At 41.2% G+C, this 144,179-nt stretch overlaps 2 protein-coding genes across 2 annotated transcripts; both read right to left on the minus strand.

The window, feature by feature from the left end:
* Positions 1–39,676: 39,676 nt before the first annotated feature.
* Positions 39,677–116,101, minus strand: LOC121147499 (glutamyl aminopeptidase). The gene is made up of 20 exons (XM_040967380.1): positions 115,416–116,101; positions 102,647–102,788; positions 100,623–100,754; positions 87,649–87,769; positions 85,684–85,838; positions 83,787–83,900; positions 80,244–80,378; positions 76,579–76,644; positions 73,115–73,180; positions 72,842–72,993; positions 65,463–65,542; positions 57,247–57,377; positions 57,068–57,123; positions 53,797–53,947; positions 52,464–52,537; positions 52,241–52,345; positions 51,978–52,148; positions 48,467–48,607; positions 40,674–40,752; positions 39,677–39,829 (listed from the first exon to the last, which is right to left on the minus strand). The coding sequence occupies exons 1-20, from the start codon at positions 116,099–116,101 to the stop codon at positions 39,677–39,679; spliced, it is 2,910 nt and encodes a 969-aa protein (XP_040823314.1).
* Positions 116,102–119,113: 3,012 nt separating this feature from the next.
* Positions 119,114–119,408, minus strand: LOC121147347 (26S proteasome complex subunit SEM1-like). Its single transcript, XM_040967166.1, is given in 3 exon segments — positions 119,114–119,283; positions 119,286–119,294; positions 119,297–119,408. Coding segments are annotated over 3 exon segments (198 nt in total). The 3' UTR covers positions 119,114–119,206.
* Positions 119,409–144,179: the final 24,771 nt, after the last annotated feature.

Consider the following 144,179-nt stretch of genomic DNA (forward strand, 5'->3'; position numbering starts at 1 on the left):
GCATGTAGGCAATGGAACTGAGGCAAGGAGCTTTAGGGAGGGGAAACCTGAAAGTATGTCTGGGTCAGGTCAGGGCATCTGCCCATGTGGGGGACCCGGGCAGGGTTAAATAGCATCACCCTCTGCCCAATAGTACATGTGAAAGCTGAGGCTGGGGTACATGCCAGGCTGGACTAGACTGCATTACCCACCTGTGAGTGTCAGGGCATGGAGTAGGCCATATCAGACTGGGCTACAATGCCCATTAGAGCGCAAGAGAACTGAATCTGGGAGCCAATTCTGTAGGGGATTGGGAGATTTGCTTCTGTAGGAGTGCAGCATTTGCCAGTTTGCACAAGATTTGGGGGTTGTGATGGGCCAAGCCAGGTTGGATCAAGGAACTCAACAACACTCACAGCAGATAGGGCTAGTATGAGGCTGAGCTGGGCAAAGGCTGAGCTGGGCAAAGGCTGGGACTGAGTGCAGATCATGCCAACCGGAGCTGCAGCATCTCCAAGCACACATGAGATCTGGGATGGAAATAGTCCTAGTAGGGGAAACTGGGGAACTTCTCTACTAGGTTGCTATTCCCACTGGGGAGCATAAGATCTGGGGCTAGGTGTGGGCCAGGCCAAGCAAAGTTGTAGCTCTTGGCACGTGTATGGGCTGGGTCTGTGGGCAAGCTGGGCTGGGCCAGGCTGTAGGAGCCTGGCACATGCAAACACCAAGGATGGGTTGACCTTCAACATCCACCAGTGAGAGCCAGAACTGGGGGTGGGGCATGACAGGCAGGGTCACAGCATGTGCCACACACACAGATCCAGGGCTGGAAGTGGGTCTGGTAGGGCAACTTGGGGAGCTCCTTTGCTAGGTTGTGACTTCCACTAGTGAGTGTGGATAGCTGAGGCTGGGGGCAAGTCAGGCCAGGCTGGGCTGTACCATCCATTGACATACTGTTGGCTGAGCAGGGCCAGTTTACAGCACACTCTGACAATGAATGAGAACCATTCATTGTCAATATGGAAATGTAGATAATAGATAGAAAAAGAGGAAAGTGAGACTTGTGCCATCAGAGGTTGTAGTGGAAATGGTAGCCAGCCACAACAATCTCAGTGATTCAGGTTCTTAAAATTTGCATTCATTTGCTATGCATTCACACAGTGAATAAGGTTTTTCCCATGTAGCTAACAGGACGCAGTGGAAATGATGATGTGTGGCTTTCAAGGCTGACAGAAAAGATAGTAAGTGTTCTCTCACTTTCTTCCAGATCACTCTCCGAGAGGGAGGAAGCTGTTCTGTTACGGGGTTGCGGGGGCCACCCTGTGAATGAAGATGGGCCAGAATGAACATAACAGTCACTGGACAGAGCATCTTGACCACTAAACCTCCAGCAATAGTCAAGCTTTTCTATGGCTACAACCTCAGCCTTACCTTGAATCCAGCTTCATTAAAGAATGTGACCCAGGAGCCTGGCATGGCAGTCTAGTGACTGAAGTCCTCATCTTGCATGCACCAGGATCCCACTTTGGCACCAGTTCATGCCCTGGCAGTCTCACTTCCCATCCAGCTCTCTGCTTATAGCCTGGGGAAACAGTGGAGGATTGCCCAAAGCCTTGAGACCCAGCACCTGTGTGGGAGACCCTGAAGAAGTTCCTGGCTACTGGCTTCGGATTGGCTCAGCTCTGACTGTTGCAGCCACTTGGGGAGTGAATCAGCAAACGGAATATCTTTCTGTCTCTCCTCCTCTCCATAAATTTGTCTTTCAAAAAAAAAAAAAAAAGCATGACCCAGTACCACTGAGTTGCATTGCTGCATTGCTTCCAAACTCCTGGCTCAGAAATTGAGATAGTAAATGTTCACATCTATTTTAAGGTATCAGAAATTGCAATAATTTTCAACATGCTAATAGACACTGAATAGATCTGGAAGTAGCTTGCTGCCATTTTAACCAACCAGCAGCAGACATTATGGTACAGCGAGTTGTCGCTTGCACACCAGCATCCTGTAAAGGCTCCACAGCAAGTCTCAGCTGGTGTACTTCTTTTTTTAATATATTTTTATTTTGAATTTTGAATTATGTGGTATAATTTTGCTAGCCTACCGCACCAGGCCCCAAGGCTGGGTTTCCCACCCCCTGACAGATTTTCCCCATTTTACTACAATAGTGTAGTTCTTCATAAGGAATCATAATTATATCAGTCTCTTACTTAAGTATACCTCAACATTGTTAGTACAGACAATGACAGACAGTCCAGCATCACATTGCCTACATATGTCCAACAATTTCACTGGGAATCCATCCTTCATCTGGAAGCAGGGATGCGTGTTCCATCATGCCCCCCACATCTGTATATGATTTACCCCAGTACTCCATCACTATACATTTCCATAACTGAGAAGCCATGAAACAAGGTCAACAACTGGCATGAGTTAGAACAACAGCTTCAACAACAACAACAACTTCAACGACAAATTACAGCACCATGAAAAAAATGTGCCACTGAGTAACCAACACATAAAGGAGGTAGTCTTAAACCACCAGAACCAAAGACTTAGCTTGGGAATTGCCAGTCCCTTGAGATGGGAAATAATGCTGAAACCTAAAATTGGCTCTGAGAGAAAGCCAAGCCCAGGACTGCCCAACCATCAAGTTCTCTGCATATGAAACTGAGGATACAGTTGTAAGATCTTTTGTGAAGACCTTGGAAAGCTCCAAGGCTTTCCTCAGCAAGGCAGATATCACAGCTTCTAGAAATTGTAAGGGGACCATCCCATAGTGACCTCAGCAGAAAAGCATATATAGAAAGGCTTACCTCCAACAAATGTGTGGTATGGCTTCTGCATGTTGGGGTCCACTATGATAGAGTCCACAGGACACTCACAAGGTTTTAAAGTGAATTTAACTGCCAGAAACATCAGCTGTGGAACTGAAAGGAACAAAGGTAGAACAGAAAGAGAAGCAGCTATGGAATCTCCAAATTATTGAAAGCAGAAACCAAACTGAGAAAAATTCACGGTCAAAAATCTTTCAAATCAGACGTGGGGTATCTACAAGCCAAACCACATCCATACAGGATGCCAGCACTGCAGTTGGCAGCTATACAATTCCAGCCTTGATAGAAGAATTTAACAGCCATGAAAGCAAAGCATCTTGGAAGCAGACCTTCAGGGCTTGGTGTATCTGCTCAACAGGCTAATCCTCCACCTGTAAGTGCTCACATGGACACCAGTTCAAGTCCCAGTTATTTCACTTTCCATTTAGCTCCCTGCTTATGACCTGGGAAAGCAGTGGAGGATGGTTCAATTCTTTGGGCCCTTAATCCATGTAGGAGAAGCTCCTGGTTCCTGGCTTTGGATCGGGTGAGATTTAGCCATTGTGACCCTTTGGGGAGTGAACCAATAGATTGAAGATCTCTCTTTCTGTCTCTCCTTCTCTCTGTAAATTTGTCCTTTCAAACAAAAATAAATAGATCTTAAAAAAGGAAAAGAACACGAAGGAGGAGGAAGAAGAGAAGGAAGAGAAGGAGGAGGAGACGTTAACATTCAGCTACGGACAAGTGTTTGGAAGACTGTAGCCCTAGCTGAGATTTAACCACAAGTTCAAATGAGACACTGAACCAGAATGAGTCAGTTATGCCGATCCCAAATTCCTGAGCCACATAAACTGTGTGAGATAACAAATGTATGTTGTTGTATTCAGCGACTAACTTTTGGGTTAATTTGTTACACAGCAATAGGTAACTAGTCAATGAACTACAATTTCAGTAGGAGGCTCCAGTTTTCCTTAAAATGCTGTGGGTTTTGTTATTGTTTATTGTTTGTGTTTATTTCTTTGTTTTGGATGCATCAATTGAATAAAGTTTCCACATTATTCGTGCTAGCAGTCTCCTTCTAGACCCATACCAATTTGGTCATGTTGTATGATATGTGAGTTACTTTCTTGGAAGAACAATGTAAAGGCATTGAGAGCAGAGTGGACACTGTAGCACAGAAGGTAAAGCCACCATGTGCAACATCAGCAACCTATCTGGATGCTGATTCAAGTCCTGGTTGTTGTTTCCAATCCATCTACCTGTTAATGGCCTTGGGAAAGCAGTGGAATATAGCTGAAGTGTCTGCAACATGGGAGACCTGGGTGAAGCACCGGTCTTTACCCTGTTAGCCTGGCCCATTTGGGCCCTTTTGGGAGTATACCGGCAAATGGAAGATCACTCCCCCCCCCCCCTCTGTCTCTCCCTTTCTTTCTGTAAGTATAACTTTCAAATAAATAAATAAATCTTCAAAAGAGACATCAAGAATATCTAACAACTGTCAGGATGATGAAGACCTTACAAAATAGAGCTATAAATTTATGATGCTTTGCCTTATTATTATTGTTGCTATTATTACTTCATGATGTGAAAGCAAAATGAATTGAATGGGAATACCACAATTTGAATTTTTTTAAAGATTTATTTTATTTTTATTGGAAAGGCAGATTTACAGAGAGAAGGAGAAGCATAAAGTTCTTCCATCTTCTGGTTAATTCCCCAAGTGGCCGCAACAACCAGAGTTGAGCCAGGAGCTTCTTTCAGGACTCCCACATGGGTGCAGAGCCTCAAGGTTTTGGGCTGTACTTGACTGTTTTTTCCAGGACACAGCAGGGAGCCAGTTGGGAAGTGGAGTAGCTGGGCCGTGAACTGGCTCCCATATGGGATCCTAGTTCATGTAAGTTGAGGACTTCATCCACTAGGTTACCGCTCTGGGCCCGCCAAACTTTGAATTCTAATCTTTCCCTAGGTTGTCAATATCCTATATGATGATGCTTTCCTATGATGCTGTGGCACCAGAAACAGCTCCCAGAAAGCCCAAGGGCAGCAAGGGCAAAGATCTGGCAGTGAATGGTATACCATGTAGCAAAGCTACAATGCTTAGTCAGAACACGAAATGCAGCTTTTCTTTAGCTGTATTTGCAAATTACAATGGGTGATTTCAGATCTAACCATACTGTAGGTACAGGGCATAGGCATTCAGCCCCAAATGAACTTACAAACCGCACAGTATCTGCACAAGTATTAAACACAGCACTGAAAGAAAGATCCGATTAATATATTCTGCATATGCTATGCTCCTTCAAAGGAGGAGGAGGAAAACCAAAAGGCTAAATAAAAGTTAGAAAATGGTGCACTTTGACTAAACATATGGAAGCATTTTTTGATGCTTTGAATTCCCTAACAAATAATGACTTCCTCATCGGAAGAGTTGAAACACAGGCTTAATTATCACTTACAAGAGTGTGCTATAGAAAACTCCCGGAACTGGTGCAATGGCTCAGTGGCTAAATGGTTGCTTTGCACACGTCAGGATCCCATATGGGTGTTGGTTCAAGTCCTAGCTGTTCCAGTTCCCATCCAGCTCCCCGCCTGTATCCTGGGAAAGCAGTAGAGGATTGCCCAAGCCTTTGGGACCCTGCACTCACATAAGACACTTCGGAGGATGCTCCTGGATCCTAGCTTTGAATTCCTGGCTCCTGCTGTTGTAGCCACCTAGGGAGTGAACCAGTGAGCATAGAATCTTTGTGTATTTCTTTCTGTCTATAAAATCCACCTTTCCAAAACGTTATTAGAAAAATTCAATGAAAAGAAAGGAAGGAAGGAAGGAAGGAAGGAAGGAAGGAAGGAAGGAAGGAAGGAAGGAAGGAAGGAAGGAAGGAAGGAAGGAAGGAAGGAAGGAGGAGGAAGGGAAGATACATTTACACAGCTGTCTGAAATAAAAAGTGTGTACAGGGATTCCTTTACACAAATCTCCGAAATCTTGTGGAAGTATGATCTTGGTTGATGCAATGGGCTTCTTTGCAGAAACACAGGCTGTAATTAGTGTTTTCCCAGTTAGACAAGTATCAAGACACAAAGCAGAAGGAGAGTAACAGAAGGAAGACACCATTTCTCCTTACTTGACGTACAGGTTAAGGGTTAGGGGACAAGGTTTCTCCGGAAGAGAAGTGTTTTTCTAAAGCTAAGACTCAGGTTCAGCTTTGGCTTCATTTTGGTCAGAACAGCGTGGCTTAGAATGATTTGTAAGATTGAAAATTAACTTGTGTATCACAAAGTACAGTGAAGGTAAGCATACATCATTTTCTCCATTGGGAACAATTTCATATTTTTTGGGGTGTATTTGGTATATGATGTACCATATATGTACGTGTAGACATTGCCCATTAACTAAAGTCCCGGAAAATTTTTTAAAGACTTATTTATTTTTAGTGGAAAGTTAAATTCACAGAGAAAAGGGGAGAAAGTTAGAATCACAGAGAGATGGAGAGACCGAGAAAGATCTTTTGTCTGCTGGTTCACTCCCCAAGTAGCTGCAGTGGTTGGAACTTAGCTAGCCCAAAGCCAAAAGCCAAGAGCTTCCTCCAGGTCTTTTATGCAGGACAGGGCCCCAAGGCTTTGGGCCATCCACTACTGCTTTTCCATGCCGCAAAGTGGGAGTGGATGGAAAGTGGAACAGCCAGAATATAAACTCTCACCCATATGGGATCCTGGCGTGTGCAAGGCAAGAATTTTAGCCATTAGGCTACTGAGCCAGGCTCAGTCCCAGAATTTTTGATGATAAAGTCAAGAAGGGAATTGTGAGTTCTTACAACTTAATTCTCAATGTAACACAATTTTACAATCTCTTAGGAAATAGTTATTTTTCTTGAATAATAAAAAGTCACAAAGACTAGTTGATATCATTTTTTGAAAATAACTTAGAAAGCATTATTAGTGCAGTGTTTACAGGCATAAGAACAATATCTGTTTCATGCCATTGGATAATTTTACTTAGTATAATAAAAGTTCCTTAAGCAGAAATGTGGAAAACAAAGCAATAGTTTTTTTACTAGGTGTCTCTGAAGTTATAAATGCTTTAGCTTTATAAGCTGGGATTCATATTTATGTAGAACACATTAGGATGCTATAAAAACATTGGTTTGCTACCCTTTGTTCTTTGCAGATGAACAGCCTGTTAGGTATAATCATTTCAAATATTACTTCAGTTTCAGTTTATTAAAATAGCTATAATATTTTCACTAGAACAATGTATATTAACATGATGCTTTAGATATATGCATTTAGAGAGAGATGTTTCGTATCTATTTATAGATAGATAGATAGATAGATAGATAGATAGATAGATAGAACGAACCCAAATATTCTGTGCTCTTTTGCTGAGAGATTGACTCATTTCAAAGTCCATTCTTCAATTTAGAATTTTGGACAAATCTTACTTGCAAGACATTCATTCATCATTGTTCCTCAGGCTAAGCCTCTGAAGTTATTTTTTCATCAACATTATTTTTGTTTTCTATTATTAGCACAGATTAGCTGGAAATGTGTGTGTGTGGTGACAAAGCATATGTGAAAACCTCAACATTCTAACATTATCTGCCTTTCAGAACCTTAAGTTATTATACCAGAATTTTTAGATTGTAATTCAAAGTTCTTAAATTTTTGGTTTACAGCAACAGGAATATCTCCCGTTTTCACTTCATACAATGCATATTCCTAGTCTATGAGCCTCCACCAGTCCCTGGGATCCACTGGGATTAACATTTATAAACTGCAAATACACAGAAAGCCAAGAGTCATGGATTTCCAAATAGGTATAAATACTTTTCCTTGCAGTGTTAAGTTGAGGTAATCCCACTCATCATTAAGGATGATGGAAAGCTCTCATTTTTGATGTATACCAATATTAAATTCAGCTTTTCTGAAAACTCAGCAGGGTGTACAGTCTGGAAAATAAATAAGCGAGTTTAATTCTGACAATGATAGTAGGTCTCACTTTTCATGATTGTATGTGACTTAATGTTAAATATTTAAGATACTGGAAAATTAATGTATTTAGTTCCCTTTTAGGAAGACTTTTAAATTCCAAATAGCTATTAAACTATCTTTAAAGATCTCATTTTTAAAGATACTAGAGCACAAAAGAAGTATAACATTGCCAGAATATCTTAGACAATAAAGTGCAATTTTTATTTCTATGTATTTATTTTACATAATGGGAATTCATGTCAGATAACTGGAGAATATGTTTAAAATATGAAACAATTATTTATTTTTTACAATGCTTCTGTTACTTATTTGCAAATTTCAAAGTGTTCATTGTTATTGGTGCATAGAACATTCATCAAAGTTCAGTGTTTTCTTTCCAAAATAGTTTAAAGAAAATTAAACTTAGTTTAATTAGACACAGTTTAAAACAAAATTAATGTATTTCAAACCTGTGCAATTCTTATCCTTAATATATTTGAATCATTTTCTGGCTTTGCTATTTATACTTTAATTCACAATTGCAAACATATTTGAAATGATACTTCCAGTCCAACAAAGGATGTGAACCTACGTATTCACACTGTGAAATTACACACTGTTATAGATGACGCAATAAGGAAAGAAGTCAGGAATTGGGTAGAAAACACTAATTCTTACCAGGAACTCATGTTCACCTATCTTCTATCTTCATTACAATGTAAAAACAATATTGAATCCATCAATACAAAATAGGGCAAGTGTTTGGATTGTATTTTTTCCTTAACAGTGCTTTAGAGAAAGGAGTTTGGGGAATGCAATTTGGATAATAGTTCATCCACATACAAATAAATAGTAGTAAATACTTGACTTGTAGCTGACAGAACTGGCAATTTATATTCTAAACATGTCTTATAGATTTGAAGACTCTAAAACCTTCTTTAAACTCCAAGCTCTTGTTATGGTTTCCTAGAGATTTAAAAAAAAAAAAAGCAAAATGTCACTTCTTTCAGGAAAATATTTTAAGATGCATTTAAAAATGCATTTAAATGTATCCAATGCATTTAAAAACCAGTAAGTATGACTAAATTATTAGAAAACAATTTTATTTTAAAAGGATCACTACTTTTATGTGCCTCATTGGAGCTTATTTTTTCTTGTGTCTACAGTTCTTAACAGTTTTTCACCACAGGTAGAAATTCAATAAAAATTCACATATAGAAAGGAACTATTTCAAAATAAAGCCAAAATTTTAAAAATTAGCATTTTATATGATTAAATTTGACATTAATACAATGACCATTGATCAACTCACATTTTATTTTCAAGTAGCAAATGAACATAACTAAACATTGATATTTTTTTTTTTTTAAAGATTTATTTTTACTATTTTTTCATTGGAAAGGCGGATATACAGAGAGGAGAGACAGAGAGGAAGATCTTCCGTCCGATGATTCACTCCCCAAGTGAGCGCGACGGGCCGATACTATGCCGGTCCGAAGCCAGGAGCCCCCTCCGGGTCTCCCACGCGGGTGCAGGGTCCCAAAGCCTTGGGCCGTCCTCGACTGCTCTCCCAGGCCACAGGCAGGGAGCTGGAAGGGAAGCGGGGCTGCCGGGATTAGAACCGGCGCCCATATGGGATCCCGGGCGTGCCAGGTGAGGACCTTAACCACTTGCGCCACCGCGCCGGGCCCTAAACATTGATATTTAACTGTTAATCAAAATACTGCAGTACGGCATAATTGTAACCATCCCGTTTTTCTGTACCGTACAACTTTTGTTTAATAAATGCTTTCTTGGCAAAAATGGTGAGTAATAAAACACGTCGAACAGAACATAAAACTAAACCAGTTGTTGAGGTGAAGTCACAAACAGCTAAAAACGGAGAATAATAACAGAAATGGGATTAGGTCCAAACAGCTGTTTCTGAAGTTGCTAACTAGTCTCCTCATTCAATTGAATGGCCTTTAACTGACACAGGTGCTACTATTTGTCCTGAACAGAGCCCAGCCACTGTTTGTGATGGTTGTTTAATTTGTAATGGACTAGATGCTAGGCCAATTTTAGTGGATAGCAGTTTCTTAAATAAAAGTACCTATGTGTGGAAATTAAAGGGAAATGGAGATATTGACATACTCAGCTGAGGTGTCAGCATCCTGGACTTACCTCTCATTGGCTGCCACACTCATTTTCCCTTCAAACATTTTCAGAAAATCCCTGAACAACTCTTCAAATGCCAGTACCTCTTCGCTCAGACCATTATCGTGAATTCTGCATATTTAATTCACAAATTATGTTAAGTGCCTAAGTCTACTCTAAGACTGAATCTCTGGAATTAAGGCATTCCCGTTTACTAACAAGAATTGCTCCCTCTAGTGAGTTCACAGTATTACTTCACATTTTGGCACCCTTGCACTAACTTAATAAATGTTTGAATGATGATGTTTGTGTTGGTGATAGTGGTCTGGCCTACATGTGTGATATTCAATGTGAATGCTTTGAATAGAGCGAAGTTTCATAATAGTAATTGATTAGAGATGCTTGCCAGATATTTTAGAATATTACATTGAAGAACTCTGTGTTGAAAAGAGAATTTATTTTTAAACCTCTTGAGATTACTTCTGAAACACAACTGCTAACATGTTATTTTGAGAGTGGTAGCCAAGTTGACATTAGCAAAGAGAAGAATTAATGCACGCTCCCGATAATGATAAGACTGTTCTAGCAGAAGCAAGTTTAACTGGTCTATTTCTAAACATAATGCTTTCCTTGGCCATCTATCTACGACATCATCAGACCTTATCTGCCTGTGCAACCAATGGTACGGACGCTAAGTATTTTAAGTTCTCCGGTGTTTGCCATAGCTAACTAGAGATCAGAGGGGCTGTTACAGAAGGAAGAATATTATTCAATTCTCAACCTGTTAATGCAAATCTGACCTTTAAAAAGTTGAAATTATAGAAAGAAAATTAAAATAGAAAAATGATTGCTATTTCATATATGGAAGTGAATTATTTAAATGTGGCAATAAAAATAGAGCAAAAAAATGAAATCAGGCAATTAGACTAATTTTTGCTTCAGGATAAGATCCCATTTTATGGGGAAACTGAATTACCTAGATATTTCTATACTCACTACTCTGCTTGAATAAACAAAGCCTTTAAAAAAAAAGATTTATTTTATTTTTATTGCAAAGTCACATAAGCAGAGAGGAGAAACAGACAGGAAGATCTTATGTCCACTGATTTACTCCCCAAGTGACCTCAAAAGCCTGTGCTGTGCCAGTCTGAAGCCAGGAGCCAGGAAGTTCCTTCAGGTCTCCCACATGGGTGCAGGGTCGCAAAGCACTGGGCCGTCCTCGACTGCTTTCCCAGGCCACAGCAGGGAGCTGAATGGGAAGTGGAGCAACCGGGATTAGAACCGGTACTCATATGGGATCCCAGCACGTTCAAGGTGAGGACTTTAACCTCTAGGCCAGGGCGCCGGGCCCAAGCAAAGCCTTTTTACAATATAAATCCAGTTAATATAGCAGATGACTCTGGTTTCCAACCTCATCAAGTTATTGTTTTTTAGCATCAATAATAATAGAGTGATTCTTCCAGGTTTTATGTAGTTTTCACCTTTCAAGTAGATATTAATTCTTCATGTCACACTCCTATGAGGAGGCAGGGATTCTTAATAAATAAAATATAATGAAATACAAGTTAAATGAATGTACTTGAAAGCACCTATGTAATTCAAGCAGGCAAACTAAAAAATTAAATGATCATATTAATTATATGAAGGAACGTAATATTGTTTTATATTTAATTCTCCATGCAGTAATTTCATGGGGAGTCCAGGGGGGTGAGGGGTCAGTAGAGGTTCAGGCGTTTGTTTTCCACTGTGATTTTTCAAGTGAGGGGACAGTTTGTAATATTTCCACTACAGAGGAGGGAGTGGTTGGGTGGGGTGGGCGACTGAATGCTAGGTAAAGAACAACCCTTGCCCTACGTGCCCTGTGCCCAGCCCAGACCCAGATCTGCCTTTCCTGGGGTTCACAAGCCCCCTGGAGCAGAAGCCTCACCCTCCACACCCCAAATGCTTGGCATGATCCCTTCTGTCAGTTGCCCAGTTGCCTGAGGCGAAGATCGCAGTCCTCCCACCTAGAGGTTGTGCTTTTCTGCAGGCTTTTCCGAGGCCCCTCCTCCACCCCAGCGCCCAGCAAAGGCACCACCGAACCCTGGGCCTCTCCGCGTGCATCGCTGTGTGTTCATTCCGAGGACACAGCGACGCTAAAAAGGAGGAACACCCCAGAAGACCGCAGGCCGGGCTGTCCGCAGAGAAGGTCGGCACCAGCCCCGGGTCGCCCTCCTCCCTGACGCCCCTACCCAAGTCCCAGGGGTCTGCGTGGCGACCCTCGGGCAGAACCAAGGCCGTCTTGGCAGAGCCGGGCAGACGTTTGAGAGTTTTGCAGAGCCTTTCTAGCCCGCGCGCGTGGTCCAGGAGGTAGACCCTGGTGAAGAGTTGAAGAAGGCGGGGATGGGCGACACTTCTCCACTGTGTCCCAGCCTTGGTCTGTGACAGCTTCTCAGCTCCCTGGCATGGTGCCCCAGGGCATTCCTGAAGCTTTGTGGTGGTTCTGCGCAGGGCGTGTGGTGTGGACCTGCGTTTGCACCACAGTAGTGGGGCTGCTCTGATGCACAGTCCTGAGAGCCTAGCAACTCCTGTTGGGTTTTCTGCACAGGTTAACACCCGTGTCTTTTATGGCAATATTTGACGAGGAAGAATGTGCTGTTTATTCGTGCTTTTTAAATTTCGTGATCAGTGAGGAACCAAGGGTTTGGATGGTACAGTTCATAGGCAACAGAACGGCCAGTGTGGAAAATGAGAAGACACTGATTTGTCCTCTTCAAATGATTAGAGAAAGCGCTTCCTTGAGAAGGATGACCTGCAGGACGTTCTTTGTTTCCCAGATGCCGCTGTTTCCCTTGGTTTCAACTTTGGATCCTTCACTTAAGGATACAGAAAAGGCTGAGTGAAAATTGGGCTTTAATTTGTCTAACCCATCTGTCTGCATTTAGGTTTTAGTCCTTCCTTTGTTCTTTAAAAATAAAATATTTCCCCACCCCATTATGATTTACACAACAGCCCATTCAGTTAATAGCCCATGTCTGTCCACAAAGCATGTAGGGCAGCGTTTGAAGCTACCTATAAAGAAAGAATACAAATAGAATTTAAGTTTTAAGGACACTCATAGTCAGGTGAAATGGTGCCTAATTGCCACAGATGATCAGCAAATTTGTTTTTCAGCCTGCTCATAGCAAGTGGTAAAAGCAATGAAAAGCATCTCAGTTTCTGCGAGGCCACTGGGTGAACTCTAATTTGCCACTAGAGGCTGCTCTTAATTCTTAATATGTGAGGACTAATCAAGTGAAAAGAGCCGGTTTATGTTTTTCTCCAGCCAGAGAGGAAAAGAAGATCCCTTTTGGAAGTTGGATTATTTGCATTTACGGTTTGGTATCTCTCCCGTGAATGTTCCCATTTCTCACTCTTTCCACTTACTCCTTTCCTTCACCCTGCTTTGTCTTTTAGTAGCTGTTTGATTTTTGTTGATGGTCAAATGAGACATAAAAACTATTATGCTTATGCTTTAGTATTCCAATATAGTGTGCTGCCCTGGGGTGCATTTGGTCACTGTTCAAACTTTTTGTGTGTGTGATTACAAAGCAGACTCACCTTTTTATTAAGATGCTATTCATGTTCACAATGCGTTTGTCTTCTTTCACCCCTTTCTTTCTAACCGCTTTGGTGAATTAAATGATCGTTCTCTTTTTAATAAAATGAGGAATATTCAGAAAGGGAATTTCAAATAGAGGATATAATTGGGTTTCAAGTAAGCAAATACAGTATGAGTACAAAGTGAAGATTTATGAAAAGTTCTAATAGTTGATGGAGGGTTTATCTCTTAGCAAAGGCATGCTGCATTCAAAAATGTTGAATTTATGGCAAGTATGCACATGTCTTCGTGTCAGATAGCAAAGTATGAATCCATGACATGAGACTGCATCAGCACTCAGCGGTGTACAGGACCTGCCTTTATTTCTGATAATTATTTTTATTTTTGCTAATTTTTACACGTTTGATTAGGGTGTGAAATGTCAAGGGCTAAAGAAAGATGGGTGAAACCATTATTTCCACATTTTCTTTTTTTCCTTCCTGTATCTGGGGGAAGGGGAGAAATAAAGGGAGAAGCCATACCCAGCTTCCCAAATGACTCTGCACCCTGGGATGGAGGGCAGCCACCCGAAACCACCCCAGGATCCCCAATGAGGGCATGCCCCCAGGGCACCGCTCAAGAGGTTTTGATAGTTCAACAGTTCTCAATTACTACTGATCTCGCCACTCGAAGCATGGTGAAATCGCTCCAGAATCCACCGGTTGATGTAGTTCATCTTAAAGTCTCCATTTGCCCAGATATTCATTGTCAACACTTGGCTGGGGGTAGTTGATCAATTGGTTCTGTCCTCCATCCTTTGTTGTGGTACCAGATGTCCTTTGCAGGTTCTGATTGACTGCCATATCCTCCATGTGTACCTGGATATGCTGTCTACTGCTCCATCTGAGCCACTGAGGAGGCCCAGGTCTGACACAGGCAAAGACCTGCCTTTTGTGACTTTCACTTCTTATGGGAACTTGCAGATTCTAAGATTTATTGAGACCCTGCTACATGCCAATTACACTGGTGAGTGTTTCATGTTTTGTTATTTAATTTATACAATGGGTTTAAGAAGTCAAAATTGTCATATTTTTAAAATGAAGTAATGAGCTTTGTGATGTTAAAAGTAGTGTATTTTTGATCCAGCAAAGGGGTGAAGCTGAGCTCAGATGTGACCTGTGTGATACAAAGCCCATTCTCTAATTCCTCACTCTAGGGAGCTAGCAAGGGCAAGTATGCTGTTAAGGGAGCATTTATTCATTTGTAGACAGTTCCCAGATTTTATTTGTGCCTAGTGAAATCCCTGCTTTATGTAGAGTTCTTCAATTTTCATCAAATGTCCATCTGCTCCAGGATCCCACATCTTGTCAGGATATCACATTATAGTAGTTATTATGTCTCCTTAGGCTTCTGATTGTAACAATTTCTCAGTTTTTCTTTCTCAGTTAGAAATTTTTAATGATTTATTTATTTGAAAAGCAGAATGAAAGAGCAGGAGAGGGAGGAAAGAGGAAGTGGAGGCGGACAGGGAAGAAGATCTTCTATCCACTGGTTCACTCTTTAAATGGCCACATAGCTAGAGCTGTGTCTAGTCAAATCCAGAAGCCAAGAACTCTACCTGGGTCCCCCACAACGGTGGCCAGAACCAAAGTACTCGAGCCATCATTGCCACTTCTCGGTGCTTTGGGAAAATGCAGAGGTGGGGATCAATCCCAGGGACCCTAATATGGGAGACAGGCATCTTAAACTGGGGCCTAACCCACTGCCTCAAAATGTCCACCCCATTTTCATTGCATTGGATGATCCTGACAGTTTTGAGTAATGGTCAGGTATTTTACAGAATATCCATCCCTCATCCATCATTTGTTTGAGGCATTCACAAAGATTAGCCCAAGTTTGGGGTTTAAGGTTTACAGAATAAAAAAAAAAGAGAGAGAGAGAGAGAATGATGAGACATTAAACCTCAATATAGATACTAAAGCATAAATGCATAAAACATTCATATTTTTTCATTGTGGTAAAGCACACAAAGTATTTTTGCCCATTACTAAGTTGTATTTTTTTTCTCCTTGCTAAATTCTTTATGTGTTTTGGATTTAAGACTTTCATGAGATGTGCATTTTGCAAACATTTTATCCCAGTCTATGTTTTATTGTTTCATTTTCTTTTCTAAATAATAAATTTATTTGTATTTTGATGCTGTTTACAGAGTTAAAAAGGATGCATGTGCATGTATATCACTGGCTAGGATGGGAAGGATCGAAGAATGGGGGAAAGATGATAAGATAATTGTGTCCAATTTCCTTTTTCTTTCCTGTATCTGGAAAAAGTTGGGAGAGAAAGGGAGAGGACTGCTCCTAGTAGTCTAGCCACATCAGTGCTTAGGGATAGGGCACTGCCAACCCATGTCATCCTAGGTCCCCGATGTGGAGTATATTCTGAGAGTACTACTTAAGTGGTTTCGATAGTTCTGAGACGTTGATTTCATTGCTCCAAGGTTGAGGGAATCCTCCAAGGTCCATTGGCTTACATGGTCCCCACATATGCAGATACTCAATGTCATAACTTGGCCGGGAGAGCTATCCGATTTTTTCTGCCCTCCACAGTACTAGATGTTCCCTGCAGGCTTCAGTGAACTGGTTGTCATGGCCCCATGTGCATCTGAGCATGTCGTCCACCACACAGGCTTCAATAACTGAGGATACCCAGTTCTGACACATGCACTCTACAGTCAGACCACAGATCCTGTGACTTTCCCCAGCGTTGGAGTTCTTAGTTCAGTGGTCCAGTTGGGGTTTCCTAGAGAAATCTCACCAGAGGTGACCCCAGACATGACTCCTGTGTGTGCCAGCCAGTACAAGATCCGGCTTACTTCATCACCCACGTCAGCCTACATACACTGGTGATTGCAGTCTTCTGGTCAGTTCTGTCTCCCATCCCACCTCATTTGCAAACCAATGCCTACTGTGACCCATCCCATCCCTGCCCACTGCACACTTGGCACTCAGGTACAGTACTGGGAACTTCAACTTTGTTGGAGTGACCCTCTAAAATCCTCACCAGGCCCACCTCCAGCCCTGGTTCCTGAGCATAGTAGTCTGTGCAGCCAACTGGTCTGGTCTGTCCCCCATCCCACTTGGCTCTCACAAACATCAATGGGTGTTGGAACTTAGCTCACCCCAACCAACCACACTATTCAGCCCACACTCAGGCCAGTGGTGTACCACTGCTTGCCCACCCAGGCCTGCTCCTAGCCTTAGTTCCCATGCTCATTGGTGGAAGCTGTAGCCCATCAGAGGGGTGCCCACAATTTCCCTACTAGGCTCATTCCCAGTTCCAGATCTTTCATTTTCCAGGTGGCTCTGCAGTCTAGCCTGACAGAACTTGCCCTTAGTCCCAGCACCTGCCAGCTGATAGTGTTGCAAAATACCTCTGGCTCATGCATGTACCAGTAGACACAGTCACTTAGTCCAGCCTGGTTCTCCCTCTAAACAAGCTCAGTGGATTTTGTAGCCCTGCCCAGCCTGATCTATCCCCAGTCCCAGCTCTCAAGCTTACCAGTGGAAGCATTGGCCCAGCAGGGGCTCCTATAGTCACCCCTACCAGGCTTGCCAGTCCCCTCTGGGTCTTACTTGTGCTGGTGGTTGCTGCAACCCAATCTGGCATGTCTTCTCTCACCTTGGCTTTCCCTGGCAGGTGCTGCAGCTTGGCTCAGCCCAGTCTGTGCTTAGTCCCAGCTCGTGCAGGTGAGTGCTATAGCCTAGCCCAGATATGCCTCCAGCTGTGGCCCTAATATGAACTGGCTGGTGTTTCAGCCCATGTCAACCAGTTCTGCACCCCATCCTGGTTCTCACATCCACTAGTGGGTATTATGAACTGGTCCAGCCTGTCCCATTCCCAGATCTGATCCCCACATATGCCAGCAGGTACTGTAACCTGGCCTGGTTTGGGCTGGTTTTTGTACTCATCTGCAGGGACTGCATTCTGTCAGAGTTCTCCAAGCTCTTCTAGCAGGTCACCTCCCAGTCACAGATCTTGCACACATTGGTGGATTCTTGGCATAACCTGACTTGGCCCACCACCTGTCCTGGCAGGTACAGCAGCCTTGCCCAACCAACTCCCACCCCCTATTTTGACTCTTACCGTTGAGTGCTAAAATCCAGCCTGCCTAGCCCACCTGCCTAGCTTTCACATAGTTCAGTGAGTGCTAAGACCTAGCTAAACCCATGTTATACTAACCTTGGCTCCTGCGAGAACCAGCAGGTACTGCAGCCTGCCCAAGTCTGACACACCCAGACCCAGTACACACCCATACTGAATGATGTTGCAGCCATGTCCAGCCCAATTCTCTGTCCCTATTCCAGCTCCCCCACTCACTAATGGGAACTGCAGCCCAAGCAGTGTGTCCCCTTAGCTCCTTGACCAGGTCTGCTGCCAGCCACAGATTTTACTCATCTGGTGGTTGCTCCAACCTAGCATGGCATAACTCATCCCCTGTCTCTGCCTTTGCCTTCGGATGCTGCAGCCTGGCTTGTTCTGGCCTGGCCTGCCCTCAGTTCCAACTTTTACTGGTGGGTGCTCTGGCCTAGCCCTGCCCACCCTGCCTCCATTTCTGGCTTTCTTGTAAACCGGTAGGTGTGATACTCTAGTCTAGCCTAGCCTGGTCTATACTCCATCCTGGCTTCTATGCATGCCAGTATGCTACATTTGGCCTGGCCCTGCTGGTATGTCCCCCCAGAGTCAACCCACACACCTGTTGACAAGTGAAGTTGCCCTTTCTGTTCTTACTAACACTCAACCAACTCGCATGCTCGCCAGTAGGAGCTATGGCTCATCAAGGCAGTTCCCCAAGATCCCCAATCAGAGGACCCAGATCCCCACTCCAAAACCCAGATCTCTTGCATGCCAGCTGGTGTTAGGCCCTTACCTGGCACAGTATGCCCCCAGTCTTGGCCTTTGTGTGTGCTGTGGATGTTACAGCCTGGCCCACCCTACATTCTACTCTTGGGTGTGCCTGTGGGTGCTACAGCTTGGAGCAGCCCAGTCTGTTCCCAACCCCCGTGCCCATGAGTGTTGGTGAGTGTCATGGTCATGCTTAGCTCAACCCATCATCGCTACCAGTCTTAACCGAACCAGCTGGTCTGGCAGTCCCACAAAGGTGAGCCCATAAATCCCCCACAGACTCTGTTGGTGTCATGGCCCACCCTGGTGTGATCTAACCCCTGCTCCAACACTCACTGTCATTTACTGTGGTCAAACCCTGCCAGACACATGTCCCCAGCCATGTTTTTTATGTGTCAAAGTATATGGTGGCTAATAGCAAAAAACTTATCTCAGATCTCCCACAGGGATGGGTGTATTGGTTTGGTCTTGAAAGGTCCCCTGATTTCCCTCTTCCAAACTACCCAGTCAGCCTCCTCATTTACCTGCAAGTGCAGCAGCCTGGTTGGTGGAAGTCCCCCAGAAGTCACGCCTCACTTGTCACATTTTCCCTCAACAGTTCCCTCCCACACATCCCCCCCAGACCCCCTTTCCTGAGCAATCGACAGCTCTCCATGCCTGCAAGGGTGCAGATCCCCAAGTCATGTGCTCTGGTGGTGTGTATTGCTGCCCTGAGACCCTGCCCACCTTTTCATGGCCCATGCATGCTCAGGCGCAGGTTCCCAGATCCCACCTATTGGTGTACTAGCATCTGCCTCCCACATATCTATTTAAAAAAAAAAAAAGGAATGAACAACTATGCTGGCACTCTGCTAGATTTAACACAAATGTGGTATTAACCAGGCATAGAATGCCTGCCAGCTACTAACTGGTTTTCTCCCAGCAGTGCGACACTTGCCTAGGTACAAGGCAACCAAGGCAGTTGTCTATAACTGGGGATCTTTTCATTTGCTTAACAATTTCTTTCACAGAGATTTTTTTTTTCATGGGTTGTGCTTTTGGTATCGTATTCAAAAATTCATTATCAAACTCAAGTTTTATATTATATTCAAAGTTACACTATTTTGCTGTGTGTATTATTATTAGTAGTAGTAGTAGTATTTGTTTGTGATTCAAAGAGAGATACAGGATTAGATAAGCAGACTGAGATCTCCCAACTGTTGGTCCACACCCCGAATACCCAAAACATCTGAGGCTAGGCTAGAGTGAAGCCAAGAGCCCAGAACCCATCTGGGTCTACAACCTTGGTGGTAGGAACCCGAGTGCTCCCTGTTTATTTAGATATTCCTTTGTTCCTTTCCCCAGAGTTTTGAAGTCTGGACCAACAGACTTGTAGCTGTATTCATGTTATGGTGCAGATGAAGGGTCTGCAAAGGTGCAACAGACATGGTCATTGTTCTTTTTTTCCTCTTTTTTATTTTATTTATTTTATTTTATTTTTAATATTGTTTACATAGTTGCCAGGGATTGATAACCCTGTGAGCCTGTGATTATGTTGGAAAGAGTCAGGTATAGAGGAAGGTGGGTGGGACACATGTTTCAGTCTTTTTTTTTTTTTTCTTCTGTGTCTACAGGGGTGGAAGGAGAGAGGGCCACTCCTTGCTGTCAAACTATATCAGCACCCGGGCATAGGAAATGGTTCTTTGCTGAGGTTTACAGACCCCAGTGTGAGGAAGGTTGTTCTGAGGGTATTACTTGAGTGGCCTAGTTTTGAGCCATTGTTAGATTCATTCAAGGTACCAAGGTTGAGAATATCTCTCCAAGGCCTACTGGTTGACAAAGTCCACTTTATTGCATCCATAGACTTAGGAACATGCTGTAAAACTTGGTCAGGAGAATTGTCCAACCTGTTCTGCTTTCCATCTTCTGATACGACAGTTAACATCCCTGTTAGCCTAGATGAGCTGGCCATCATTGTGCAGTTGGGCATGCTGTCCACTGCACAGGCGTCACATATTTTATGATTCTCCCTGTGAGCAGGGTCTGAGTTCAGCAGTCTAGTGAGGAAGTTCTCCAAGAAACTTTAACAGGGGTGACCTCAGATTTGACTCTTATGTGTGCTAGCCCATGCAGGGTCAGGTTCGGTCTGTCACCTGCACTAGCCAACACACATACTGGTGGATGCAGCAGCCTGGTCAGTTTCACCCTGTCCCATATCTCATACAAGCCAACAGGTGCTATGGCCCAGCCCAGCCTTTCACAGACCTGGTACTCAGGCATACCAGCAGGTGCCACAGCTTAAGAGGGGCGACCTCAACAACCCCCACCATGTCTGCCCCAGAACTGTTTTTTTCATGTTCCAACCTCTGCTGCAATTTGACCTTGCCCAGCCTGTATCTCAATCAGCTCTTATGCACATCTATGGATGCTGTGACTTAGCTCCATCTGATCTACCCCCAGAGTGAGCCTTGATGTATGCCAACTGGTATCACCATCTTGTTCAACCTGACCCTCTCCCACCCTGGTTCTTGTGTTCACCAGCAATAGGTACAGCCTAGCAGAAAAGTTTCCACAGTTTCCCCACCAGGCATTTTCTAGCCCTGAATATTGTGCCTGCTGGAGATACTGTGATCCAGCCTAACATGACTTGCACCCAATCTTGGCACTTGCCAGCTGGTGCTGCAGCCTAGTTTGATTGATCCACACCCATTCCAGCTCTCATGCATACCAGATGGCCCAATAACCTAGCCCAGTCTGGCCCACTCCTAGACCAGCCTACCCCTAGTCCCAGCTCTCACACTCAACAGTGGAAGCAGCAGCCCAACAAAGGGGTACCCTGAGTTCTTCCAACCAAGCCTGCTCCCAGTTCCAGTTCCCAGTACATGTGTCATCAGGTGCTATGGCCCAATCTGAAATGGCCCATCCCTAGTTTCAGCATTTAGCATCAGATGCTACAGTCTGGTTTAGCCCTGCCCACCCCTAGTCCCAGCTCTTGCTGGTGGGTGCAGCAGGCTAGCCCAGCCCAGCTTACCTGGCCAGCATTCCATCCTGTCTCACACTCGTACCAGTGTGTACTATGGACTGACCCTGCCTAAAGCACCCCAGAAACAGCTCACACGTGTGCCAATGGGTGCTTCAGTCCAGTCTGACCTAGCCTGCTCCCAACTTTGGCTCTTATACTCACCAGTGGGAGCTATGCCTAGCAGGGAATTCCTCCAAGTTCCTCTACCAGGCCTGCTCTCAAGGCTAAATCCCATGTGTGCTGTCAGATGCTGTTACCTACACTGACATGGCTAACCTCCAGTCCTGGCACTTAGCTGTACATACTCTGGCCTAGTCCAACTGGCCTGCACCCATTCTGGCTCTCATCGATGTGTGTTTCAGCTTAGCCCAACCTGACCCACCCCCAGACCCAATCTCATGTGATTTGGCGGGTGCCACAGCCTAGCCTGGCCTATTCTGCACCCATTCTGGCACTTGTGAGCATCAAAGAGTGATGGAGTCCAACCTAGTTTGGCCTGCCCCGAGACCCAGCACACATGCATGCTGATGGATACTGTAGTCTTGTCTAGTTTGGTCTGCCCACAACCCTAGCTCTTGTATTTCACGGTGTGAGCTGTAGCCCAGCAGAGGAGTCCCCAAAGTTGCCCCACAAGGTCCATTCCCAGACAGTCATCTTGTGTGTACTGGCAGGAACTTCAACTCAGCCTGTCATGTCTCACATGCAGTTTTAGCTGTCACTGGTGGATGTTGAAACCCAGCCCAGCTGAGTGTGGCCCATACTCAGTCCTAACTCTCATGCTTGCCAGTGGGTGCCAAGGCCTAGCCCAGCCAAGCCATGCCCTCCAAACCCAGCTTTTTTGAGTGCTAGTGGATGGTAGGTGATGCTGTTTAGCCCAGCCCAGGTGTCTCATGTAAGTGGGAGTTTCAAGTTGGAGATTTTCAAAGGTAGAATTTTGACCTTCAAAATAGTCACATATTTAAACTTGTAATCAGCAATATCTCAGAATGTGAGCTTATAAGGAAAAGGGGTCTTTATAGATACAAGGAAAGCTCACTGAGATCATTAGGGCAGGCTCTGATTCAGTATGATTTGTGTCCTTACACAAAGATGCACATACAGAGATAATACCAAAGAAACATAAACATGGGCATTCACAGGCTAAGGAGATCGGCTGGAAACAAGTTCTTGCCTCACAGCCCTCACTGAGAACCAGTCCTGCCAACACTTTGTGTTTGAACGGTTTGCCTCTAGAACCGCAAGGTGATTCATTGCTCTTGTTCAAGTCCTGTGAACCCTGGCAAAAAAGCAAGAGGGAAGAATTAGCTATCTTGGCTGTTAATGATTGTTCAGTTTAGATAAGAAAGGTGAAAAAATGCCCTATGAGGGAGTTATTAATAGTTCAGTGATATGCAAAAATCGTGTGATGCGTTGAGGAGTGAGTTGTGGGAGACCAAGTTAATGTTGACCTTAGACTTTAAATAATCTTGGTGAAGTGTGGAAAGAAAGGCTGGCTCCCATTTCAGACTTGTGCTCAACTTTTGCTACTTCTTTCTAATTAGTCTTTCTAATTCTATCAGAATGTTCTTTCTTTGTTCCAAGGTTTTTAGTGATTTCTTAACTGCTTATAAGATAAAGGTTTAAAATTAGCTTTCAAGACTTCATGTATTCTGGATCTATTGCACCAATTCATGTTCACCTGTCTGAGTTGTAATCCTAGCCTCCCACTCCACAAACATCAGTTTTCAGTGAAAGGTCCTAGTCCCTTTTTTTTCCCTTTAATATTTCTCTTTAGCTATATGCTACTGTGCCTGAAGATAAAATTTTAGCCCTAGGTCTGTTAAGGATTTTGGTAATTTTTCTAATTACTAATTAAGACCAACTCCCAAGTTAGTTGAAAGCTAACTATTTTTTTTTTATTGAGAAATACACATTTAAAGATACAATAATGGAGGAAAACATGGACTATTTCTGAATAGTACTAGTCATAACAATCTGACTTTTATCAACATGAGATAAATAAGGAATTATTCCTGATTAGGATTAAGTGGAAGGAGATAGTTTATGCATGGTAATAATGGAGACCCCACCACCATATTTGATAGATTCACCCTGTGTCACAGCATCGCTGGGCAGCTTCAGCCCCATTGAAACCAGAAGGAATCTCCTTGCTTAGTTTGCTTCAGTGCTGGAAGCACATGAGAACACATGCTGTGTGAACAGGACTCAGACTTACGTATGCCCAGTTCCTGCTTCTACGGAAGAGGGGAGCAGTGAGTGACACAAAAAGGCAAGCATTTTTGCTGTCTTGGGAGACACCTTCATGTTACAGAGCCCATAGTGTGTTAGGAAGAGGCTCACTCCCAACATTTGGACAGGAAGAAAAGCAAAGGCTTCTGCTAGAGCAGGTTCCCAGGAGCGCATATTACTGTGTTCATATTCTGGAAAAAACTTTAAGAACATATTTTTTTCCTCTGCTGTCTCTGAATTAGCCCAAACAGCACCTTAATTCTGGTGCTTATTTTGTGCAGAGCCAAGTCTTTGTGTTAATAATCATGATTTCCTGTTTCAGACAATGTCTGATTTGAATAAGGCTGGCAGTTAACTAGACAAGGAGGACCATTTGTGTGAAGTACTATCTGAAACTGAAGCAGCCACAGCAGCTCTTGCCATACTGAAGCCTTCTTTACTCCTTATTGCCTCAAACTGCCCACTTTTTAATACCAACATGAGGCCCAGAGTGGTAGCCTAGTGGCTAAGGTCCTCACCTTGCACAGGCCAGGATCCCATGTGAGCGCCAGTTCTAATCCCAGCAGCCCCGCTTCCCATCCAGCTCCCTGCTTGTGGCCTGGAAAGCAATCGAGGATGGCCTAAAAGCCTTGGGATCCTGTACCCGTGTAGGAGACTTGGAAGAAGCTCCTGGCTCCTGGCTTAGGATTTGGCTCAGCTCTCACCATTGTTGCCACCGGGGGAGTGAATCATTGAACAGATCTTCTCTGTCTCTCCTCCTCTTTGTAATCTGACTTTCTAATGAAAATAAAATAAATCTTTAAAAATTAAAATTAAAATACCAACATGAAAAAAGAGATATATGTAAAAACCTTAAGGATGGCATTAGGACAAGAGCTAAAAGTAGATTCTAAGCCATTCAAAGATGGGATTCCAGTTGACAAAATAAGGCCAACTGCTCTTAATGCTACAGATTTCATGCTGCTCTTTTCCACTCATGTTATGACTATATGTTTGATTTCAAAGTTTAAGCTAAACTTTTATGCCTTATATACAGCCATTGAAGATGCTTAGTGAGATCCAGACTATAGTTTGTCATGTTATGTTTGGGGAAAAGTAAATTTCGCTTAATTATGGTGCTATAAAATAACTAGGCATTTGGTTTAAATTTGGATGTCTTCCTTCTGAATCAAATGCTGACTTTTCTGACCAATCAGAAGCATATTCTTCTTGCTCTAGCATTGTGGATAAATGTTTTAGAAAGGGCATACATTTATTTGAGCTTTTATTTGTCCTAAGACTTTTAATTTTTTTGGCAAGAATTGGTTATATCACTCAGGTACCATCACTATTATAATTTCAACATAAATCTTTCCATTTAAATTATCTTCAAATATTAATCACAAAGTACAATGATTTAAGTTATAAATTTTATGCTACTCAAAACAGTTGTTCTGTTTTTGTTTTTTCTTTGACTGTCCCCTCAACTCCTCCAAAAAAATGTCTGAGGAAAGTCATGGTAGTATTTTCTTAAAACATTTTACAGGGGCTGGTGCTAATCCAGGGCCTGTGGGGCCAGCATCCCTTATGGGTGTCTATTCATGTTCCAGCTGCTCCACTTCTGATCCAGCTCCCTGTGTATGACCTGGGAAAGCAGCAGAGGATGACTGAAGTCTTTGGGTCACAACACTCACATAGGGGACCCTAAATAGAGTTTTTATCAGCTCAGCTTTGGCCTTTGCGACCATTTGGAGAATGAATCACTAAACGGAATATCTCTTTTTCTGTCTCTCCTTCTTTATATATATAAAAAATCTTTGAAATGATAAGAAATAAATTCTATAAACCAAAAGCATTTTCCAGACTACATTCTGAGTCTGAGGACGCGATAATAATTGGCATCTATGCTAGAAAAGATGAATGTAAACTTATTTATGTAGTGAAATTTCACCTTTGTACAATGGCTTTTGCACAATGCATTCTACTGAGACCAATGCCTTTTGATTTTTATGAGACTGTGTTAACAGTTCCCTCAGTTCATCCAAGTGTTAAAGATGCAAGAGAGGAAATGTGTACTGAAACTGACCACTGCCTTGACAAGACATATCAGAACTCAGTGGAAAAAAGTATAGTGAGATTTCCTGAAGAAGACAGTTTGCTGTGGTTCAGATATTGAGTCCTGCACTCCCAAAGGCCTGTATTTGGATCTCCTGGATGGCCCTATGGGGAGGTGATGGAAACTGGAGGAGGTGGAGCCTGCTGGGAGGTATATAGGCACTGAGGGTGTGCCCTTGGGAGGCAGTTGACAGAGAAGAGTTGTTATATAAATCTCTCTCTGTGCTTCCTGACCACGTGTAACTCTTCCTCTGGCCACACCCTGCCACTGCCATCCCTGACCCTTAATAGAAGTCAAACCAGTGGAGCTGCCTGAGCCTGTACTTGAACCTTCAAGACTGGAAGCCAAGTAAATCTTTTCCCCTTGTGAAGTTGGTTGCCTTAGGCACTTCATTATGGTAAGCAAATTTCAACAGTTAAGACATTACTAAAATCTAGATGAAGTCAGTTGTCAATGAATTCTGTACTTGATGCCAGTAGTTTGGCCTTCTCTAGGATGGTCTTGGGAATTAACAATTGGATTTAGAAAAGGGACCTTAACCAGTGTAATTTTAGTGGAACAACAGTGATAGAAGTTGGAATGGCATGACTCATGGATGAAATTTTACATAGGCATAAATAACTTTTTGATGGAAATGTTGTAGTACCAATAAGGAACGTTCTAGAAAGAGAAATGGAGGGGTGAAGGGTGACAGCATTTTCTTTACTGATGTGAAGAAGCAGACGAGACGGAGACAGTGGTGGTGGAAATGAGAAGGAACACCTGTCAGTGCAAGTTCATGTGAACCTGGATGAGGCCAGGACTGAGAACACAGTGGAGATGGATGCTGTGCACCCGAGGAGAATAAGCACTGACTTGCTGTGAGGTGCAGCGTTTCACATCTGTCAGCTAGACTCATGCAATGTTTTTGATGTAGGACAAGGCATAGAAGACAGAAAAATAAAGACAACCATGCTTTTGTTGAGAGGAACATTGTTTATATGTTCTGTACATTGTCAACAAGACAACAGTTATCATTATTTTGCCTTTATCACCAACTCTGAACCCTTAGAATACATTGTGAGATCATGTTGCTGTTCTTTGAATTAAATAACTATGCACATTCCAGGAAAGGGTGAGGATTCAAGGGTCTAAGCTGAGGCTTTGCTCTCTCCAACCTTTTTCCCTCTCTTGAAAAATAACATGAAAGGAAAAAGTTGTTTTAAATGATACCCATTATAAAAGTTAAAATTTTCTCTAGGATTTTAAGTACAGAACTTAATAAGACACACGTTTAGGGCCCAGCGCAGTGGCGCAGTGGTTAAGGTCCTCACCTTGCACGCCCGGGATCCCATATGGGCACCGGTTCTATCCTGGCAGCCCCGCTTCTCTTCCAGCTCCCTGCCTGTGGCCCGGGAAAGCAGTCGAGGACGGCCCAAAGCTTTGGGACCCTGCACCCGCGTGGGAGACCCGGAAGAGGCTCCTGGCTTCGGATTGGCAAAGCATCAGCCGTTGTGCTCACTTGGGGAGTGAATCATCTGACGGAAGATCTTCCTCTCTGTCTCTCCTCTCTGTATATCCGCCTTTCCAATAAAAAAATAATAAAAATAAATCTTAAAAAAAATAAGACACACGTTTAAATAAGAAATCAACAACCCTTAGCCATGTGCTTCATCCTGCTTCATTTTGTTTTTATTTTTGCCTCATGTAGTTTGTTCACTTGGTTCTATTCTCATTTTGTTGGTAGCAGGAGAGGAGACTTCTTTAATTTCCACATGATTCTGCAACTTCAATAATTAGTTGCCTTTGTTTTAATAACAATGAATATAACATCTGTCTATTACTGTAAGGGATTTACATACTTTTTCTAATACCTCAATTTTTAAATAGAAGAAAAAAAACCAGTTTCCTGTCATTTTTTCTTTGGAAAACAAACTACTAGAAAACAAATGGGAAGATTTCTTTTACGCACAAGTTGATAAATGGTAATAATTTGACAATTTTATTATCTGCCTTTCAGTTTCATTTTTTTCCCTTTTTTCTACATTCCCTTTCTCCTTTGCTCACTTATGTCCTTCCTTCCTTCCTTGCTTCTTTCCTTTGTGTCAAGAGCAGTCACTACCTCTACTTCTTAACCTTAACAACATTCTTCCACAATATTTTCCTCAAAGTGTAAGTATTTTTGCAGAATATAACTATATATATAATATATCACATGTATTATATTTTTGGAAGAATATATGCATAACTATATATATTTGGAAATTATATATTTTTGGAGGAATATATATATTTTTGAAGAATGGTTATACATATATAGCCATTTCATTAGGACTCTTTCATTTTAGAATATTGCATTGAGGGTATTTTTTCCTTGACAGTGAAAGAAAGCCAATTAGAACTAGGTTAAAGGTAGCAATTAAAAGACTCGTGTATTTCAAAGATCCAGGCCAAGGATGTCTGTATACAGAAGCAAGAACTGGAGGCTACATCTTTTTCAGTTTTGTTGGATTTTGCCTGACTTCTGTGCAAGTGGCAGTAAGATGGTCAGAAACAGTCCCAAGCAGCTCCTGGCTCAGTAACCCCAGCAGTCAGACAAAAGTCTCCACCCTAGTGCCCATAGAGTACAACTCTGGGTGCATTAATTTGCTCTGCTTCAGCCTATTAGTCACCCCTGAATTTACCCTTGTCATGGAGGGAGGGGACACTGGAATGATTAGTGGGGGAGATGAAATGCTATGGGTTCAATTTAAACAAGACCACGTGGAGTCTTGAAGATGAAGAAAGCAATGTAAGAGTCTAATCTTTGAATCAACGCAGAAGGGTCTTTTGGAGTTAGGGACAAAGTTCTTGCATGTAGAAGCAGAGACAATGTGGAGGAGATCTGCTTTGAGGCATCTTGTCAGAGGGACATTGTCACTTGCATTGCAGAGAGACAAGGCTTTCTCATAAGCCGGTGTTACCCTGTAATTTAGTTTATTGATGCCCTAAGGAGAAGCAGCTTTTTCTCCCCCTTGATATCATCCCATAGGCTTAGGGATTTCCCCTTCCACTCTCCTCCCTCCACACCAACTGTTTTCTCCTATATTATTACAATCATATAATCCTCCAGAAATAATCACAAGCTCACCATTCTTTTATTTAAGTTTATCTTGACAAAAGGCAGCTTTTGTTTTAAAGATTTGCTTATTTTTATTGTAAAGTTAGATTCATAGGAGAGACAGAAAGATTTTCCATCCACTGATTTACTGCCCCAGTAGCCTCAATGGTGAGCTGAGCTGATCTGAAACCAGCAGCCTCTTCCAGGTCTCCCACGGGTGCAGGGTCCCAAGGCTTTGGGCTGTCCTGTACTGCTTTCCTAGGCTACAAGCAGGGAACTGGATGGGAAGTGGAGCAGCAGGGATATGAACTGGTGCCCATAAGGGACCCCAGCACATGCAAGATGAGGACTTTAGCCACTAAGCTATCAGGTTGGGCCCTAAAAAGCAGCTTTTTAAGATACAGCTGTACTGTGAGATAATTTGTATGCCATAAAGTTATCCTCTTAAATGATATACTTCAGGATTGTTCATATATTAACAGAGCTCCAGAGCCATTACCAATGTCTAATAATAGACACATATAATATGTGGCCTTCTGTTTAGTTAATGTAATGCTTCCAAAGTTCATGCATGTCAACTTATGGAACACCACTCTGTTCTTTTTATGGCTGAATAATATTCTATTCTGTAACTATACCATTTTTATTTGTCTGCTCATTAGATAGGCATTTGGATTACTTTCTCTCCTGGCTTTTATGAATAGTGTGTGCTTGAACATTATTGTGCAAGTTTTTGTGTGGACATGCTTTTAATACCCTGGGATATATCCGTAGGAGTGGAACTGCTGAACCATTTGATAAGTTGACATTTAACAGATGACAAACAGGAGAAGTCAACTTCGATGACTTTACTGGTGGTGCATTTTGATATGACTACACATCTGAATACAGGGAACAAGACATTCAGCTCTTTCTGCTTTACCGCAGGAAGTAATCTATTCCAAATGCTGCCTGTCGTGATGTCTCCAGGTCATACAATTAAGGGCTAGAGTGGACTTGCTGAGGATCTTTTTGTTCCATCAGTATGCACTAAATTTATATATTAAGCACAATGGATGTGAAAAGAGAACGGAATTAAATGTAGAGTTAAGTAAATATGAAGTATTTATATAATACAAACCTACATTAACTCAATATCAGCCAGGGATCAGTTCAGGAAATACTCCAGGTAGTCTAAGCAGCAAAGAATTCAATGCACAGAATTAAGTTTACACATCTCCTTAAAGGGGCTTCAGGAGTAGAAATTAGGGTGCCAGTGCCAGAATTCTGGTTTTAAAACTGCATTTCACTATGTTTTTGATCTAGAGATTAAAAACAGTGTTTACAAGGAGGCTCATTTGGGACAGTGGGTCAGATGCCACAGGAGACACCTTCACGGTCCATCAGAGGGGAGGCCAAGCTTTGGATTCCGGCCCCACTTCAGAGGCCAGTTTCCTGCTATTGCATACACTGGCAGGCAGCAGGTGATGTTTCCAGTACTTGTGTCCCTGTTATCCTCATGGGAGACTCAAACTGAAATCCAGAATCCTGGTTTCTGCCAGACCCAGCTCCAGCTACTGTGTACAGATGGGCGATGAACCAGTGAATGGAAGACCTCTTTCTCTCTTTCTCTCCCCCTTTGAAATAAAACGACAGTAAATAATGAAATACATTAAGTCACATCAGAGCTTACCGGTACCGCTGAGATGGTAAACATAGACAAAGGGGTTGACACTGTGGCATAGTAGGTTAAGCCTCTGCCTTTAGCACTGACATCATGGATGTCCTGGCTGCTCCACTTTCAATTCAATTTTTTCCTTATGACCCGGGAATGCAGTGAAGGATGGCTCAATGATTTAGGACTCTGTATGTATATTGGAGATCTAGAAGGAAGCTGCTGGCTCCTGACTTCAGATGGGCTCAGCTCTGTCTGTTGCAGCATGAGGGGAGTGATCCAGCAAGTGAAAGATCTCTTGCCACGCCTCTCTCTGTAATAGCTATCTTTCACGTAAAAATAAATAAATCTTAAGAACACCACCACCACCACCAACAACAACAAAAAACTGCTAAGGACATGGAGTACAGAGACTACCAACTCATTCCTACCTTCACTGACTCGCCATATACCGTCACAGAAAGAAGCCTCTTCTCTAACATCTTCTCAAATTGCATACAAATGCATGTCACGGGAAGAACTTGTATCACTCGGCCCTCCAGTCCAGAAAGAAGAAATGCAGGATGTTGTACAAAGTGTGAACTACAACCAGGACACAATATCTATCGCATCCTTTAAAAAATGATTTTGTTTATTTTTACTTGAAAGACAGAGTGGCAGAGAGAAGGAGAGACAAAGAGGTAGATCTTCCATCTGCTGATTCACTCCCCAAATGGCTGCAATGGCAGGAGCTGTGCTGATCCCGAAGATCAGGGGCTCAAGCACTTGGGCCATCTGCTGCCTTGCCATGTCATTCAATGGGAGCTGGATGGGCAGTGGGGCAGCTGGGAGATGAACCAGCGCCTGTATGGGATGCTAGCACTACAATGGAAGGATTAGCTTGCTATGCTATTGTTCTAGCCCTCCAATTGTATCTTTAAATAATCTTTAAACAATGCAATCTAAATTGCCATTGGGTATAAGCATTTTATTTTATATTTGTCACATGTTAATATGTAAGGACTTTCTAGTGGAGGACCAGCTCGACATATTGATTGCTGGAGTCAGTCAACATTCTCCTTGCCTGTTGTCTCACCCTACCTGTTATGGTTGGATAATAGTTTGGATGTCTCTCAAACTTCCATTTGTTGAAAACGTCGTCTTTACACTCTTACGTTAATAGTTTATAGGTTAATATTAGTGGCCAAAGGATTAAGGATGCAGACTGATACAATTATGCCATTTAAAAGATGGGTCTGGTGGGAGATTTTTAGGTCACTGGGGATTTGGTCTCAGAAGGCAGTATTCATGAGAAACTGGGTTCAGCCATTCTTCCGCTGCTTCCTGGCTTGCTATGCAAGCTTCTGTGTATATAGCTCCGCCATCCACCACCTTCAATAGAACCAGAAATGACCATCTAATCTTAGACTGTGAACCTTCAAAACCAGGAATAAAAAGAAGAGTTTTCCACTGTAAGACTGTCAAGTATTTTAATTATGATAATCAAAAGCAGACTAATAGCTATCTCACTACCACCTTAACTCAATTTCTTTCCCATTTTTTCATTGTCATCTAGATATATTAAGTAATCTAGGATAATCATTACCTAGAATAGAGTTTATTACACAACAGAAACTTCATCAATTTGGTAATTTGAAAGAATTAACTAATGAGTACTTTATTCAGATATAATTATTAATTTTTAAAAAGTTGTACTTATTTGAAACACAAAGAGGCAGATACACACACATACACAAAGAGAGATGGAGAATGAGAAGGAGAAAAAATTAAATATCTTCCCCCTGCTAAGTCACTCCCACAAAAGGATCAGGCTGAAGCCCGAAGCCAACAATTTCATGTGGGCCTTCCATGTGGGCGACAGAAATCCAAGTACTTGACGCATCACGTACTGGTTTCCCACAGCACATTACTTGGAAGCTAAACCAAAAGGAGCAGAGTAGCCAGTACTTGAACTGGATAACTCTGTTATGTGATATTTTGGTTCCAAGTAGGATCTTAGCTTGCCTTACCACAACACTGCTTCCTTGTTTTTTGTCTTAAGATTTATTTCTTTTTATTACAAAGTCAGATATACAGAGAGGATGAGAGACAGGAAGATCTTCCATCTGATGATTCACTCCCGACGTGACCGCAACGTCTGGTGCTGCACCGATCTGAAGTTAGGATCCAGGAACTTCCCCCAGGTCTCCCATGTGAGTGCAGGGCCCCAAGGCTTTGGGCCGTCCTCAACTGCTTTCCCAGGCCACAAGCAGAGAGCTGAATGGAACTTGAACCAGTGCCCATATAGGATCTCGGCGCGTTCAAGGCAAGGATTTTAGCTGCGAGGCCACGTTGGTGGGTCCCATTGCTTCTTTTAATGGTAGATTTTATGTGTCACCTTGACTGGGCCATAGGGTTCCCAGATGAAACACTATTTCTGAGTTTGTCCGTGATGGGATAAAGATATTTCCAGATGGAATTAACATTTTCATCAGTAGATTCAGAAAAAAAGATGATATTCTTGCATGTGACTGGGCACCACCCAATCCACTTAAGACTTGAATTGAGTCAAAGGTGGTGGAAGAAGAAATGTTTCATTTTTTCCCCCTGTCTACCTGCCCACGGAAGATAGCTCATCTTTTGTTGGGGTTCACAGCAGCTCATCTTGGGGTTCACAGCAGCCAGCTCTCGTTGAGCTGAATCACACCACTGACTCCCAGACCATGAGCTTGTAGAAGGCAGAGCACAAACTTTGTCAGTCTCCATGGTGTCACAAGCCAGCTTCTGCAATAAGCATTCCTTTCACATATTATGTATGTGTTGAGCGACCCTGATCAGAAAGATTAGCAATCTAAAAGGTATTGAATGTGAAAGTCTTCGAGCACTGATAATGAAGCCACAAGCAGAGATTTCCATACATGGTCTCACAGGACCTTATGCAGCTGAAGTGTAGACACACTAAACTACTATCTGTAACATTATTTTTCAGGTTTTGTGTATAAGGTATTTATGAAACATAAATTAATTGTGGGTTTCTACTCGAGTTCCACCCCTAAAACATCTCATGTATTTGAAAATATTCCAAAATCTGAAAAATTATTTGAAATTCAAAGTACTTTTGGACAAGGGACATTTAACTTGCACCTCCTTTTGTATATAAAGTAAAGTAAATCTCCACTATATAAGAGTATATAGTCTGGAGAACCCTGGCTAATGTGCATATTCTCTTTATTTTTTTTCACATTCTCTCTTTTTTCCTTCCTGCTTATGGGGAAAAATGGATACATAAGGAGAAGCAACACCCAGACTCCCAACCACCTCCATATCCTGGGATGGAGGACAGCCACTTGATGCCATCCCAGGCTCTGAGTGTGGATGAGCTCCAAGGGTCCTGCTTAAGTGGTTCTGATAGTTCAGCAGTTCTAAATTACTGACAAACTTACCACTCCAAGCATGATGAAATCTTTCCAGAATCCATTGGTTTTCATATTCTATCTTACAGTCTCCGTTTGCCCTAATATTCATTGCCAACACTTTGCTAGGGATAGTTGTTCTGTCCTCCATCCTCTGTTGTAATACTAGATGTCCTCTGTAGGCTCCAGTGTACTGCCATATCCTCCATGCGCACCTGGATATGCTGTCCATTGCCCTGTCTAAGCCACTGAGGAGGCCCAGCTCTGACACATGCACTCCATGGTCAGATCATGGAACCTTCACTTCTCTTCATGGTTTAGGTTCTGAGTCCAGCAATTCAGTTGGGGGAAACCCCATGATAACTTCATTTGAGGTGTTCCAAGACCTGATTTTTGTTGGTGCTTATGAATACAGGGTCTGGCATAATCTGTCACACAAATTAGCTTATGCACATGCTGGTGGTTGCAATTACTGGGTCAGTTCTGCCTCCAGTCCAATCTTCTAAGCAACCCAATGAGTGTTGGAGTCCAGCTCGATCCTGCCCACCACACTCTTGGCCCTCACGCAAACCAGTAGGAGCTGCAGCCTAGTAGGAGCGACCCGCAAGAACCCCCACTAGGCCTGTCCCCTGCCTTGGTTCCTGTGATTGCCAGTATGTACAACAGTCCCACATCATTCAACTCTAACATGTCAATAAGCACTGAAGACTAATTCAACCCAACCAACCCCGCTATCCCGCCCACACACCTGCCAGCAGGTGTCACTCTTTATCTAGCCAAGCCTGTCTAAGTCCTGGTTCTTATGCTTGCCAGTCGGGGTGGCAACCTAAGAGGGAGGTGCCTACTGTTTCTGTAACAGGCCCACTCCCACTCCTAGACCTGCACTTTCCAGGTGGTTCTGCAGTTTAACTTGACAGAGTTTTCACCCTGTGCCAACATCTGCTAGCTGAGGTTGCGACAAAGCCCAACCAACCCACACTCACTCTGGTTTGTGTATGCACCAGTAGGAACAGTCAACCCAGCCTGGCTTTCCCCTTATCCAGCTCATATGAGGTCAACAGGTGTTGTAGCCCTGCCCATCCTGGTCTGCCCCCAATCCAGCTCTCATGCTCCTCCAGTGAGAATGGCAGTCCACCAGGGAAGCCCCACGCAGTCCCCTTGCCAGGCTCACCCCCTCTGCCCTGCGAGTCTCATGTGTGCTGGTTGGACACTGTGGCCCAGTCTAACATGGCCCGCTTTTGCCATGTGAGTGGTATAGCCTGAGTGGGTCTGGCCCACCCCTAATTCCAGTTCATGCTGGTTGGGGCTATAGCCTAGCCCAACCCAGCAAGTCTTCAGTCCCGGCACTCATGCAAACTGGCTGTAGTTGCAGCCTGACCCACACTCCATTCTGGTACTCAGATTCACCAGCAGGTGATATGAACTGGCCCAGCCTGGTTTGCCCCCAACCTGAGCCAAATGTTTGCCAGTGGGTACTGCTACCTGGCTTGGTCAGGGAATGTGTCCTGACAGAGGAATTTCCCAAACGCACACAACTCCTGTGTTTACTGCAGTTACTCACCCTGCTGTGCTTGCAGGAAAAAGCCATAGGCAGTACATGAGTGCATATGGCTGTGATCCAAGGAAACCTCAAGGATGCTGACGTTTGAATGTCATATTATTTTCATGTCACGAATGATTACTCATTCTTCGTTTTTGTTCAAACCCCCCCCCCCCCCACTGTCCATGTAAAAGTGTAAAAAATTAGCTGGAGCTTGCAGGCACTACAAAAAGAGACTGCCAGAAAGTTTGCTAACCTCTTCAACAGAGGGAAAGGGGGAATGAAGAACTATGGCAAAATACCCCCGTAGCTTCTTTGGTGTCTGCATCAGCAAGGCGAGGCTGGATTTCACCACAGTAATAAATGATCACAAATTCTCGGCAGTTGGCAATTACAAAGATGTGCTTTTCATTCACAATACGTGTGTACTACACACTGGCTAAATTCTACTCCCTGCTGCTTTCACCCTGGAATTTAGGCCGGGAGAACAGCCTCCCTCTGGAACATTGCTGGATCTAGTAGTAGAAGCTAAACAGAGAGCTTGGCACATCCGATCTTGGCTCTAGATATTTCTGCCTAAAATAGACGCGCATTACTTTCTCTCATATGTCACAGCCAAAGCAAGTCGCATACTTATGCTGGGCATCAATGGGGAGGATAGTAGAATCTTCTAGGGAGAAGCAGTAACTGGGAACTGTAAAGTTGAACACATTGCCTTTTGTTACTTTAATTATGTTTTGACATTTTCATACTAGATTTTCTACTACTGCCTATAGTTACAATTCCAGGATGTACTTAAATAGCAATATTGGATTTGTGACTATTGCTGAAGGACTTACACTGCTGTTCCTAAAAGGGGGAAAATGGTTGAGGGGAAGAATGGGGAGGGAGGAAAAGTAGAAGGTGGAAGAATCATTATGCCTACACAATTGTAGCATGGAAAATAATAACAATAAAAATACAAATTCTTACACTAAAAAAAGAGAGAAAGATAAATTAGCTCTGGGTCTAGGTTGGCCATATTCTTTAAATGAATATCTTAACCAACTACTGAGAGATTTCATATTAATAAGAGCAGCTAATGTTTACTGAGTGGTTTTTATTCCCATACATTCATTCTCTCCAGGTATTTCTGCATTTAATCCAAACAACAACCACTACGGTAGCTGTTCCTTTTCTCCCAACTTTTTAGACAGGAAAACTGAGTCATGGAGAGAATAAAACACTTAACTACCAAGAAGCAGAAATTCAAACTCAAATAAAGCTAATGTTACTACTCTAGCATAAATTACAGACACAGGTTCTGGCTGACGAACTGCCCAGGTTCAACTCCTGGCTGGTGTCAGATATTACTTTAATGCCTTGGACAAGGTTTGTAACTTACTCACCAATTTATTCTGACCATAAAATATGAATAATAATGTTATATACTTCATGGGAGCACTTTAGCCAGAGCAAGACCAGGTTAAAGTCAGGAACTGAGAGCTTTATTTGGGCTTTCTATGTGGGTGCAGGGGGCCAAGTACTTGGGCCATCCTGTGCTGCTTTCCCAGGCACATAAGCAGGGAGCTGGAACCAAAGTAGAACAGCCAAGACTCAAACCGGTACTCATATGCCACACTGGTGCTAGGCAGCAGCTTTACCTACTATGTCACAGCATGGGCCCCTGTTGATCATATAGCATAATTAGGATTGTTTTTAAGCCATTACGATTGTTGGAAAGTTTTCCTGACAATTCTAATAGTTTCTCTTCTACTCCCTCCTCATCCCCAATCTTCTTTTTGAATTATTGCTTAGATTTTTGTCGGAACCTGGATTTATTTGTTCTCGGACTACCACTTCACAAACCTGAAGGATAAGCAATGAACACTATTGCCTTTCACCTGTCTGTACACCTCATCTTTACTTCTCAAATCTTCCTGAACGGTTTTCCATTTCTGGTCTATGATTTAAACTCCCAGTTTATATTTAGTGGGTGCATAGCAATGACCTGGAACACAGCACTAGGTTGCCTAGGGGGACACAATAACACCAGCCCTGCTTCTTGCTACATGACCTTGTTGAACATATCCTCAAGTGAATTCTTTAAAACCGGATGGTTTTACTATGGTTTAATTTTGCAAACAATATACAGTATTAAATTTGTTTCCCTGTAAATACTGTGGCAATTGCATATACCTGCCTTGTGGATATTGATATTTTAAAAACCACGAGTTGTTGGAGAAGACCCTGATGATAATGCGGACTGACTGACGATGACAGAGATCATTCAGAACTTTTCACATGGGGTAAAGAGAACCCGCAACTGGCCCTCAAGTTTCAGCTTAAAATGGAGTTAACAGAGTTCACAATGGAATGGGATGAGGCAGAGTGTGACCTTTGAGCAACCTGGAGTCTCTTTTACTTACTAACATCCCTCTTAAAAATGTTTTTCCTGAAAAATTTGATTTCAGGAACCGTAAGGACAAATCACCCCACTTCTTTATTTGTCCACTTGAAGTAATTCATTGCCTTCATAGGCTGTTTTTGACTGTGGTCAGAAGTAAGGAAGTGAAACCCCAGGAGGGAAGTGGGCTTTTCTTAATGATTTGTGATGTCAACATGCTTGTGTTTCTGAAATAATTGAAAGTAATAGGCTTTTAAATGTCTGGAAAATTCTTTTTTGGTCTCTGTTCCTCTACCCCCCTTCCATCCTACATTTGAATTTGCTAGGTTAGGTGTATAGACTGCAAAAGTGACAACTAAGAAACAGAAGTAGGACAGTTTTACAGTTTCAGAAAACATGGCTAGGATGCATCATTGCATAAATGAGATTTAAGCTTGGAGTGGGTGGGAAACTGGGTGGGCTTCTCCCTCAATATCCCCCTTTATCTCAGATACATGAAGGAAGTGGTATGGAAATGGTGGTCTTACCCACTTCCCTGTAGCCCTTGAACCTTTTTTACCCTAATTAACTATGTGAAGATTGTCAAAATATAACAAAACATATATATATATTTATTTATATATAAAAGAGATTTAAGCTAGGACATCAATTGTTCCCAGGTGTTTTGGTTCTCATCAAGTTAAATCTAAGTTGTCTCTAATGTGATAACTTCAAATACAGACTGTCTTTCTAGCAAAGATAGACTGAAACACAGGAATTTGCCATCTTTTCTACATTTTTTGAGTCACATTATAGATGAGTTAGGCATCAAGCTCTGTATGAAACATACTGTTACCGGGAGCTTCTACAGAAGTGATTTTTTTGAATCACACCATGCTTGTAATTTGTGCTCTTCTGTATGGATGAGGACCTAAAGGTTTATGCAGGAAATACACCTGTGAGGACAGCCTCACATATGCAGAGACACACTGGAAGAATCTGCCAGTTCCTGTGTTTTCACACTTAGTTTGCCAGGTGAGATCCAAGCTGTTTTAATCCCATTTAGCTTTCTGTAGGAACCCACTTTCTTTCCTTAACAGTTTGCCCTTCCTCTCCAAAATCCACAGAGCCAAGTTAAGCACCATGATCCTTCTAATTTCAGAGTGTTTTCAGAGGCGCTTTCTAAGGAATAAACAAATGACAGAGAACCAAGCATGAAAAAGCCCAGGTTCTGCCATCATATTTGCAACATGCAAAGTTATTTGGAGAGCACCACAGTCATTTTTATTCAAGAGTAAAGTGACACAGGGTAACAGTATTTTTAAAAGATAGTCATTTAGATTTATTTAAAAAAGAAAAGAGGAGTTCCTCTGTTGGTTTTAGAAGAGTAAAAGCAACAGTCAGCCATTTCTTCAGCTAATTCATGCAATCAAGTAAAATTTAAGCCCAGCTTACTTTGGTAGGATTTAAAGTAGTAAGACATATGTGAATAAAATGATATTAGGCCCCTGTAATTCTGAATGATAAAATAAAGATTAAGATGGTAATATTGGTCCCTCAAGTACTGGTATTTAAACTTTAAAAAACCAATCAAACAAGAAGATTAAGTGGTGTTTCTTTGGTACTAGAAATGCAAAGCTAAGACCAAATTGTTCTTTTTTCACAGATTTAAGATACAAAGAATATTTTAAAGATATTAAAATGACTATTAAATTCTCATCAGTTTGCAAAGAGTTTCCCGTGAAGTACACTTAGAAAAAAAATCCCTGAGTATATTAATACTCCATTAATATCTTCCTTCTTAAAAAAGAGGGATAATTTGAAAGCTTTGCAAGACACGCAAATACAGTACTTAGGAAAGCAGTGTCTGCATATAAAGCTTCCTCCATATTGCCTTCCCATTAGGTCATCAAAGGCTTGACAGGAGAGTCAGCGGATTCACACAGTAAGATATGCATTTAAACACATTATTCATTCACAGAGACTTCAGAAAACCACCGGTCGATGGTGTTTCTATTGAGTCTGACCCACTCAATATTGTTTTTCACTGTTTCCAGCACTTGCTGCCTTGGTGTTTCTCCTGCTCCTGCTTCAGGGTATTTTGCAAAAAAGCTCTCCATCTAGAAAAGAATAGGAAATAATCAAGAAAGTCACTCTAAATCCAATTATTCCTCAACAAATTCATGTATAAGCTGGCATTCTTATCTTTTCATCTAGAAAGGCAATATTTGTGTACTCCTATGGAGTCACTCTGGGCACAGTATTCAGACAGAGCCCACCTTCAGAGCAGCACCAGTGTCCCTGCTTTTGTTTTCCTGGCAACATCCAGCTCTAAGAGGCTAGCATGCATTGGGGAGCAGGGCAGAGTGCCAGAGGCCAGCATCCCCGCGTCTGTTCCTGCTGCTTTCCTTACTTCCCCTGAGCTGTTCCCTGGAAAACCTGGCAGGGTAGCAATGGTTTTGACCATTCTTTCACGCCAATTCAACAATATCCTTATTTGCTTAAGAAATGATTTTACTTTTAGCATATAGGATCATAAAATCCCAGTATTCCAATACTTAGGACCTGAAACTTCGTAACTCTATCCAATATTAATGGAGATTTTCCCTCCTGGGGAATTGAGAGATTTGAAACTACTTTTGAAATTCTCAGACTACTCATTCTGAATGGACTACAACCTTGACCAGCGTATTCCAGAACTACATATACTGGGAAAGGGGAAACATATTTATTGAACTTTGATGAACCAAACAGTCTCTACACTTTCTTAACTTTTAAGCTTTGCCTCAAAATCAACTACATTTATTTTTTTGGTCCAGAAAAAAAGAGGTATCTATTTTATTAGATACAGTAATTTCTTCTTTATTATTGTTGCCTGTGATGTGAATGGAGGATATCCTGTTTCTGTTTGAGAGAAAACTCAACCGTATTTCTGCATAGACAAGTGTAAAGGAGTCTGCATACCTCCCAGAGTCGCAGCTCAGTGTTGAACGGCTCTGCTATGGTGACGATCCGGCCAAGGTTTCTGTCATTGATTGTGAATCTGAAGAGAAATTGAGAGGAGCAAAAGGGAATGTAAGTGCCAAGAGCCTTATTTTTAATTTTTTTAGATACAGATATTTATTTCATGAGTATGCATGTGTTTCAAGGTTAATTTTCAGAGTAAGCTAAAAACAGAAAATACACACACACAGTTAAACTAATTCCATTGAAATTCTCAGGACAGTCTGCAGTTCTTCTTTCTTTCTTTTTTCTTTTTAAAGACCTAGTTATTTATTTGAAGTGCAGAGCTACAGAGTGGGGACACATACACACACGCACACACATACACATCTTAAATTCATTGGTTCATTCCCCTATGACCATAACATTGGGACTAGGTCAATCTAGGATCCCCAAACTCTTAGCATCTCCCATAAGAGAGGCAGGGGCCCAAGCACTTGGAGCCATCTCTGCTGCTTTTCCAGATGTGTTAGAAGGGAGTTGGATCAGAAGTGGAGGAACAATATTGCACAGAGAAGGAGAACCAGAAAGGTTTCTCATGCACTGGTTCACTCCCCAGATAGCTTCAAAGCCAGGAGCTAGGAGGCTCTTCTGGGTCTCTCACATGGGTGACAAGGGCTCAAGCACATGAGTCATCCTATGTTGCATTCCCAGGACATTAGCAAGGAGCTGGATCTGAAATGGAGCAGTCAGGACTTGAACCCATACAGGATCCCAGCACTGTAGACTGTAGCTTAATCTACTACTCCACAATGCCAGTCTCATACAGCTTCATACTAGAAAGGAAACCTGCCATAAATAGTACCAAAGGTAGGGTCAGCACTGTGGCACATGTGGACACAGTTTGTGTTCAGCCAGACCACCTCCAATCCAGGTATTCTGTTATGTCCTGGGAGAGCAGTGAAAGATAACCCAAGTATTTGGGCCCTGCCATCCCTGTGGGAGAACAGGATAAAGCTCCTGGCCAGTGGCTTGGCCTGACCCTACGCTGCCAGAGGGTCATCCGGGAAAGTGAACCAGCAGATGAAAGACATCTTTTTCACTGTCTCTCCTTCTCTCTCTCTGCAAATTTGCCTCTCAAATAAGAAGCAAACAAAAAGAATAAATCTTTTAAAAAGTTTATGTATTCATTTGAGCATTTTTCCATCCAAGTAAAATTATCTTTTACTTTCACTTATCACAGACTTTTTTAAAAAAAAAAAAAGATTTATTTTATTTTTTATTGGAAAGTCAGATATACTAGAGGAAAGACACAAAAGAAGATCTTCCGTCCAATAATTCACTCTCCAAGTGGCCGCAACGGCCGCAACAGCTGAGCTGATCTGAAGCCAGGAAGCAGGAGCCTCCTTTGGGTCTGCACGTTGGGGCAGGGTCCCAAGGCTTTGGGCCGTCCTCAACTGCTTTCCCAGGCCACAAGCAGGGAGCTGGATGGGAAGCAGGGATCTCAGTATATGCAAGGTGAGGACTTTAGTTGCTAGGCTACCACACTGGGCCCATTTTCACAGACTTTTTGAAGTCTTCTCACATGATATTGAACAAACATGTATATTATATAAAAATCATTACAAATTGGAAAGTGGGAGAAACATGCTGATGTGAAACGAACAAAGGAATGAAAATGTAGCAGTGATAAAAAAGATAAAATGTCCTAGTGATCAGCTATGATTATCCATAAACTAGTCCCTGTGCCCTCTTTCTAAATTAATTAAATTAGTTTGATTAATTAACATAATTAATACAGTTGCTTTTATTCCTTTGAAAAGGAATGAGAAACAGTTGTCCACAAAAACCATGACTTTGCCAGGATGAAATTAGAAGCCTCAAACTCCATTTGGGTCTACCATGTGTGCGGCAGGGGCTCAAGCACTTGGGCCATTTTCTGCTTTTTTTCCAGGAGCATCAAGAAGCAGCTGTAGCAGAAGTGGAGTAATTAGGTCTCAAACCAGCACCTAAGTGGGATGGAATGCCATGTTGCTTGTGGCAGCTTAACCCACTGTGCCATCATGCCAGCCCCTCGTTTACTCTAAATTTCCTGTTTTCACTTCCTTCTGACAAACATTCTGGCTCATAGCCTCCTCCCTCCCTCCCAAGAGGCTCTTTTTTCTACTTGAAAGGAAAAAAATACATAATGACTCCTGTATCTTTTAGCTTACCAGTATAAAAACGCAGCTGTGTGCCCCTACCCATGCCATTTGTTTTTACCGTGGTGCTTACCTCTTCATGTTCAGCATTGCATTAGCAGTCCAAGCCATCACTCTTACTGGGACTACAGCAACAGCTAACTGCTTTTCCCAAATCCACCCCAGGCCTCCATACAAGTCTATCCTTCACTTTATCCCCTGAGAACCTCGTTTTTGAAGTAAAACTGATGATTTCACTTTCTTTCTTGAAGCCATGCAGCAACTTACAAAGGTTTTAGGACAAAAGGCAAATCTTAAAATAACCCTGTGACTCTACCAATAAAGTTTGTGTTGTCAGGTAATTTTCATATTGTTGCTTTTTACTTCCATTTTGTTTTCTGCAAAATAATAAAGTTGTCATTTAAAAAGGAAATTACACTAAGGCTGGCACTGTGGCAGGCTAAGCCTCTACCTGTTTTGCTGACAGCCGATATGGTCACAATTTGTGATCCCAGCTGCTCCACTTCTGATCCAGCTACCTTCAAATAGCCTAGGAAAGTAGCAGAGGATGGTGCAAGGCCTTGGTACCCTGCTGCCATCTGGGAGAGCCCGAGGGATTCCCGTCTCCCAGCTACGGACTGCCCAGTCTGGTTGTTACGCCAATTGGTGAATCGAACCAGTGAATGAAAGATCTCTGTCTCTCCCTTTCTCTTGCTGTAACTCTGAATTTAAAGTAAAATGAATAAATCTTTTTTAAAGGAAATTAAACTAAGTTGCTCTAACACAAAGAAAAGCCACTAATTATAAGTAAGATAATTTTTTCAGTGGGCTATTATTTCTGCAACACTTGTCTGCTTTGTTCTCACAAAGACTAAAACTAAAGAAATACATTTAGAACTACCAGGGAATACACTGCATGAAAATTGCATCCACCTACACTCCTACTAAAAATGTGAGAACAAAATATGCTCATCCCTAGATACTAGTAGCATATTAGGTGTAGAGGAATAGAGTGGGAAAGGCCTTCAGCCTAGCAGTGAAAACATGGCACAAGCCGTGCATCTGATGTCAGAGTCTCCGGGTTCCAGGCCCAGCTCCTTGAGAGTCTGCAATGATGGATCAAGTCTTTGGGTTCCCGCCATTCATGTGGAAGCTCTGCATTGAGTTCCAGACTTCTAGCTTCAGCCCCAAACCAGCCTAAGCTGTTGCTGGTCTTTGGGGAGCAAACCAGCACATGAAAGCTCTGTTTGCCTGATTCTCAAATAAACAAATGTTAAAATGCAAAAGACACAGAAATAACATTGTGTATTTACCACATCGATTATTTTTAAAACTAAAATATTGATTTAGTTGTATTTTAGTTTGAAAATTATATAAAATCGTTTTGGACTTTGTATGTTATGTTACCCAAAAGAAAGGATTTTGATACACATAATGCTTAGAATTAGTTGCTTATTAAATTATTTTATTAAGTAGCACTTAAGTGACTTCAGTCCTATGAACTTATTTTTATCAAATCATAATCTAAATCAGACTTTATCACAGCAAACTATTGATTAATGGGTCCATTCAACTACATAGTTTCATCTAAGATTTTACTGAAAGAAACAAAAGCAAGGAATAATTTCCAAAATGACTTTGGGAACTTGTGGTTGAGTCTCAAGCTAGCAAGTACATTAATGCTGTGCTCACCAGCTGTCATAAAAAGCACATGAAGAAAGCTTCATCAAATAGTAGCTTAATTATTTTAGAGTGGCAATAAATTTTCCAGAAATGGAACGGAAGACTACTCATCCTAACTTTGGAAAAATGTACAAGACTTTGGAAATATTTGGATGAGGCTGGCTCATTTCTGTTTCATTTGTCTTATCCAATTTTTATGAGAAAACTCTATTTATTCCTACCAACATAATTAATATTTGTTTTTTGTGTTAGACATGTGGTTATTATATAATTTTATGTTTGGGACCATTTGAATTAATAACACATGAAAATTAGTTCATTAGACAATGGATGAACATTAGACAACCTTGGCAACGGTTTTCAGATTCATTCTGGAAACAGTTGATCAATTTATTCTTATTGAAAAAAACTCAGTTAAATAAATCTAACACATTTTTTTAAGGCTGGATGTTTATTACCTTTATGGCAAAGTGACATCCATTTTTTCTACTTCTTAATTCTTAATGGAATAACAAACACATTTTTAAAAATGAGAAATACATTATTTGTAATAAATCACTTCAGAACTACTCAAATAGGCCTGAGAAGTATACTAAAAGAATTCAAATGGGCAACGAATATATGCAAAAATAGTTGGGTCTGGTCTTAAGGCTCAACGGCAAGCTCCAGAATCCCATGTGGGAACTTCCCATCCAGCTCTCTGCTTGTGTCCTGGGAAAGCAGTAGAGGATGGCTCAGTGCCTTGGGACTCGGCACCCACATGGGAGACCCAGAAGAAGCTCTTGGCTCTTGGCTTTGGACTGATTCAGTTCCATGGCCATTTGGGGAGTGAACCAGCAGATGCAAACTCTTTATCTGTCTCTCCTTCTCTCTGTAAATATGATTTGCCTTTCCAATAAACACAAATAAATCTTTTTAGAAATTGATCAACATCATTAGCAAATCAAAATCACAATGGTATCTCATCTCACTCTGTTAAAACAGTTAAAATCCAAAATACAGACAGTAACAAATACCAGTAAGGATATAAAGAAAAGGAACACTTACACACTATTGGTGGAAATGTAAATTAGTGCAGCAATTGTGGAAAACAGTTTGGAGATTTCTCAAAAAACTAGATATAGACTTGCTATGTGATGCAGTAATCCCATTATGGGGTAGATCTCCAAAAGGCTTAAACACAATGAATCCCAGAGATAACTGTACACCATTCAGCACTATGCATGACAGCCAAAAGTTGGGATTGATGGAGGTGGCCATTACAAAGAAAATATCGTCTATATACATGGCAGAATAGAATTCAGCCATAAAAAAATAGGAAATTATATCATTTGCAGCAAAATGGACACAATCAAAGAATATTGTATTGAATAAAATAAGCTACACCCAAAAAGATAAATAACACATTTTCCTCCTTACTTGTGGGAGTTAAACTTTAAAAAAAAGAACAAAAAGAAAAAAAGAAAAAAGGAAGAATGTCTGTGTGTATTCTGTGTATCCATATTGCTGCAATGCAGTTTTGTAAACTTTTGTTTTATACCTTTGTTGAACCAGTGAATAAGAATGTTATACTATTGCAGTTTTAATAATGTGTCAGAAGTTTATAATTTAAGGCATATGAGTGAAATGCTCATTTTTCTATTTAATTATTATTTGTAACTGTTGTCTATGTTCCCACTAAGGTCTCTTTTGCTTTTTACTTTTTAAAATTCTTTCTGGTTTTTTATGGCCTCTCTGACCCTACCAAATAACTTTTTTTGCACAAGCATCCTTTAATTTACAAAGCCTCAATCTAAACACAAATTGCAGATGCGCACTGCTCATGGATCTTAAATGGAACCTCTCATACTGACCCAGGTGAAATAAGTACCAAAATACAGTGCACACATGGCTCCTGGATTACCAACTTCTTTGTCTTAATTTTGATTTTTTAATTAGTATGTGATAGATTCAATGTGCTTTGTAGGTACAATTATAGGAACACAATGACATTCCACTACTCCTTTCATTTCCCTCTCTTTCTTATTTTGCCCATCTGCTCTTTCTCTCACTTTTTTTTTTGAACTTTTAAGATAACACATTTTTTTTTTTAAAGATTTATTTTTATTATTTTTTCATTGGAAAGGCGGATATACAGAGAGGAGAGACAGAGAGGAAGATCTTCCGTCCGATGATTCACTCCCCAAGTGAGCGCAACGGGCCGATACTATGCCGATCCGAAGCCAGGAGCCTCTTCCGGGTCTCCCACGCGGGTGCAGGGTCCCAAAGCTTTGGGCCGTCCTCGACTGCTTTCCCAGGCCACAGGCAGGGAGCTGGAAGGGAAGCGGGGCTGCCGGGATTAGAACCGGCGCCCATATGGGATCCCGGGCGTGCAAGGCGAGGACTTTAACCACTTGCGCCACCGCGCCGGGCCCAAGATAACACATTTTGGATGTACACAACCATAAAAGGCTTAATACACCACCAATTCGAAATTCAGTAACTAAAATGCAAAAAGACCTTAGATGAGTGGGAATACAGGCAATGGCTATAAATGAATAGAAAAAAACCACGATGACTGATTAGAAAATGGCTATCTCACCCATTTACAGTAATCGTAAAATGACCACAGATCGCTTTTTAGACTTCTTATTCAGTGAAGTGGTAGATATTTTTACTGCAGTGTAAAACTAAAATATATTATCTCAGAAGAAACAGAGAAGGGGAGGAAAGGGATGGGAGAGAGTAGTGGAATGTCATTGTGTTCCTGTAATTGTACCTACAAAGCACATTGAATCTGCTACATATTAATCAAAAATTAAAATAATTTTTTTTCAAAAAAGCTTTGTGTTTCTTCTATATGCATTTACTGTGGCATATACCTGGTACCCCCTAAAAGGAAAAATTATTTTTTATTAAAATGCACAGTATATATCATTAGGCACCCATCTTCCAACATGTTTACAGGCAGATATATTCATTCTGAAGCCAGCATTTCATTGAAACAATTATCAACGGAAATGAGTAATTCATACACACACTCATGGACAAGGGAAAAAGTGAACACAAATAGACAAAAGCCAGGTGGAATATGTAGAGAGTTAGAGATATGATCTGGCTTTTAAAAAGAAATGCATGTACAGACACTGTAGCACTCTGGTGAATCATAGGGTCAAAAAGAGAAAGCAGAAGTGGTTGTTGCAGTTTCTTGTAAGGCAGCCCTAATTGATCAAGCAGGGCTGCTAGACTGACAGCAGAGAGTGGGAAGAGGTGGTGGAGGTGATTCCCTGATGAGGGGATTCAGATCATAACAATCTTCTCATCAAAGTTTACATGTACATACACTGTATTCTGCTGTATACTGTGTTAAGGAAATGCCTTTTTAATGGAGTTTGGAAACCAAATTCCAAAGATCCAAATCAAGAAGAGCAGCAGTTCTTCACATGGAACTGAAGAAATCAAAAATGTCTATTTATTGATTTTTATCTCTTGTCCTTGCTATTTATCCACCTAAAAATTGCTGCTGTCCGTAAAATATGGCTCCCTTTTAAGAACTACTGGAAATTCTTGGAAGTTTAATCATCAGGACAGGGAAGATAAAAGTTATTATTCACTTATTTCAGGTAAGATATAGGGCTCTACTTTGAATCAGACCCAAGAATTCTCATTTGGATTTCACCAGATACTGAGGACTATGCACTTAGCATTATGCATGGTACTAGCATACATTAGTGCCAGTCAGTAATCCAGACCTCAGAATCCTAAAGGTTGGCTGAAAACAAACACTTCCAGAAAATGGACTGTACTTAAACGTAACTACTGCATTTCATTCCTGAAGGGGAAATAGCATGATCCCTTACCTTTAATATTATGTCATTTCAATATTGTATGGATATCAGAGAAAGAGATAAAAGAAGGAACTTGTAGAAGATACCAAACAAAGGAAAACAGGGCAGTATTTGGTCATCTCACCTGTTAACCAGATAGTCCCAGTTGAGTTGTATCCAATTCCAGGCCATACTCTTCCCATAGCTATTATAGGAGATATAGCGGATGACTGTAAACACATCCTGAGAGCGAATGAAGTTTGGGTCCTTGAGCAAATCCAAATACCTTAGAGAAGTCAAACAGAAAAATAATTCTAAATGAACTGTCAATGGGAGTCATTACCTAAGATCACTATTACATAGTTTTCATTCTAGCAGCTCAATTCTTAAACATCAATTACCAAAAGTTAATTAAATATGATATGTAATGGAATACAATTTAAAATTTTCTATATACTTGACCATTTTCTAAGAATAACCTGTGGGTTTTGAGGACTGCTGAGATGTAGGTTATAGAAACATTTAAAATTAAAATAGTAGGAACAGTAAAAACAGAATTTTAGTTATTTTTAAAATAATAGCTTTTATTGAGTACAAGCCCTTTATTCACTTGCATATTATCCCACTGAATTTTTAAAAGGAACAATAGGGGATATAGCGAGCTAATCCTACACATGTAAGCGCTGGTTCATGCCCCAGCTGCTCCATTTTCAATGTAACTTTTTGCTTATCATCTGGGAAAGCAACAGAGCATGATTAAAGGCCTTGGCCTCTGGCACCTATGACTCCCACTTGGAGGGAAACAGGGACAAGCTCCAGGCTCCTGGCTTTGGATCAGCTCAGCTCCAGCTATTGTGGTCATTCAGGAAATATACCAGCAGATAAAAGACCTCAGTGTGTGTCTCACCCTCTGTCCTGGTGAGAATCTGCCTTTCATATAAAAATAAATAAATCTTAAAAGAAAAAAAGCTGGTAGGGTCTGGTGTGGTGACACATCTAGCTAATTCTCCACCTGCAGGTTCCAGCATCCCATATGGGTGCCAGTTCATGTCCCTGCTGCTCTGCTTCTAATACAGCTCCCTGTCTATTACCTGGAAGAGCAACAGAAGATGGGCCATAGCCTTGGGCCTCTACAACCATTTAAGAGACTCAGAAGAAGTTCCTGGCTACTGATTTTGGATCAGCTCAGTTCTGGCATTGCAGGGATTTGGGAGTAAACCAGTAGGTGGAAGATGTGTGTGTTTCGCTCTCTCTGTGTCTCTGTAACTGAGTTTTAAGTAAAATAGCAGGAAGAAAGAAAAGAAAAGAAAGGAAAAGAAAAGAGGAGGGAGGGAGGGAGAGAGAGGGAGGAGGAAACCAGTAAATTTAAGAATAGCATTTATTTTCTGTATTAGAATAGCTAAAACTTGCAAGCCTTTCTTTAGATGGAAAGAAACAGCCTTCTAATGTAATTTATACAGTTAGATTATATAGCATCAATTACGGCTTAATGCAGATAAGTCAAAATGAATTAAATGACCTAGTAAATAAATTTTATTAAATTTATGCCATGGCTGTACCTACAGTTGCACATTCTAGCCCAAGACCTTTAAGCATATATTGTATTAAAAAAATTTCTAAATATGATCAACACATACAAGGGTATTTAAAAGTTTTGATGGAAAAGTGTAATAGATAGTTATTTTTTGCATGATACATGAAAAATGCATATTATGTAAAAACTATACATATATTTCTAAATTGTTCTTGTAGCAAAATGAACTCATAATTTAAACTCCAATTTCCAGGAGCACTTTGAAATAACCTTGTATTTTACTAATTATGAGAAGGGCATCTCAAATATGTACATCTACTGCAGATCAAGTAAAGTATTTTCATATTTCCCAAATCTTACTGTTCCATAGCTTCCTACCCACGGTTCAATTTATTAATATCTTTAGGGGGATGCTGCAACAAAAGAACCACATGCAAATCGAACTATGAAATAGTTCTGAGAGCCATTTTTGTCAAGGAAAAAAGATATTTCTATATTTATTACACAGTCATTAATATATCAAGAGCCAGGCTGACATACTAACATACTTGATCATAAAATACTACCCTCTGTGACATAGGAGAAAATTCAAGTTTAAGAGAAGCTCACCTAAAAGAAAAATTAGAAAACATTACTCCCTCCAGTACCAGAATAAAGATCTCTAGTTCAATATCTGCCTTTCTACGCCCAACGTGTCATAGGGAGTGAGTGAACACATTATGCAAGGTGAAGTGAATACATTATGAGTACCACATGAGAGCAGGGGACACTAAGGGATGCTCAGAATACCACATAGTCACAGATGAACCAAAAAATGCTAGCCAGCACAGATATTTCATGAACATAACCAGATGGCTTATGCACATCTCTGCAGCTTTCATCTCTGCATGTCAGACAGTGCTCTAGTAGGGAAGATGTGACAAAGGAGAGTGAATGGACTTCAGTCTGGGCCCACGACTGGTACAGACCTTAAGACAAATCATCATCAAAGTAACGGATCTCCGGGTTTTTCTTTTTTCCTGCTCCCTTGGAGCCCTCTCCTGTTACTAAGGCAGGGGTTTTCTTTTTCTTTCCTAAATAAATCACACTTTACAAGCTTAAAAAAGAGTAATGGATCTCTGCAATTTTCTATGAGATGTCAAGATGACCAAGTTCTTGACAGCTTCTTTTATGGCAGAGAACAGGAGAACTCACCATGCAGTATTTAGGTAAGATGCTATAGGTCTATTGTTAGCCATACCGAGGACAAGCAAGCTACTTAGAGTTTACAACGTACATTCTGGCCTCAAGGATGTTTCTCAAGGATCGGTCTCATATTTTATTCCATTCATTCTACAATCAATATACCTATACTTACAAAGGATATCATAACTGCTGATACAAATAATTCATATATTATAAACAAACAAACAACAAAAAAAAAGAAATAGGGTAGAAGCTAGCCAACTTAAGGCACAGGTGTACAGTTGGCAAAATCCTATTTGGGCCTTATTTCAGCAGCCTTTGCACTCTTCCGGCAGTACATGAATAGATACATGTGCATTGCGGCAGAGACTGCTCAGCTGTTTTGTCCTGGTCATTAGATAGCCCTGATCTCAAAGAAGGACTTGGACACTCATGACTGGCCTAAAGCTGTCAGAGGAACTGAAAGCCCTACTAGCTAGCAAATGACCAAGCAGGCAGGGATCCAGAACTATCCGATTTGACTTAATTCTGGATGATGAAGAAAAATGGAAATAATTGTGTTTTGAGATTAAAGAACACTGTGAAAAAGGCTAGGAACCTAGGGGATCCTGTCTTCTCTCCACTAATATATTTGTGAGAGCACACAGTTGTGCTTGCAGCCAACAGTGAGAACATGGGAGGGAGCAGGCTCATGAGGACAGGATGGAGCCATGGCACATGACCAGGGCGTTTTGTTTTGTTTTCCACCAAGATTGAATTTATTTTCTGTCTCATGGAATCTTCCAGGGGAATCTGTTTATTACAGGAAAGGTGATTTTAGTGGATGTGGGGCAAAGACATCATACTTCATCTAAATTTTTTTTTTTTATACAGTGAGATGTAAACTCACATTTCATTCACCCAGGTGAGACAAAACTCGACAACAGAGTAACATTACCTTGACAACAGAGTAACATTCTTCACTGAGGCTAAGCCATAGAGCAGTTTTTCTTTTTCTTGGGCTAAGGGAGTTCTTAGGTATTGGTCAAGAGTGTAGTTCCATGAAGTCTCGTTGCCAGAGCTGTACATCCCATAGCGATACACTAGAAGTCTGAGATTGACGGGGAGACTGGAAGAAGAAAGTGTTACAGAGACTTCAGCTACTCATTCCTCAGTTTAAGCCTTCTTGAAAACCTGAAAACCGAATGAACAAGTAATCACCTTACTGCTCCACTGACCCAGTCCTCAAATAACCGGGAAGCATTTCTCAAGGCTTCTTCATCTCCCATTCTGCATGCAAATCCTAACACAGAGGCACGCAGTAACCTTAGGGAAGAAAAAAAAAAAAAAGAACATAAAGCCAAAGCCTTACGCATTTTCCATGCTCTTAAAACACACAAACAATTGTCAAATGAGTATTAGATTTAGAAAGGTGAGAAATTACTTTGTGAGGTGGTTTCCGGTGTCATTCCATCCCAGATCATCAGCAACGGGCTTGATTTGATCTCTGAAGTAGCGCTAAAATAAAACACCATATGCAATGAGTAGTGTTATCTGCAACGATCTCTCATTTATTATAATCTGAACTCCTCTACTGCAACCTTTTTTTCCTATACATGGAAGGGTTCTGGGCCTACTTTTAGGAAAGACAGTCATGAGCCTTTTCTACATGCTAATTTTGCTTCAATCCTGACCACACACTAGCATCTGACATTGCACATAATGTTTTATGAAACTTCAGACAAGCTCCTTTTGATTTCACTTTCTTAAATAACAGGCAATAAATATTAGACATCATGTACTCACACATAGATGAGATAATCAAACTAACTGATATTTTGTATTTTCAGGGCACTTTTGTACTATTTTATACTTATTACATCATTACCACAGATAAATCCTGATGTTCCTGCTATACAAAGGAGATGAATAAAAACCACAAATATTACATTTTGTAATATTTAGCAAACGAAAGAGCTAGAGATTTGAATCTAAAACTTTTAATTGCAAGTGTCCTGCTGAGGTACTACAGAAATCATAAAGCAAGGGAAAAAAAGTTAAAATGGTTATCTTATAAAACTCCAATGTGTTATGTCTCAGCATAAGGAATAAAAAATGCAATGTTATAGTCTGTGAAAGATAGAGTCACCCTAACCTTTAAAATAAGATATAGTTACTATTTATAGTCTAAACTATTTTAAATTTTAGTTAAAACACTACATCTGTATTCCTGGACCCAGAACGATGGCTCAGTGACTAAATTCTTGCCTTGCACAGGTTCATGTCCCAGTTGTTTCACTTCCCTGCTTATGGCCTGAGAAAGCTACAGAGGATGGCCTGGTGCCTTGAGACCCTAGACCCACAAGGGAGACCCAAAAGAAGCTCATGGCTCCTAGCTTTGGATCAGCTCAGCTCCAGCCATTGTGGCTATTTGTGGAGTGAATCAAGGGATGGAAGATCTTTCTCTCCACTCCTTCTCTCTGTAAATCTGATCTGCCTTTCCAATAAAAATAAATAAATCTTCAAAACACTACTGCATTTCTTTTAGCACTAAAATATTACTTTAAGTGTTAATACTGAACCACAAGTAATATATTTTAAACAGAAAAAATATATATAACTAGCATCTCCTGACCGTGAATAATCATGTCATGGCACTTGTGACTTCACTTAGCAGGGAGATAGTTTGTGTTGCCTAGTTATTCCTCCTCTCAGAAATCATCCTGATCTAATGACTAAATATTTAAATGCATAATATATCACAGCATTAACATCACCTCTATCTTTGGATATATTTCAGTATCATCTTCAAACATGCTAATGATATAGTTTACAGCTGCAATGGCTCTTTGCCACGGTATATAATCTGTTTCTTCTCTGAGATACTTGGTCAGGTTCAGAGCCGTGGTGTAATTCAGAAGTTGAGCTCTAAAAAAAGGGAAAGAGAAAATACAGCTAATAAAAAATCACAGACTTCAGTTTTCATTCAACTGGAAATGCTAATGTGGGAAAAAGCATCTCATAATAATTAAAAATTGCATTTATTGTTGGGATCCAATCACAAAGTTTTGTCCAAATTAGTTTATTAGCACCTTCTTATATTCACTAGTAATGAGAAAGACATATATCTGGGAATCACTATAGCCAGATTTCAGATAAAACAAAAGCTATTTTGCCACATAATATGTTAATACACTTTTGGTGGGAATGTGACCTGGTACAATCATTATGGAAGTAATGGAGATTCTTTAGAAACCTGAAAATAGATGTATCATATGATCCAGCTATCTCATTCCTGGGCATTTACCCAAATAAAATGAAATCAGCACATGAAACTGTTATCTGTACCACCATGTTTACTGCTGCTTAATTTACAGTGGCCAAAGTATAGAATTAACCCAGATGTTTTTCAACTGACGACAGGATAAAGAAAATACAACATATACATACTATGGAATGCTACTCCACCATAAAAAAGAATGAAATCCTGGCTTTTGCAATAAAAGGCATGCAACTGAAAACCATTATGTTTAATAAAACAAGCCTGTCCCAAAATACAAATGTCATGTTTTACCTATGCAAATTATTTTATTGAAATTAATTAAATTTGCTCATAAAGGAACATAAATAAAAGTACTTGAGTCACACATGCTTAAAACATTAAAATTAAATTTATATTTTCTTTAAAATATCTGCTTTTCATACATTACTCATGAATTTCTATGAATAAAATGGATGTTTTTCTAGACAGTTTGGAAATGTTGTTGCCATTTCAAAGTTTAAATAATCCAATTTCTTCCCTTTTTAGAATTGTAGATCCTTTTAGAATTGTTTTACTAAATACTGTTTTACTAAAATTTCAGTCTAATTTTGGAAAAATGTCTTTGAAGGGAGTTTATATGTTTAAAAAATGTGTTTATTTGAATGACGGAATTATATATAGAGAGAGAATGGAACACAGAGAAGAATTTTTCATCTGCTAGTTCAGCGCCCAGATGGGTGCAACGGCCAATACTGAGACAAGCCAAAGCCAGGAGCCAGGAGCCCTTTTCAGGTCTCCTGCATGGGTGGCAGGGACGCAAGCACTTGGCCCTTCTGCTACTTCTCCAGGCCATTACCAGGAAGCTTCATCAAGAGGTAGAATTGCCAAATTCAAACTCACACCCATATGGAATGCCAGCATTGCTTCTGCCTGGACCAATACCATTATTGTGGACATCTGGAAAGTGAACTAGTGGATGGAAGATCTCTCTGTCTCTCTCTATCTGTGTGCAGGTTCCTCTTTTTCTCTGTAACTCTTTCAAATAAATAAATAAATAAAAATGTTTAAGATTTACTTATTTTCATTTGAAAGTCACAGCCACGTATAGAGAAGAAGGGAGGGAGGGAGGGAGGGAGGGAGAGGGAGAGAGAGAGAGAGAGAGAGAGAGAGAGAGAGAGAGAAAGAGAGAGAATCTTCCACTCATAGATCATTCTCTGGATGGCTGCAATGGCCTGAACTGGACTGGTTTGAAGTCAAGAACTTCTCAACCCAATAGCAAGAAGCTGGACTAAACGTGGAGTAGTCAGGATTCAAAAGGCATCCATATGGGATATTGGCACTATAGCTAGAAGCTTAACCTGATATGTCAGGGTGCTGGCTCCATAAAAATAAATCTTTAAAGAAGTCTATGCAGGGCCCGGCACGATAGCATAGTGGTTAAAGTCCTTGCCTTGCACGCGCCAGGATCCCATATGGGCACTGGTTTTAATCCTGGCGGCCCCACTTCCCATCCAGTTCCCTGCTTGTGGCCTGGGAAAACAGCTGAAGACGGCCCAAAGCTTTGGGATCCTGCACCCGTGTGGGAGACCTGGAAGAGCTCCTGGCACCTGGCTTTGGATTGGCTCAGCTCCAGCCATTGCACTCACTTGGGGAGTGAACCATCTGACAGAAGATCTTTTCTGTCTCTCCTCCTCTCTCTATATCTGCCTTTCCAATAAAAATAAATAAATCTTTTAAAAAGTCTATGCAAAACAATTCCCCCATGCATTTAAATCTTTTTTTTCCCCACATTTTTAATTTTGTTATGCTTCACTGCCAGCCATCTATCCAGCTAGTATCTATTGAACACCAACTACTATCACCAAGTAAAGTATGGCACTTAATACCTATTCTCATGAAACTTGTAATTAATAAACAGTAACAATATAATATTGTGGAAAAACCTGGAGTTCATAAGAAGTACATCTGTTTTAGTATATGTGCTGCTGAAGCGAGCACAAGAAGGACATCTGACTTGGACAAAGGAGCCATAGGAGGCCCCCTAAGGAAGTAGCATGTCACTTTCAGTGTCTTTCTTATCTAGAAAGAGGCCATCACAAATCCAGAGAAATGAAATCACCAAGTCTCCAGCTCCTTGAGCCAAGCTGAGCTCCAGAAGCTGAATAAATATTGTTATATTACTGCTCTCAGAGTACCTGAAGAGGTATTTGGAAGCACCATGGTTACTACTCCTCTGCTTCCCCATTCTGTTCTGATTATCTTTTCCTAAGTGCAGGTAGCCTTCATTTCACAGGGAAGAAAAGTCAAATTTCCTAAGTGGTATTTTAGCTCCAATCAGTCCTGGAAGACTGTGGCTCCTTTCTCTTACCCCAGTGACCTGAACAGGATTTGAGAGTTCTAGTCATACAATTCTACAGTCAGCTTGGGCTCACCAAATTAAATTAATTAAATCCATTGATGTCTTTTTATTAAATCAAACGATGAAGGTGCACTTCTGAGCATTTGCAAATGCCATTTTTAATAACTTCAAGGACTCTAATATAGTCAAGCCATGCCCACAGCCAACAGAGCAGGTGAATTTTTGCATGTATGTGAACAGTTGATATCCATATTTTGGCTGTTAGGCACATACAAACTTTTCAAAGAGGACTAAGAAAGTAATAATGCTATCAATAGTTTCTCTGGATATTTTAAATTGTCTGTGATGTACATGTTATTATTATTACTTAAAGGATTGTGACAAAGCCTTGTGGTACCTAAATTCCTACCATCATTCCAAAACAAACCTTGCCAAAGCAAAAGCATCATCAATAAAACTTGCACGGTCGGCAGAAGAGAAGTCCTGGGAAGAGAAAAATTAAAGAGGTAAGAGACAACTCGTAAAGCAAAGCTCATCGAAAAATTAATAACATCATTAGGACATTGTTCTTAGAACACAAATCAATTCACAATTGCTATCTCTTACCAAGAAACTTGAGGAAAGATTCTCAGCTATTTTGTTCCAAGTTTCTTCTTCATAATTTACACGATAAAATCCGATATGATCTGGGTTTATTTTGGCAAAAGCACTTTCATCAGAAATGTTCAGATTAATTCCTGCAGTGGTAAATAAACACTAGTGAGAAACGCATGTGCAGATACTGCAAATACAGATAAATGAGACCCCGAGGGCGAAAAGAAAAGAAATATTAACTCCAGGAGTCAAGTTTGGTGACTTGATCCAAAGTCTCACTCTCGTTCAGTTGCCTAACTTTGGTATGTTACTGGAGTGGGTAAGCTGGACAGTAAGTACATCCTTTTCTTTGTGACTTTCATTTCTTACTGGTCAAAGCCTGTCAAAAAGCTAAAATGATGCTGTGCTAATTGTGCTTTCAATCGAACAAAATGGTGCTTTAAAACAGAGACATCTGCATTCTAGGTGTGGTTCCATGTTCCTGTTCACAAGGAATGAACTGTACAAAAAATATTCACTAGGGAACAATAGGGAGAGGATAAGATGTAAATACTATTATACTTTGCTAAAATCAATGTTAAAGTTGATGGAGATGATTATTATCTACCAAAATAAAATTTGAAAATCAGTCATACTTTTAAAATTGAGGAAGGCTTGCAGCACAATTGAAATCCACATGTAACATTCTTGATTTTGTAATCCATTTTGTAGTTGCTCTTCCAATTGTATTTACCCTTTTATATTCTTTGTTTTTCAATCAATCACACCAACACTTTCTCAGCAATGGGTTTGCCACGTAAGATTTCTTTTTAAAGTAGAAGCTGATATTTACATTGTGCCAAAGTATATAGATTTTTAGAAAAGCATTATTGAAAGAATGGTGGTTTGTCCTTTAGGTAAAAGATACATGCTAAAAATAATAGCTATGCTCTCACATGACCAGTATTTGTTAGCAATACTCCTACGCTTTTCAATTCACTCTTCTGTTTGCTTGGGTACATTCAATTTAAATAATGGTTGGGCAACAGTAGGGATACTCAAGGATCTAATAGTTTGATGTCCTGTCAATGCAAGGTGTGACTCTGGAAAACAGGGGATAAGCTAGAAACAAAGGACTGGAAATGAATAGAGTTTCAATGTGCAGAACCACACACCTTGCAAACGAACCCATCTTCAGAAAAGAGGAAACTTGGGAGGAAATTTTTCAGCAGAGAAACCATGTAGCTAATTCTGTTTTCTAGAAGAGTTCATTTTGATAGTGACATGGGAGATATTTGGGAGGAGATTCCAGAGGCAAGAAGGTTCATTTAGAGGGTGCTGTGATTGTATACCTAAGGTAGGAGGTGATGAAAACAAAAGGGAGGTAGGTGATGTATTTGGGAGACTTTCTCAGGTAAAATGAGAAGACGCCCTCTTCTGACTTGATGGGGACAGCTGAAGATGGGGAAGACCGTCTAGATAGCTGGAGGAATAATGATGCTGCCATTGGAGGTAGAGGAAGGTAAGTCAGCTCAAGAGGAAAAATGATTTAAATTTTGGAAGTGTTTGCAGGGCCTGGAAGAGATCCAGGATCCAGTAGTTTTTCATACTATATGAGTAAGCTCTTCAACAAGACAATAAGTTTCTTTAGGAACTTTCAGAGGAGGTACTTGACAAATTATAAACCCTTACCTCACTCGTGTAGTATTTATCTTTCTTTGTCATTCTCCCATGGACAGGTTGTTGAAAGGAAGCTAATCTTTTGGCAACCTTACACTTGGAATGTTTGTGTCAGGAGGAGAGTCTCCTGCTAAGTATAGAGCTATATGTTACAGGAGAAAGAGCGTGAACTTCTGCGTCTGACAGACCTGGGATAAAATCTTTGCTCTATGACTTACTCGCTGTGTAACCTTGGCCAAATCACTTGACCCTTCTGGGTTCCAGTTCACGACAAGAGAAACAGAGCTAAAAATCCCTCACAGGGCTGTTGTGAAGATTAAATAAGATAACACAGGTAAAGTGTTGGTCAGATTAGTTATGTGTTAGGTATCCAACAGATGGTGGCTGTCCCCATTACTATGAAAGGGGATACGCTGCCAGCTCTATAAATAGCAAAGCAAATATAAATAACATTGAGAAGTTCCTGGCAATCCATCTAAATACTACAGTATTTTAGTGTGCTTCGTATGTACCTGGTTAAGCCTGTCCAGAGTTACTGTGATTTTTCTCACTTTATAGATGAGGGAGCTGAGATCCAGAAAGTCAGTAGTTAAGGACTTTTCCAAGTCATGTTACTTTCAGAACAGTTGTCAACAGCAAAATACTCTTGGATTGTTTAGTAAGTGGAACTAAAATACAAATGCCTGTTTCTATCAGTAAGAAGTAAGGGTGTGCATTTTCCTTTGTTAATTCTTTTACCACTATGTTTTCCTAACTACAACAATCATATGTACTCTTTATGGAGCACTTAGAAAGTACAAAACAGCATGAAGAACAATATAAAAGCCGTAAGAGCCATCCACCCAATTAACCTATCTCTATCATGGATGTGTGTTGTATATTTCAAATACACAAACCACAAATATGTAGCGCACTTTCTGGGAACCTATTCTTAATGATTAAGAATCCTTTTCCACTTGCAATTACATTGTGAACATTTTGTTATTTCATTTTATCTATTTGAAATTATAAGTTTGATATCCACATCATATTTTTTCACTCAACTTACAAATGATTCTGTTTTTACTTGATTTAAGTATGGAAATGCGGAATGAATTACTCTAGGTAAGGGTTCATTTGGGGGATTTATTGTTTTTCTTATTATTTATCTAGATGCTAAGAAGACTCAGAAATGCATTTTTAAAAATTCATCAAAAGACTTCAGTAACAGAACACATATGTTTCTTTAATGTTATTATCTTACACAAATAATTTTAATAAACTTTAGACGAGTGGACAGCTTGAGATTCTTCAAGAAAGAAACATGTTTCTTAGGTGATATAATGTCTGCCGTGCCCTATCCCTCAAGGAAATTATTTTTCAGTTGAAAATGACAGGGATAACATTTTAAAATTTTTGTATGTCAGTTAACAATAAAAGAGCTTCAAGATAACAAACAGTATTTTTTGACTAATGATACAAAAATATGTTTATAGAGCTAAAAAAAAATTCAAGTTGGTTGCATTGTCTGAGTTTGGGATCAAGAAAGAAAATGTCAGCCTCTGAAACTAAGGCTAACATGAACCGATTACCCATTTATGGTAGTATTACCAACAGATTACCCATTCATGAAAGTACTAGTGATTGTGTTGGCAATAATCATAGGATTCCTCCCAAATCTTAGTAAATGAGATAGAAAATCTGCCTGAAAAGAAAGCTGTAATTTTAATACACAACGAACAGGAATCTGGAAAAATACAACCTGCCTCGCATGAGAAAGGATTATCCTTAATGATGGCTTGGGTGATTGTGACGAATATCACAAAGAAGAGTTGGAATGCCAAGATCTGACAGTGTGTCCCAAGTGCCCGACTGAGTCAGCAGCACATGTGTTCCAGGCCTCTTCACAAGTTTGGGCAAGGGAAGGACCGTGCATGTGTCAGTCCTGCTAGTTGTTTACCACACTGTTCTTTGCCCTCCAGGTGCAGAGCTATGCTCTTTTGAGTTAGCATATGGTTAAGACCTGCTCATAAAATAGGACAGAAATAATGTGTGCACTTCCAGGGTCGGTCCTTGTATTATCTTCCCTGGATTCTTCCCAGATGCAAAAGTTCCAGCAAGGGATTCTACTGTCTCCAGGAACCATAAGGAGACAAAGTTTCTAAGTCATTATTTAATGGAGAACCAGTACAGAATGGTTAACAGGTCAAGAGTACCTCGTTTAAACTACTGCATGAATAAGAAACATTTATTGCATCAAGCTACTGTTGACAGTTTCTAAGTGCAATAATTAGACTCACCTGCCTAACACAATATATCATGTTATCACAGATTGATGACATCTTTAAAATAATTGATTCACCTGAACTCTCCTCTAATCCTTACTAAGTAAACTATTTTCTTGGAAGAGATACCTTATTGGCTGACATGAGTATTCTGGTACACTCAGTCAGTATGTTTTATCTGTGTAAATTAACAAGTTAGCATTCTTGGTTAATCTCTTGTATGTTTGGCTAAGGTGAATAAATCTTCCAAGACTTCATTAACCAAGGATGAACTCATGAATCAGCACAACTGAATCCATCACCATCCAATCAAAGTTTGCACATTCCATGAGGCTTAACTTAAAAAAAAAATTAAAGTCCTTACCCTTTGTCATTATATACAAAAATCTATACTTGTTATGTTTGTGTTAAGTTTGGATGTTACTTTTTAATAAGTCTTATTTTTATGAGAGTCAGAATTTGGTTATCTGAACTCTCCAGAGTGCAGCCACAAATCTGGAAATCTAAATCAGCATTACAAAGTCCACACTATACCCCAGGCCTTCAAATCTCTTCAGAACCTGAGACTTAGTGAGTGTGCTTGGAAACCCACTTTTTAGTAAGACTGGCTGTATGACAACTTTTAATCCATCTAAATATTGGAAAGGAGAAAATTAAAAGCAAACAAGAGGCATTTATTTGGCATAGAAATGTAGATGCAACCTGGGTTGTCCACATAGACTATCAGAGTGCCCAGGTTGTAGTTTCAACTCTACTCTCCGTTGCAGCTGCTTGCTCATGTGCACTCTCAGGAGCATTAGGCAATCGCTCAAGCAGTTGGGTCTCTGTCACCTGCATGGGAGACTCAGAAAGTCTCAGATCCTGGCTCATTCCTGGCTGTGACAGGTATTTGGGGAGTGAACGAAAGAGTGGAAAACTAGCAGTCTAACTCTGTTTCTTCACTTTCAAATAAATAATACTTTTTTTAAGTGCAGAAAGATGATAGGCTACTAAAAGTAGATGCATCAACAAAAGCCAAAATAGCAACCAACACTAAATGTAAGGACAAAGCAAAAAATACAGACAGCTTCTGAAAAAATAGCAGTCAGGGGCAATTTTTCAGTAAATAAAAACTGTAAAATCTTAGGATGTGCAAGTTTGTCTTTTGGCAATAGGGCAGACAGGGACAACAAACATGATGTGTAGTTTGTGTGTTCAAAGAGTTTACAATTTACTTCAAAAGAGAGGAGCATATTTGAAAATTAAATAATAATTTTGTTTAAAATATGAAGTGATAATATTTGGAATCAGATTGATGAAACTGACAGAATAAAATACATGATAGAAATAGGAAGAGAGATCATTCAGATCAGTGGAAAGAACCAGAAAGGGTCTTTTTCTTTCTCATTAGAAATGACATGTTGTCATTATTTTAATTCTTAAATTATCACGTACAATGCAAACTCAAATAAAAGACCTGGGGGAAAATCCCACAGTCACCTGGGGAATTTCTAGCTGATGACTCATTATCAAAGAAACCAGGAGGAGGAGGTAGGATTGTAACCTGAGCTGGTTGCCCATTCAGTACACTGAGGACACATTAGTCATCTGGGCTGGATCGCTGGAGATGGCCTCCAACAGGAAACAGGAACTTACTGCGGAGCCTAAAAATGGAGCAGGCACTTTGAAGTAGGAAGGGCTGCCTAGTTTGCTTCTGGTTAGGTGACTAGTCAGGATTCTGAAGCTTCAGATAAAGGGAGATTTGTGATCCCAGCTCTGTGACTATCAGAGCCTCTTTATTCATTTGTTTATCCATTCATTCATTCAATAGACAATTGTTTGAAGCTTGCTGGAGATATAGAACAACAACAACAACAAATAAGCACCATTTCCTCCAGGAATAAGTTTTCCAGGGGAAGAGGAGAAGCAGCCAGGTCAATAGGTTCAGAAAACAAAACAAAAAGACCCTGTCAGATGTACTGCACCAACCTGAGGGTAGAGGGAGCTGGAAGTTCTGTCTCTTTCATATCAGGATCCCATCCAGAGCACGCAGTCCTCCACACTTGGTCTGTCTTATCACCCGTTTAAACTCTGCCTTTAGCCCTTGCCTTCTCAGCGCAGATTCTTTTTTCTTTAGTAACTTTCCCTGAACCATCAAATCTGGCCTAGAGCTTCTGTTGAGTGCCCTTGTCCATCAGCACTACTGCCAAGGCATGGACCACAGTATTGTATCTGTCCCCTGACCCAACCTGAGATGATAATCTGCACAAGCGTAAAAATTGTGTGCCTTGTTTTGCTTTTCAGCAATATACTCAGGCCTACTTTCTGTGCCAGGCACATGAGTTAGGTTACAAAAACTTCTTGAAAGAATTCATGTTCTCACAAAGGATTAAATTAATTATCCCAACTATTCTTTCTTATAAGTCCATGATGACAATAGCAGTGGATGTAAACTCTTGAAATGTATCTCATGAAGTCTTTGAGTTAGTTTTAGTTACATGGAAAATCCACATGTGTAGAAATTTTCTTCTGTGAAAATATTGGGTAATGTGCTAAGATGAGTGGATTATTCATGTTTTTAAATTTGTAAACAAAACAAAGCCAGCAGCTCTTGAGACATTCTTCCACTCTCAATTGGACACAGTGCCAGTGGGGGACTGGGGAACAGGTTACAAGAGTTAAACTAATGCACTGAAAACTCCAGCTGGAACCCTCGCCTGTGCATTATACCTTTGTCAGTGCTTTTATACATTTTGAATAGTCTCTTATCCATTTTTTCCAATTTCCTTTGGCAAACATGCTTACAAGTAAGAAAATGGTTAGTCCTCCAACACAGCATAAACCCATGTAAGATACGAAGATGAAATGGCATTGAAAAAAATCCAGAATGGTTAGCTGGGATGTAACGGTAACTGGTAAATGGCAAACGGTAAATGGCAAAGAGAAAGTTTGGTTGTAATAGTAATTCTACCAAGAAGGCTCCGATTTTTCTTCTTTAATAACTTCCACTGACCCTTTTGTGATTTTTTTTTCTTGCTTTACTATCATGGAGTTTAAAAAAAATCACAAAAGAATATCCAAACATGAGAAAAAATCCACTGAATCTACAAATACATTTACACACAAATGTAATTGCTTAGAGCAACATTCATCATAATGGAAATCAAGCAGAAATTATCTAAATGTCTATTCACTGAAAAGTAGATAAGTAAAAGATGGTATTTGGCATTCAAAAGAATTAAATACTGTTAATGCTGTAACATGGATGAAAATTGAGAAGATGCTGATTGAAAGGGCAACCACAGAATAGCACATGCATGATTTACACAAATATCTAGAATAGGCAGATCTATACGTAGACCGATCAGTGGTTGCCTAGGGCTGGGGTGTGAGAAGATACAGAAATGAGACCTAAAGAGTATGTGAGTATTCCTGAGGTGATGAAATGCTCTAAGACTGACTGTGGTGATGAGCTGGTGTGGCTGTGAATACAGGAAGAATCATCAGGTTGAACATCTTAGAAGTAAATAGCACGGCATATGGATTATATCTCAATAACATTGCTTTGAAAAAGCAATCTACTGGTATCAGGATAAAAATGTACTTGCTAGGAAAGATCATCTCTAATTATTATTATAAAGAGTGTGTATAAAGGCTGCATGATCTGCTTAATCCTTGAGAAACCCTAGGTGAGAGTCTACACCAAGTGTTGTTGGGAAACCAACTCCTCATGTGACTCAGTGAAGCAGTCTAGTTTGTCCTGGATAATAAAAGGTTTTAAAACAAAAAGCAGTAAATCACAGTTAAAATATAAGCAGCAGAATTCTTGGTGTGTTAACACCTGTCTTTTTGTCTCAGTAACCTGGAAGTCTGTGACAAGGCTTTTTTGTTTGTTTATAACTCCCAAATTTCACAAGTAAGGGAAAGACAAGCTAATAGAGCTAAGATGCAGAAACGTATCTTAACAAAGTGATTGGAGCTTTAAAAAAATCTCAGGCCTGTCACACAACATTCTAAGACATTTAGTGACTTATTTATCTGACATAAAGTAAAAACAGAAAAGAAGGGAAAAAAAGGGAGTGAGAGGAGTCTTGTCATGGTTACATATGCGACTCTTTGAATATGGACACTTACTATTATACAACTTGCAGTAGATCACTAGAAAGAATATCTCAAAGTAGAGAAGCTCTCATTATAGAAAAAGATTTGGGAGTCATCATAAATCATTTAAGTGAAATTTATGTAAATTCCATCTTTATTGTTGCTTCTTTCTACTAACATTAATGTAAATTGATTCAAAGAAATAAATTAATTGATAATATTTACCGGCACTTTGTGATCTATTGAAGACTGTAATTTCTGATAGAGTGTTCTGAGTCCATCTCACAGGAATATTCCATGTGTAACTAAAATTTGGAAAAAAGGGAGAGTTTAACGTTTATTACTTAAAACATAAGAAAAGTGTAAAGAACAATAGAATAGCATATAATCCTTATAAATGATAGTATATCATTAATACAGTTTATAGTGATAAAGCCACACAATTAATACAGTTAATAGTGATCAAAGTGATAGTTTGTAGAACTGTTCTCAATTTTTATACATCGATGTAAGCATTGTTATCAAAGCATTAGCCAAGGAGGAACATGGTTGTTAACATAAAATGTTTTGAGGCTTTGGAAGAAAAATACTGCGTTAGTTGCACAGACAAAGCACTAAAATAAACTACCGAGTATCCACACACACACATCAACAGTCTAATGTAGTTTTCATCAAGCAACAGAAAGGATTTTAAGAATTCTGAAGACAATCTGGAAACCTCTGAGAACAGCACCTGTTGGAAATTACACCACCACCATCTTCTGAAGCATCTCCTGCTCTTCTCTAACTAGAACTTATTTGCAGCGAAGAGAAGGTGTGCTCCAAAGGAAAACCCACCAAGTAAACATGCTTCAGGAGTTTTCAGTTGTTCTGTTTAGCTACTCAGTACTTTTTCACAGAGCAGGGGCCAGGGGTAACTTGTATTTTCATCTAATATTTATTTAACATTTTAGTCTCAAAATCTCATAAAAGAGATCTTAAATATCTTTTTGAAGGCTTGTTGTATCATTTCATGTATCAGAACATGCAGGTGATCTAGAGGGAAAATGAACTAACCTTCCATTGGCTGGTTCTGCTTGCAACTCAAAGTAAGTTTATCTGTCAACATTCAATCCTCTAACAGAATTAGGGTTGACATTTTTCCTTTTCAAGATGTAATAACTTTTATGTCATTCAAGGCGAATATAGTTTTGCTATCTACATGAAAGAAGCAATCCTTTGTTTTATAACTTTTGAAGTACATTACTGGATAGGGGTTTTTCTCTCTCCTTTGTGTGTTTTATTGCAGTGCGATGTTTTTGGCTATAAGTTTCATAAAACAAACACATAAATTGTTTCTTGAGTCCTGCAGCTGACTTAGCTGGTGCTTCCCCCTGATTCCTTGAATCCCTTTACCATTTGTGAACACCCACACCCCAGTAGTGCACCTCACTCCTGATAACAAACACCCAGGTGTCACTGTCAGAGAAGGCGGCTTTCAAGCTACCCGAGTAAGGAAAGCCAGGTTATCTTGAGAATTTACATTCTCCTGGAAGCGGCCATTTGCAAACACTGATGGGTGTGATCTGTCCATCTGTGCACCTGCTCCACAGTCTAGTGCAGGACTGAGCCAGTTCCCCTGGCCGCAACCTGCCTCACTGGGCACCTTTCTTGGGCTTTCATCCCTTCTCTCTCCCACTCCCAGGCTACTAGCATTCTTCGATTCACTGCACAGTGAGCCACTTGCATCAGTCCGACCAGCTGAGTCTGCCTTCTGAGCAGTGAACCTCAGAATCCTTACAACTTATCAAATGAGAGGTAAAAGGGGATTAAAAGAAGAAGCCACATTCAGCCAACAGAGTTCACTTTTTCACTGTCCTGGTGACATAGGGCTTAGGTGTCCTGGGTGACCCGTCTGTACCGTCAAGATTTCCTACTCTATTTCCTCTCCAATGCAGTCTCTAGGTCTACATCATGCCTAAACAGGGCAGAGGAATTTCGAGTAAGTCATGTACAGAAATTCTGTCCCAAGGTTTTGAGAGTCTCATGAGATAAAATAATAGAAGGCTGAGGCAACAATTTTATAAATTTAGAATCACAGTTCCTAATCTAATCCTAATGAAATATCATCGTGGAGAGTATAAAATGTCAAGAATTATAAATAATAAAATCATAAAATCTCCTGCATATTATCCAAAAATTCAGAAGCATCAGTAATTTTTTGTTTGTTTTTAAGATTTATTTTACTTCTTTGAAAGGCAGGCCTATGGACACAGAGAGAGACAAAGAGAGAGAGAGTTCTTCCATCTGCTGATTCACTCCCCAAATGGCTACAACAGCTAGGGCTGGAGCCACAAGGTCCATCCAGGTCTCTCACATGGGTGCATGAGCCCAAGCACTTGGGTTATCTTCTGCTGCTTTCCCAGGTCACTACTAGGGAACTGGATTGTAAATGGAGCATCTGGGACACTAGCAGGCAACCCATATGGGATGCTGGTGTTAGAAGCAGTGGCTTTAACCATTACACCACAGTTCCAGCCTTCAGAACTCCAGAACACATAGCAATCTTATGGTATTAAATACAGCCGACCTACATTCTCTAAGGAAGCTGAATTTGCTGGCATCAACAAGTCTCTCCTACTTTCATTCTGCCCACGTACACTGACTGCAGTATGACAATGAAGCAAGTTACCAGATAGAGCCAGGCATCTGAAGGAGAGGTGCAATTGGTGCATTTAAGACCTGGTTGGGGGTCACAGTTAAAACAATAACTTCTGCATTCATGGGCCGTATGAGTTATAAAAAGACCCTGGTCAGTAAGATTGCCCCAATCTTAGATTATAAAAATAATAACAAATAATAATTATTACTTTAATAATAATAAGTAAGAAGTAGGAAATCATTCAACTCATAATATAACTTTCATTGACCTTATTGGCTACCAAATGGGAATGTGTCTGAATGGAAAAAAGTTGAACCTGGGGGCCGCAGGAAGGGCTCATGAAGGCATGTATTAGAATGACTTTTTCTTCCACAGTAGGAAACAAACATCACTTTTGTTGTAATGTGTGTCATTTTTTTCAAGCGCTATCACTGACTTACATGTTCTTAGCAAGGAAGAACAGAACTTCTATGATTCTTCTCCTGTACATAAGTTACTTTTTTAAAGTGGGATTAGTATATTAACTTTATGAATAGTTATCTGAGAGATCACACATCTACACATCTGAATAAGATGAAAATGGCATGTGAATGTGAAAAAGTGTAAATATTAAGGTCGTTCTTTGTTCTTAGTCATATTGAATAAAAGCAAAAGATTTATTACTTCAAAAAGTGGTCTTTACAAGGGAGGATACATTTAGTTCATGTAGTGATAAAATTTTCCATATGGAGAGGAATTCACAGTCAAGGAATTGTTAGAAAATGCAAGCTCATGGACTTACAACCAGTGCTGCCTGGCTTTTGACTTAGCAAGTCAGTGCACCTGAGTGGTAGGCAGGACCATCTGCTAGGAAACTTTCCCCATGGACATGTGTTCCCCAAGAGAGACATTTACAAAGTTTTAATATCCAAAGGCTCTAAAAGTATTAAATATGACCCGCCTAATCTATTAGAATATAAAACAATAACTATAAAAAAATCTGTGCAGTTTCTGACACAATTACAGAAATTATTGTAGTGGTTTGTGTAACTGAATAATCACCTGAAAAAAAGTCAGATTTCAACTCACGTGTCATGAAGAGGGAACAATAAAAAACAAAGTGGGTTTCTCTTTTGTAATCTTTCCTCTCTAAAATAAAAAAGGGCAAAGAAGTACATCCAGACCTCAGTCTGGCCTAGGCGTGCGGATTTTTCTTGGTTTGGGTGTGAACTATTCATTTTCAGAACTTGCATTACAACAAGACATCCAGTTTCTCTGAGCTTAACTTCCTGTGAGGGATCTGAGTCCCAGAGGTGTCCAGGGAAGCCCTTGATGAGCCTCAACAAGGTGACCACAATTGATCTTCACCGTGTCTCCCGAATCCAGGTACCAGGAAGTAGCTAACTTAATAATCATGAACACTCGGCCTTCTAAGAAGAGAAAGTGCTTCATCAGCTTTCAGTTTTGAAAGCACCTAAATGTGTTGGTAATGTGACTTCATTTCCCAAGTTCCAGATTGCAAGCCACTGGTTCATTTAAGAGGACTGCAGCAGCCCAAGCTGGGCCAGGCTGAAGCCAGGAGCCTAGACATCAATCTAGCTCTTCCAGGTGGTTTGAGCTATCACTGCCCCCAGGATATGCAGCAGCAGGAAGTCAGAATCAAGAGCTTAAGACTGTTTTCAAACAGGTGCTCTGATACAGGACATAGATGTCCCAGTTGGCAAAACCATCAGGCTAAATATTTGTATTGGCTTTGTAATTTTAATTGAAAGGCTTAGAAAATGCTAATGCAATATCCCAATTTTGACGCTTAGAAAAATTCATTTGCAGAATTAAATATTTGATTTCGACATGATACAATGTCTAAGAATTCTGATAAATTACATTCGAGTTTCAATTTATCAGAGTCAAAAAAATACGTAAAAATGGTAACATTAGATTTACAGATCTGTTTCTCTAGGTGTTTATATTCTGAAATTGAACTTGAATTTAATAAAATGTTAACTAGTGGTGCTTGGAAGAAATGTATCCTTTTAAATGATATGTGCAGGATAATTTAAATTCTAAATGTTATCTTACATACCCAGGAGAGTTGGTACAATTTGTAAATAAATTAAATCTAAAAAAGCTGATGCTGAAAAGCCACGGTCTCTTTATCCAGCTCTCCCATAGCCCTTTTCCCAGAAGTACCCTATTTCAAATGCTTCCGGACTTAGTTCTGCAGGCTAATGATGACTCTTTTTTTTTAAAAAAAAATTATTATTATTATTTTATGAAGCAAAGATAGAGTTAAGAGCTCCCCTCTGCTGGTTCATTCCCCAGACGCCCACGAAGGACAAGACCAAAGTCAGGAGCTAGGAACTCCATCCGTTTCTATGACCTGGGTGGCAAGTCTTCCTTTTTCTGGAGATCACCCACCGGAACGCCAGCCATTCTGCCCTGACAAGTGCCCATGGTATTAGGTACACTTCCCTTCATAGCTTTTCACGTTGGAGGTCCTGTATGCTGGATTCCATGTCTTCTTCATTTCTATAATGCTTACCCTCCATTTCCCATATCTTTTTCTTTCCCTTTCACCTAGCCTTAAGTAACTTCAAAGTGGAAAGGATTTTCTGGGGCTGCAGGTCTGAAAGTCTCCTACTTATTCTTTCATACTTGGTTTAGTTTGAATGGATATAGATTTATTAAGTTGAAAACACTGGGAGGGGGATGAGTGAGTGTTTGGTACAGGGATTAAGACACCTGCATCCCACATTTGAGTGCCTAGAGTGGAGACCCAGCTGAGCTTCCAATTCCAGCTTCCTGGTAAGCTGCACCCTGCAAGGTATCAGGTGATGGCTCTACTAGTTGGGTTTCTGCCACCCTTGTGGGGAATGTGGATTGAGTTTCTGCCTCCTGGTTTGGGCCTGACCCAGCCCCTGCTGTTCAAGTGTTTGGAGAACAAACTCATTGACGGTAACTCTGTCTCCATGCCTCTGCCTTTCAAATGAAAAAATTAACTATGAGCTAATTTATAAAAGACACATACCTGTTGAAAAATATGTCTTAATTTGATATTTAGGAGGTATTTTTCAATTCTGTTACATTCAGGGTTGCTATGGAATGTCTAGTGCATGCTAAGCTCTAGACCATATTTTCTGAATTTTCTTTATCATATCTTAAGTGTAATCCATTCCTCAAGCATTCATTTTCTGTCAAGGGATCCTCTTTATTTTGGTGCTATATTATCATAATTTTCTTTCACATTTGCCAGTTGTACACATATTCGTCCTACATTCTTTGAGGATTTCTCAAGTTAATTTCTACTTGGCATATTTTTTTAACCAGAGATTTAATCTTCCAGGCCTCTTTGGCATTTCATTTCGTTTTTCTAAGATATTCTACTCTTAAAGAGTATAATTGCTTTTTTGATCTCTGAATGTATTTCATAATTTTTTTCCTATTTCTTCAAGCATGTATCTTACAGAATCAAGGCTTTTTTTTGTTGTTGTTGTTGTTGTTTCTTTATTTTTCATGTAAAATTATAAGTACTTGAGTCACTGTTTTCCAAGTAGGAGATCTGATTGGAGATGCAGAGTCCTGGTTTAGTCTTTAGCTGTTGTGGGACCTGGGGTTAAACCAGTGGACACGTAGCTCTGCCTGGCTGCCTCCACCTTTCTCTCTTTCTTAGCCTTTTAAATAAATGACAAAATGAATAAATGAATAAGTAAGTGTACCAGTGGAAAAACTAAATAGTTAACTCTTAGTGACTTTCTTGTAATCTCCCTACCATGGGGGCAGGACCTATATTTTGGAACAGACTTTCATGCAAAACAACAGGTGTGACTGGACACTTCATCCATATTTGAGGGGGACAGGGTTAGGGCTGAGATTAGGATTCGGTTAGTTAGGGTACTGACTTATGCCAGAAATGCCACATCTGGGCTTTCCATCCCAAGGGAAATCCTTAGCTCCACACCACTGTCCAAGTTAACTGATTTAGAAGACAAGTTCTCTGGATTTTTGTCCAAGGTCATGGCCAGATTTCTGAGAGTTCTGTACAGAGAAGGGATTGGGAGCAGACGGAAAGTGTGAGGGGCAACGCCCACAGGCACAGCTGTCCTAAGCGTAAACTTGAAAGTGCCCTGCTCCAGGCTCATTCCTCACCCTGGGCCTTCACGTTCATGCTTCCCCCAGTCCCCTTGTAATATTTGCCACTCTCTGTCCCCTTACTGCTATTCTTCAGGGTGTTTGTTCCCTGTCCATACATCTGTGAATTATCTTCCAGCATCCTATAATACTTGTGGTTCTCCTTGTTAGTTTCTTGGTATCTATCGGGGTCCCTCGTCCCGCGAGCAAAACCCCGATACGGTAAAGACTCTTTAAAAAGTTTATTGGTCAAGACTTCAAGCGTAGTGGCAAAGAAAAGAAAAGAAAGAAAAAGTTGCAACAGTTGTAAGATTTATTACAGTGAAGCGATTACAGCAGAACCTTGAAGCATGCCCAGGGGAATCTCCTTTTAACCATTTTCTTACCCACACCCTTTTACATTGCACAAACCAATCCATACACAGCTCCTCACATCATGTGGTAAGCACACCAATCATGACTTAGGTCACGTAGCTTCCCTGCGTGCTCGGCCCAATCCTCAGTAACTTCCCAAAACCTGTTTACCACCTTTGTGCCACGAAGCAATGGTCAGCAAGCGCCATCTTTGAGGCGCGGCTCCGCTCTCCACAGGTATCCTCACGCTTATTTCTTTCAGTGTTCCTGTTTCTGTGTACACAGTGATATCTGGAGGAATGGGGCACAGGTATGTGTGTGTGTGTGTGTGTGTGTGTAGCCACCCTATAAAACCTGGAGCCCATTCAGCTGTTTTTGAATCCCTGTGAGCCATAAAGGTACTGCAAGTTACATCACTACCCATCAGTCACATCTCAAGCAAATGGCCAGTACTTCTGCCACAGTGATGTTTCCTTTTGAAATGCCTGCTAGAAAGCCTTACCCAAGTTCTGAGGGTGGCTGGGAAGGGTCAGCATTTGAGTCCAACAGGAAGCGGCGTTGTGTGATATGGCTCCTGTTACTCACGCTGAGCACCGGGTAGCCCATCTGTGTGGTCCAAGTGTTCATTACTTCTGCCACTGGAAGACCACTCGCCTACAATTGTAAAGAAGGTGGAGATGAATAGAGTAACAAAATAAAAAATAGCCTAATCGGATAAATGACAAATAATACTTGAACTAGGCAAAGAAGATTTGAGAGATGTGTACTTCCTTACCTCCTCCAGGGCTTTCCAAAAATCTGAAGTTTTTGCATTTTGAAAATGGAAATTTTCCAAGTACCTCTGGCAATAAAAGATGACAAATATTTTGGAAAACAAAGTTAGCTTTTCTTTTGCTTTCACAACACGAACTGAACACACACAACTACTCAATTCTGCTGCCTCCCCCCGAATAAAGCCAGCCAAGACGATGTGTGCATGAATGGGTGCAGCCCTCTGCCCATAAGCCATTACCCGTGCACACCGACTTTGCATCTCTCCTCATTTCTACATTATGAAATGTTCTTCTTTTGATTTTTCGCAAACCATTTGAAAATGGGGAAACCTTCTTGCCGTCTTGGATCCTAAGTCACGGGCAGTCAGCCACGTGCAGCCTGCAGGTAGGGGACTGTCAGACTCAGCTCTGCAGAGATGGAGAAACTCTGTTTTGAATAACGATGATGCAATGATGGATGGACTGAGAGACTATTTGCCTTAGAGAACAAAGTCTTTACTCTTCAAGTATTTTGAAAGCATCCAACTTTCAAGTAGGAGTTTTCTGCTTTAGGTAATTCTCTTCAGCAAACCTTTCACTAAGGAGTTTTCAGATAAGATATGATTTATCCACAGAATTTCCCTGAATGCCACTTGGGGTTTCCACAGCTCCCATGGTCTCCTTGTTGCTACTTTCTAGAATTGCTCCATTTCAAGCATGGAGGTTTTGGCACAAACACTCATAGAACCTTCTTAAGTGATTAACTGTGTACACACTGTTTTTACTCTCAGTTGCTGTAATTGTCACACCCAAGTCACAGTATCTTCTGCTTCCTCTTTTTTTTTCAGGCACCGAGGGGGTTGGGTGGGAGCGAGAAAGAGAATAAGACTATCCGCGTTCTAAGTAATTTGGATAACGGTTGAGGTCAGCTTGGAGTCTCCGTATTTGTTTTTACTAAATCACTTCTTCACACTGCCACTAGAGGGCAGGCAAAGGCAGGGAGAAGAAGCAAATGCTATTTGTCACTTTCGGGTGACCAACCCAGAAGGGTCCATGCCATTCAATGCATCTTAATAAAATAAATGGGCACTCAAAATAATAATAATTATAACCATATGTTAATGACAGTTTCTACAGAATGGTAGCTTCTGAAAATTACAGTGGCAGAGTTTCCCTTACTAGGAGACATTTTGCGATGTTTTGAGCCACCTGCAGTCTGGGGACTAGAAGGCTGCTTACAGCACTTGATGCAACTCCCGTATTGTGGAGGTGAAGACCCCTGCCCAGCCTAGCTGTCTGAGTGCCTGCAGAGGTGCAGGGATTTATCCGAGATCACGGTGAGTAGAATTCCCAATCTCGGGTCAAAGCTTTTAGTCTGTGTCATCATTCTTGTTGCAATGCATCGCATTGGCTAGATGAAAATTTGCATAAAGAGGGTGATAACAGTGCTAGCTTATCCCTGCTGGTTGATATCAGTGCTTTGGAACTCTCTATGTGGAGAAAGCCCCTCCTTCACCACCCTGCATCATCACGATGCAGCCGTTCTCATGGAAAACCACGTCGTCCCGTAGGCTGCAGTTGATTAGCTGGCACCGGGGAGCGCACAAGGAAAAGAACGTCTCTGTTCCCGGGGAGCCAGAAAGGGAGAGGACGCTTTTCAACAGACTCGTTCCTGTCATCTCAGGGATACCCCCGATAGTGCAGAAAATCAGAAGGGTGGAAAGAGTTTTCAGTTGCTATTTTGTACCCACATTTGGTTATGAGTGGCCTGTGATCGGTTATATACCTTTTTAAGGACAGTTCAAGGATCAAGGATTTTCCTGTTGATGTGGCTCTTGTTTCCCCTCCTACTCTGCACCTACCTGAGGATGGGTTGAAAGAGAATAAATGAGCCCAAGAAAGGAAGGGACAACCACTACTTCCTGGCCTCACACAGGCGTGCAGGGGCCCAGATCCTTGGGCTATGCTCTGCTGCTTTCCCAGGCCTGGAAGGAAATGGAGCAGCCAGGACACTAGGTGGTGCTCAATGGTGTGCCATCTCTTGCAGGTGGAACATTAGCCACCACGCCAGCCCTAAAGTTCCATATTATTTATTACACATTATTCAGCCATTCTTTCATTTGACATATTTTTAATGGACTACCTAATAGTCATGTGTACAGTGCATACAATGAGGCCTATAGTAGGCAGTTTTGATACATGTATATATGTGTATATGCATATGTACATGTATGTATATATATATATATATATATGAAACTACAGAAGACAGGTCCCTCACGAAAGGCACTTGTGATAGAAAAGACCTGATGAAACCTCAGTTTAAGGCTTATGGAAAAGTAGCAAGACATCTGGCCGACACGTAAGCACCACACATAGCTTCTCCCTTTGCCCTAAATGCCCAGAGAACGTATAGGGACGGACAGAGTAGTGAAATGTATTGTAGCCTCCTCTAAATAGTATTCTTGGTATTGTTACTTTTAATCATCACTTGAGGATATTACTATTGGGCACAAGAGGATCATTTCCCTTTAGGGTAGCACAGAGACAACAAAATGACACGTTTAGAAGGTGTGGCAGTCATGAGCACGTGGCAATGGTGGCACCATCCCCAAGGAATCCTGCCCCAAAGAAGTACTGGTTCTCCTTGTAAAAAGCGGTTGGGGGCACTGCCGCCACCTGTCTCCCGTTTCCAGGCTGGGAATCACCAGCACTGTGATAACCACCTGGAATATCACAGTAGGGAGGATGGAGTGGGAAGGGAAGGTGGGGCGGGAAGATGCTTTCATTGCTAGGAGGCAACGGGGCCAACATGCTGACGGAGCGTTGGCAGGGACCCCTGGAGCTGCTTTGACAAAAACCAAGCCTCAGACAACCACCTTTGTGTCTGTGAGAAGACAAAAAATGAAACTGAAACATCTGCTGGAGTGACGCACCTAAACGGGATGACTGGAAGATTTATTGCCATTTCTGTTTTCAAAAGGAAGCAGCTCTGTTCGCTGACTCTGTCATCAGGAGAACAGTTGTAGTAAACGTTTTCCAACCCAATGAAAAGGAAGACTCTTACATTCATGGTAAGGGAAGACCCCTACAGACACACTTCAGTCTTCCTGTCCCATCGTGTGCCCCGTCTGTGCTCACATGCTAAAGCCCTGACCCCTGATATAATGGCGTTTGGAGATGTCCTTTGGCAGGTACAGAGGTGAGATGTGGTCCTGAGGTCTCACACTCGTGAAGGGACTGGTGTGTCTTGTTATAGCAGCCGGAGCCAAGGCCACTAACTCCCAGGGGAAGGGCTCCCTTGATGATTAGACACAATGTGATCACATTACTGGACACAGTGTCGCCTTTCATCATGTGCTGTATTATCTATCTCTGAGTAAGGAAAGTAATAAGAAAATTATCCTTGATGAAGCACATAGCTTAACACACGCCAGCCATGTCACTGCAGTTTACTTTTAACACCACTAGAAAGAGAAAATAGTACCTGACAGCCTGCTTGAAATTTCTCTGGTGTGATCCAATCTTCAAGCATCCTCAGAATGGAAGCTCCCTATGATGGGAAAAAGATAAATTGAAACAATGATGGATGTGCAAGGGACAAGTTGGATCCTAAGTCATGGGCAATCCTACATGTGATATTATTTCTTTAAGATAATGCTGATGAATGATATGGACAGAGACCTATGAGTTTAAGATGAAAATATTATATGGCACTCCACTACATGTATATGTAAACACATACATGTATATTTACAAAATATTAATATTTTAGTGTTACATATATGTCTAAAATACTGAAAAAGGCCATCATTTAGTAACTTCAAAAATAACTAGTGCACTTCTGCCATTGACCAGCAGATGGAGCTATTCTTAATGAAATAGAAAGAATACCAAAAAACTCAATTCTTTGGTGAATGAAAACAGTTATTTCAGGATAAGAATTCTGCAATTCACTCAATATATTTTCTTACAAGAAAAATAAATATATTTTGTAGATAGAAGTATATAATGAAAAAATCAACACATAATACTATATAAATATTTCATTTAGGCACAAAATTCTTCAGCAACTTTTCAAAAAAAATTAATGGGCATATTTCATAAACAAAGTTATCACATTTTTACTTAAAAATAATAAAAGTAGTTTCTTCCAAGGATTTAAATGTTTGCTGCTAGAAGTAAAGAATTCTACCAGAAAATTCTACCAGATCTGGCATATCTGGTATATCATAGAAAAAGATTAACTGTATTAAAAAAAAAACAAATAAAGCAATTTAAAATTTGATACTTAAAGCCTAAATGTTCAATGATTAGGACTAAAACATTTATAAACAAAAAAGGAAAGAAAAATTTTTAGTAATTGTTTGAAAAATCTCATGGCAATAACCACCAGTTCTACTGAAAGCATGAACTATTGCATGTTTAGCATTCAGGATAAATCCTACCCTATATTCTAGAACCCAATAGCATGGTCTAACCATTCTTCCCACTATTAGGTATCCCAGCTGGGCTAGGTTATAATACCCACCAGCAAGAGCTGAGACTGCGGGCAGGACACACCAGACTGGCTCAAAGTACCCACCAGCACGTGTGAGACCCAGGGCTGGGAAGGAGCCTGACAGAGGGACTCTGTGGACTGCTCTGCTGGGCTGTATCTCCCTCAGACGAGCATGAGAGCCAGGGCTGTGGACAGGCCAGACTGCACTACGCTCCAGCATCCACGGCATTCACAAGAGTCAGGATGGGTGTGAGACACGCCAAGCTAGGCAGCTCACCCGCTGGTCCACATGAGAGCTAGCTTTGGGGTTGGGACAAGCCGGGCTAGTCTGTAGCACCCATCGGTGAGAACCAGAATGGGTTTGGGCCAATGAGGCTAGGCCACAGTACTTGTCAGTGAGTGCCAGCCAGGACTGGGGCTCCAGCAGATCAGTCTGGGATGCAGCACTTGCCAGCATGTGGGGGTTGTTTCCTGAATCAGGTCTGGTAGGAGAATTTGGGGAACTCACCATCTAGACCTCAGCTCCTGCTCCTGAATGTGTGAGGAAATGCTGGGGGCAGGTCAGACCAGGCTGAGCTGCAATGCCCATTGTCATTAGTGTGGGCTGGGTCTGGGAGCAGGCTGGACAGCTCAGTTCACAGCACTCACCAGACTGAGTGAGAAGCAGAATGGGGTGTAAGTTGGGCTGCACTGGACAGCAACATGCACCAGTCACTTGAGAGCTGCGGGTGGGAGAGGGCCAGACTGGGCTAGGCTGCTCTGTCTGCTGACAAGACTTGGACTGGGAGAGTCTGAGATGGTAGCCTAGTGACTAAAGTCCTCACATTCAATGTGCTAGATCCCATGACAGATGGTTTGTGTCCCAGCTGCTCCACTTCTTTTGCAGCTCCCTGCTTGTGGCCTGGGACAGCAATCAAGGATGGCCTGAAGCCTTGGGACTCTTCCCGCACATGGGAAACCCAGAAGAAGCTCCTGGACTTTGGTTTTGGATCAGCTCAGCTTTGGCTGTTACAGCCACTTGGGGGTGAACCAGCGGATGGAAAATCTTTATCTATGTCTCTCCTTCTCTCTGTAATTCTGCCTTTCCAATAAAAATAAATAAATCTCTTTTAAAAATTGGACTGTGGACAAGCTGAGCTGAGCCAGGCTCTGGGAGCGGGCCACCTCAGACAGGGCTGCAGCACCTGCTGGCAAGTCTAAAACCTAGGGCTGGAAGCTGGACTAGAAGGGGAATCTCCAGGACTCCTCTGTTGGGCCACTGTTTCTACAGGTGAGCAGGAGAGCTGGGACTTGGGACAGACCAATACAGGCAGAGCTGTACCACCCATCAGCTAGCATTTGGGCTGGGCGAGGCTGGGCAAGGCTGCTGTACCCACTGACAAGTGCCAAGACCAGGTAAGAGCCATGTCAAGCTAGACCCAGTACCCCCAGGTAGGCACAAAATTTACAGCTGGGAGCATACTTGGCAGGGGAACTGTGAGCACTCCCTTGCTAGCCATATCTCCTATTGCTGAATATGAGAACCAGGGCTGTGGTGGGTAAGGCTGGGAAAGGCTGTAGCAGCTGTTGTTATATTTATGGGCCAGGCTGGGGTTGGGCCAGGCTGAGCTAAGCTTCAGTACCCATGGGTGTGCTGAAGAGCTTGATGGGATGTGGGCTGGGCTAGACTAGGCCACAGCACATGCCAGGACAGGCAAAAACGAGGTCTGGGGGCAGGTCTGGTGGGACTAGGCTGTAACATCTGCTGGCATTTGTGAAGGCTTAGTCCATGGCAGTCTGGCTGCACTGGGCCACACAGTACCCATCAGTTTGCGTGAAATATAGGGTTAGGGCAGAACTGATCAGGCAGCTGCATCCACTGGTGTGTGCATTGACCAATACGGACAGCAAACTGAACTTGACCCTACCCTGGTTGACACACATAAAAGTTGAGCCTGAGGTCATCCCAGACAAGGTTTCCTGGGGGACACCCTTGCTAGACCACTGGACTCAGACCCTCACCCTATGAAAATAATCATAGGGTGTGTGGTTTGATCTTGGAGTGTATGTATTAGGACTGGGCTCCTCAGTTGCTGAAGCCTGTGCAGTGGACAGCATATCCAGATGCACATGGCGGTCATGACAGTCAGTTCATCTCGGCCAGCAGGGGGTGCTGCTGCCTCATCAAAGGAGGGAAAGCAGAACAGATTGAACAATTCTCCTGGCCAAGCTTTGCAACATGTTCCTGGATCTGTGGATGCACCGAGATGGACTTTGGCAGCCAAGAGACCTTGAAAAGATTTCTCAACCCTTGAGCAATGAAGCCGACAACATCTCAGAACTATCAAAAACACTCACGTGACACCCTCGAAACACTCTTCCCCACATCAAGGTCTGTAATGCATCATTTAACCATCCCCTATATCAGGGTGCTGATGCACTTTGACAATAATGAGCAGCCCTCTCCCCCTCTTCCTCTGGGGACATAGAAAAAAAAACCCTAAAACATTTGTTTCACCACCTTCCTCCATGTCTGATCCTCCCCACTCTAATCAGAGGCTCACATGGGCATGCATCCAATTATATAAACAATATTAAAAAGAAAATAAAATTTTAACAAAGGAAAGGCGCAAATCAGGAAGTTGTTCAAAAGAAGGTTGTATCTTGCCCACCTTGCTGTAGGATATTCCATCAAAAACAGATGTTATTTCAGCAGGCGTGGACACAGTGACAATAATCGGATGTGAAGACATTAAAGAATCATCCTCTTGTACAGGTAAGACATCTTCATTCAGTATCTGGTCACGCTGGAATGACGGAAGGAACCAAAGGAATACGTTGTTTTTAAATATCAATTTACATTTTAACATTCCAATTATAATAAAACAAGAAAATTAAAGCTCAAATATGGCTCAAATAATTTAAAACAAACAAGAAGACTCCACACGAGTCATAATTTTGCCCTGCTTGATCTGTAGAGTGACCACTGCCTTCTCTTCTCTTTGCGACTCCTTTTCTTATGGTTGACAGGCCAAGAAGACACAGCATTTACAAACTTGTTCCTGCTGCCCCTGAGGGACCTCAGAACACGACAATGATTTTGGCAAGCTCTGACTCAGCCTCTCACCAACAGATTTGTTCTGCGCATCAAGTGAGGTGGTGTGTCAAGCTAGCCAAAACTTGGTGCTCAGTTCTTAATTTGTGTAAATTTGTAATGTAAATGTGTCATGATTAGTTGAAGAAATTAGTTCTAATTATAACCTCTCATTTCAGTCCTAGATTTTCTCATGCAGAGAGAATTTGGAGAAGTACAGCAACCTAGTCAAACTTCTTTGTTCAAAAGCTCAGCCTTGCCACTTTCCAGATATGGAACTTAAGCAGGGTCCCCTCACCATGGAACAAGTGCAATGATGGCAGCTACTTTTTGAAACTATGCACGGATTATGTGCCGACGCGTGTGAAGCACTTGGTATTCCACCAGGCACGGGATGGGAGCCTAACAAACGAATTATTATTTGATTCTTTTTCTTTATTGCATTTAATTTTATAACAACGTTTCATAGGCTCTGGCTTTCCCCCTTCCCCTCCTCTTGCCTTCCCCCCGTGGTGGATTGCTCCACCTTATTGCAGTATTACAGATCAAATCTAGTCTTATTTCTTTCAATGCAAGCATGTGCCTTGCATAGAGTCTAGTTGATTCTTAAGAAATAAAATCTTGAAGTCTAGCTCTTTTAAGTCCCTAGTAATTTAAAAAGAAGCTTTATGGGTCTAACCAAATCAAAATGTTTCTAAAACAAGAGTATGCTGTATCGCTTCACATTTTCCAATTTTGTGGCTTATAATTGACAAGGCTGTATTGTCAAGTGATAACTAATAACCAAGATAACTTTCACTTGGATTTTGATCTTTGTGCCTCCAGGAAGTTTAGGTAAGTAGGAAAAAAAACCCACTATACCATCAATAAATTTGATTATAGTAACTGATTTTGTTGCCAATTGTCTGTGTAATCTTTGTAAGTTATATTACAATTCCTTACCCTCAGATTATTCAAGAGAAAAAGTTGATACTTATCAAAATCTCTTACGTATTTATTGAGCCACAACATTTAAAATTAAGTACTCCTTAAGGTATGAGAAGAGTGTTTGATTCATTTTTGGGTCCTCTCTATTGTTTGCTGAATGAAGAAAAAAATTCAATAGATGAGGGGTTGGTGCTGTAAGGGAACATATCAACCTGCCACCTGCAGTGGTGGCATCTCATATTCGTGCAAACCAGAATGTTCAAATTGCAGCTGCTTCACTTCCGATCCAGCTCCCTGATAATGTGCCTAGGAAAGCAACAGAGGACGGGCCCTGTCCTTAGTATCCCATGTGGGAGGCTCAGATGAAGCTCCTGGCTCCTGGTGTCAGCTTGGTCCACCCCTGCCCATTGTGGCCATTTGAAAAGTAAACCAACTGATGGAAGATCTTTCTCTTTCTCTCCCTCTCTGCAACTCTTTCAGATAGATAGATAGATAGATAGATAGATAGATAGATAGATCCAAGTGTGAACATGTTGTAGTTTGTATTTAAATTTCATGTAAATATCAAGAATCACATTCCAAATTCTTCCAAAATTTACTTGGTATTTTTGAAGCACTTAAATTTGGATATTGGACAATAATACTTTTAAAAAAATATTCATTTATTTGACAGATGGAAGCAAAGAGGGAAAAAGAGATCTTCTATCTACTGATTCTTTTCCCAAATGGCTACAAAAGTCAGGTCAGATCCAAGTCAAAACCAGGAGCCTAGAACTCCATCTAACTCTCCCACATGGATGAGATAAGAACGTGGGCCATCTTCCGTTGCTTTCCCAGGTCATCAACAGTGAGCCCATATAGGAAATGGAGCAGCCAGAACTCGAGCCAGCACTTACATGGAATGCTGGTACTACAGGTGCCAGCTAAGTGTATTGTATTAGCCCTTCGACAATTTTAAAGTATTACATTTTCTTAAAACAGCTTGTTATCAAGTTATCTTGGGAAAATAATGCAGAAAGTAATTGTATATGTCTATGGTTTACTTCCACTATATCATGAAATCATTCATTTCAAGTTGCATGAGTGGTTCTTGCAGGTGATTTTGTTCCCCTGAACATTTGGAGATGGGTAGAGACATTGTTGACTGTCTACTGGGCTGAGAGGGATGCCAGCATTTCATAAGTGGAGAGAAGCCAGGAGCGGTGCACAGCACGCGATGAGGCACAGGACAGCTTTCCACGGAAAAGTGCCAAACTTTAGGGGCTGCCTGGTTAAATTCTTAAAGAAAGCAAGTGTCGCAAATTAGCTTATAACCTTTTATAACAGGCTAAGGAAACTAGAAGGGCTTCAAGGATTCGACTTTTTGTCCAGTAGGGGAAGTGTTCTGCACAGTCAGCAACCTCTTGTTCTTTACTTTCACACACCTCTCTACTTCTACACACGTATTTACTCAGATGTAAAGATTTTCAAAATATTTTTCTGAAAACCACTTGCCTTTTTTCATGCTCATTTGTCAAGTTTTTCTTGGAAGTATCCCCATGTGTTAATCAGATTATAATGCCTGTACAGTCTAAGTATAAATAATTAGCAAACTTCATTTTTTGAAGAAAAAAAAATCTGTAGATAAACTTTATAGGAGCTTTTGTTTCACTCTATGTTAACAGTTGCTATTTGTGATTTTGGGGAGATTTTAAGCTTATGGGCAGGAGAACATTGTCCTTACTGAATACAGCTGGCTCAGAGATGAATTATGTAACTTGCTCAAGGTCAAATTCCTGGCTATCCACCCAAGCAAAGATACATTCAGAAATTAAGTTTGAGTGTAACCAACTTTATGTTCTTATATCTCTTCATCATATTATTTCAGCAACCTGTCTAATGAAACAGACATTTTTCAAAGGATTTGTGCCATATTTTCTTGAGTAGAGCACTGTCATTTTCTATGTTAAATAATTTTTTCTTGCCTTGAGTGACTGTCAAGAGTAGTTACAGGTCATGGCTGTCAGTTTGCCCTCTAGAAACTGGGCAAAAGGTGTGGGCAAGGTCAAGTTTCATGGAAACCAGCTGGCCCTACTCTTTTCATACCTGAATTCCCACCTTGCCACTGCACTCAGCCCCAAACATAGATCCACAGGCTTCCACCTGCTTTACATGAGGAAAATAGAGATTAGGAGTTTCGATATTTAGGGCTTACCATCTGCCAATCTGGTTCTGCATGGGCCACTCCCAGGAACTCAAAGAAAGAAGCAAATCCTTCATTTAGCCACAAGTCTTCCCACCAGTCCATGGTCACAATATTTCCAAACCACTGAAATTATAAGCAATAACATATAAGCTCATTAAATTCTTATCTTTATGTCAGAAATCTAGAAAATTGTAAAACATTTATTTGTCCATGTTAATTTTATTACTGTGACACAGAAGTGATAAGCAAGATGCTAACTATTTAGTTCGACAAAGGCTTTACTTTTCAACGCAGGCATTAAGGCACAGCAGGTTAAGTCACTGCTTCAGACATTCACATCCTATAGTGGAGTGCCTAGCATACAGTCCAGCCTCAGCCTCCAATCCAGGTTCCAATGAATATACCTCAGGGAGTAGATGAAAACTCCAGTTAGGTTCTTGCCACTCACGTGGGAGACCCACGTGCAATTCCTGGCTCCTAGCTTTAGCCTGGCCCAATGCCAGCTGTTGTAGGCATTTGGAAATTGAACCAATGAATGGAAGATCTGGTTCTCTCTGTGTGGGTCTCTGTTACTCTGCATTTCAAATAGACCAATTAAGAATTTAAAAACATATTTATTAATTTGACAGGAAGAGAGACATAAATAGAGAAACAGAGAGAGCTCCCATTCACCATTTCACTTCCCAAACGCCCACAATGGCTGGAGCTGTGTCAGGGCCACGGTCCAGATCTGCCAAGCAGGTGGCAAGAACGCAGGTGCTCGAGCCATTTTCTGCTGCCTTCCAAGATCCACAACAGCAGGAAACTGGAGTCAGTGATTGGAGCTAGGGAATCAATCCAGGTACTTCAATTTGAAACATGGATATCTTAAGTAGTGTCTTAACTGCTAGGTAAAATGCCCATCTCTACAAGAGTGCTATATGCTATTAAATTCTCTTCAATTTAATCCTTTATTTAGATATGAGCTGGGTGGGCGGAGCAGCATTTGGGCATAACAGGTAAAGCTGCTGCCTGCAACACCATCATTACGTCTGGATACCAGTTCAAGTCCCCACTTCACTTTTCATCCAGTCCCCTACTAATAACTTGGAAAAAGCAGCAGAAGATGGTCCAAGTGTTTGTGCCCCTGCCACCCCTGTGGGAGATTCAGATGAAGCTCCTCCTGGCTCTGATCTGGTCCATGGCTGGCCATAGTTCCTGTCTGGGAAGTAAAGCGGCAAATGGAAGCATGCGCACTTTTTTTCTCTCTCTCTGTAAGTCTGACTGAAAATATGCAAGTAAATCCTTTAAAAAAGATATTACTAGGAGTATAAAAAGTTATAGGAAGGCTTCCTGTGCATTTACCAACAGCAGAAAACAATGTGTTTTAATGTGTTTATATGTTTTTAATATGTTTAAAATTTCTTTATTATTAAGTGTTTACTAGGGCTAAGAAAGATTTCCATAAAATTTCCCCAAGTTGTTTAATTCTTATATGCTGTGTTGCAAATCATCTGATTCCTCTGTGGTATTAAGTCACTTTGATATTTGCTTAAATGTTTATTTTCACTTTATTATTTGAAAGGCAGAGAGACAAGACAGAAAGACAAATAAAATTGTTCATCTGTTGGTTCACTCTCTAAACGCCTATAGTATCTGGGGCTGGGCCAAGTTGAAACCAGGAACTTGAAACTCAGTCCAGGTCTTCCACATGGGTAGCAGGTACACAACTACTCAAGCCATTACCTGTGGCTCCTAGGATGTACTTCAGCAGAAAGCAGAAATTAGACACTGACCTGGAATTCAGCTTAAGGATTCCAATATAGGATACGGGCACCCCCTACCACGTCTTTCCAAGTGCCATACCGAATGCTCATCTCTTAAGTCACGTTTCAAAACAAGCTCCTTGGAAGTTAAGCTCTGATACCTGATGTACAAGTTCGTGGGAAACCACAGTGGCCACTCTTTGTTGGTTTGATGAGGCTGATTCGTCTGGGTCGTAAAGCAAGTTGGTTTCCCTGTATGTGATGAGACCCCAGTTCTCCATAGCACCAGTGCCGAAGTCTGGAATAGCAATTTGATCTAGGGAAAAAGCAAGAGTCCAGTAAGACACACATTCTTTCCATTTGTTCACAGCAGCTCTCACCAAATTAAGTTCTTCAAGTGAGTGTGTTTTTTTTTTTAAGTTAAAAATAATTCCTGAGAGTCAAAAACAGTAATCATTTGTGCAAACATTTCAGTCCTAATGCACTCAGAATTTCCATGGTGTTCTTCCTGTTGGCTCTAAACTTCAGCATTTCCTTTTTTCCAAGTGGGATGCTCACGGTAATATTCTGTTGGCTTCTACTACTTTTTGCCTTTTGTCTGTGTGTCTGGTACATTTTTCTAACTGCCATAATTTTCATATTTAACTTTTGGAGTATAATAAACACAGAAGCCAGTGCTAAGGAGTCTAAGAAGAGTCCATGCTTCCTGAAAAGAATTAAAATGTACATAATCGAGAATAAAAAAAAATGAGTGGGAAGTTGAGAAAAACTAATGGGGTGTTCACTTTTCAGGTTGTCTTGGGCAGTACCAAGTAAGATAAAGCGGGGGAAGGCCTTTAAAATTATGTGCTTAAGACTTTACCATATGTTGATTGAATTTCTACAAAAAGTTACCTCTCTATCTCCTCTCACATTTGTCAAGCAATCAAAAAAGTGGAACAGCTTCCATTAGTAAGAAAACACAGCAACTACAAGCCTGTTTATTGGCACCACTGTCCTCACGCACAGACTTTGGTTTCACAACGATGATTCGCTGGAATAAGAGCAGAAACAGAGGAGAGAAAAGGAAGCCAGTAGGCAGCTGCTTTGGCTTTTTCTATTAATTTCATCCCTACAAATATTTCCATGGGTGCTCCATTGAAAGTTTTGCTGATACCACTCAAATTTATTGATAAAATATTTCTGCCATTGAGGAAAGCTTCACTCCCATACCATTTTGATTACAGCTCCATTTCCGGTTGTTGCTTTTTTTTTTTTTTAAAGATTTATTTATTTCTCTTGGAAAGTCAGATATACAAAGAGGAGGAGAGACAGAGAGCAAGATCCTCAGTCTGCTGACTCAACCTTCACGGGACCATAATGGCTGGTGCTGCTGAGCAGATCTGAAGCCAGGAGCCAGGAAGTTCCTTCAGGTCTCCCACACAGGTGCAGGGTCCCAAGGCTCTGAACCATCCTTAACTGCCTTCCCAGGCCACAGGAAGAAAGCTGGATGGGAAGTGGGGCTGCTGGGACTCAAACTGGCACCCATATGGGGTCCCGGCACCTGCAAGGTGAGGACATTAACTGCTAGGCTACTGCACCAGGCCCATCCATTTTAGTTTAAAAAAAAAAGTCTCCCTCTCATTCTCATACCAAAAGAAAAAAAAAAGTTCTCAAAGGAGCACCCGTGTTTTATTTTAACTGCTGGATAATTTAGAATTACTCTCGTGCAACAACGGAAAGATTGGAAGCACATGGGACTCTTACAACATCATTTAGCCCTGTTAGCTTCCAACTCTCTGATAAAATAAGGACAATGGGAGCTCTGGGGATGGGTACTGATTTTGAAATCAACTGATCTAGGTTGCCATTTCTGGCCCTGTCACTGGTAAGCTCTGTATAGGTTTATTGTATTTGGAAACCAAAGGTAATAGGTTTATCAGATAAAAACAGGGAAGCACATTATTCTTAGAAGAATTCAGAATGGATTTTTTTAGTATTGAGTCAGCAAAAAGCACATATTGCATTCATAAAATAAAAGCTCTTGGGGCTTATACCATTAACTGATGGTGAAACATTGGAATAAAGGAGGTTAAAAAATAAGAGCAATATTAAAGCTAGAAAATTTTTTAAAAGTGGATACTTACCTAATTTAGGAAGAGCATAATTCACACCAAAGTATTCCTCAAAATAATCAAAAATAATCTTGGTCACATTTGCAGCATATTCAGCTGTGTGATTTTGCTCTGGCTGGACATAAATGTTGAGCTATTAAAACAGAAAAAAGCCAAGGGAAATTACTCATTTGACAAAACACAAAACCTATGGTTTACAAGATAACTGAAAAAGAGTTGATCTTGGAGTCAGAGAAGCCTAATTTGAATCTTTGTTCTGCTGCATATAAGGGCACTCTAAAATTTTGTGCAAAATTCCATTGAAATATAATGTAAATCTTTCATGGACTGTTTTCTTTTAAATATTGATTTATTGCTTTGAAAGGCAGTATTACAGAGAGAAAGAGGAAGATAGAAAGAGAGAGGAAAGGTATCTTCCATCCACTGGTTTACTTTCCAATTGGTTGCAATAGTTGGAGCTGGGCCAGCCCAGAGTCAGGAGCCAGAAGATTCTTGAGGCTCTCACATGTGGGTGCAGGGACCAAAGCACGTGGATCATGCTTCACTGCTTTCCGAAATGCATTAGCAAGAAGCTCAATCAGAAGTGGAACAGCCAGTACTGCAACCAGCATCCATATGAGATGCCAGCATTGCAGGTGATGTCTCTACCTGCCACATCGCAATGTCAGCCCCTCTCATGAACATTTCAAAGCACCCTCATGGTTGCTGTGTGGTCTCAGACTTGTGTAAAAGAACAATAAAATTACATAATTTATTGGGTAATCTTAATGATTAGAAATAATATAAGGCACAATAATTTTGGTGCAGCATCCAGACATTTTAAAAAATCGCTTTCTGTTAAAATATATATGTTGTCTTTTTTTTTAAGGATTTATTTATTTTTATTGGAAAGGCAGATACAGAGAGAGAAGAACAGATAGAGAGAAAGGTCTTCCATTTCCCAAGTGGCTGTAATAGCTAGAGCTGAGCTGATCCGAAGCCAGGAGCCAGGAGCTTCTTCCTGCTTTCCCAGACCACCAGCAGGATGCTGGATAGGAAGTGGAGCAGCCAAGATACGAACTGGTGCCCATATGGGATCCCGGTGGATGCAAGGTAAGGATTTACCCCCAGGCTATCATACCAGGCCCAATACATTGCCTTCTTAATACGTATGAATCTATATAGCTATCCCTTTCTCTACCTCCTTCCTCTCGCGCTCTCTTCTCTCAGCCTCTGTGCATGTGTGTCATGTGTGGAGTATGTCTGTGAGGAAGTAACCATTAAATACACGCATTTCATTGGTGCCATTCTTTCCAGCTCTTCCAAATGCCCTTTTGTGATTTCAGCTCTTCTATTCCTACAGCCTGTATTGTAGTAATGCAAAGTTTTCCTTAAGTGATCATCTTGGTAAATTGCATCAATTCACCAAGCCACTAGGGTACTATTTTGTGTCTTGATGACATAATTTAAAATCAAACCGAGTATATACTTTCTCAAAACTTTAAGCATGTGGGATTTCACAAAATTAGCAATAATCCTTTCAAACATAATAGTATGTAAACAGATGTGATTGTTGGGCACTGGAGGGTATACACACACACACTTCTCAGTATAGCAAAGAGGAAAATGCACTTCAAACACCCAGTAATGTTTTGTGTGAAGTTCAGATGAAACATACTCCCGAGGAGTCATTCATAATCCTTGAAGCAGATCAGAGACACAATCATCTAAGAAGTTCAAGATCGTCCTCCCAAGCACCATGTGACCCAAGATTTAAAAAAAGGAAAAAAGGCAATGATACTTATTATTCTCAGAGCCTGGTTAGTTCTGCTACTCAGTTAAATGCACATCATAGAAATGAAGAAAAGTATGCTATACAAAGGCCATACTCCTGAAGACAGCATCCCTTCAATCAGCAGCGCAGATTCACTGCTTTCATGTCCACTGAGTGACTGACATTCTGAGCTTCCCTGCAGCAATAACGATGCGCTTTGAAGACATACAATCTACTCACTTAGCATATCTACCTTCTCTGAGTTGCTTTTGGCTTGTTCATGGCTGGGAGTGATGATGCCTTGCCTTACTGCCCTCCTGCCCTCTGGGTGAATCCTGACATACATTTTCCAAGATGTAAAACAGAGGATCCAGTTGATGGACATTGGACACAACAAAAGTAACCTACCATATGAGATCAAAATGTTCACTTTCTTCCAGAGTTGCCATGCCATAAACTCAGTCTCGGGGATTTTTCAGGAACTAAATGATATGTTCAAACTTCCTTTGAGTGTCTCCCAAATCTGCTTTCTATCAATCAGACTTCAGCAAGGGAAGTTTCTCTTGACTCACTCCACTGCTGCCTACATACTCTACTCTTGCACTGCACCTAAGTCTAAGAGACGCAAGAGGGCTAAGACGGAGGAAGCATAGGTAACTGAGTACCCAAAGCAATGGGAAAGACAAAGACTCAGTGGAGATTTTCCTACTAATACTTTCTCCTCATGCCTGTAAAGGACCTCCCTTTTTAATACAACATGCTTATGAGACAATATAACATGTTTATTCTTATTCCTTATTTCTGCTGGTGATAGCAATGGAAATATGGGCTCTTTCAACAAGATTGGTGTTACTGTGAATTCAGCCAACATAAAGCAACCCTATCTTCTTCTGCCTCTGAGAAACAGATGCTCAAGAAGTATGCTCTGTCTTTGCAGTACAGCAGTCTGTAAATCACCTGTGATCCACAACCCTAACTTGGGAGGGTCATAGAGCTATCACGTCTAATTTCATCTACTGAGCAAAGCACTGGCAGAATATAGAGCTACTGTCCAGTAATTTTGTAATGTAATTAGCTAAAGCATGTCTCTGAGTGTGTCCTATCATATGCCATAAATATAATATAAACATAAAAGTATGTTTACATTACTGACTCTGCCAACATGCCAATGTCATTTGTTGTTTGAAGTTCCAAAGTAGTTTATGTGGCAGTAACATCTGTTTGAAACAAGCATGTTTGTAATGTGCGATTTTGTGGGGTTAGTTTGTTAAAAAAAAAAAAAAAACAACTTCTAGAGCAAGTGTTCAGCATAGTATTTTAGATGCTGCTAGAGACACCAGCATTTCTTACTGGAGTGGCAAGGTTCAAAAACTGGCTGCATTCCCAATTCAAGCTTCCTGCTCAGGGATACCCTGGGAGGCCGTAGATGATGATTCCAGTATTTGGATTCCTGGCACCCTCACAGAAGGCCTGGATTGGATTATAGGTTCTTGGTTTTGCTTTGGTCCAGCTCTGGCTGTTGAGGGCATGTGGGATATGGTAAGTAGGTAGGAGATCGGCATCTATGGCCCTCTCCCCTCTGCCAGTGTGCTCACTCCCCCTCTGCTGTACCTGCCAGCCTCTCAACCCCATTCCCCACACACGTCCACCTGCACTGCTTCTTGTTTTTCCATGCTTGGCAGGGGAGATGAGCGCCTTATAACCAGCTGAGTCTCAGCTCTCCTTTCCATGGCAGAGTTTAGTAAATTAGCCCTCAATGGTCACCATTTTAGAACATTTTTCTAGTTTATGTGCTTGCTTTACTGAGATTTTTTTTAAAAGCACACAGCTAGCCACAATGAAATAACATGGAGCAACTCCCTAAGAATCCATAACTCTATTTTCTGTTTCTTCTAGAAGAGTTATACATGCCTTAACTTTAATAGCCTAATAGAGTTTAAACACAAGATTTAGATACAAATTTTATAACTTTATCTGTGAACATGAAGCTTGTAGGTCTTTAAGAGCTTAATATGCATATATTTACATCTTAGAGACAGCAAGTTCTCTAAGCAATGGATAAAACACCATTAGCAACTGTGAACCATATCTCGCAGCACTGGACCTATTGAGTCTGTATTCAGCGGATTATTCTAGGAGGTGTAATACATCTGTTTCAGCATTTCTGTTTCTGTTTCTTTTTCTTTATCACATTGTAACTTCTAATATAAAGGGGACTTTTGAACTTCTTATTTACCTAAAAGGCACAGAGACAGACATGTAGACAGACAGGAGAGTGAGAGTTCTATCCGCTGGTTCACTCCCCAGATGCTTGCAAAGGCTGTCAGGCAGGCTGAAGCTCAGAATTCCCCTGTAGATGGCAGAAACCTAATTGTTTGAGCCATCATGATTGCCTCCCAGGGTCTGCAATTATAGGAAGCTAAAGGAAGGAGGCAGAAATAGGTAAAAATCCCCAGGCCTCCAATATGGGACATCTTAATGAATGGCTGACCATCAAGTTAAATGTCCCTCCGGGGCTCTTGATATGATCCTTTCCATTCAAGTGTCCCCAGGAGCTTGAGAGGTGGTCCGTTAAGTCCATGAGAACTTATTCCTAATTGGTTGCTGCCACTCCCTTTGTGTATTACCTTGCTACATTTTATATTCCTTGACTATCACGTCTAGATCCACCAGATCAACTTCCCTTAGAAAAACTCAGTGAGGTCATGTATTGTCTTTTCTTCCCATGATTATTTCTGCATATTCCCAAACCAAAGTTATAATGCTCAGCAATGCAATTATTGTGATTACTTATTAGCCTTATTTAACACTTAAAATTTTTCAGATAATATGGTCTTTCCTGAAATTCTAGTCTAATCTTGAGAAGATGTCACATACACACAACAGAGGTGCATTCTGGAAAACACCTGACCATGTTCCTTCAAAAATGTCAGAATCACAAGATCTAATGAAGAGAAAATGTCACAGATGAGAGGAAATTAGGAAAATGTCACAACTGAGCACAAAATAGCTGTATCATCTGTTGATTCTTGGAAGAGGAAAACATATCAGCCAAAAAACTGGTGAAATCCAGGCTTGTTGTGTAGTTTATAATTTGTGTAGATTTTAGTTCTAATGGATTCATGATAAATGATCATACAAAATGTTAAGATTTGTGGCAAGTGCCAGGACTGGGGTCGGGCCATGCCAGGCTGGACAATATCACCTAAAGACATGGGCAAGATCCAGGGCTGAGAGAAGACCTGGTAGGGAGATTTTGGGGACTCTCCTGCTAAGCCTCAGTTCCTGCTGCTGAGCACAAGAGCTGGGGCTGGGAGCATGCCACATGGGGCAATAGCTGCAGCACCCATTGGCATATCTTTGCAGCAATTATCTAGGTCTGTGGATACACTGAAGTAGACCTGGCCGGTCAATATACCTTAGATTTTCTCAGCCTTCATGCAGCAAAGTTAACCACTTCTCAGAACGATAAGATCACTCAAGTAACACCCTTGAAACACTCTTCCCCCACATTGGGGTCTCTAAAGCAACATCAAATGACTGTTTCCAGCCCCGGGTGTTGCTATAGTTTCAGCAAGGAGTGGGTATCACCGCCCTTGCCTACCCTCCATGTGGACAAAGAAGATAAAAAAAAAAGAAGAAGAAATAAAACATTTATCTCAGCCACCTTCCTCCACACTTTGACCCTCCGCATCCCAATCAGGAACCCACCTGGGTGTGTAATCCTCTCAATTATCTAATCAACATGAAAAATAAAAAACGTGTTAGGATTAATAAAAACTAAGATGAGTTTACAGGATGATTTTTTTTGTATCTGAAATTCTGTTATTGAAAATCATTTTAAAATAAAAAATTTGAAAAGGCACCACTGGGTATTAAAAGAACAAAACATTTTTCTAATAGGAAAAATCCATGTATGGAATGCATAAATTAAAACCCAAGGCATAAAACCTAAAATTGCTCTTAAAAAATTATGAGCATTTAGGGAATGAACTAGTACATGAAAAGTCTCTTTATTTTTTCTGTCTGTGCCTCTTAAGTAAGTAAAATAAATAAAAATATAAGCGTATCCACAGTAGATGTGTCCTCTGCCCTTGACCCAACTTTCTAAGATGGAAACAGAAAGAAACACATAGTCAAGAGGGAAGGATGTATTCATAGGTGTAAGTCTGAAATTATCACAGATATAACTCAGGAATTACTCTAGAAAGCTGTCAGAGAAAAAGCAGAACCTAATCTCTTTTATTGACCAGAATGAACACGTTACAGTATCAGCTGGGCCAACTGGGTAATCACTTCCCAGCAGCATTCTCTCAGTGAGCAGCTCTTCCTTCTTTTTCTCTATCAGGAAAACTGAGAACTGGACTGTAGATGAGATGACCTCCAACATGGCGCTCTTCCCCTTTATACATCCTCCTTTCCAAACACAGAGGCCAAAGGTCCCAGGGAAAGTCAAGGCCTGATTAGGACTCCCTGTGTCTCAGGAAGGTGATCAATGATCCTTTCACTTGGACTGAATTTGATTCTTTGAATATTTGTTCAGAACTCAACATCTTAGCCAGATCAAATATCCTCCAGAAAGCATCATGGACCTAATGGCTTCTAATGTTTTTATAGTAATAATATGAGTAAATTTTTCTTTTCTTACTTCCTGTTCTTCTTTGAAATGCTCTATAATGTATGCATATTATCTTTAAACTTTAATGTTTTCAAGTATGCTTATAATACATACTGACTGGATATGAAAATAAATTGCTGTATACCACAGTGGTACAGTCCAAGCTGAACTACCAAGTTAGCATGATGTTTATTGGAATATTTTCCTGTAAGAATAAGATTGCACTGGGCCCGGCACCATGGCCTAGCGGCTAAAGTCCTCATCTTGAACATGTCGGGATCCATAAAGGCGCCTGTTCTAATCCTAGCAGCCCTGCTTCCCATCCAGCTCTCTGCTTGTAGCCTGGGAAAATAGTCACGGCCCAAAGCTTTGTGTTCCTGCACCCATGTGGGAGACCCGGATGAAAGTTCCTGGCTCCTGGCTTTTGATCGGCACAGCACCAGCCTTTGCAGTCACTTGGGGAGTGAATCATTGGATGGAAGATCTTCTTCTCTGTCTCTTCTCTTCTATATATATCTGACTTCGCAATAAAAATAAATAAATCTTTTAAAAAATAAGATTTCACCCTTTTCTTTTTTTTAATCAGTAACTCAATAGTTCACAAACAACAACAACAAAAAAAAAAACAGATAATCCCTCTCTACTTTGTTCAGTTCAGGCATTTGTTGCTTTTTTCTGGGGTGGGATTCAGTGATTTTACTCATTTTAGACACTTTACCAAATAATTCAATCTTAAAGAAGCTTCAAAAAGTAGATTTATATGATGTCAACAGAATTGTGGAAACTACTTCCATCAGCATTGCTAAACCATGGTAGGTAATTCCTCAAGTTATTCCATTTTTCTTTTTTTAGCATTAAACCAAAATGTAATGCAAATAGTCTTCAAAAAAGATAATATATTGAGTCAAAAGTCTTCTGACCTTCAAAAGCATTCTAATGTTTTTCATGAACAGCAAGAATATATCAAATCTAATGAATTTCATACTAATATCTGTTGTCTTCAAGTAAGAAATGAAAAACTGAGGTCTTGATTTTGTGTTTACTGAGACAAAGAAATTCTTGTCAGAAGGGTAAGCCTATTCAAGAGAATTTTATTAAGGTATTATAGATTCTTGGGTTGCATAGTATAATCCGATTATGAACAGCAGAATTATTGTACCAAAATAATACTCTCAGAAGTGGAGTGGATAACAATTGCATTTTGACTCATGAAATGTGTGTTAAAATTATGTGTGTATCTACTCAGCTCTTTTTATTCTAGTTTTATATATGTATATTGTTATTATTGTTATTATTATTATTACTGAAATACTAGAAGTGTTCTAGTTTTCCCAATAAGAACACAGGCAGCAGGCAAGAACTGAAACTATAGGCTTACTAGTTTCTAGCGTGGGAAGGAATTGGTCACAAATGAGTTTCTGAAGTCAGGCCCAGGTCAAGCTTTGGGAGACATAGTTGTAAGCTCTAAATTGCTATTTCTGATTGTTTTCTCAGGCTTTTTGTTTTTCCTTTTAGGATGATTGTATCTTCTTCCATCTCTGGTACTAACTAAAGTCTGTGTGTGTGTGTGACTGTTGACTTTTTTATGACTTTTTGGGGAATTCTCTTGCCTCTCCAATTACCACTGTTTCTTGCTCTGAGTATTTTCATTTGTCTGGAACTATCTCTTTTGTGTTACTTGTTTTCCCAAGCCCCCAGTTGTTTCAGGCTGTCTGTGCAGCTGTAAGAATGTAGGTCTTAAGACCTTGGTTTGGGTTTTCTCTGCTGTTCCAACTCAGTAGATTTAATTAGGTTGTTTTTCCTGCAATTCTCTCTCCAAGGTGGGAAGTCCTTCAGGGAGCATTCTATACTTGGGTGTCAACTACTAAATTTCAATTTAGAGTGAGAGAGGAGGGAACCAGGAAGAGAAGCTGCCAAATGCCAAAGAAGAGGAATTTACTGTGGAACATTAATGTTTACACCAGATGTTTTAAAGTTCCCCTGTAAGGTTCTGCTCAACTGTATTTGAAGTTTTATCCAACTATCATCTATGTAGCTAGCTAAAGGGCAGAATGACAGAGAGCTTCTCTCCACTGGTTCACTCCTGAAACACCTACAATAGCTAGGCTGAATCAGCGTGAAGCCAGAAGCTAGGAACTCCATCTACTGTTTCCCAAGGTGTTGATTAGTAGGAAGCTGGATTGAAGAGGCAGAACTCAAACCCAAGCAGGCCAGTGTGAGATGCAGGCACCCCAAGCAAGCAGCCACACCTGGTGCATCACAGTGCCCACCCTTGGTTTCAACTGTTTAAGGGAGACAGTCCACGGAGTTCTGAAGGAGGCTGCGAGCTCTGGTTGCCTCCTTTTCGAAAGAGCCAGTAAGAGATGAGGAAAGGGTTCTTAAAGTGTTCAGTTTCAAGCCTCACTTTCAGTGAATACCTTTGACACGAGGCCTCTAGGAGGTTTCAAATGGGAATTTGACTTATTTGCCAGGCAGAGAGATAAAGAAAGGCAGAGATTAATCCCCAAATATCCACAATGTCCCAGACTCTGCTGAAATTGAAGTCAGAAATAAGATCCAGATCTCCCCTGTGAGAGAGACAGGAGCTCATTACTTGAGCCATGACTGTCACCTCCCAAGGGCTGCACAGGTAGCAGGTTGGTATCAGGAGCTGGAGTTGGGAATTAAATGCAAGTGCTCCAATGTACCACAAAATGAGATCCTTAGCCGGTGGCTTAACTAATAGCCTGAGGAGTTTTGCTTCTTTTATTGAACAGATGATCAAAATGTGATATGATGGTATTAGCTTAATTTCCTTCCCAGAGGATAATTTCATTAATTCAGAATCCATTTAAAAAAAAAAAAAGAAGAGTCAGTGAAGAATATTTACGACAGGCAGGAATTTTGCCATATTTCAATTTATGGAAAATCCTTTATGTAAACTGCATCCTTACAATCCAGCTAACTGGTCCAAGATCTAAAGACTTACTCACCTAATGAGGCTGCCTTACCAATAAAGGTCCTCAGAGGATTTATTACTGCAAATTCAAGCTCACGGTCAGTATTAGAAAATAACTGAACATTTAAGGTCTTCTATTAATTGGTGCAGTATTCTTATTTATGAAACTATATCATCATTAGTGGAATGTATAGCTTGTCTGCTTTGTCCTGGCATTACTATCAAATTTTATTTTAGTGTTCTAAGACCTTGCTGGGCTACAACTCCATTGGTGAGTGTGAGAGCTGAGACTGGATGGTGGTGGTGGGTGGTGACTGATCTGGGGAGGGGCCAGGCTGGGCTAGGCACAAAAGAAAGCCAAAATGGGTACAGATGAACTGGGCTAGGCTTCAGCAGCTGCTGACAAGTACTGGGTCTGGGTGTGAGTCCTGTCAGTCTGGATGACAATATTCTCCAGCAGGTGCAAGATCCAAAGCTGGGAACTGGCCCGATAGGGGAACTGTGGGCACTCCCTTAGTGGGCTGCAGCTCCTGCTAGTGAGAGTGAGAGTCAGGGTTGGGTGTGGGCCAGGCTGTTCAAGGTAGCAGCACCCATTGGCATATGTGTGGGCTGTCTTGGGGCAAGTTGAGCTGAGCTAAGCTGGATTACCCATTTGATACATGAGAGCTTATAGTACGTGGGATGGACTGGGATAGGCCACAGCACATGCAAGCACATGCAAAAGCCATGGCTGGGAGTGTGCCTGGAGGTTGGGCCTAGTAGGGATTATTGGATGTCACCCCAGCTAGGCCATGGTACCGGCTGGTGTTCGTGAGGACCAGGCTTGTGGCAGGCTGGTTTGGACTAGGCCATAGAACTTATCTGTTCATGTGAGATATGGAACTGAGTGAAACTGACCAGGCAGCTTCATCTACCAATATATGCATTGGCTAGTGCAGGTAACAGACTCCACCTGATCCTACAATGGATGACACACTTAAGAGTCAAGTCTGAGGTCATCTCAGGTGAGGCTTCTTGGGGGACTCCCCAACTGGATCACTAGACTCAAACCTTGGCCATAGGAAAATCACAAGCAATGTATTCTGACTTTGGAATGCATGTGAACTGAATATGCACCTCTCAACCCCAATTTCAGTCTATTAAAACCTACATTAGTAATGCTTGGGGAGCCCAGGAATTAAGCAATAACTGCCAAGATGGTTGCTTGGTACTTTGCTATACTCTCTTCCATGACCCCAACGTCAGTGACTGACTTTGTATGCATTGAGTGAGGGAACCCAGATTTGAGGGTACCATAACACCTCCAAACTTGAAGGGAAATAACCTGCAACTGCAGTGTCGTTTACCACCATGAAAGTTATATTGAAGCAGCATATGTGGCAAGGGAAAGAAAAATGTAGATGAGTCATCATGACATTTAGCCTCTTGAAATAGGATTTGGGGGCCAAGTGCTATAGCCCAGTTGAATAATCTTTCACCTGCAAATGCTGACATACCATGGGTGCTGACTTGTATCCTGGCTGCTCCACTTCCTATCCAGCTCCCTGCTTGTGCCCTGGAAAAGTAGCAGAGGATGCCCCCAAAGCCATGGGACCCTGCACTCACAAGGAAGACCCAGAAGAATCTCCTGACACCAGAATTTGAATCAGCTCAGCTCTAGCTGTTACAGCCATTTAAATAGTGAACCAGTGGATGGAAAATCTTTCTTTTCTTCTCTCTGTAATTGTGTTTCCAATGAAAGAAAGAAAGAAAGAAAGAAAGAAAGAAAGAAAGAAAGAAAGAAAGAAAGAAAGAAAGAAAGAAAGAAAGAAAGAAATTAAAAGAAAGAAAGAAAGAAGGAAAGAAAGAAAGAAAGAAAGAAAGAAAGAAAGAAAAAAATTAAAAGAAAGAAAGAAAGTAAGAAAGAAATTAAAAGAAAGAGAAAAGGAAGGAAGAAAGAAAGAAAGGAAGGAAGAAAAGGAAGGAAGAAAAGGAAGGAAGAAAAGGAAGGAAGAAGGAAAGAAGAAGAGAGAGTATTTGGTAATTATATAGCATGCTAAAAATTCACAAGCAGGGTGCCTCAGTCTAGCCCTGCTGTAAATAAAAGCATATTTACATGCTAGCCTGTTGCACAGAAAACACAGAGAGAAAGAGAAATACCCATCTCTTTTTACCCAAGATTTGTGAAGAGGTGAAGATATTTACAAAACAAAACAAAAAACTATTTTACGAAGGTATAGCATGTTTGGAAAAAGATTTCAGAGTTTAAGTCTCTATCATTTGCCAGCTGGATCTTCAGTGACTTCAATTCTTTAAGCTTCAATTATCTTATTTGTGAAATTGCAGTATTGAGTTACTCCTTTTTAAATTACATTGCAAATATTATGAGGTTTAGATATATGGATATATGGCACCGGGATGGACTAATATCCCAGGCATAAGCACCTGAAGAGCTCCAAGATGAAAAACATTTATTAGACTAGAAAATACTTTTATTTTTCAAAGGAAAAAAAGATGACCTAGTCATCTTGATTAAAAAAGTAGGTTTTAGGGCCTGGCATGGTCGCTTAGCAGCTAAACTCCTCACTTTGCACACACCATTATCCCATATGGGTGCCAGTTCATATCTCTATGGCCCTGCTTCTCTTTCATTTCCCTGACTTGGGACCCTGCACCCCCAAGGGAGACCCAAAAGAGGCTCCTGGCTCCAGATCGGCTCAGCTCCAGTTGAGTGAATCAGCAGACGGAAGTTCTTTCTCTCTGTATTTCCTCTTCTCTATATATCTGACTTTGCAAAATAACAATAATAATAATAAATAAATAAATCTTAAAAAGTAAGTTTTCTTAGTTTAAAAAAATGCTTCTGATACCTTGTTGCTATTCTGTTTTGGATTATATGAAGGATTGGCACCTTAGGTTGCTTTGTACTTGGCCACTCAAAAGCCGTTTGTCTAATTTGAGTCTCCTTCCTCTTTGATCTTTACCTGGAACTTCATGCTAAGACATACACTCAATCATTTCAATAAATTGGGTATGTTCTGGTTTTTTTTTAATATATTTCTGCTGGTGAACTTAGGAACTGGCTTTTGAAACAGAGTGAATTTTTTCCTCCTTGAATAATGTAAGGCCATGCATCTCCATGTGTATTGTGCTTGTTTATTTTTAACCTGTACCCTTTTAGCTTAACATTTTCTACATTGTTCAATGTATTACCAAGTATACAGACTCTGGTGACTAATAGGCTTTTCTGGCCTGTTTTGTGAAAAGCAAAAAAAAAAAAAAAAAAAAAAACCCACGAAAACATAAGAAATTGGGACTGGTGTGATGGCTCAGTGGTTACATCCCTCACCTTGCATGCGCAGGAATCTCATATGGACACCGGTTCATGTCCCAATTGCTCTACTTGCCTTCCAGCTCCCTGCTTGTGGCCTGGGAATGCAGTCCAGAACGGCCCAAAGCCTTGAGATCCTGAACCTGTGGGAGACCCGGAGGAAGCTCCTGGCTCCTGGCTTAGGATCAGCTCAGCTCAGATTTGGCCATTACAGCTACTTGGGGAGTGATTCAGCAGACAGAAGAGCTTTCTGTTTTTCTTTCTCTATAAACTGCCTTTCCAATAAAAATAAATTTTTAAAAAAATACAGAAGAAAGTGAATCACAAAGTAATAGGTATCACATTTTGAAAACACAATGGGACTCACAGGTATTCCTCTCTTTGATGTTCTCTGTACAGCCGTGAACTGATGTACCGCAAAGCACACCAGGTAAGTGCTCATGGGGACAGACTTCTCAAAAGTTGTTCGATACCAGTTGCTATCCACTTCCACTTGGTTCTGTTGAAGGCAAAAGATAATCTTTATTTACCAAAGAGCAATCACAGACATGGTAAACAAATGGTTGCCCCAAGTCTGCTTTCTAGTCAAAAGTCCCCTGTCAAAAGTTTGGGATAAAATTACTTGTGCCGATGTTGAAAAGACTGAAGGAAAATTCTTTTTGTTGTTAAAACTGTGAAAGAGGGATTGTATATGCTATGTGAGACTCCTCAGAGAGAAATAAAATTTGACTGTGAGATCCACTGAATAACTTTATCTTTCTGCACTAAACACACATTAAGGATCATAATATTTTAGGGGGATACTGTGATGTCTTCATGGACAGTCCTAGAGAAAAAACCCAAGCAGGTGTTTGCTGACTTGATTGGCAGAGAAAGGCAATGGCCATATCAGGCCAGAATGTTGCCACATTGAAGATTCAGATTATGGTTGCTAAGATCATAGACTGGATTGCTATGCACAGGCTGAAGGAGTCCACTGCTTGATACAATTAGTGATCCATCTGGACGTCTTGGTCCATGCCAGCTTTAATGTCCTTCCTGCCAGTTATGAATTCTAATATTTCAATCAGAAGTACTTGCTACCGTAGTTTAGACATCTCCACATCTCCTGTATACACTCTGTACATCACTTTCTAAGTGGCAGCTTTGAAAGGGGATTAAGTAGGAGAAGCTGGGCTAGAATTGATACGCATGTGCATGTGCTTATAGTAAAGTGTGGAAGATCCAGCCAAGTTACTTCAGGATAAAACCTATTAGTCTTCCTTTTGATCTCCCAATGACATGCAACACGCACCTTCATCCAGGACTTTTTCTGGATTTAGGAGAAGGTGAAACTGCTAAATGGGAAAGTCCTGTCCTAAGGGCAATCTGAAGCAGAGGTTGGTAGGTTGTCTATCTTCACCCCGCGTTGCTTCCATTCATTTACACCCAAGTATCCCGATGGCATTATACTCTGCTCTAGTCCTGTGGGCTGGCGTGTCTATATTATAAGTTTACCGTTCGACTTTCTTGTTCAATCAAAACTTCATTTTTCCAGTGTTTTACAGTGGAAGAAAACAAATTCACATTGAAGCATGGGGTGTTGATAAGCATTTATGCTTTAAACTTCTTATTCTTTAGTTTGTTTTCATTTTTTGCAAGGAATGTTTCATTTATAAGTCAGACATACTAGAAATCAGAGTGTAGAAATGAGTTTCCTTCTGGGAAAAAGTGTCATTTACACCTAAGGATGAGACTGACGCTTCTGGATGAAGTGTGATGAAGCTCCACCCCGGGGTGATGGCTCTGAGATCATGGCTTACCTTGTGGCCCACTTGGGGCATGAGGAGTGCTACTTACAAAGAGCCGAATGTTCATTAATAATCACACAGGCAGAAATTAATATAGGCAGACATTACTATAAGCTCTTTTAAAATATTTAACAAATACTTCCTGCTTACTGGAAAAATCTGTGGGCATAGTGTCCTCTGGACTTGGTTTTTACAACCCAGATTTACTAGTTTACCTTCCTAACAACACTGCTTATATTCAACCCCAAGCTTAACGCACTGAGTAGGCCCTGAAATATTTATAAGTCTTTAACTCCTTTACTCTGCTACGCTTAAAGGATTTGGACCGTTAGGCAGCACCCAGTGATTGTATCTGTATGCTTTCTTACTCCAAAATCCCATAGTGGCTTTCGTTTTAGATCTAGACTGTGATATTTCAAGTCAACTTGTAGGATTCAAAGAAAAAGATATTGACAACATGTATTCTCGGTCTTTTACATAAAGTATGAGTGCACATGTTGTTTTAGAATAGTTTCCCTTCTGCAGAAAATCAGATAAAAACTATCAGATGTTATCCACAGACTATCATTATAAACAAAACACATGAAGAAAAGATACTCACCGCTACTGGCATATTTGAAAGTGCTTTATATTCCTTGGGGTGGATGATAGATATGGTATAAGTTGCCTTTTTGTTGGGCTCATCGAAACAGGGGAAGGACTTCCTGGCATCTGTTGGTTCATGATCAGTAGCCGCTATGCTCCTTTAGAAACAAAGACACAAACAGACAAAATGGATGGATGCTGCCTCTGGGCAGCCCCCATGCTTCTTCATATTCCTGGAGGGGAAAATCTACAGTGTAAAAATAATAATTACAGTTTGAAAAATTTTGTGTGTATTTATTTGAAGGCAGAGGGAGAGTGAGAGAGGCAGAGAACTTCCGTTTGTTGGGTCACTTATTAAATGCTTTCAATAGTGAAGATTGGGTCAGCCTTGGGGCAGGAAACAGAAACTCAATCCAGATCTTCCAGGTGGAAGGTAGGGACTCAGGCACTGGAGTCAAGTGGCTGCTGTCCAGAGTGTGAAGTAGCAGAAAGCAGGAATGGAAGCTGAGATGGGGCTGGAACACGGGCACGCTGCTCCAGGATGTAGTCACTTCAAGCAGCGTCTTTACTACACGAAAACCCCACCTCCAACTATGGCATTTCTTAAAGCTGGGTCCATCCAGCAGGCTACCAAAGTCATCAAAATCATCCCAGGAATTTTTTTAAAACACATACTGAAAACCTTAGGGCAAACGACTTAAGATCTTGATTAAGATATTTAAATATTTTGTCCCCAAACTAAAAATCCAAGAAGCAAAAACAAATCCACTTAGGAGCTATCAGTCTCCACACCAAAGCCATTGAGCAACAAGTAGATAGCACAAAGCCAGAATCAGGGGTTTATTTCCAACTGCCGTTAGGACAAGTCCACAGCTGTGTTCTGTCACAGAGGAGAGGAGGACACTGCAGTCTCTGGTCCTGGTCCTCAGTGGCACATTCTTTCTTATTTATGTTACACTAGGGACAGCCCTGCCCTTTTCACTTCCATGCAGAAGCAGTGCTGAGTAATCCCCCAGATGAAGTAATCTTTGCTGGTTTAAAGCTGACTTTTGAAAAAAGTGAGTATCATTCTTTTACCTCTCTAACTGGGCATATACTTGCATTAACCATAATGTTCATTTCCATGATCCTATAATTTCAAATTGAAAATATTTTTCCTGAATCATTTTTAAATAAACCTATATTTTTTAAGTGTAAGGATATTATAGCAAGACAGTATGACTGGATATTATCTCATTAAAAAACTAACAAAGTAAGAAGCATGAAAGAAAGGAAGGGTAAATAAATGCTGATTTACATTTATTAGTAATTAGTTGAATGAACATATTTCGCCCTTTAGGATTCTTAGGAACTAAGAAAGGCATAATATAAGGAATCCCAAGCTCAATTGTTAAATCATTCACTTAACCTAAGAATGTGTCCTTTTTTTTGAAGTTGATTTTACTTATTGGAAAAGTAGAGTTACAGAGAGGTGGGAACACACACACACACACACACACGTGCACACACACACACACACACACACACACACAGATCTTCCATTTCCTGGGTCACTTTCCAACTAGGACTGGTTAAGACCAAAGCCAGGAGCCTAGACCTCCTGTCCAGGTTTTCTCCTGAGTGACCTGGACCACCCCTGGCCATTAAGGCCATCTCAGGAACATCTCTTTGTCCTCACAGTGGATTATTTACTGATAATTTTAAAAAGAATCATGGTCGTGAACACTCATCAATGTATGATAAAACAAGATAAAAATTTGATGAGAAACTAATTACAAAAAATCTTCAGAAAATTGTTTATAAAGATAAAAATTGTAACTTGATAATGGAGAAATCTGTTGGCCACTACCCTAAACAAGTGATGAACGATGGACCCAGCATCGCTAATAATAGCACAAAGCAACAGGATGTGTCCCCTGGTGTGATTTCCTAAGAAGAACACAGGATCTTTCTGTGAAATTCCTGACAAATGTTACACTTGCATGTTTAAATCGTGAGTAAAGTCAGGCACACTAAAATTGAGGGACATTCTCAGATAACTTTTCTGTACTTTTCAAAAACATCAACCCTTGAGAAGAACAAAGAAGGGCTAGGACACTGGTCCAGTTTGGGAGAACCTAGAGGGACTACAGAGCAGACTCAGGAAAAAAATCAATGCAAAGAACATTATTGAGTCAATTAAGAAATTGACTATGACCTGCAGAACCAACAATTGAGTGTGTCACTGATAAATTTCCTGATTTTGGTAACTGTAGTGTGTTCGTCTCAGGGAATGCTCCTATCATTAGGAAATGCAGTCTCATATCAAGAGGTAAAGAGAAATGGTGTCGCAATGTACTCTGAAGGAAGAGAGAGTGGTAACAGTGGGTGAGTTATTTCCAGGGGTTCCTTGTACTAGTCCTGCTAACTTTTCTGTAAGTTTTAAGGGATTCCGGTATCAAAACATAATTAAAAACCACAGCTATGATGTTATTCTGTAATAGAATAGTTATTGATTAGTTAGTGATATAAACAGCTTAGTCAACTAAAGTTAACAGCTTGTAAGTTGCAGTAGATCGCAAACACAGGAGTATATAGAGAACCTAAGATTTTCTAATAAGATCCACCAAACTCCAGCTGAATATTTAGTCATGTCTTTTTCTCCTGGATTCTTTTGGTTTCTAATTTCTTCCAGAGGCAAAGGAAAGAATCGCTGCCTGCAAGGATGTTTCCATTTAATCGCATCTCAGATATACCTCAGCTGATTGATGAGCAGGTGGGTGTGTGCATGTGTGCCACTGGATGTGGGGGTGAGAGCGAGCAGGAAGTGGGACAACACAAGCCGAACTAACTGCCACCAGGTAGCACTGTCAGACACTGCACCACTCTCTGCCAATGCTAGGTAAGGATTCCTGCAAACCCAGGAGACAATTTTCAAACCTTCTCTCCCTGTCCCTTTTAAAAAGAGAACATGCTTGAGCGTACACAGAATCGCCTTCTGCAATTCGAGCATTCTGAGCATGTCCGTGCACATGGAACGGAAGAATGCTGGAGATCCTGGACAACAGTCAACCAGAGTTAACAACTCAGTAACAGTGACATGGACATACACTGCTGCAGGTGAAGTGACATTCATCAACCATAGGGCTACAAAATATCGCACTTCTTAAAATCTGCAGAGCCAATAAAATTTTATCGAGAAAACCCTCTTTAGAAAATAAAAGTTCTTGGATTTTAGCTACAGTGTGTTCTTGATTGCGTCACAAACCTTTTGGCTTTGTGTCTTCCACCATAGAGCATGGTGCCCACAGCACATATAGTTTCCTCTCAGGGTCATGGGAAAGGAGAGGAATTAGATCACAAATGATATTGGTATATTTGAAGCTCCCTTAATTCACATGTTAAGGGGCTGACACTGTGGCATAGTCGGCTAAGCTTCCACTTGTGGTGCCAGTATCCCATATGGACACTGGTTCAAATCCTGGCTGCTCCCCTTCCAATCCATATCCTTGCTTCTGGCCTGAGAAAGCAGTGAAGGATAGCCTAAATCCTTGGGCCCTTGTACCCACATGTAATACTGGCAAAGCTCCTGGTTCCTGGCTTCAGAATGGCTCAGTTCTGCCATTGCAGCCATTTGGGGAGTATAGCAGTGGATGGAGGAGCTCTCTCTGTGTGTCTCTCCTTCCCTCTGTAACTCTGCCTTTCTAATATAAATCAATGGATCTTAAAAATTCACATGATGGGATTAATGTACCCCCACCTTATTTCCTCTAAGCCTAGAAAGCACTTTATTCTCTCTTGTATCGCACTTTACACATTGTAACATCTCCAAAATTCACTAATTTAACTGGAATATGAACTGAATCAAAATTACTTGAGATATATATGTTTCAGGGAATATAACCATCTTATTTTTTAAATGGCAACCTTTTATTTTTCTCATGAATTTCTCAATAGCTCAAAAATTCCCTAGTTATAAAAGTAATTCAAAGAGTTTGTAGAACAGTGGGATTTTAAAAATAAAGATTATTTTGGTACCAAAAGACTTTTAAATCCATGTATAATCTTTTTTCATAATATGAATTTTTCAAAGAAAATTCTGTCAAGTCACAAATCTTTTCTAAATATTTGTGAATTTGAGAGTAAGATATGTGACATAGCAATACAAAACGATCTTAGAATACAACGTTGGGAAGATTTTGCCCACCAATCCAAACATCTTGAACCAGGTGTTTGGCTTATTCACATCCATATTGGAATGGTGAGCTCAACTCCTGGCTGTTGCTCAGAATTCTGGCTTTGTGCTAAATTGTGCCACAGGAAGTATACCCTGTCGCTTCTGTGGAAGACCTGGATGGAATCCCCAGATCTCAAGCATTTGGGGAGTAAAATAATAAATGCAAATGCATGTGTGTATGTATCTTTCTTTGTCTGCTTTTAAGGTAATTTTTTAAAATGTTTTTTCTTTGTTAAATCAGGTGAACTGTGTAGCAAATGACTGGGAAAAGCCAAACCACAGAGGATGTTCAAGAGTATGGGTAGGGAAGGACACTAGGGCATGTCATGAAAATGTACTGAGGGCAATCATTTTTCCATAAGAGCTGGATGCCATGTTAATAAGTCACTTACTAAACCCAACACACTAAAAATTATTCTAGGTAGTTCATTAACTCACAGAAGGGAACAGCAAATGGCATCTGGTTCTGTGAGTGCGTTAGATGAAGGCGGCTTTAGAGAAAGGTGAAACCAAACAGGTGAGCAAGAGCTCGGTTTGCTGCCAGTCAACTTTAAGCACAATCCTAAAAGCTACCCGGTAGCTCATAAACCACCTGCTGCACTATCTCCAGCGAAGGTACTCAGGCTGTTCCAGCAATCTCATAACTCAAGCCAGCAAAGTCACCAGCAGGCCTGGGTGAAATCCTTAAACAAAGAGTTCCACCATTACACAGGGTCTGTGCAGAGAAAGCGAAAAGTTCCAGAGCCAAGCAGGGGAGCTTGTCTGGTCAGACTACCCACCAAGACAATTTAGATCTCAATGTATTTTTCTCAGTTTGAATTGAGCCACTAATTATTTAATTTCATCAAACAGTTGCTTTTCTTCCATGGGAAAAATTACTCAAAGTCAAGAAACGTTACTTTTTGTTTGCTTGCTTCCAAATGCAAGGAAATTACCAATGACATACAAAAAGAAATACGTTCTTTGTTGATAATGGAATAGTAGCTCAACGTAGCAATATAAGAACACTAAATAAACAGAGAAGCATCTAAAATTGCAAGATCAAAACTACATATACATGAGGAGGAGCATTTGGCTTAGCAGTTAAGATAGTACATTGAGCATTTACATTCAGTTCTCCACTGCAACTTCTGACTTTCATTTCCTGTTAAAGCTGATCCTGGGAAGCAGGGTGACGGGTCAAGTAGTCCGGTCCCTGTCATCCACATGGGAGACTTGGATGTTCAGTCAGCTTCTGGTTCTGGCTGCAGCCCAGCTGGCCATATGTTGTGGGGAGTATTTGGAGGGAGTGAGCTAGCAAACAGAAGTTGTCTCTATTTCTTTCTCATAAACAATAAAACAATGAACAAAATCACATATGCTTCAGTATACACGTCCATGCAATTGAGAACACACACACACACACACACACACACACACGAGACCAGCTCACCAATGTTCCCACTCAGCTCTTAAATCGTTATCACAAACCCTAACCTTGTGATTGAAACTTAGCTAGCCAAATGCCCCCTAGTCAGCCCTTGCTAAATTCAGATTGGCTCATCGATCAGACAATAAGGTTGTGATCTTCCCTTTAAGACCAATTTATTCTGTTCTATTTGCAGTGTTAGGGATTAAAGGTGAGGGACCAATGCAATGGTTCAATTGGCTAATCCTCCCCTGCAAGCACTTGCATCCCACATGGGTACTGGTTAGTGTCTTCCCTTCCAGCTCCCTGCTTGTGGCCTGGGAAAGCAGTTGAAGATGGCCCTAAGGGACCCTACACCCACGAGGGAGACCTGGAAGAGCTCCTGACTCCTGGCTTCGGATTGGCACAGCACCGACCATTCCAGTCACTTGGGGAGTGAATCATTGGACGGAAGATCTTTCTCTCTGTCTCTCCTCCTCTCTGTATATCTGACTTTGCAATAAAGAGAAATAAATTTTTAATAAAATAAAATAAAATAAAATAAAGATCTCTGGCAATGTTGTCTGGCCCAGCATGTGCCAGAGAACACTAGCCATGTAGGAATCTATGTTAAAATATTAAAGTGTTTCTACATATTTGAGACTAACACTGTAGAATAGTAGGCTAATCTTCCACCTGTGGTACCAACATGCTATATGGGCATTGCTTCACATCTCAGCTACTTCACTTCTGATCCAGTTTATGGACTGGGAAATCAGCAGAGGATGGCCCAAGGCCTGGAATCCTGTACTCATGTGGGAGACCTAGAAGAAGCTCCTGCCTCCCAGCCTCAGCTCTGGCTGTAGCAGCCATTTGGGAGTGAAGCAGTGGATAGAAGATCTTTCTCTCTGTCTCTCCTCTCTACATATCTGCCTTTCCAATAAAAATAATGTCATCACAGAAAAGTTTCAGGAAAGGCCTGCCTTGCAGCAAGAATGAGAGTGAGGATCTGGTGCAGCGGCTGAGGCAGTACTGGGGTGCCTAAACCCTTCCCAGAATGCCTGGATTCTATCCCAGCCCCAATTCTGGATTCCTAAGGCTTTATATCCTGGGAAGCAGTAGGTGACAGTCCAAGCAGCTACATCCCTACCACCCACGTGGGAAACGTGGGTTGATTCCTGGCCACTGGGTTCAACCTGGCCCAACCATTGATCTTGTGGGCAACTGAGGAGGGAAAGGGGGAATGGAAAGTTACTCTTTCTCCAACTCAAATAAATAAATTAGTCAAAGAACAAAAAAATACTTAAAATTGTTGCCTAAATTAAATTTGCTCACAGAATTCCTCCTGTGTTGTAGATCTTTGAAATCCCAGGCAACTAAGACTCCCTGAAACATACTTTGGGAACTACTATGAAAGGGCAATTCAAATGCTGGAAAGGCTGAAGAGAAAAGAGCATGGAGCAGTGGGAAACCCTTTGGAAAGAGAACTGGAAATCTACGAAACACATGGAGGGAGAGTGACCAGGGAAATGTTCTAAAGGCTCCCATCCCATTAAATGGGATTTCTCTGACCTGCAAAAAGACTAGAAAGTAAGAGGTTGTGTAAATCTCTTAATGGTTTGAACCTTCATTCCAGTAACAACAGCCACATTTCATTGCTAAAACAGTATATGGTAGAGGCTGGCACCATGGCTTAACAAGCTAATCCTCCCCGTGGAAGTGCAGGAATCCCACATTGCTGCTGGTTCGTGTCCCACTTGCTCCAGTTCCCATCCTGCTTCCTGCTTCAGGCCTGGGAAAGCAGGAGAGGGTGGTCCAAGTCCGCAGGACCCTGCATGCCCATGTAAGAGACCCTGAGAAGGCTCCTGGCTTTGGATTGGCTCAGCTCCGGCTGTTGAACCATTTGAAAGTAAAACAATAGGTAGTTCTTTCTCTCTGCCTCTCCTTCTCTCTGTAATCCTGCCCTTTAATTGAAATACATAAACCTTTAAAGAATCTCAGAGGAAAGAATGTCAGAGTTGCTTCTTTTGTGAAGTTTAAATGTTAATCCTGGAGTTAAGTTTTACATTGAAGTGGAAAGGTCAGAAGGCATAATTTCAATTGCATACTGAAAATGCATTAACTCTGATAATTTGTAAAATTCTGTGAATACCAGATCTGATGAAGTTCATCCTAGAATATGACAGAATGGTGCCATTAACCTAAAGCCACCCCAGCAGGCCATGAATGGATTCCTTGGGTGAGAGCCCCAGGAAGCTGCATTGCCAGCAGCCTACTACTCACAGGCTTGGGAAAGAAAACTGTAGCGTAGCTTTTTTCCATACTCGAGATATTTCATAAGCGGAAAAAAAAAAAAACTTCTATTCTTCTACTTAGCTGAAGCACAATTATTGGGTGCTTGCCAGAATGTTTCTAAAACCAAGTGTGCAGTACAATCCGGTAGCTTTATTTAACTGCTCTCAATGAAAACAAACTCAGGAATACCAGCCCTCAGTGGAGCTCTAACTGAGCACTGGCCTTGCCAATGTCACTCTCATTTACTACAAATATTCTCAAGTCCAAAATTAAGTCAGCTAAGTTTCAAAATGGTAGTTTTGGGAATATATTTCATGGTCAAGTTTCACTGGGACAACAAAGTAATCTAAAGAATCAGAGGGAATACTATTTACTTGAGTTATAATGCACTATTTGATTTTTTTTATTAGGCAGAAAATAAGAGAGCCTTTCCGTCTGTTGGCTCACTCCCCAAATGCCTTTAACAACAAGGGCTGGACTAGGCCAGGCTGAAACCAAGGGCCATTGAGTCCATCTCGGTCTCCCACATTAATAGCAGGGATTTCAGTACTTGTGTCTTAAGCACAGCATCATGCATCTTTAAATATACAGACTCCAGAGCACCATCATTGACGTAAATTTTTTCCATGTTTAGGCCTTTCTGTAGGTTTAATACATTTTTCTTTTTACAAATACTGATGGCTTTACTCAAATGAAATATCTAATGCCATGTCAACCTAAAAGTAAAAGTTTCAGCAATAATAATTTAAGTCTACATATTTCCTTTTACTTCATATTACTCAAGGGTAGATAGTTTTCAAAATATGTGTTTTCCTTTACCCAAATCAGGGGCTTTAAAAAGACATAGATAGGGCCCGGCGCAGTGGTGCAGTGGTTAAGGTCCTCGCCTTGCATGCCCGGGATCCCATATGGGCGCCGGTTCTATCCTGGCAGCCCCGCTTCCCTTCCAGCTCCCTGCCTGTGGCCCGGGAAAGCAGTCGAGGACGGCCCAAAGCTTTGGGACCCTGCACCCGCGTGGGAGACCCGGAAGAGGCTCCTGGCTTCAGATTGGCATAGCATTGGCCGTTGCACTCACTTGGGGAGTGAATCATCTGACAGAAGATCTTCCTCTCTATCTCTCCTCTCTGTATATCTGCCTTTCCGATAAAAAAATAATAAAAATAAATCTTTAAAAAAAAAGACATAGATACTTTTATATATTGTTGGCAGATATATATCTTGGAATGTATTTGAAAATTCAGTTTTCAAACACCTACACATAACACACATGTTGATGTTACACTTGTATATATACACACATGCAAACATTCATACATAGTTTTGGACAATTTTCTAGCAATTTTTGAATAGAAATATTACAAAATGTTCACAGTTTTTTATAAAGGTGTTCATTGCAATGTATTAGGTCTCTATTGGTGAAAAACACGAGTAACCTAAATATCTATATTTAATAATAAAAAACAATTGAGCCCAATGTGGCAGCCTAGAGACTAAAGTTCTCACCTTACACACACCTGATCTAATCCCAGTGGCCCTGCTTCTCATCCAGCTCCCTGCTTGTGGCCTGGGAAAGCAGTCAAGTGCGACTCATATGGGACCCTGCACCCTTGTGGGAGACCTGCAAGAGGCTCCTGGCTTTGGATCAGCACCGTTCTGGCCATTGCGGCCACTTAGGGAGTAAATCAACAGACAGAAGATCTTCTTCTCTGTCTTTCCTTCTCTCTGTATATCTGACTTTCCAATAAAAATAAAATAAATTAAGAAAATAATAATATAAACAAAATTGAGTAGGGCCTGGCACAGTAGCCTAGTGGTGAAAGTCTTCACCTTGCACATGCCAGGATCCCATATGGCTGGCATTTCGTATCCCAGCAGCCCCACTTCCCACCCAGCTCCCTGTTTGTGGCTTCGAAAAGCAGTAGAGGATGGCCCAAGGCTTTGGGACCCTACACCAGCATGGGAGATCCAGAAAAGGTTCCTGGCTTCTGGCTTCAGATCAGCTTGGCTCCAGCTATTGCAGCCACTTAGAGAGTGAACCAGTGGTGAGAACTTTTCCTCTATCTCCTCCTTTCTGTTTATCTGACTTTCCAGTAAAAAACAAATAAAACCTAAAACACTGAGTATATAGTCATTCAATGGTCTAGTCATCAATTCTTTTGTGGAAGAGCAAAAAATCATGTTAAGCTCTGCAGCTATATTGAAAAAGCATCTTACACAATACTGTACACAGCACACTAAAGGTATGTTTAACTGTGTCCAGAAAAGGTATTGAGAGAATATCCATCTGCATGTTAGCAATGAATTTACTCAACGAATGAACTTATGCATGGATTTTCTCACAATTTTATCAGTTTTACAAGTCTTCTGCACTGAATGCATATAATTGATATGCTTGAAAAACAAAGTAAGTGTTACAGATTTCTTGGTGTACAGTGCCTTTTCATCTAGAAATTCTTGTTTTAGGATAATACTCTAACATAATAAATAGATACACACACGAAGATGAATTATAACTATATTCTCCTCTGGCTTGACTGCAATAATAATAGGAGCAAATTAAAAACCCAACAACATGGCAACAAGTTTTTAAAATGACAGTGCATTCATTCAAGAACGTATCATGCAATCTTTAAAATCAGATTCTCAAAAATATTTAAGAATGAGAGAAAATGCTCATGATACACTATGGCAAAAGGTAGATAGGTGGGGGGCAGACAGACCCAGGACTACTACAACTGTGACTGCTCTAGAAGAATATGTTAACAAGGATTACTACTAGATCCATTTATTAATACTCTGTTGACATTGCCTCCTTGTAATTGCTTATGCTTTCAACAATGTGATTTTTCTTTTTTTATTATTATTTTATTTTATTCTTTTTTCTTTTTTTAATGTATTTTTTATTGGAAAGTCAGATATACAGACAGGAGGAGAGACAGAGAAAGGAAGATCTGTTCACTGATTCACTTCCCAAGTGACCGCAATGGCCAGAGTTGAGCCGATCCAAAGCCTCTTTCAGGTCTCCCATATGGGTGCAGAATTGCAATGCTTTGGGCTGTTCTTGACTGCTTTCCCAGGCCCCAGTAGGGAGCTGGATGTGAAGCAGGGTTGCCAGGATTAGAACCAGCACCCATATAGGATCCCAGGATGTTCAAGGTAAGGACTTTAGCCTCAAGGCTACCACACCGGGACCCAACATAATTTTTCTAAACAGAAAAAGTAAACGATTGATAAGCTTGCTTTATTGCTAACAATATTAAGATAACAGATTACTAGGAGCATGAATCCTCTAAGTATTTTTTTCCAATTTGTCATGTCAACATAAAGACACTAAAAGATTTATTTAAGTTTCTGGGTCTCCCTAAAAAACAACAGAAATGTTTCCACTAAAGTTGTCCCTCACTTTTTTAAATACTTAAAACAGAGAGGAAAAGGATATTCAGGGAGCTGGTCCTAGATTCAAATTTTCAAACAACAGTACTAGGCTTTCTTAATCGTTCACTCCTTCAGAATCTCAGCAGGCAAAGGTCAAAGTAGCTTCAAAGCCATGGACACCTGGGGCATGGTGTACCCTGCCTCCCTGAACCACAGGCTGCCTCCACAGCATGAAGACAAAGGTTTTGACTACAACCAGAATTTTTGTCTTTTACATAGCTCTGGTAATAGCCACTGCTTATTATGAGTTACAATGAAAAAAAAAAGGCGGAGAGCAGGGAAGGGAGGGAGGGAAGGAGGAAGAAAGGAAGGAAAGAAAGAAAAAAAGAAAGGGAAGAAGTTAGGGAGGGAAGGAAGGAAGAAAGAGAAATGAATTTCTTACTTGGAGGACTATAGAGAAAAATATTTCTCTGTTCTTAACTACTTAATACATCTTTCATGGTGCAGAAGTTTGACCATTACGATTGCATATTGCATAATGAGCACAACACTAAAATTCATCCATGGCTGATGCCACTGTGTGAACCCAATGAGTGAGTGTCTCCTGAAAGCACGTGTATAAAACATATTTCTAGCTATAGGAGGCAGGGAAAGGCACAGTCTAGTCTTCCTTCCTCGAGGCAGACCCAGAGACATTTCCCGAGGCCAGCACAGTGGCATAACATATTAATCCTCCACCTGTTAGCTCTGAGATTCTGTATAGACACTGGTTCATATTCCAGCTGCTGTACAATCCAACTTATGGTCTAGGCAAGCAGCAGAGGATGGCGCAAGTCCTTGGGACCCTGCACCTGAATGGAAGAACTGATGGAAGTTCCTGGCTCCTGGCTCCTAGCTTTAGCATTGTAGACATTTGGGGAGTGAACCAGTGGATGTAAGATCTTTGTGTGTCTGTCTTCTCTGTAAACTACTTTTCCAATAAAAGTAAATTAACCCTTTAAAAAAAGACATTTCCCTCATCTCATGTAATTTTTCAGTGTCTTTTCTCCATAAAGATGGATAAAATGATCATTGACATTGATCAGCTTTGTTTCACTTACTCTGCTATCACCGTAAAATTTCAGTTGGAGCAACCCAGCACAGTAGTACTGTAGACTTATTCTCTGCCAGGTAGCGCCAGCATCCTATATGGGCACCAAGCATACCTATTTTTTTTTTTTAGTATCCAAAGTAGTTTATATAAGTGTTAAGTATAGGATGCTGTGCATTTTGGTCTCTCCTGATTCTCATTTTTTACTCTGTGTAACTGGATCATTGCTTTCAAGTCTGTTGCTATACTTGGAAAATACAACAGGGTCAAAACGGTTGCTACCCAGATGATCAGGCTGCGTTGAAACCTGGAGATAAAGATCAGACCCAAGAACTAGTTAAAAGGTGGACAGTAAAAAGAAACAGAAAGCAGATATGTGAGTTTTGGAGAAATAAAGCAAAAAAAAAAAAAATCATCTTTACTTGGTTTGGCCGTTCTCCGTATACGTAGTTCTATAGAACCCCACGAGGGAGCCATTGAGCCAGCCGGCGAACTCCAAGGTCAAGACGTAGTAAGTATTGTCCGTGGTGGCTGAAAGCTGTTGTGCTGCCTCGATCACCAGATATTCGTGGGTTTCATACTTAAAGCACTGCCTGACTTGCACCTGCTCGCCAGAGGACCTCCTCAGCTGCGGCAGCTGGGTGATCCTGGTCTCCCGCAGGTGCAGCCACAGGTGCCGGCTGGGCTGAGTCAGGTTGATGGAGATGTTCACGGTGCCCGTGTATGTGTCCTGCTCCAGCTGGGGCTTCAGCTCCAGGTCATAGTGTACGGGGTTAATGAAGTTCGGCAGCCTGAAATTGTTCCACTCCCCGCTGCCATCTTCACTGGCAGGGCACACCTCCTGGATCGGTGGAGAAACGGAAGGGCTAGCAGACGGAGTTGGGCTAGCAGATGGAGCTGGGCTAGCAGACGGAGTTGGGCTAGAAGACGGAGCTGGGCTAGAAGACGGAGCTGGGCTAGAAGACGGAGCTGGGCTTGTCCCAGAATCAGCCGAGGAGTTACACGGTTTGGTCAGGCCCACGGAAAGTCCTACGATTAGTCCCACAGCCACTATCACGGCACAGATGATGGCCACATGTTTCTTTCCGATGCTGCACATATTACACATCACGTTTGTTTCCGAAGTCAACTGTTCCACATAAGAGAATGTTAAATTTAACTAAGGTCAGCTGATTTCCTTTTTCAAAGAAATTGAAGGAGTCTCCTGGTTTGGCAGCCGTCTTGCGCTTTCCCCACAACTCTCCCTCTTCCCTCTCTCTTTCTGGCTCTTCTCGTTGCTCCCTGCAGGCTCCCGCCAGCTGCTCAGGGAGGAGCAGGGAAACAAAGGGGGTGGGACAAGGGCTCCACCAGAAGAGCTCCGCTGGAGGCAGAGGACTGGCCAGAGACTTGACGCAGCTCCCCTTAATAAACGTCTCCACCCTCACCCCTCCAGCACTGCAGTGAGTTAAATATAAATCAGGGTTGAGCTTATCAGCCAGCCAAGGGGAGGATGTTCTGTGGCCAAAGCTCTGTCAGCAGCTTTCAGAGAGAAAGCCCTTGGGTAAGAGGTGTGCTGGCCAAAGAAAAACTCAACCTTTGCTTCCAGTTCTGATGTCTCTGCTGCATTCACACTCTCGCTGGGCTGCTTAAAAAGACCTCTTGAATTTCAGCTATTTTATCAGGTTGCTGGCCAAAGAGGCTGTTGGGACACTCTCCCTTTTTCCTCTTGTTATGTAAACATTCCAGTTCTGCCCTCTGGGGAGAGGTGAGATCCTTAAGCTGGGTGTTTGGGAGTGAAAGAGGACTGCTTAGGGACTCCCCCGTCGGCATCTGTTGAATTCGGAAAACAAAGCCAGAGGTCCCTAAGTCAATTCCAGGACTGCAGGAGGAAAGACTGAGAGGGGAGGCTGAAGAGTGTGGGAAAAAAGAAGAAAAGAGAGAGACAGCAACAGCCAGAAGGGGAAAGACGTGAAAGGGCGGGGATAAGGAAGATGCCCTGCTTTACTCTAAGTCTCCTAGTGAGACTAATTTCCAAAGACTTATGGGATATCTATCAGATCTGAACCTATTCCAGATGCAACAATTGGCCTGTTAAGAGCCCCATTATAATAAAATTACATCGTAATATGATGTGATTGGCTTATTATATTGCATCTGGATGACAAGGCCGGGGGCAAATCACAATGACCTCCATATTTATGGAGACTTTATCATTTTGTTTCATTGTTTAAAGTGATTTGTTTCTTGAAAGAACAGAGAGACAAAAAGACAAAGACAGGATCGTTCCTCTGTTTACTCCTCAGTTGGCCACACAACCAGATCCGGATTAAGTCAAAGGCAAGAGTAAGGAGTTTCATTCTGGTCTTCTAGGTGCCTGGTAGGCACTGAAGTACTTGGACCATCTTCCACTGCCCTTGCCACATTAACAGGAAGCTGGATCAACGCAGAGAAGCTGGGGCTTCAGTGACTGGTCTTCTGTGCACTGGAGGAGCAGATTCAGGTGTGGAGGTCCTACTGCGATACCTCCAACTGGTTTCATCTCTAGGTAGAGAGGCCATAAAAACCAATCTCCAAGTGGAAACACCAGGAAAACCTTTGCAGCGGCTACTGTGTGCACAGAACTCCACCCAAATTCTAGTCCATTTGTATATTCAGTTAAGGCCCTAATGCTGACCCAATCAAAGGGACCACTGAACCCGGGAATGGCAAGTTTCTCTCCCCACAGTGCATAGCTCTCCCCAGGGGGCTGCCCATGCTCACGTCTGAATGTGCTCTCTCTCTCTCCCCTTGAAGCAGATCCTGCTCCCATTATTGTATTTGGCATCTGTGTTTACAATCTTTATCTCGCACAAAGACAGAAACTTAGAATAAGATAGCTGGGGACCCCACAACATTATGATCCCTATTTCAGACACAGAGAAATTGACACCGAGAAGATGTCATTGCTCAAGGTCGCACAATTGGTAAAGGGCAGAATAGGGGGTTGGTGGAACCCAATTGCCAGAATCAAAATTCGTCACACCTCAAAGTACCCACGGGATCCCTTCTCTGAGGGCAGGAACATCCCAAGGTTAAGTAAAGATGAAAAACTTTATCCGAGTTTCCCAAATCACAGTCCACAGTTATTAATAGATTACACTTGCAGAACAGGCAGGGCTGCGTTAGAGAAACTGGGATCAGTTTTCTTTTTCTGCCCACCATTCTCGCAGCACCTCCAGATGGTGACACACGTTGTAAGGCTCCCAGAAAAGAAATGCTACAGAGTAATTTCCACATTGAGTTGGAGGAAGGACTTTTTTGGGGAGGTATCTTCTGAGGCACTGTGTTCCGTGGAGCTTGTTCTTGGGAGGGGCTGATTTGGACTGGTCTAAATTTAAAATTGAACAAATAAACAGGGGGAAAAATGCTTAAAGCAAAAGGGCCCATTTTATGTTAGATTTCTGTTGTTTTTCTCATAAAATAGTAGTAAACGAATTAAAGAAGAAAGAGAAATGCTTTTCTAAATTATAAGTCCATCTTGTGTTTATTAGTTTTGCATTCTGAAGCAAGCCTAAACATTTTGAGTTCATGGTCCATTAAAATTTGGCAAATCAACTTAGATTTCAGTCACTAAAACCCCCTCCCCCCTTTTTTTTACTGTAAAGATCATCTGAGATGACATTCACTATTTGGTGGCTTAAAAATATTGACATGTTTTTCCCAACAAACTTTGAGTCAAACTTACACCAGCATATAGAAAAAAGGACAATTATTTGGGGGGTTTGGAGCAGTAGCCTAGCAGCTAAAGTTCTCTCCTTACACACTCTGGGATCTGATATGGGTGCCAGTTCTAATCCCAGCAGCCCTACTTCCCATCCGGCTCCCTGTTTGTGGCCTGGGAAAGCAGTCAAAAACGGCCCAAAGCCTTGGGACCCTGAACCTGCGTGGGAGACCTGGAAGAAGCTCTTGGCTCCTGGTTTAGGATTGGCTCAGCTCCTGCTGTTGCAGTCATGTCGGGAGTGAATCAGTGGATGGAAGATCTTTCTGTCTCTCCTCCTCTCTTATATCTGACTTTGCAATAAAAATAAATAAATCTTTTTTTAAACCAAATAAAATTTATTGTGTGTGTGTGTTTTAAAAAAATAATGTAAGTAGGTAATAAAATAAACATTTTTTTTAAGTATTCCATCCTGGGATCTCCATTCTCGAGTTAAGTCAACAGTTCATTCAGGTTACTTCAACACTTCTTCTGGGGTTATGAAGTCTCCATCTTAAAAACTTGCTTCTCCAGCTCAGCTTGCAGCTGATTGGAGAAGTCATCCTCCACACTGTATCATCCCAGTGTCCTCTGAGACATCTGCATCTTCATCTAAACCAGCCCAGTCTTCGGCAGGGAACTCCTCCAACTCTTCTTCCTCAAGGAGACCCAGGTCTGCCGGCTGATTTTTCTTGGACATGGTCACCCGCCAAAAATAAATAAATCTTTAAAACAAATCTATTTAAAAAGAAAATTATTTGGGAAAATGTACATTAATTACGTTACACTGGAAGCATTTTAAAAATTATTTTTATCTTATTTGAAAATCAGATGAAGAGAGAAATTCTTCTATTCACTGACTCACTTCCCAAATTTTGCACCAGCCAAGGTAGAGCCAGGCTGAAGCCAGAATCTCAGTACTCTTTGTGAGTCTCCTATGTAAGCAGCAGGGACTCAAACACTTGAACCATCCACCATTACCTCCCAGGATGCCCATTAGCAGCAGGAGGGCGGGTCTGTAATGGAAGTGCTCAAACCTTGAACCAGGAATGGAGGCTTTGCAAATGACAACTCAAGTGTCATGTCCACCAGAAGCATTTGTTAAAAGTTTATGATGAAACAAAAATGTATGAATGCTCAACCTAAAAAGACAGCATTCTCATCATGAGACCCTATATTTTGACTAGCCTTAGCAAAGAAAATAATAGACCTTTGAAATCAGGTGCTCTTAAGGAGGAATGAGAAGGACCACCTACCAAAAATTCTACCATGAGGAAATCTATTTAAATGCTGTTTTTTGGTGGGGGGGGGAGGGAAAAGTAAAACATTTTAAGCCAAGATATGGTGTGTGTGAGGGGACGGGGGTAACTTTTGCATCTGATGTCCAATGCTAATGTCTCTTATTAGTACCAACCCACGAGAGCTGACTAACCAATGAAGGACTCTACATTTTATCAGGATCAACACATTTGGATTTCCTAATGTGACTGAGATAAGACACACAAGCAGATAAGTGAAAGAAGCAGCCCAGCACGCACACTGAATACATCCAGGACTAACATATGAACGCATTAGCATTCACTAAGACAATGCCTCCAACTTGCAGAATTCATAATGTCCTATTGCTTACTGCCCTTCCTTTCACTGTCACTGAAAGACTGGGTCTGTGGCAGGAGGCTGTTGGCTTCTGAAGCTCTAGTTCCAGATTCAATCCACAGTAGTAATCAGGGCAGCCAGCAGGGGGGACAGGAGGAAAGAGGAAAAAATGGAGAGATCATATTCCCACAAGGAGACCAACAAACCTTCACAGGCACTCACCTCAATTAAACTGGACTTACATTTGCTTACTGTATTTTGAATGAATCTACTTTACATGTAAGTAATCTGAAAGAACCTTTCAAGCCTGATCACTTCACTTTTTTAAAATTGGAAAGTCAAATTTACAAAGCTGGTTCTCCAAGTGACCGCAATGGCCAGAGCTAAACCAATCCGAAGCCAAGAGCCAGGAGCTTCCTCCAGGTCTCCCACATGGGTGCAGAGTCCCAAGGCCTGAAGCCATCCTCAACTGCTTTCCCAAGCCACAGGCAGAGAGCTGGAAGGGAAGTGGAGTCAACAGGATGTGAACTGGTGCCCTATAAGATTCTGGCACATGCAAAGCGAAGACTTTAGCTGCTAAGCTACCGTGTCAGGCCTGGTCATTTCACTTCTTAAGTCCAACTGAGTCAGTGAACAAAATGAATGCACAGACATTAGACGATAAATCCTAAACCACAAGGCACATATAAAAGCTTTTACAATGTGTATCATCATCTTTTATTTCAAGGACGTTCTAAAATCTGTTCTCTTCCGGACACTCAATAAATATGTCTTGATGTCTTATTGAATCCACAATTAAATGGATATATGAAAAATGAAAGAAAAAGAACACCAAGAACCCAGAATGGGCTATGTGACCCCAGATATGTTAGGATAAAATTGAATCAATTCAAGTTCCGTGAAAACCTGCAAAGTTATGCCCTGGAGATTAAGACTTGGAAATCACACCTGATCTCCCATAAAAAATATTGGCTTCTTGACTAATTCCTTCTTACAGCAGGTAAACTGAGGCAAGACAGCCCTTCCAACAGCATATCTAGCGTATGCTTCTGTCTCTATCACCTGCAGTTTCAGGGTGCTGGGAATCACATGTCCCACAGAAACCACAGGCTATTGGCCCACTTGTGCATTAGGAACGTCTCCAAAAATGTCAACAATGTCAAGAATGTCAACCACTCTGTAATTATCTGTCTGGTCCTTCCCTTTATCAGTCTTTTTCAGAGCTCAAGCCCATGGCTCAGCCAAAATAACAAATGCATAAAAACACCCAACTACATGCCCAAGCAAAGAAGGAAGCAGAACCTGCAAATTAGACTGTCTTCGATGAGGCTTCTCGCTGTCTTGCTACAGCCTACATGGAAATTCATAAATTCTCATGGTCAGTCCAGGCATTTCTAACTTTCAAAGGTGTAAAATTGGTAAAGAAGTGCACCATTGCCTTTGGTTTGTTTCTCTGTGAACTCTGGGTCCATATTAGTGTTTATGATCCTTGTCAATTGGTTTGTACTTGTGCCCTATTCATCATCTTTTACTTGGCCCCAGCAACAGTTCTGAAAACTTCATTTAGTTTTAAGACCAAGTCAGGTAGGTGAAACTTTTCTAAGATATAAAAAATAGCTTCAGATGCATGGAGTAGGCTGGGTTTTTTCTTTCTTTCTTTGTTTGTTTTGCATTGAAGTTTATTTTTATTGGAAAGACAGATTTATGGAGAGATGAAAAGATAAAAAGAAGGTGCTTCCATCCACTGGTTCACTCCCCAAATGGCTGCAATGGCTGGAGCTAAGTTAGTTGAAGCCAAGTGCCAGGAACATGTTCCAGGTCTTCCACATGGGTGCAGGATCCCAAAGTTTTTGGGGCATCCTCCTCTGCCTTCCCAGGAAATAAGCAGGAAGCTGGAAAGGAAGTGAAGCAGCCAGAAAAACAACCAGCATCCATATGGGATCCCTGTATTTGCAAAGAAAGAATCAACCAACTGAGTCATTGCATCGGGCCCCCACAGTAGTTTTAAAACAGAAAATATTCTGCATGCCACACTGAGTATCTTGCTTAGTGTTGTCTGTCTCCAATGGTCAGTACACCATGGTAAGGTGCACAGTAAAGAATGCAAAGGAAAGGAAAATAAAGAAGGGGGCATGGCAAAAAGGAAAAAGTAGAAGGCGAAGGAAGATGCCAAAGAACGGTTCCTGGACCACCATTCATTTGTTCAGTCATCAAATTGTTCTAAATTCAGTAAGTACATACTTTTCAACATGTGCTAATTAGGCAGGAGTTCTAGGATAAAGTTTAAGATGTAGCCATTTTAAAAAATAGCAGAGGGGGCCAGGATTGTGGCATGGCAGGTTAAGCCACTGCCCGCAGGGCCAGTATCCCACATAGGACCGGGTTCGTCTCTTAGCTGCTCTACTTCTAATCCAGTTTCCTGCTAGAGCACCTGAGAAAGAGGCCAATATCTGGCCCAAGTGATTAGGCCCCTGCATTCATCTAGGAGACACAGAAGAAGCTCCTGGCTCCTGCCTACATCCTGTCACAGCCCTGGATATTGTGGCCATTTGGGATGTGAACCAGCACATGCAAGAATTCTCTATCTCCACCTCTTTCTCTCTGTAATTTTGTCTTTCACATTAAATAAAATAAATATTTTTTTAAAAGAAAAAGAAACAGTAAAAACTATTCTAGTCATTTATATAAACCACTGATGTGTCCTCGGTACATATGCATTTTGGGAAAAAAAATTTAGAAAAGCAAACATAGTAAAACTGAACGATTTGTTAGTCCCATGATTTTAAATTGCCTTTGTAATGGCATTCCCAAATGTGCAGTAACACACTGGGAGAAAGTGGCTATCTATCAAAACAGCAGAAGAAGACTAACAGTGATAATGTGATCTAGATTTTCATTCTAAGAATTTCCAAATTATTTTTGTGTATTTTCACAGTGCACTAGACAGTATCTCTGTGTTCGGAGGGAGCTTTAAAACTTTTTAAAATGCTTAACTCACTCAACATTTAATTTCAGTCTTTGTAGCGTCAGAATTCTTGGTATTATTTTCTTTTGTATCTGCAGAAATCCGTAAAACTACAGTTGGTAAAGAGAAAGGATTTCACCCAATCTTCTCTCACTTCATAAAGAATGCAAGTGAATTATACCAGCAAAGAGGATTTCAGTTTAAGTTGCTTCATAAAAATCCTAAAAGATCCCTTGTTCATCGCAGGTAACAATATTTCAGAGGAAATGCCTGTAATTCTCCAGTTTTTATTTACTAGCACTAACTGTTTAGTTTGAAATTTTCTTTATGACCCATTAGCTTTGAGCAAATAAAGTTGTCCTCATTTTTTGTTTTCCTTGGCAGAAGAGACCTTCATTGCATTGAAATAATTAGAGTCACCACAGGAATAAGAGGGACATTGCTTCTCTTCTCAGTGCTCCTGGTTTGCATCTGCTCTGCTTCCAGTTTATCCTCATTGCAGAATCCTTTCTTACAGAATTCAGAGCAATGTCTCTCTGTTTCCTCAAGAAGGCTACATTCTCATGCTTGAAACCTGTGAGTGATAACTTACATAATTTAATAATAATAATAAAATGTTTATAGATGTGATTGAGTTAAATTCTTGAGATCGGTGATTGCCTTGGATCATTGAAGCAGGTGCTAATAGAATATATGTTCTGGTCAGAGGGAGACAGAGACACACTTTACGCTCAGAGGCGATGTGGAGACACAGCAGAGAGGGATTTGAAGACGTTGATCTCAAAGTTTGAAATGATGCAGCCACAGCTGTCCTCCATCCCAGTGTACAAAGGCGTTTGAGAGGCTTGGTGTGGCTTCTCCCACTATCCTCCCTCTTCCCCCAGACACAGGAAGGAAAAAAAGAGAACGTGGAAATAATAGGCTCACCCACCTTCCTACAGCCCTTACCCTTACTAACCTACTCAACTATGTAAAAATCATCAAAAGTAAAAATAATAATAAAAAAAAGAAATGATGTAGCCACAAGCCAGGAAGTGCTGGTAACCATCAAAAGCTGGAAGAGGCGAGGAACACCCACACCCAGAGGGAGTGTGGGACTTCAGATATCTTGACTTAGGACTCAGAGATACTCTTTTGGGACATCTGGCTTCCAGGAATGTGAAAGAAGGGTTGGTGCTATGGTGCAGTGAGTAAAACCCAGGTGTATGGGTCCCTGCCATCCACACTGGAATCCCATATGAAGTCTCTGGTCCTGACGTTGGTTTGGCCCAGATACAACCACTGTGACCATCTGGAGAGTGACCCTGCGCTGGCTGCTCCACTTCTAATCCAGCTCCCTGCTTGTGGCTTGGGAAAGCAATGAAGGGTGATCCATAATCTTGGAACCCTGTACTCATTTGGGAGACCCAGAGGAAGCTCCTAGCTTCAGATAGGATCAGTTCCAGCCATTGCAACCACTTGGGGAGTGAATCAAGTAGGTAGACGATCTTTGTCCCTGTCTCTCTTACTCTCCATAATCTGATCTGCCTTTCCAAATAAAATAAAATAAATCTGTAAAAATAAATAAATAATCTTAATTAAAAAAAAGTACTCATATGACTAAGACTGGTCATGGGTACATGAGAGTAATGACTGTGACTTCCAAGAAAAGTTATGAAAAATACAGTGTGAGTGCCTCCCACTTCCTTCTTCGGTGGCAATGTTGGAAGCCAAGAGTGAGGAATCTGCAAAACATTCAAGCTTTTGTTTTGTACCCAATTCATTTGTCTTGTAATTCTATTTCTGCACAAACTATTTAAACTACTCTCATACTGATAATGTCAGCCACACTGGATGCAACGAGTCCCACTGGCCCAAGTTCCTGCAGGAAGGAGGCTCATGCAGGAGACTTTTCTAACAGTGAACATTGCTGAGAAGATGGTCCGACAAAGATGCAGACTTCTCCTTTTCTACCACTGGCACTGCTTCTTCAGGCAGTTAGGCTATCTGTTGCTAGTTCAGTGCCATGAATCAGGTTGCCATAAGATAAGTCCTATTGATGTTCAAATTTATATATGAGCCTAAGTATGTATTCAAGGCTAAATTTCTGCACTGTTGACACACCTGAAAAGCAGCTATTTGGCTACTGGCTCAAAGCCTATGCTTGTTTCCCTTCGTGGTTATTTGTGCTGTGGTTATTTGTGTTAACTTCTTTTTCCTGAGATTTGTTTTACTACTAGCGAAACACATACAAAGTGCACTGCTTCTCTAGACAATGCTGTGTTTTACTTTCTAAAAGATCATTCTATTTGCACATTCGAGTAGCATAGAAACAAATGTAGAGTAGAGGTAACTGCATTTCACAAGAGGAAGGAAACTACATGAAACAGAACTGGCCTTCCCTGTACACTCTTAGAACCAGATGTCTTTTATTGTTGTCATTTTAGTGCATTCAGCAGTGTTTGGAGTTAGTTGTGATGAGTCCCAGCTGCCACTTACCGCACTATGCTTCCTTCAAGTGTAATAGAAGGAATTTGGAACTGTTTATGGCCTATCCCAGACTTCTCCATCGATAAATTTGTGTATGTGTTTTAAAGATTTATTTATTTTTATTGCAAAGGTAGATTCACAAAGATAAAGAGAGACATCTCCCGTCTGCTGATTTACTGCCCAAGTGGCTGCAACAGCCAGGCTGAGCTGATCAGAAGCCAGGAGCTAGGAGCCAAGAACCTCCTCCAGGTCTCCCTCGTGGGTGCAGGGTCCCAAGGCTTTGGGCCATCCTCTACTGCTTTACCAGGCCATAAGCAGGAAGCTGGATGGGAAGTGGAGCAGCCAGGACATGAACCAGTCAGTGCCCATTATGGGATCCTAGAGCATGCACGCAAGGATTTATCTATTGAGTCACAGTGGCGGGCCCTCCATAAACAGCCTTGTGCATTAGCCGTATTACTGGTTACATAGAATGTTGTAGAAGGCCTAGCCTACAAATTACTTTTATAATGTTGTTTCTTAGAAAAGTACTCCAAAATGACACATATCACACATATGTTTTGAGATGTCAAAATGAAAATTCCTTTTCCAAACATACTTCACTGGGTCCAACCCTGTATTATGTTTCTTTTTTAAAGTTATATATATATATATATAATATAACTTTATATATATATATATATAACTTTAAAAAGAATATATATATATAAAGAATATATATATATATATAACTTTAAAAAGAATATATATATATTCTTTTAATTTTGAATTTTTGAATTATGTGGCACAATTTCACATAGACTGAGATTTTCCCCCAAACTCCCACCCCATCAGATTTTTCTCGTTTTGTTACAATAGTGTAGTCCTTCATAAGGAATCATAATTCCATCAGTCTCTTTTTTAAGTGTACCCTGACACTGCTGATACAGACAATGTCAGACAATCCCGCATCCCATTGTCTACATATGTCCAACAGTTTCATTGGGAATCCATCTTTCATTTGGAATCAGGAATGCATGTTGCATTATACCCCGCCTCTGGATATGGTAGACCCCAGGACTCTATCACTATACATTTCCATAATTGAGGAGCCATGAGATAAGGTCAACAATTGGTATAAGTTAGAACAGCAGCCACTACAACAACAACAAATTATAGCACCATGAAAAAACGCGCCACTGACTAACCAACACATGGATGACAAAAAGGAAACACAAAAATCTCTTGGGAATAATGATGCCACAGTGTAATCCATGAGCCAGCAATGAATTCGACAAGAGAAAAGAAAATATTTGGAATAAAATAAAAAACATCAAAACACTTGGGATGCAGCAAAAAAAAAAAAAAAAGGTATGGATTGGATTATTGAAGTTACACTTTCCATGCTGGTTTCCTTATCTAAGAGAGAATATATGGTATTTGTTCTTTTGTGATTGACTCATTTCACTGAGCATAATGGTTTCTAGTTGAGACCACCTAATTGTAAATAGTATAAATTCATTCTTAATAGCTGAATAATATTTCCATGGAGTAGATGTACCACAGTTTCTTTAGCCACTCTTCTTTGGATGCACATCTGAATTGTTTCCATGACTTTGCTATTGTGAGTTGTGCTGCTGCAAATATAGGATTACAGAACCCCTCTCATATGCAGATTTCATTCTTATTGGGTGTATTCCTAGGAGCAGGATAGCTGGGTCACATGGCAAATTTATTTGCTATTCTCCAAGCACTCTCCATACTGCATTATGCTTTATCCCCATAGTATCCTGGGGGCTCCCCAATTTGCTTGTGGTATTCAAAAATCATTTTTCTAATCTAGGTAAGTTAAACACCGCTTCTGTTATAAATGGTGACACATGTTAGGATAGTTCAAAAATCAAAGAGTAAGACTGGGAAGTGGGATGCACTGTCACACTGATCACCACTCTAGTTTTACAAGAAGTCATAGATTTGAGAAGCTGAGTGAATCATCACTTTGGAACACTTTAAACCAGGCTGTTTCACTTTCTTGATCATTGATTTTGTCCATGTGTTTCACTACAGTGAAGTAACCTCACCCACATTTACAATCAGAGAATTGGCCTTGTCGTTTTCCCAGTGTGACTCCGAGTACAAGTTCAAGTTTTAAACCAATTCCGTGATTTCAGTCATAATAATGGACCATTTGGTTCTGCATCTCTCTTAAGGTTGACATCACTCATTCCCCTCAAGCTGCTTATAACATAATTGTATAAAGAATGTGTGTCCTCTTGCACAGAATTCCTGTTTTGTCATGTTGCTTTTGTAGCAATTGAAAATTTATACTGCTGACTCTGAAGCAAAAATGCCTGTATATGCAATAAGAAGCATAGAGATTCACTGGGAAATCTTATCCATTTGAATTAACATAGATGTTCAAATTTGATAATCAATGACAAAATTATGTATGGAGCATAAGGACAACTTTGGTTCATTGCAGAAACGGTCTACTAGTTCTCAAAGTTTTATCCTCTCCTTCTAGACTCATAGCTGAACAGGGTTCTTGTCCCTCATGTTTGGAAACTATAAATGTGTCAGCTAATTGAATGTGGAGAAAAGTTATATATATGTATTCTTTTCCAGACCTCATCCATAAAAGCTCACCTTTGCCTGCAACTAGATTGTTGACACCCAGAGAAATCTTTATTTTTATTTTTACTTTTCTTAAGGATTTAGTTACTTTTATTGGAAAGGCAGATTAGATTTACAAAGAAAAGAAGAGACAAAGAGAAATGTCTTCTACCTGGTGGTTCATTTCCAAATGGCCTCAATAATCAGAGCTGAGCCAATCCAAAGCCAAGAACAAGGAGCTTCTTTTGGGTCTCCAATGTGGATGAAGGGGTCCAAGGCTTTGTGCCATCCTTTACTGCCTTCCCAGGCCATAATCAGGAAGCTAGATGGAAAGTAGAGTCACTAAGACATCAACTGGTTCCCATATGAAATCCCAGCATTTGAAAGGCAAGGATTTATCCATTGAGTCATCATGCCAAACCCCTGGGGAAATCTTTTTTTTTTTTTTTTTTAGATTCATAATGTGACTTTTGTAATTTATTTTAAAATTATTTTTTGACATGATGAAAACAGTATCTCAAAACAACAGGGGCAAATTTGCCTTTGAGTAGAAAATATGCAATTTATCATTTCTTTTTAAATAAATATTTATTTGAAAGGCAGATTTTACAGAGAAGAGAGAGAGAGAGAGAGAGAGAGAAGTCTTCTAGAAGCTGATTGTTCCCCCTAATGGCCACAAGGGCTGGAGCTGAAACTCCAATCTGAAACTGGGAGCCAGAGGAGCTTCTTTCCAGGTCTCTCACATGGGTGTGGTAGTCCAAGGACTTAGGCCATCATCCTCTGCTGCCTCCCCAGGTCACAGGCAGAGCACTGGAGCAGCTGGGACTGGCTGGTTTTCTTTTCTGATACTGTAAACTCAAAAATGGCTAGAACCTAGGCTTTGCTGGGTTTTGTAGTCACTGTGCCTAACCATGTCAGAACACAAGAGACTCAATAGAAATATATATATATACACATATATGTACATGTACATATGTATATGTACATATATATTTAGAAACATTTCACATTATTATTTGGTTTCAAAGGAGAAAATATACACAAATATCCATGCCTAATTGTAACAGATCAAATCTAAAGAAGCAAGGGGCTGGTGTGGTGGCATAATAGCCTAATCCTCTGCCTGCAGTACCAGCATCCCTGGGGAAATCTTAAAGACCACATGATGAGCAGCCACAAATAGAAGGCAGCTGAGCTTCCAAATAAACACATCCGCAACTCTACATCCCAGACTGATCCTTTTGTGAGCAACAAACACAATATTTATGGTATTAAGTTACCATGAGCTGAAGGAACTATCTTCTAGCATAATTTTACTAATATTCTTTTTTATGTATATTTACTTTCTGTACTTGAAAAGTAGAATAGTGGAAGAGAGAGAAAGATAGATAGATAGAGAGAGAGATATCTTTATCCATTAATTTACTTCTTAAATGCCTGTAACAGTCAAGGCTGGGGTAACCTCAAGCCAGATGCCAAGTATTCTATCCTGTTATTCCACATGGTGGCAGGAACCCAAGTACTTGGATAATTACCCACTGCTGGATTGTAAGCCAAAGAGCCAGCACCCCAACCAACACTCTGATATGGAATATGATGCCTTGATCTGCTGTGCCTTGAAGCCCAACCCTGATAAGTGCTCTTTATGCTCTAGCTTTAATGGATAATTTAATTTTACTGTAGGTTAAGGGTTGTCAATCACAGTTTGATATCTTCTGTGGGGATGTTTGGCTTTCTTTGGAGATCTGTTGATTGTCAGTGACTGGAGTGGGGGATGGATTGGTGTTGGTGGTTATGGGTACAGGCCCTGAATGCTGTGCAACACTCTACAATGCACAGGCTAGCCTCCCCACACATTGTCTAGGTCAATGTCAATGCTGGCAGGGTTGGGAAGGTTTTTTTTTTTTTAATACAAATTTACTCTCTTTGGAAATAGTAATTAAGTATTAGTTATGATCCTTCAATCATGCGTAACTCATTCTTGCTCTTGTTTTGGTGGTGTCATTCACTGATAGCTTTTGTCACTAGTTTGGTCCTTTGTGCAAAGTACAGTGATCAATGACTCTCTTCTACTGCAGTCACCCTTCTCAAGTCATGCTTACTGTTGCTCATATCATGTTTTTTTTTTCTGCTAAAGTTTTGGACATATTCACAATGCCTGGCATAGCATTCATGCTTGATAAAGGCTTAGTGAATGAAGACCAAGCTGATATAAATAAAACATAGAGCAAGGGAAATGAGAATGACCATTCCCTCTCCTCCATCCTTCTCTCTTTGCTTTGACAACACATTCTCCCTGGTTGTTCTCCCCTGATTCTGTCCTCCCCAGTGTCTTGTCTCCTTCCCTCTCCAGAGATGCTTCTGCAAGTCAGTTTTCTTTCTTTCCCACTTTTAGGAGTAAGTCTCCTAACTCCAACCACCATGCCTCCCAGATCTCAAAAGCTACATGCTAGAATTTCATCACTAGCACAATTGGCCTCCTGAGATCCAAAGTCCAATCTATTCTTATCTGTGTTCTCTCAGGCATTTCACAATGGCAGCAATTTAGTCAACCTATAGCCATATTATTTATCACTCCCAAGAATAAAATAAAATAGTATCTTCCCTTATCCTTCCATGCTTTCTTTTCCCAACAACACTGCAGTCACTCTATCCAAGCACCAGCCAAGCCTTCTCCCTCTTGCTCACAGTCTGCAGCTGTGATTTCACAGTACTGGGCACTTTGTATCAGATATCCTGTGACACTTAGTTGGACTGATAGATAGTTGGCATCACATCACTGTTGAAATGAGAAAAAGAAGAGTCTCTAAAAGTTTGCAAAATACTTGCTTCTGCCCGGAAGTTACTTTTAGCAAGACAACATGCCTGCCCACCTTTCTGAGTTTTTAACTTTTTCTAAGAAAGAAGTTACAAGACTCAGTACGATGATGCAACTGACTAATTCTTCCCTTGCAAGTGCCAGGATTCAATATGGACATCAATTAGTTCATGTCTTGACTGTTGCACTTCCCATCCAGCCTCCTGCTTGTGGCTTGGGAAATCAGTAGAGAATGGTTCAAAGCTTACAGACCTTGCACCTGTGTGAAAGACTTGGAAGAAGCTCTTGGTTTTGGGTCAGCCCTTGTGGCCATTTTGGGGTCTGAACCAGTGGATGAAAAATATTTCTCTCTATCTTCTTCTCTCTGTAAATCTGATCTGCCTTTGCAGTAAAAACAAATAAATCTTAAAAAAAGAAGTTACCAGTCACACACTTCTGATGGCTTTTTGTTTTAGCTTGAACAAGATAGATAGGATTAGAATTCTGACCTTTTGATGGATTCTATTTCCACCCTCTCGTTGACTGTTAGCCAGTGTTCTGGTCACCTGGAACTGCATTTAAAGACAAATGCTTCTGCCATTTTCACAAATACATATCCATGCCACCCTCTCCCCTGCTTTCTAAAAGTGTAACAGGAGGTTTTCATCTTTAATAAATTGTGCTTTGCTCAATGAAATTGCTTGTGTTATATTTGGAGAAACTCGGACGTGCTTGAGAGAGAGAAAGAGGCTCTTAGCCCAGGCAAAGGGTTCTATTGGAGACAGTTATAATGAGAGAGAAAGGGAGAGAGAGAGAGAGTCTGACAGACTGCTCTCTCACAGAAGACTGGCTGGGACCACTTCCACTTGTGGGGGGTGCGTGTGTGTGCGTGTGAGATTGAAAGAGGAGAATGGCAGCCTAGGGTATACAAAACAGAGGTTATACACATCTTATGGCTGAGGGGTGGGAGACTATTAAAATAAAGCAGCAGCTTCTCGCTGTGTTTGTACGGACATATAGAGCAGGATACTCAGCATGGCAGGTGCAGATCTTCCACACTGAAGAGGTCAGCATGGTCCCAGCAGAGCATTCCAAACATTCCTGGGTGGGCATGTTCTCTTGATAAAGCAGTGACTTCATGAAGTCACTTTTGCTCAGCCTAACATTTTGCATGAAAATTCACTTTCATCTTTTACTTTGAAATTTTCCATAACATTGTCTGAGTTTTTAAAACCAAGTAGTATTGATTAATAAAAATGTAGAATGAGCCGCATATGCCACTTCAAATTTCAGGTACCCCAAAACATGCATTTACAATATGAAAAGGTAATATATCTTATACTTCTTCTTTTTTAAATAATTTTATTTTGTGTTTGATGGTGTTTACATAGTTGAGAAAGATGTATGCCCATGTGAACCACTAAGTGGGGTGGGAAGAACCGAGGAATGGGGAAAAGTGGATGAAACACTTGCGTCCAATATTTTTTTCTTTCTGTATCTGGGGGAAGGCAGAGGGGAGATAATGAGAGAGGGCTCTCCCAGCAGCCTGCCCACATTAGTACCCAAGGATGTGGGATAGCCATTTGATGTCATCCTTGGGTCCTCAATGTGCAGCATGTTCAGAAGGTACTGCTTAAGTATGTTCAAAAGTTACGAGATGCTGTTGATTTCATTGTTCCAAGGTTGAGGAAATCCTTCCAAGATCCATGGGCTGACTCCATTCACCCAAATGCTTGCTCTCAAACCTTGGCCAGGAGAGTTGTCAGATTTGTTTTGTCCTCCATGGCATTATATACCTTCTGCAGGCCTCAAAGAGCTTTTCTGCCCTCCATGTGCATCTGGACATGCCATCCACTACCCAGGAGATGCAGTCTGACACATGCACTCCATGGCCAGATCACCCATCCTGTGATTTTTCCCCCTGGATGGAATTTTGAGTCCAGTGGTCCAGTTTCCCAAAGGAACTTTGCCAAGACCAGTAAGGACTGCCTAGTTGGGGCAACCCTGAGTAACCCCTACCAGGCCTGCATCCAGCTCCAGTATCTACACATGCTGGTATGTGCAGTAGACTGGTCCAGTCTGTCCCGCATTCCTTTGGACTCTTGTATTCATCACTGACAGGTCCAGCAGCTTTGCCAGACTGAGACCATACCCATTCCACCTCTTACTGGTAGATACTACAGCCCAGCTCCATCTGGCCAACCCTCAGACCCACCTGTCACATGATTCAGCTGGTGTAGAGACCTAATCCAGCCTGTTCTACATCCACTCTGGCTCTCATAGTACAAGAAGATCATCCTTCCATGCTTTCCCAAGCCACAAGCAGGAAATTGGATGGGAAGTGGAGGAGCCAGGATATGAATTAGCATCTATATGCATCCCAGTGCTTGTAAGGTCAGGATTTAGCCCTTGATCTTCTGTGTGAGGCCCCCAGGTTTCACCAGGGATCATGACTATTAACAACATATTAGCCATCTGACTCCTTACAATATCAGAGGTAGCTAGTGCACAGCCTTAGAGTGAACCATGCATTTGTGGTGTCCAATTCATAAAAGATACATGCAGATGATATAGGTAGATAAAATGTTCAGCAAAATTTTAAAATGAAAGGAAAATTTATTTTCTCATTCAATTTTTTTTTAAAAATCTATTACATTTATTTATTTTGTCTGAACGCAGATTTTTTTTTTTTCGGTAGAGAGAGAAGGAGAGATAGAGAGATCTTCCCCCCTCTCATTCACTCTCCAGATGGCTACAACAGCCACCAATCAGCCCCTTATATAATATTACACCAAATTTCTCTTATTGATTTTTTTTTAAGATTTGTTTATTTTTATTGGCAAGGTAGATATATGGAGAGAGAGACTGAGAGAAAACTCTTCGATCTACTGGTTCACTCCCCCAGTGGCCACAATGACCAGAGCTGAGCCTATCCAAAGCCAGGTGGCAAGAGCTTTATCAAGGTTTCTCACATAGGCACAGATTCCCAAGGCTGTGGGGAATCTTCAGCTGCTTTCCTAGGCCCAAAATAAGGAGCTAGATGGATAGTGTAGCAGCTGAGACATGAATAAGCACCCATATGGGATGCTAGCACTAGCAGGTGAAGGGTTAGCCTATTCAGCCACTGCCCCAGCCACTGTATTAACTGATTTTTATTGTAATGCTGTTTAATTGTCTTAATAGCGAAACAGTACAGACTTGTGCAAAAAAAATCAATACAGGGGATTCTTCAAAAAGTTTATAGGGAAGTTAAATTAAAAGATAGATCTCATTTGGTACAATAGTTCATGTATGGTTTTTTCAAAACATGCATTTCCCATGAACTATTTAAAGACTTTGCGTGTCAAGATTTTAAAATTGCTTTACACTAAATAAACATCTCTTAATTCCATTTACATAAATGTTGTATAAAATATCCTCTTACAAGTATACATAACCCTATAGAAGCAAAGAACAGTGACCTGCACTACATAAAATCAGAGTTAAAAATAATAACATATATACAAAAGACATGGGACAGTATAAATTTAAAGGCTAAAATTATTTCATTTGGAAATATACACAGTTATGAGAAAAATTTTACAGTTTTAAGCAACTCATCTTTTTAAAGATTTATTTATTTTTATTGAAAAGTCAGATATACAGAAAGGAGGAGAGACAGAGAGGAAAATCTTCTGTGTGATGATTCACTCCCCAAGTGAGCACAACAGCCAAAGCTGGGCCAATCCGAAGCCATGAGCTTCTTCCAGGGATGCCACATGAGTGCCGGGTCCTAAGATTTTGAGCTGTCTTCAACTGCTCTCCCAGGCCACAGGCAGGGAGCTGGATGGGAGGTGGAGCAGCTGGTACATGGACCAGTGCCCATATGGGATCCCAGCGTGTGCAAGGCGAGGACTTTAGCCACTAGGCTACTGCACTAGGCCCAGTAACTATTATTTTGTTTTTACAGTGTTTTCCTACACAGATGTATCTTTAAAATTGCATAAAAAATAAACAGACACACATGCACATCTCATTATACTTGGTCAAAAACCTTCTGAAAAAGAAATCTAGGTCTCCCACGTGGATACAGGGTCCCAAGGCTTTAGGTCATCCTCAACTGCTTTCCCAGGCCACAAGCAGGGAACTGGATGGGAAGTGGGGCCACCAGGACATGAACCAGTGCCCATATGGGATCCTGGAGGTTGCAATGTGAGGATGTTAGTGACCAGGTTGCCGTGCCAGGCCTTACCTATTGCTTTATTCCTTGGAGAACTCTCTACCTCATGGATTGCAGCATAGGCTAATAGACCTTATTCAGGTTTTATTAAGCATATCTGACATTCACATACACAAGTGGATAAAGCAAAGGTTTCACATTTTTAATAGTAGTTTATTTAAAATTTTTTATTTGGCAGACAAAGCTAAAGAGAGCGAGGGAGAGAGAGATTTTGCTTCCTCTGGTTCACTCCTCAAATGGCCAAAATGACTGGATCTGGGCCCTTAAGCCAGCAGCCAGGAACTTCTTCTGGATCTCCCACATGGGTTCAAGAACCCATCTTTCATTGTTTTCTCTGGCACTTTAGCAGGGAATTGGATCAGAATAATGGAGCAGTGAGAACTTGAATCAGTGCCGCTATGGTATGTCAGCACCACAAGCAGAAGCTTAGTACGCTCCACAATAGTGTCAATTTCCTGGATTTATTTTTTATTGAGAATTTTCATGAAGTTTTCCCACATAGTACATGCTTAGAGAAAAAATAAAAGTTCACAAAGAAAAATACAGTAGACACAGCAGCCATCGTAATTTATTAAAAAGAGAAAGATTTTTCCCATCCACTGATTCCCTCCCAAGCAGCCACAATGGCTAGAGGTGTTCTGGTCCGAAGCCAAGAGCCAGGTACCGCTTCCTGGTCTCCCACACGGGTGCAGGGTCCCAACACTTTGGGCTGTCCTCAACTGCTTTCCCAGGCCACAAACAGGGAACTGGATGGGAAGTGGAGCTGCCGGGATTAGAACCAGCACTGATGGAATGTATCCCGGTGTGCACAAGGAAAGGACTTTAGCCACTAGGCTACTATGTTGGGCCACTCACAATTTTTTTTAAGATTTATTTTTATTTTTATTGCAAAGTCAGATATACAGAGAGAAGGAGAGACAGATAGGAAGATCTTTCGTCTGACAAATCATTCCCCAAGTGACCGCAGTGGCCGGAGCTGCGCTGATCCAAAGCCTGGAACCAGGAGTCTCCTCTGGGTCTCCCACATGGATGCAGGGTCCCAAGGCTTTGGACCATCCTCAAGTGCCTTCTTTCCCAGGCCATAAGGAAGGAGTGGGATGGGAACCAGGGCAGCTGGGATTAGAACCAGCACCATAAGGGATAGATCCCGGTGCGTGCAAGGTGAGGACTTTAGCTGCTAGGTTACTGCACCAGGTCCGACACAATTCTTAAACTGAATTGCCAGTGGCCTTGATCCCGCATCCACCTACCAGAGTTCCAGGAAAAGACAGTCAGACTAATCAATTCATCTGCATTGAGCTTTGGTCCTTCCAGGTAGAACTAAAGGGTTATCTTCAGTGTAGCTTGTGCTTGAGTGGAATCGTCTCTTATCTAGCCAAACTCCTGTCATATCTCTTACCACACCCATGCCCTGACCTTGAGTCAGCATTCACAGGCAAGGCTGGTCCACAGGACATAAGGCAGTCTCTTCAAACTTCAGTCACAAAGGGGATTCCTCAGCATGGCTTCATTAACATTGTGATCTGTTTTGATTCATTTTGAATTTTTCTAACTGTAATTTCCTTTACCTGTACTGACTTAAAAATAAGCACAAATCTATTTTTAATAAACACCGAGACTGAGAATTGCAATGCCCTCTTAATATCATGTTGGTTAACAGATAACACAATTAATACCCAGGGCAAGGCCATAGAATCTTCCAAAGGTCACCAAGACAGGCATGGGCAAGGCTGCCATTACACAAGTCTAGCATTCCTCCCAGTACCTCTGATGAAGGTTTAAACATCTTTAATTATTTTAAAGACTTATTTGTTTTACTTAGAAAGTCAGAGTTATGAAGAAAGGAGAGAGAGCAAGAGTTCCTTTATTCACTGGCTCACTTCTCAAATGGCCTCATTGAGGCACGGTGCGGTAGCTTAGTGGCTAAAGGCCTCACCTTGCACACACAGGGATCCCATTTGGGTGCTGGTTGTAATCCCTGCAGCCCCACTTATCATCCAGCTCCCTGTTTGTGGCCTGGGAAAGCAGTTGAGGACGGCCCAAAGCCACTATCATTACTCACTACCATTCCCGGTTCATGCACTTGCCAGGTGGTTCAGGAGTTTAACTTGACAGAATTTGCTCCCATTGGCAGCGTCTGCCAGCTGAAGCTGTGGCAAAGCCCAAACAAACCACACCCACTCTGACTTATGCTTGCACCAGTAGGAACAGCCAACCCAGCCTAGTTTGTCCTGATTTAACTCACAGGAGACCAACAGGTGTTGTAGCCCTGCCTAGTCTGGATTGCCCCATCCGAACCCACGCTCTCCAGGGAGAGTGGTGGTCCAGCAGAGGAGCCCCAGGTAGACCCCTACTTGCTTTACCCCCTCCCTCCCAGTTCTCAGGTGTGCTGATTTGGTAATGCAACCTGGTCTGGTATGGCCTGCCTTGCCTCAGCATTTGCCAATTGTTGCTGTAGCCTGGCCCGGCCTGGCCCACTCCCAATTCCAGCTCATGCTGGTGGGTGCTATAGCCTAGCCCAGCCCAGCTAGCAACCAATCCCAGCCCTTCTGAGTACTGGTTTGTGTTACGAACGAACCCAGCCTGACCCAGGCCGGTGCTTGGATTCAGGTGATGCGAACTGACCCTGTCTGGTCTGCCTCCAACCTGTGCCAAATGTATAGCAGTGGGTACGTTTCCTTGGCCTTGTCTGGGCTGCTCCCTATCATGGTTCTTGCACTCACCTGTAGGGACAGTGTCCTAACAGAGGAGTTTCCCAAGCTCCTCCATCAGAACCTCTCCCAATGCTAGATCTTGTACATGCCAGTCCATGGGCCAGCCCTGCTTAGTCCACCTCCTGTCCTATCAGGAACGATGGCCTTTCCTGACCAGCCTTCAACCCATTCTGGGTTTTGCTGTTGGATGTTACAGCCCAGCCTAGTGTGGACCACATGGCAGACACAGCTCATACATGCCTCAGCAGGAGCATAAACCTAGTCTAGCCTATGCTATACCTACCCTCGTCCTCACAAGCAGCAGTTGGTGCTGGAGTCTAACCCAGTATGTTGGGCCCAGCCCCAGTCCACACCTGTGCCAAGGGACACTGCAGCCATATCCAGATCAGAACACAGCTCCCCCTCTGGTCCCCACACTCACCAAAGCAAATTGTTTCCTTGGTTGAACATAACACCAGGCACTGTGTAAGAACCACGCAGAGTCACTGAGCTCTCAACCTTGGGGTACGGCTGCATACCTAACCAGGGACGTGTCAGAGGATGGCCACTGAAGGTTACTTGAGGTATATAAAATGGTTTCTAGAAACTTTCACAGGACAGGTCACTGCACAGGTAGGCTGGGCCAGGATATAACACCTGCTAGGACTTTTGAAAGTCAGATTAGGGAACCAGCTCAAAAGGGATTTTGGAGGGAAAATTGTCCAAGACAAGATATCTATCGGCAAGCACAAGAGCTGGATCTGGGGGCAGACCCAGGGCAAGCCCCTGCAACATCAGTACAAGTGAAAGTCCAGCTAGGCTGTGGTAGGTTGGGCAGAGGGGTGGGAGGGGCCAGACTGGCCACCACAGTAACCATGGCACATTAGAACCAGTCTGGGAACTGGGCTGTTAGGGGTCTGCGGGTGTCTGTCCAACCAAGCAGGTACACCTGCAGATAAGCAGATGGTTGGGGTTGGGGACAAGAAGAATCTAACCATATCACCTTTAGTGAACGTGAGAACCAGGACTGTTGGGCAGGTTGGGCCAGGTCACAATAGCCACAGGAGTATATGAAAATCAAATCTGGGGTATGGCCTGGTATGAGTTCATATGGTCTCCCTGACTGGGTTGCCGCACCCACCAGCACCTATAAGATCTGGGTCTTGGGACAGACCAGGCCAGGTCACAGCATCCAATGGTATGAGCTGTAGCCAGGTCACAGCGCCCACTGGTGTGAGCCACAGCCAGGTCTGCGAACCAGCCTGGTAAAGATTCTGGATTATTGGGCCTGATGCAGTGGCCTCTTGGCTAAAGTCCTCTCCTTGAATGTGTTGGTATACATTCCGTATGGGAACTGGTTCTAATCCCAGTGGCCCTGCTTCCCATCCAGCTCCCTGCTTGTGGCCTGGAAAAGCAATCGAGGATGGCCCAGAGCCTTGGGACCCTGCATCCGCGTGGGAGACCTGGAAGAAGCTCATGGCTCCTGGCTTCAGATCAGCGTAGCTCCAGCTGTCGCAGTCACTTGGGGAGTGAATCATCACACAAAAGATCTTTCTCTCTGTCTCTCCTCCTCTCTGTGTATCTGACTTTGTAATAAAAACAAACACATCTTAAAAAAAAAAAAGATTCTGGATGATTACCTCTACCAGGCAAGGACATCTTCTGTTGGGCATGAGAGTCTGGTCTAGGGAATGGCCTAGAAGGGATTCAAGAGGTCACTCTGACTGCGCCACTGTACAATGCAATGTCATGAGAGGGTTGGTAGCAGGTCGGGTCAAACAACTGTACCTACTGGCATGCACAAAAATTGGGTAGGGCTTCTGGAAGCTTCCCCGTTGACCTGGCCTATATACCACAGGTATGTATAGGAGATAGGGCAGGCAGCAGTCTGTATCAGGCTGCAGTACCTGCCAAGAAGCACAGGAACCAGGATTGGGGGTAGCCTGGTAGGGTGGCCTGATCACGTGCAGGCTGTCAATCATGTGAGTATCTTGGAATGACAGGATCCCAGTCACAGGAAACATGCCATGGGCATGTGATCTGACAGGGAAGCACATGTTGCAGGAACAGACTATCTCCATTGCTGATGCCAGAGAAAAGATGGAGAGCATACCCAGATCCATGTGAAAGAGACAGATCATCTAATCCAATAGAAGACCTCAAGAACATTTTCAAAGGATGGAAAGAAAAGCAAGTGGCACAAATTCTATGGAAAGTACTTAGACCTGTGGGCACTTGGAGACAAGCACAGGCAACCAACAGGTCTTAGGACTCATACAGAGAGAACAATGAAGAGCCCCTATGAGGATGGAATATGTTTCCTCTTATTACTCAAAATCCCCAGAACATTCTCCCCTCCTTTGAGGCCCCTTGGGCAGTTGACCATCTCCGTCCCCTGGCACTAGCAGCCCTAATGTAGACTGACCATAATGAGCAGCATACCCTCTCCACATTTTTAAGGGGCAGATATATCTCTCATCCCTCCTCCCATCCTTGTCCCTCTCCATGCCAATCAAGGCCCATATCGTCTACAGTCCCATCCCCAATCTCTGAATTGAATTCTTAAAAATTAACGTTTAAAACAAAATAAAACAACAAAAATTAAAATGTTAAAAATCACAGTAAACCTTTGTTGGCTTTGTTTATTTTGGTTTTTTTTTTGGAAGGATGTTAATTTTGTTTTTCATTTTTAAAGATTTAGTTATTTTACTTGAAAGAATTACGGCGAGAAAGAGGGAAGATTCACTCCACAAACTGACCTGTCAGAAGTCACGAACCCTGAGTTTCTTTCAGTATCCTACTCAGGTACAAGGTCCCAAGGTCTTGGGCCACCCTATGCTACCATCTCAGGTCAGTAGCAGGAAGCCGGATCAGGAAGGGAACAACTGGGACATGAATCGACACCCATATGGGATGCTGGATTGGCAGGCAGAGGATTAGCTTGCAATGCCACCATTCCAGTCCCTGTTTTCTATGCTTTATTTCATTTGGAATAGGCTATTGCACTAGATCACAACAGGTCAGTTTAAAAAGCTAAGTGGAGCCATTCATACTACCGGCTAACTCTCCATATTACCAACTTGAAAACTGAAGAAATCAGGAAGGAAACAGGTAAAAACCAATCAGTGACTGCTCCTATAATCTGTGGGAGTCTTTTACTTTCTCTTATGAACTACACAACAGGAGTGCTCAGGTTTAAAGCTCCAGATGTAATGAATCTCTGTCACTAATCTTCCCTCATTAGAATGCATGTCTGTGCCTAATCTGTCTAGATTTGGTTTTCCTCCTGAAGGAGTGAACTTCCCCTCTGCATGAATTTACTTTCATGAGTCTTCACTTTGGCTACCTCTATGTAACATTTTCCTTGATCCATGCAGTTGCTCTTCTGTGCTCCAGGCAGAGGATGAGGGCAGAGTGACTGGTTTTACTACTCTGTTTCACTGGTAAGCACTTTTCTGAGCGTCAGCCTATACAATGCGTCTTCAGGCAGCAGAAAAATGAGATTACCTAGCATGCATGAGTTTCCACAACAGATGTAGTTCTGTGTCTCATCCATTAGTTGTGTTCACTGAGCCACGTACGGATCTCAGTAATGGGCAATCCTCATGTTATCACCCACTCAGTGAAACTCAAACCATGAACGATGGCTCTCTCTCCCTACTACAGAGACACAGAGAAATAATATTTGAGAATATTTTCAAGACATTAGCCAAGTTAGAGAGGTTTGAAATGGTTGAGAATCAGCTTTCTTTAGGAAGCAGAATTTTACAGTGTCTGTTGAAGGTAGTGTTGCATTTTATATTAGTTGCCACTTTATTTCTCTTTAAACTTCACCTCTGATGGTGTTAAGCTTGCTACCTGCAATGCTGGCATTGCATTGGCTGCTGGTTTCAGTCCTGACTGTTCTGCTTCCAGTCCGGAGTCTGTCAACAAGTCCGGGAAAATAGCAAAAGACGGCCCAAGTCCTTGAGCCCCTTCACTCAATCGGAGCCCCAGCTGAATCTCCTGCTCCTGACTTTGGCCTATTGCTGCCAGTTGTAAATGTACACCTATGCCTCTGTGCATATCCACATCTGGCTCCACACCCACATGCATTTCCATTTCTGTACCCATGTCTGTATCTATTCATGTTATGGGAAACATGCAAATGCTGATTTCACCAGCTCTGCTATCTCTATTTACCTGCCACTTAGCACTGTCACTTTGTTCCTCTTTTCAGCAAGAGGTAGGGCCTATTTTATCATTCTCTTCACCTAGTTAGTCTCATCACTTGCTTTGACTACTAGAATGTGGCCAAAGTGATGTTGTTTGGCTTTAAGGACTAGGTGTTTCTTCCAAATAAATAAAACAAAATAAATAAAAATTAAGAAGAAGAAATAGCTGGATCTCAAAAGGCCTTATAGGGAAGAAGACTTCTAGAAGGGCTGGAAAAAAAGCTTAGCATAACATAAACTCACCCCTGGAAGCAATGCTAGAACTGGACATTTTCCAACACAGTAATTCCAAGTCCTTGGAAATTGACCACTGACACACAACAGTTTGAGAAGTATTTATTCTACAAAACTGACTAAGCTGCTGTCAGGACAATGGGGGCCTGTGGAGTTTTAAGTGGGCATTTCTCTGCTCCAGCACCCACCCACCTGCACCAACTCCAAGGCACGAACTTCTGGAGGCAGGGCTTGCTATGAGCAAAGCTGTCTTGATTTAGAAAAGATTTCAGGAAAACACATGCCTAGGGGATGCTGATGCAAATAATCAGTAATAACAAATTACAAATATTCCTAGGCTGCGAAGACCACCACTGCCACTAGTCTGAGACCACACTGTTTGGAACAGGTAACTACTCAGCAGATCACAACAGTGAGATCTAGGAAATGAATGAGACAGCCAGTGAAGACCTTCTGAGCCTTGATGCTCAGAAAAGATTCTTGCACACCATCAATGCCAAGGCTGCAGAGGGCTCCAGCTCTCTTCCGTTGTTGACTGTCAAAGTTTCATGTATTCAGAGATGAAATGCTCAGTGGATTCTTAAACTTCCTGAAGTTTTTTTTTCACTTTATTTTTTGTATTTTTAATGTTTTTAATTATGTTCCTGAAATTTCAAAGCTTTCCCTTCCTACCCACAGAGCCAATGGCAAGGGTAGAAACTTTACTGAATCTAGCGAGATACTTAACCAAAGCATGAATCATCCATGGACTCCTGAGTTGAACTGGGGAAAACCCAAGAAGCAGAAGCTTAAGATTAGACAAACAAAAGACAAAGCAGAGTTATCAATGCTACACACTGTGGAGGAGATAGACTTCAACAAATTCATGCAGGAAGGTCACCGGAGAGCAGATAGCCCAACAGAGAACGGAAGAACTAAAGCTAGCTATGACACATTCTCCAAAATGTCCAATTTTCTGTAATTACTAATATTTTTTATTTTAAATGGGTAGAATTACAGAAAGAGGGAGACAATTAGAGAACAAGAGATCTTCCATCCTCTGGTTCACTCCCCAAATAGCCACAACAACTGGAGCTAAGCCAATCCAAAGCTAGGAGCCAGAAGTTTCTTTCTGGGTCTCCCAGATGGATGTAGGCTCCTAAGAACTTGAGCTATCTTATAATTTCCCAGGCTGTGAACAGAGAGCTGGATCAGAAGTGAGTAGCTGGGACACTAACTGCTGTCCATATGGATTCAGATGGAGCCTTAGCCTGCTGCACCTTGGTACTGGCCCCCAAGATGTCCATTTTTCAACAAAATTTATTAAAGAGCAAAATAATAGCAATAATAATCACAATAACACAGAACTGTGAGTCATGCACAGAGAGGAAAAAAATCATGATATATTTTGGCAGAGCACCAAATTCTGACTTCAAAGAAATTATGATAAACATATTCAGAAGACTATAAGTAAAGAATTAAGGGATGCCAAAATTATAAGAAAAATAAGAAAAAAAGAGGACAGAGAGTGGGAGAGGGAGTGAGGAAGTATCATTATATTCTTATAACCATATATATGAAATTTATTCTATCTAGATAAATTAGAAAAATTAAACAATGCAAGGGAGTATGACAATGCTTGTGTTCCTTCCAAATTCCTATGTCAAAACATAATTACTAACATGATGGTGGAACACAGCAGAAAGTTCACTG

Source organism: Ochotona curzoniae, unplaced genomic scaffold (assembly GCF_017591425.1).
Source record: "Ochotona curzoniae isolate NIBS_2020 unplaced genomic scaffold, NIBS_Ocur_1.0 scaffold_4506, whole genome shotgun sequence".
Classification (NCBI taxonomy): Eukaryota; Metazoa; Chordata; class Mammalia; order Lagomorpha; family Ochotonidae; genus Ochotona; species Ochotona curzoniae.

Bases quoted from the DNA above. Each gene is read 5' to 3' on its own strand.
- LOC121147499 (XM_040967380.1), bottom strand. From the start codon at position 116,101: ATGTGTAATATGTGCAGCATCGGAAAGAAACATGTGGCCATCATCTGT. The intron at 85,839-87,648 runs GTAAGTATCCAC...CTTTTTCCCTAG, and splicing joins TTATGCTCTTCCTAAATTAG to ATCAAATTGCTATTCCAGAC. The intron at 57,378-65,462 runs GTAAATATTATC...TTACCACTGCAG, and splicing joins CAATAGATCACAAAGTGCCG to GAATTAATCTGAACATTTCT.